The 144,179-nt window shown below is 42.0% G+C and overlaps 1 protein-coding gene across 6 annotated transcripts; it reads left to right on the top strand.

The window, feature by feature from the left end:
• Positions 1 to 63,289: 63,289 nt before the first annotated feature.
• On the top strand, positions 63,290 to 119,863 carry ephb3b (eph receptor B3b). Of its 6 annotated transcripts, none has more exons than XM_085433220.1 (16): positions 63,290 to 64,000; positions 89,718 to 89,782; positions 94,285 to 94,957; positions 98,144 to 98,299; positions 99,217 to 99,552; positions 102,379 to 102,503; positions 102,992 to 103,154; positions 103,525 to 103,633; positions 105,137 to 105,189; positions 105,345 to 105,467; positions 107,731 to 107,978; positions 108,564 to 108,779; positions 109,777 to 109,926; positions 110,230 to 110,429; positions 113,366 to 113,521; positions 115,651 to 119,863. In XM_085433220.1, the coding sequence occupies exons 1-16, from the start codon at positions 63,937 to 63,939 to the stop codon at positions 115,757 to 115,759; spliced, it is 2,946 nt and encodes a 981-aa protein (XP_085289346.1). In that variant the 5' UTR covers positions 63,290 to 63,936; the 3' UTR covers positions 115,760 to 119,863. The 6 variants fall into 6 exon arrangements, with proteins under 6 accessions (XP_085289346.1, XP_085289345.1, XP_085289344.1 ...); XM_085433219.1 differs by having other exon boundaries at positions 109,741 to 109,926; XM_085433218.1 differs by having other exon boundaries at positions 105,345 to 105,551.
• The last annotated feature ends 24,316 nt before the right edge of the window (positions 119,864 to 144,179 follow it).

Below are 144,179 nucleotides of genomic sequence, written 5' to 3'. Positions count from 1 at the left end.
TTGGCAAGCACAGTGGTTCTCATCCAAGATTTTTTGGTATGTGGCCCATGCATTGCATCCTCTGTGCGGGGAAGTTGTTGTATAGCATTAGCAGAAAAGCAGCCCCAAAGCATAATCTTTCCACCTCCACCCTTGACTGCACCGATGGTCAGTGTTGTCCTGTTTCATAAGGCTATGCCCTCTTTATTTTTGGTTTCCAGGCTGGTGGAAACCTGGAGCAGCCTTTCAACGCCTCTCTCTGTCTCTCGCTAGCAAAGTTGACCCAGACAACAAAGTAAAGCTAGTTTTCGGCTACGAGCCCGACACAGAACCCGACGTGTTAGCCAGAGGTCCCTTTACGGTTTTGTCCCTTTACGGTTTTATACCTTTACGGTTCGGAGCCACGGACCTGTTTTTTATACACGCGGAATAGTTTTCTATATGAGATCGCTGCAAAAAGTGCAGCCTTGCCTAATGTCCCCCTACTGTTACTCATTTATATTAAGATTTAAAAATCTAGTTGGTATTGCTATGGTGAATAACCTTCAGTAATAGTAATAAATCACACAGCAATGGTACATTCATGTAGTTGTAAAAAAGCATGTAATATATTAAGTAATCCAAAGTATTCAGAATACATTACTCTCATTGAGTAACGTAACGGAATACGTTACAAAATACATTTTGGGGCATGTATTTTCTAATCTGTAGTGGAATACATTTTAAAAGTAACCTTCCCAACACTGCTGATGGTGTTCTTTAGGTCATACTCACCATTTTTCTTCCCATAAACAAACTCCTCCTGTATAGTTTTCTACCACCTTTCTCATGATCATCCTCACCCCACGAGGTAAGATCTTGCAGAAAGTTCCAGTCCAAGGGTGATTGATGGTCTATTTATTGTTCTTCCATTTCCAAATAATTGCACCAACAGTTCTCACCAAGGTTCTTGCTGATGGTCTTGTAGCCCATTTCAGCCTTGTGCAGGTCTACAATCTTGTTCCTGATTTTCTGTGACAGCGCTTTGGTGGTGGAAAGGTTGGAATGGGAGAAACTGATTCTGTGGAAAGTTGAGTATTATACACATAATGATTTTAAATCCATTGTGTCTGCAATCGATTGATAGATTGTAATCTGTGTGCCACATGGCCACATAGCCGATTTATGGGAGCCAGAATTCTGGCTGGGTTACAGGGGATCAAATACTTATTTCACTCAGTGACGTGCAAATCAATTTATAACTTTTAAATATAAATATTGATTTTTCTGGATTTTGGGTTGATATTCTGTCTCTCTTCATTAAAACAACTGTAGTAAAAATTTCTTTGTAGTTGAGCAAACTTACAAATTCACCAGGGGATCAAACAATTATCACCCCAAAGGTCCCTTCTGTCCACTTTGACACTATATGAGCTGGTCATTAAAAACAAGAATGGTGTTTCTTTTGTTTTTGTTTTATGAAACCTCAGACTCGAAACCCATTTGAAGGAGATTTGAGATTACAAAGAGATGATGATTAACTTGACCTTGTTGACTAAGCTCGCTCAGTGACTCTGATTTCTCTCCAAGTTTCTGTGAACTGACAGAGTTCCCATAACTGAGTTCTGCTTATTTATGAAGTGAAATATTGGAAGGAACAAAGAAAATCCTCAAGTGGTTTTTGTGTAACATAAATAAGATAAACTGGCAAAGATCAAATATGTGTGAGATGCTGGCAGCGAGTGTGCCTGAAAGAAGAAAGGACAAATACGCATAGGCAGATTGGGGGGAAATTCTGTTTAGTTTTGAAGGTGTATCCCCCAAAATGTAAAGTTCCTTTAAAAAGCCCCTTCCCCTACATAATCTCCATTTCTGTCCCCAGCAGTGTCGATGTGTTTTGAGAAAATGCACTCTCCGGAAAGCATCACATCTGCATAGAGAGCGTTTGGGGAGGAAGCGGATGAGGGGTTCTGGGAGCGTGAAGATCTGTAATTTAATCTGAAGCTCGGGAGAGGACTTTTGGGTTCACTCTGTGGGACAGGCCAAGGCTGACTACGAATTCTGATCTAATGCTAGGCAGGTGCAGAAAACAAAAAGCGCATTTTATTTCGCACAATCCAAGAGTATGATAGTTAAGATTTATAGAGAATGCATAAAGAATGACAAGGCTGGATGTCTTTGTCTAGTTTTACGCAAGAGTTTCACCAGGTTTCTGAAACTTTGTTGCAGGTTCCTAAGCTCATTTAGCTGTTTCCTACAGTACAGCACAGATAAAATCAAAAAATGATTCACACACTTTACTTAAATGCCTAATTTTTCATTTTTATCAACAATAATTAACCATAAACATTCAGGCACATTTTAGCTGCCCTATAGTGGATTGTCAGAGACTCAAGCTTGTGTTATGGTTCAACTGTTTAGCAGCATTTGTGCTGTTTTGAGAATAAAGGAGAAAGAAAACAAGGCATAGCATAAATTTAATGAAGCAACACAGACTGAAAACAACAGCTTAAACAGTAATAAAATGAAATGTATATTAAAACTGGCATATTTGAGCAATTTCAACATTGCTGCCTTTCCATAATCCCAGGTTAATAAAATAGTGACAGAGATGGTGGTTTATTAATCTTATTACAAAAAAATTTAAGTTTGTATGTGTGCGATTGGGGTTTCCAGTTTTCTCTAGTGCTGCTTGTCCAAAATACACGAGTAACCAAACTCATTCATCAAAGTAAGTCAAAAATATAAATAAAACAAAATTAAAAAAAAAAAAAAACCCTAAAAAGCATATCCAACTCTCTTTGTCAGTGCCAGTTTGAGATTTAGATCATGAGAATGAAGCAATCGTTTTGGCATGCTCGCATGCTTTTACACACCTAGGGTAAGCATTTGGCACCTGGTTATGATGGTCAGCAGTCAAGCGAGCAGCGGTCACACGAGATGAGGCCTCGTAACAGAGAGCAACTTTTAGCCAAAATGTAAGAAGTACTCATCCGAACAAACTGTGCTCACTTGGCTCCTGAGCAATACACCTGCAGAGTTTAAATGGATCAGGTGAGCAGTTTCTGAGAACAAAGAGATGGAAGGACAGAGATTTCTTTCATTGTTAACCATCCATCTATTCTCTTCCGCTTATCCAATTCAGGATCACGGGGGGCTGGAGCCTATCCCAGCTGTCTTAGGGCGAGAGACAGGATACAACCTAGACAGGTCACCAGTGTGTCACAGGGCTACCACACAGAGACAGACAACCATGCACACTCACCTTCACACCTATGAGCAGTTTAGAATCATCGCTTAATCTAACCTCACTAATTGCATGTCTTTGTACTGTGGAAGAACCCAGAGATAACCCACTCAGAATATGCAAACTCCACACAGAAAGACAGTCATTCATAAATTAATAAACCTTAACGATTATGAAATAAATCTTTCTCGCCTTTGTCAATGCCATGTTCAGAGTGATTCACTAAAAATGTATTGTGCCGTACCCCCTATTAGCCACTGCTGGGCCTGAATTCTTCTTTACTTTATGTGTAAAACAACACTAAATGCCAATATTGGTTATTACAAGAGGGAAGAACATAATGTCTCCTCAAACTAGAGAGGTGAGACTTTTGGACCTTGATCTTATTATTCTCCAGACAATTCCACCATACGCCTTCAAGATGACTTTGTGAAGGCTCCACCCAAATAGTATATCTGCATTTACGGTCACATAGGAAACAAGCATTTGGTTATTCATCCACTGGCTACTTGCCATATGTTGTAAACATGAGGCCCTCATATTTTCCTCTAGGAGTAATACATTGTGTGTAATCAACAGAAAGGTTTAAAATTGCTTCTTTAAACCTCAACCTCCACTAAGGAACAGCACAGACAGCAATATAGTTTGAACTATACACCAAAGATTAACCCTGTGCTCCTAAATAATGCTATTTATGCAGTAACATAAATCTGTTGTCACGTCTGTCACAGGTTCAAAACAAAACCACTTAAGTAAAGCACCAAAGGCCCCCTGAAAATATTATAATGTTAGCAAATGATTCAGGATTGAATAGAAGCCCGCAATCCACCTGGGTGCTTTGGTGGATAACATCCTCACATAATCGTAACCCAAGGCTGTCAGATCTTCATATTTTTAAGGAAGGGTGGCTATGCAGATCACATAGTGATGTCTTCTGGCTGTGTGTGCATGGCAATTAAACCTGGTTCCACTTCAATGTACATGCACGAAACACGTTTTCCTTAACAAGAAGACCAAAGGAAAGAGAAAATGTGAGATAAATGCAATCAGTTTTGCAGTGCATTCAGACCAGAGCAACCAACTTAGAAGCGCTTGCATACCAGTGCACTTTCACGTCTGTAAAAATAAAATTACTACTCCTATTACACCCATAATGAGTGTTTGCATGTTTGCAAGTATGCATTTTGAGATCACTTGGTTGCGTTTCAGGTTCTTTTATTACTAACGTTTAAATTGTTGTAAGTATTTTATGCTTAAATGGACAAAAGGAGCATATTTTTTTCACGTGATGTTGTTGCCTCAACTTGGGAAAGGTATTGTGGTTGTACAACAATCCTCCAGAGACTCACCTTGTCTGGGTAAACGTCCTTTAAATCAAGATATCTTGAGTCCTACCTGTGAAACGATTCACGAATATGGCATGTTTTCAAGGCTTTCATATAATGTCAATGGATGCTACTTGTTCAAAGGCTTGAACCTTAATCATTGCCTTTTGTAGCTACATTTTAAATCATTTTTAAAGACTTTATTATCATAATACCTGCATTCTTTGACCCTAGACATGTTATTCTCAGACAATCGATACATTGATTTCGCTCAGAGGCTGAGATGAAAGAATTTATCAAGGTTTCAACAGTACAGACCTTTTGTGTAACAGACAGTAAATGAACATCGCTGTGTCCCTCGCACATCTGCGAGCTTCAAATAAATTTCATCTTGCACACAGATTTATTTTAGCCATAGTGACTGACCTTTGACTTTTTTCAAACTGAAGTTTATTAAGGGTTTGACTTAATATAAAAACATAAAAACTCACAGACAATTCAGATTCCAAAGAAACAAAAAAACCTGAGAGCAGTTCTTGTGAACATCCATTTTGCAGAGAGAACGTCTGTTCATCGCTACAGTTCCAAAAGCTGTGAAACAGTAAAGTGACTATTTGAAGGAGACTGTATATTTTTCATAGACATGGTGTTCAGCCTGCTTGACTTTCATTAGCATTGCTTTGAATGCTACTGCTGCTGCTGCGGTTTTAAAGCTGAAAAAAGATTTTCTCTCAGCAGGGATTGATGGAGGGAAATGTGTAACTTTGTTGTTTTGAGGCAAAATGATTTTTATTATTCCAATCAAAACAAAAAGCTAAAGGGAATCTAGTCAGCTGTATAACAGATTACAAGTCAGTTTAAAGACTTGTCTTTATAAACCAGTGTTTTTGAGAATTCATTATTTCCTCCCAGTGCGGTTGTCTAGCCCTGTCAGCACTACAGTCATGCATAAAGCCACTTAGGTACAAGACCACAGAGACAGAGATATAAAGTCACTGTGTTGCAATGGTCTAGTGTGAATGCCCTTACTGAAAAAAGCCATAAATCAAAAACTGAACTGGAGTTTTGTCTCTGACCTAAAACTACATGTGCTTAAAAGCAGAGAAACAAAACATACACAAAAAGAAAGGGATGTGTGTTATGAAAGAGATTTGTACAGAGGCTGTTAAATAAACACCAAAAGCACTATCGCAGCAAATCAAGCCAGTAGTCTGAGGACACGGGGATAAAACAAGAAATTGAAGGAAGGAAACCTATAAAATGTACTGTAATCAGGTCTCTCAGTCAATGTTATAGCTGGCTGGTCAGAGCAGAGCGGCTGTAAGGAGTCACAGAGGTTTGGCCTGTTTGGCTCTGTGTGCATATGTAATGAGCTGAACAAATTTCTGGAGATTGCACAAACCAAAACTAACGGGGAAATTAGAGATCCTCTCTTGTTCATATTTAATATATTGTGAGGTTCCCAAATTTTAGTCAGCCTTATATATATATCTAATACCGTATAAACATCCATGACTGCTAGGGGGGTTGGGATTGTTATCACTATGTTTGATGTATCACCCTAGGCGTGTGGGGTGGGGGCTTTGTTGCTGCTGTAAGAAAACCATAAATTCTTTGAGCACCCAGCACCCACAGAACCTGCTCCAGGGTGGAAACGTCCCCAGCACAAACACATGTGTTCAACTTAAGCCATTTCTCTTCCTTTTTCTATATTAAAGAGAATCATTTTAGGTTTTATAGACTCACATCACACTGTAAATATAAGACATTTTTTAGAGTGTAAAACCAGACTTTTACTTGATCTTCTTCTTATTCTTCACGGTGGTTCATCTGTCTCCATTTAGATCTAATCTGTTCCGGTATGAAATTATTCCGAGTCCCATTTTGATGTGGCAAAAATCTTATGGCCAGATTGACCTTGCAGATGCAGTGCTTCACATTTATCCAAACTTGAGATGAGGACTTCCACCGTGTCTGGGTGACATTTGGTAATGCACTTTATTTTTATTCCATATTTTTCCCCCAACTTAACTGCTTTATTTTGTGCTGAGCTAAAAAGTGCGGGTGTCTATCAGTGTTTAGTGCTTCTTTGATCACAAAAGGTTTTCTCTGTTTTGTCTTGGCGCTACTGTGCAGACCAGACATTTCTAGACTTCTGTTTGGTTTCCACTCATTGTTTTAAATCCAAACATCAGTATTGGGGATTAATATTACAACTCATGACTTTAGCATCTATATAAGCTCATGCACAGCATTGTTAGTGAGTAATTAGGCAATTCCCTTTAATCACAGAAGAATATATTCACTTTTTTTTACAATATTACTATATTTTGATAGATAGAGTATACTAAGAACAGTATATACGCAATTGTGCAAATCTTTCAAGATATAAAACCCTATTTGTTGCAATCAGAGACTTTTCAAATGAGCATAAAATATCTTCCTGGAGGACCTTTTTCCTGCTCGTTCATTTGTGGCTAATGGCTCTCAGTAACTTAGGGCCATCTCTTGTCTCTTCCTGCTGCAGCCATAAATAATGAGCATCCAGTTTTGGTCAGGATTTATTTTTTTTTACTGGTAAAGAGTAAGGAGTTAAGGATATGAAGAGAAAGATGCAATATATCAAGTTTAGCCTCCATAAGCCTCCTTTGATTAGGGTCCAAGCATAACATAGCTTGCAGATGATGCTGACTTTACATGTGGGGGTTCTGTCTGACTAAGTCAATTAATAGATTTGTGCATGTCTAATGATACTAGCAGACCAGTGTGTCGGGGTTGTGGTTATGTGGTTGATGCAATCAAAAACTAAACCAAGAACAACATCCTTGTTCTTCTTCGAGCCAAAACGTGTTGAGAAACTTCTAGCTAAGTCAGAAAGTGTGGTTTTGATCCAAGACAACAATGAATAATAGACCAGTAGAGGATGATGTGACAAATATCTACACGCTCTTACAAGAACCTCCAGCTTTAATTGAGAAGCACTCTTTGTCTTTTTCTATTCTTCACCTGTTCATTCGATGTTTTTGAAACATTTAAAGATCTTTAACATTTAAAGATTATCTGTTTCTGAGCTAATTATCATTTTGCTGAACATTCGCTAGTGGCCTATATTATGTAGTCACCCATAAAAGAAGAGAAATTGAACCCTCATGAGAACATGGCCAGTGTTATGGGAGGTTACATTAGTGTTGCATGTACTCCCTGAGTTGTATATGTGTGTGGGTCAGCATAGAATATTAATGTGCATTAGTCAGAAGAAAGGCATGTAGCAACAGTAGCAGTGAAAGAGGAGTAGATAAGGTCAAATGCGCCTTGGGGGCAGCTTGGAAGCATAAAAATTGGTATTTTAGATAAAGACAGTGATAAGATCATGATGCCTTAGATTAAGAGTAAACCAAGTAAGGATGAAAGGGTGTTTTACAGAGATTATCTGTGTCCTTCAGGAGAGAGACCTTTTTATTTTCCTATTGAGCAACCTGCTTTCTCAGTGACCTTGACTTATTCCAGTTATAGCATCCCTCTGATCAGATATGGAAGCAAAGCTACTGTAACAACCTATGGAGATCAAATACAATGGCTAAGTTAACCCAGTCAGCTAACTGGACTAAAATTAATTTGTCATTTGATGGCGTCTATCTCGTGTGAAGGGGAGTGACTCTGTCCATATGGTTGTTTAATTTCATGCAGGAAATTAAAACAAAGCTTACGCAGCCAGAGGCGGTCAGCTAATTCTTTGTGGAAAACAGGTCGTTTTTCATGTCTGCCTCTTTTATGTTGGTTTAAGACTTTCTGTGAGTGCAGTGATCTGAAACAATGTGTCTGCACTCTTTTTTTTTTTTCCTTTTCTATGCATGTGTGTGCGTTCGTTGAGAGTTTGTAGACAACATCTGGGCCAGGCTGCATTCTGCAACCACACGATGACAGCACTTGATGAAGTCACAGTAAACAGTGAACCAGTCATCATTATCACTTGTGTGTGCTTTTAGATTTATTTCACTGTCAGAAAATCCCCTGCCGTTGTTCAGTAAATATTATTGTGACATGTCTCAGCGTGGACATTCGGCTACAGCCTGCCAGTGTGGCCTCAAGTCCAGAACGTCTGCACACTAAGTGACAGTTTCAGGCAGCTTAAGACGATCAAGTTCTGCTGGACTAAAATGTTTGAGGTTTGTGGAACTTCTAGCTTGATGTTGTTTGAACTGCAGTCTTATTTTGTTTTAGTTTGTTAGTATTTTTTAGTATTTCCTGGCAAAGCAGGACTACATTTAACATATTTAAAACACTGAAATGTGTGACACATGATAATAGTGAGTTCAAAGCTCAACTTGCCGTTCCTTTAGAAAACAATGAGATCTAAAAAAGAAACATGTTTTTGGTGTTATTATTTAAGATTTTAACATTCAAAACTGTGCAAATGATCAGAATAAATAAATAAATACTTCAGAAAATGCCCTCATAATTTTCTGCCAGTACATTACCTCTTTTCTATGGAAATTTATGGGTATTTCTTTAAATGGTAAAATTCAATGTGTGGTTAAGAAAATACACACACACACAAAATTAATAGGGAAAATTCCTTTATTTTAAAATGGTAAATTGTAGCTTGCTGTGATATTTTTTTGTTGTTTTGAGTGAATAATGAATATTTTCAATGACATAGACATAGACAAGATAAACCAAACAACATATCTGGTGTCAAGACAAGCAGAGAAAAATGCACAGAACACAAAGATGCAAATTCATGATGTGAAACAATATTTAAAATTCATCACAGTAGGCCTGTGTAAAAGTCCCACTTCTCACTGATACAGAAAGTAGGTTTTGGAGGACTTTTAATAATTAATCATTTACATAAAATGATCTTCATTCGTAGGTGAAAATGGATTCAAAGCGTCGCTAAAACCATCATGGCTTTGTAATGATATGTGTGTGCACTAAGTGTCTATTTTTTATGTGGGTCATTAGGCTCATGCAAGTGGATGAGTTGGGTAATTTTGCAGGTTTTATTCTGACTCTGACCATTGAAACTTCTGGTTAAACTTGCATTCTTAGTAGTCTATGCTGCCTGGCCATTTTCCAGTTTTTACTGAAAGACCAATGTCAGCTTTATGTCCTGGTCTAATCGCTACACACTCAAGCACATAAACGCATGCACGTGCACACACATGCATAGATAGGACTACTTTTCTTCTTCGCCCTCTTCTTTTACAGTGTGCGTAACACATCTGCAAACTCTTTTTATCACCACCACCACCAGTCACTTTAGCTTTAGTCTCCATCCTTCTCATTAGCCAGTACTGGGAAATAAGGCTTCAGTAAAAATATAGAGCATCATTAAACACTGTAAACTGTACACTCGGAATGGCAAAAGAGCCCCGTTAAAGGGCTGGAAGAGTGCCAAGGAACCTATTTAATTCCTCCAGCTGCAGGTGTTAGCTCATGCAACAAATCACCCATGCTACAGGTCTAATTTGTAAAAGACAACAATGTAAAACATATATGGATTGTAAAATGTTTGCTGAACAAAAGCAGATGCTTTGTGCGGCAATATATGAGACTCGGTTGAAATAATACCTGACAGATTAGCAATTCTATTCTCTTTATGTTATCAAGCTGTGACACAAGGAGAATGTAAAATAGAGATAAAAAACACAGAGTTAAAGTAAATGAACAAATGAACGGAATACTAATTTAATGGAAACTTAAGTATAAAAGCCAACAAACAAGCAGAGATCAGTTGAAATACAGTATTACTGATTAAAGTTAAATATTTGGACAGTGAGTTAATGTTAGTCCATTCCAGCTCTGAGCCATGAATGTTAAACAGATTTGACACGAAAAACATGAATAAAAGAAGAGACTCTCAGCTTGTGATTATAGGGTTTTATGACTCTCCTGTTCTCTTTGCTTTCTAAAAGCAGAATTCTGTTCAAACTATTCAAATTTTCTGGACGTGTCTCTGCAGTAAAGATGGCAATAACCTACATTTAAACCTGAAAAAACAAAATCATTTGACACTTTATAAAAAAAAATCCTGCATTTTATCCATCCTAGTGTTGACAAACACGGTGTGGAGAAAGTTGTATTTCCAGTCGACATAAATAAATTGCCTTTTTGTATGCACTTTTAACTGATGTGATTGGACCATAGACAGATATGCGCACTCGGGAAACTCAGGCAGAGTATTTGGCTTGGAAGGCTGAGGTGCTATGAGACTGCCGGAGCGCTCAGCTAACAAGCTCACCTCACCCATCCTACCATAAATTCTCACCCTCTTCAGTACCTTTAAATGCAGTACATTCTTATCCATTTTCCACATTTCGGTGGGGATGATATTCTTGGTACAGAGGTGCCGTTTAATTGGAAAGGTGCGCAAACGTTACACCTAAGTGCAGCATGCGACACCAACTAACAGGTCAAAGGAATGAAAATAGGGCCGTAGGCAGCAGCTATTATGCTAAAGTCTGCTCCTGAGAACGTTGTGCTCATGTCTGCCATTTGTTCATTTCACTTTTTTTATTTTCATTTAAGTGAGGCCACAGTAAAACTTGAGTTGCCTCTTACCCTTCAGAACTCTTTATTTCAGGCATATTACCTAAATCACTGGAGGTATGCTGCAAAAACAGGACACCCCATAAAAGCCTGAAAAAGGCCTCTTGTTTTAACATACTCGGGGGGGTGCCTGAATCAGACTCTTTGTGAAAAGAGCACTTGTGCTGGACTGAAGGACAATGAAATGTGAAAGGCAAAGTTCAGCAGCATTTTATTGTGATTGTGCTTTAACTTACTTCGACCGTTTTGGTCGGTATATTCAGGGGTACATAAACAGTGAACTGTGTTCTGAGACAAAACATAAGCAAGCTGCAGTTGCCTGTTATTTCAGAGTATGACGCAGTGTTTTCAATGTTATTTGGCTGCTGTTCTGAGGTTAAAACTGGGATGAGGGTCTATAAGAGCATGTGAAAGCTTTAGATTAGCCTTCAGTTTTGCTGATTGACATTTACAAACCTGTGCCCTTTTTTTATCTGGTTAAGGCTTATTAGAGGAAGCAGGGAGGACGACGACAAGACAAAAAAAAAACATAAAAGTACATTAGTACAGTAAATATGACATCATGCAGGTTAAGGGTATTTCATTGGTATGTCAATCATATAAAGTGCTTTAGAGATTTAGCAGATTACTTCATGACAGCATACTGGAATTTGAAACATATGCATGCTGTTTGTATGAGACTGCCTTCCCGTGTTGTGTTTAGAGCTGAAATGTAAAATTGCTACAGCTAACAAAACATCATTCCAATGTGAACAAAAATGATTTATCATCCTTGTATTCCTATTCCTTTTGTTTGTTTGTTTATTTTCTGATACACTGTCCCTAAAAATCATTTTGTCTATGAAGTTAAGAAATATTTAATAAGATAAACATGTTCTCGATCCATAGAAAAATGCAATAAGCACAGCACATTGTAACAACAAATCCATTTCCTACTAAAATAAATTAAAGGATTCTTACCTGAACAATAAATGGCAATGAAAATGGATTTTAACAAGTTTTGCTTGTCATATTTTGAAGTTCTCCCACTCTTATTGAGATGAATTAATCTGGTACACTAGAGTAAAAATAGGATGCCAACCTCCTTGGGACAAGGAAAAATCAATGGTTGTCCAGTGATTACAGTGATTTTTGTTTTTTACATTCTGCAACCAATTGCGAGTATTCACAGCAACTAACTGGTCACCCTGACCCTGAGGGCACAGCAGCCTCAATATCTCAGCAACCGCTTTCAATTGCAAGGCAGGTGCATCAGTCGACTGGTGGGAGGCAACTGACAACATGTTCGAGTGCAAATTATCAATGTCATGTTTCTTGGGAATGGGAGACTGGTTGCCAGTTGCTTGTATTCTTATTACTTTTCCAATATAAAAGCAAGTCTGCTGAGTGCAGCATAATTTGGCTGTTAAATTGCTGTCCTGCAGAAACAAAATCATTATATGTGAAGGCATTTCTGTTCCAGATGAGGATGTGGCTGGACTCTGTAGGTAATGTGAAATTCTGTTTAATGTGAGTTTCTGTGTAACAGATTTGTTATTTTTGCCAATTTATCACAGTTAATTGCCATTTTATTGCTAACAGATTGCATGTAATTATCAGTCCGACCTCATTCAATCTCAAATTAATAGCAGACTGACAGCAGTTTCACTCTTTCTTATTGTCATTCTATCACCATCTTGAGATACCAAAGTTGCTTTGCAAATTGCAACTGGCTGCGAGTGGTCATAGACCTGGTCCCTTCTCTGAAGCAACCATTTCAAGGGCAACAAAAACTGCAAGTGTTGTAATAATTTGCATCGTGCTGCAATCTCCAACCACTGCTTTCTGATTCTAGCATGAGAAACTTAATTTGAATCAAGTTTTGTATCTACTCTGAATTACATTGAAACTATTTAAGTAAGAGCATCTATTAAAATCAAGGAAAGGGTCATGAATAACCCATATGAACATGGAAAGCCATCAATTGTCAGCTCAGTAAAATAAAAACATAAATAAAACAGTAGAAAAGAGTGACAAAATGTTAGATAATATTATTGTGAACATGTGGTGCTGGCTGACTAAGAAAGTCTAAAAGCAATGGACTAAAATCAAAGAAACTGGTAAGAAACAGCAGCAACGGGGTTCTTCAAATATAAGTAGTGGTACAGCCGGGCAGGATAGTGTGAGAATCCTTTATGAGCTCAGAGAATAACACAGCGAGGATAAAATTTAAAAACAAAAACCATCTGCACAAAGACAGTAGCCTTTGTGGATATTATTTTTAGATTACATTTGATGATAGAGGGTTTCTGTAGTAAGGGTGTAGAGTTTGGGATATTTCTTTTCACATCTTTTTTAAAGGTAGTGTAGATAACATATTTATAGATAGAATCAGAAACTGATGGTTGTAGAAGAAGAGATCTGTCAATAGAAAATACTGAGTTGACAGAAGTTCATCTGTCACCATGATACTGCTCCAAAACATACCAGTAAGCTGTTGAATAATACTTTCCCCAGAGAAAAATGTCTTAGAGTAGCTCTCCCAGAGAGCCATATGGGATGCTATGGTACTTAGTTAAGGTGAAATATGGAGGAAGCTTACACCGCAGCTGTTAAAGAAACTGTTAAATTTCATGCTGTCAAGCACTTACAGCAAATACTGCAATCTAAATAGTAAAACACTATACTGTGATCTTCAGTGAAACCACCGCAGCATGTCTAAATACTTGTACTGTAATTTTCAACTGTACTTCCCCTTTTATCATTTGAAGTCTGAAAACAGTTTTGCTTTGCTAGATAAGCTATGATCTTGCACAAATTTTTTAAGTGTTACTTAAGTGTCTGAATATTTTCTTTTAGTTTTATGTAAATTTGAGGTGTTATTTAGCGTCCCGTGTACTGTAAAAGTTGTTAGGTAGGTGACACTAAAGAAGTGGCACTGAGTGAAAACACTGGGGAAGGTAGAAGGAATACCAACCCACACTGTCATTTCACACCAGCTTGCTGCTGCTTGTGTTTAACTTGCGTTTAGCCGTCAAACAATAGCTTGCAAGCTTTCCCAAAAGTCCCTTTAATCTGCCACATTTTTGGTGAGTTTTTCATGTCCCCAGAATGTATTTTTCAAGTTTCAGCCCAATAATAAGTCTAAAGAGCAGGGAAGAAGTGAACAGATGTGAACAGCTAACACACTAACCTTGTGTTTAGCAAAGCGAGCTATGTTTAGCTGAAATGAAGAACATAAAGTGGCTTTAACACAGACTTGTACACACCAATACATGTCTACTGGTTGTAAATCAGCTCTTGAAGTTTCCACTGTTATTGATGGTTGTGCCTCAGTATTACATTTTCCCCACAGCTCAGAACCATGTGAGTAAAATCAAAGCTAACAATTAGCAACAGCATGTTTGTCTTAACATCCTTGCTAACAGCATGACTCCACTTCTCACTGACTCTGGAAGGAGTTAACAGGGATGGAGGAACATTATGAGGAAATTTAAGCTGAGCTTCAATTGGTTATCTATTTACTATGTAAAGTCTCACTGGTTTGCTGCAGTTTTTCACAGCTCATGCTTTACAAGCTAAAAAAGAGGAGTATCATAAAATCTCATTCACACTCCCACCACTACTTCACACAGACACTCATCTTTTTGCTACCTGTGCTGCAGGTGTCGCTGTCTTTTAATCCAAATTGCAATTTTTGATTTTTTTTAGGTAGCTAGGTTGTATATGTTAGGGCTGGGCGATATGACCCAAAATTCATATCTCGATATTTTTTAGCTGGATGGCGATATAAGATATATATCTCGATATTTTTTTAAGCCATAAAGTAAGAACAAAAAGAGAGTTCTTAGTCAAAGCTGTGTCCCAGATGTCACACAGGCACTTTTATTAACATACAGCACAGATGTACATGAAAAATTACTCAAAATTAAATTATGAGCATTCATTAAATAATAATGCTCCATAAATAAAAGAAAACAATGTTGTTTTTGTGCTAAACAAAGAGCTCACAATTGTGCAGTCAAAATGTAAACTAAAAGACGCTGAGCGTAATAACAAAGACAGACAGATTTCACAGCTGCTCTGTTCCCAAGTTCTACTGCATGACTGACAGCCTGGAGTTTGAAATCCGCTTCATAACCACGTCTCTTACAGGTGCCATTTATGGTCCTTATACACACACAATACGGTAATATTACGTTGAAGCACAGTACGTATCACTCCGCGAAGCTCCTCGGTAGCCGTAATGCGCCGACAAACTATCAAGCGGTGCAGCTCCGTAGCTTACGAAAGTCGTACTCAAACATTTTTGACAGATTGCTGAGCGCCGTGTACCACATAAAATCGGTTCGCGGCCATCAAGCACAACCAGAATTCATACATAAGGCGCGCTGTCAACTTTTGAGAAAATGAAAGGATTTTAGGGTTAGCGCGGTTAGCTCGTTAGCATGGTTAGCTCGTTAACACGTTGACGCCGTCCAGCCCCACGCATGGGGCGATGCGCAGTAACTCGTTAACGGAGATTTGCCGTGTCCATCTTGTCGCTGCCTGCACGTGAAGCGATGGGGGAGGAGGGGGAGTTGTCTTCAGTGAAGGAGAGGCAGAGTAACGTTGCGTAGAGACAAAAGTGGACGAAAGAGAGGCAAACTTGCGGCTCCAAAACTATAATTATAACGTAACATAGACTATATCGATATAAAGGATATTGTCACATCTTATATCTCGTATAAAAATATATCGATATGTTTTATAAACTCGATATATCGCCCAGCTCTAGTATATGTATTCCAGGCCTCCCGAAGAGATCCAAGTTATCTTGGATAAGTGGTTAAAAAGATGGATGGATATATGGACATCTCATCTTAAGAAAAGAGAAAAACATTTTATAAAATCATGCTAACTTTTGGTTTTAGTTTGTTCCAAATGTGCTCCATAAAACACATAGTCAAACAAATTTTTGCATACTTGAAGAAGAACTTAACAAAATGCAACACCATTGGAACTCACTTTATTGTTTTAGGATTTCCCGTGGTTAATCCAATGCAGACATCTTCTACATGCATTTCTTTTTAAATGACATCCCTAACTGCACCATTCCTTTGGTCACCTCAGAACTTTGATCAACTGGGAGAAGCAGCATCAGATCCACCCTCTGAGTCCCAGTGCATCAGACAAGTTGGGAATCTCGTTTCATGTGGTAACCATAAAACATGCCCCAAGTACTTGCAACTAAGCCGCAGTCACAACCTCCCAACCCCCCTCAAAACATTCTCACTCCTGAGTCTCCAGCTAGTTCCCTCTGTCCTTTCTCCCTCCCATCTTTGTTTCTTATTTTATCACATCTTTCACTGCAACATAGCCTTGTTGCAAATTATCAACATGCAAATGTGGGAGCTATCATGTGACTTAAGTCAACTTCAAAACTTTTAAACCCAAAGGAGTTCTCTAACATCGTCTTACTATTTGTCTAGGCAGCATTACTGTAGAATGCGTGCTCAGGAATAATGCAATCACTGTCAAAGACAGTGTCTTCTTTTTTTAACAATACAAAAGCTGGCTGGCATTAAATGTTGATAAATATATAATCTGCACTTACTAGAAACTGTATTCTCTTTAAAGCTGAGCCTAAATCACAAAGACACAGGGAATAATCAAATCAAGCAACCTTTCACTCACTTATCACATTTTTGGCAAGCTTGTCAGGTGCAGATAACCGATTCCAGCATAAAAGGAATGTGATCGATATTCTTTTAGTGGCTGTTGCGATTTTTTAACCACATTAAAGAAACTCAGTATTTCCAAAAACCTCACCCCTAAAAGGGATGATTTTATTTGTTCCACGTGCAAACAATCTGACAGTGGTCATAGTTGTTCTGCTTAGTCCGTTGTGAATAAAAGGTGTAGCATTGATATATTAGGGGATAAAATTTGGGCTCTGATCTCCTTTTATCCAAATTATTTTCAAAGAATCTTTAAAAAAAAAGTTAAAATAATCAGTATCCTTTTTTTCTATGTGTTCACTCTTATGCATACCTGCACTAGTGCACACATGGCACACATACATACATGCAAAAGATGCCCAGACTGTGGGAGAGTGCAGAGTCAGTGAGCTGCACAGAAAGGAAGTCAAGTGTAGATATTTTTTTTGCTTCCCTTCCATGCCACTTTTCTTATTATTTCTCTTTTTTTACCAGCTTGGCCAGTCCTGTTGTGGCCCGTGATGCAAGGTCCCAAGGGCTCGGCGGTGAAATAGTAATATGGACCATCTGACACCTGTCAAAACAGCCCTGTTAGCTGAGCGTCAAGCCCTGTCAGCTTGCAGAGGAAAGTGCTACGCAGCCTCTCAATTTCCCCCCTCCTTCCCCTTAAGTCTGTCCCTTTCCCGCTCTCTCTCTGTGTCTTTCCCAACACTGGCTCATACTCGGTCTGCATTCCCCCCCATTCTCACTCCTGAGTATCCAGCTAATTCCCTCTCTCCTTTCTCCCACCCATCTTTGTTTCCCATTTTCTCACATCTTTCTTACTCTTTGACACTCTACTTTGCCCATTTATCTTTGTCTTTCTTTTTCTATCTGTATCTAGATTGCAAATCTTTTGCTGTAACTCGCTTGTATGTTTGTGTGCTCATGTCATTCTCGTATGTAACTCGTGTGGACAAGCAGTCAAACCAAATCTGATTGAAATATTAACTAAAAGAGAAAAAGATGCATTATTTTCTTTAAAAGTTCTACCAAACATGTTCTAATTGTTGTGTTATTAAACACTGAATCAGTCAAATGTCTCAGGATGACATATATGCTATGACATGATAAACATGACACACGTGATCAGATTTATAAATTCATATAGCAGTTGTTGTTAAATGGATATGCATTTTTAGTCTCACTGACATGCTACATTTAGCACTGAAGCAGCTTTTAATGCTTTTATATAAAGAAAACACCGAGGCACATGCATACATAGATGATGCATGCTGGACAAATAAAGGGTTCAGGACACTTTGACATGCAGAGTAGATTAAAAGTTCGGATGAACAATTTTTAACGGTGAATTGAACTTCAAACCTTTTCCCTCGGCTTCTCCTTTTCTTCACTCTCAGCACCGCCTGTCACTTTTCTCACTATGCTGTGCTAGTACGCCGCTTCCCACCCTGTTTGCCTTACCTCACATCACACAGGCTTTACTCTTCTGCTGCACCTTTCCTGATATGCCAAAGAGCCAGAGATGTAGCAGTGAAAGCGGGGAGGGAGCGTTAGGCTCGGTGCCACCGCTGGGAAACACGTCCAGTCACGGTCCGTGTCAGTTCAGCTCAATTGAATTACTATCAGTGCTATCTGTTTACACTGGATTGCAATTGCTTTCTCAGTGTGGAAAAGGAACAAGGAGGGGGGTATTTATTTTTTGTGTGGTCTGCTACGTCTGTGTTCCAGATCTTTTTTTTTTTTTTTTTAGTATTAAAACAGAACGAGATTTTAGGAAAGGGAGAGCAAAAGTATAGAAAATAACAGGAGATTACCCAAAAATTATAAGAAACACAGGGAAGAATTTCACTTTTTGAGAAGTGATAAGAAAGAGAAAATGAACCGGCAAGTTCTTGCTCTGTTTTTCAAGTCTTATTAAAAACATACCCCTGGATAATCTCTCATATCCCGTCTATTAAAAGAGCCGTGCTGGAGCAGCCACCAGAGAAAGTAGGGCCAATTGTTTCCAGTGTAAAGTCATTAGAACTCGTAATGAGTCTCAGGCAGATAATTCTGATTAATAATAATTTCCTTCTTAAGTCGTCCTTCCTGGTCAACACTGATGAAAGAATGAAACACTGAAATGATTGCTCTGGTTCTGATTCAGAATGATTATTTAAAACAAAAAAACAACAAAAATCCCCATATCCTTCTGGATATGATGTTTAAGAATAGAAACTGACCACCCTGGAAGAATGACAATAATATTGACTTCATTCTTCTTTTTTTTTGACCTAGGTTGACTTTGGACAAGTTCCTGCACTTGATTGCATTTCTCTGTGGCATTGATGATGACTCACATGAAGCATGCTGCGGATGGGTTTCTGCTTTTAATTCCAGCCCAAAGCACCAGCAGCTGATGTTGGTGTAGTTTTGCTGCCCTGCATTTCTTTTTTCTTTTTTTACACTGGCACCACAGACCATCGGCATGAGAATATGTTGGTCCCGGTAGGAAAAAGAAATGATTCAAGCATCTGACACGTGCAGTCAATTTGTTCAGAAAGCGGTTTAATAAAGATTTTGTTACAGAAAGAACAGTTGTGCTCAATGTGGATCATATGCTCCATTACAGAGCATTTACTCTTTGCTTCTACTTACTCTCCTGCTCGTGATCGAGCAACCCAGAGGTTGCAAATGTCCCCAATTAATTGAGTCAGTATGAAATGTAAGAGAATTCTGCCTGTTCACAAGGACCAGTAAAGAAATAAAACCCATTAGATTGAGTGTAATTGCCTTGGTTAGACACACCAAGAACCATATGAAAGGTTTCATTTCCCCTCATCCCCCTTCCTCCTCTTCAAGCCAATAAAGCCACTCAGCTGTTCTATGAGAAGACATTATGTACCATTCTATAGACTAGTTACATTTAAGTACCTGTATTTCTGTGTCAGGATAATGGACCTTGGCATTGTGATGTATGAGATGTGTCTCATGCAGTGGCCGGGGTGGGAGAGAGAGATGGATGTGTGGGATGAAGTGGGTCCAGGCTTAGCTGACGATATTATAGCAGAGATAAAAATAAACAGTCCCCTTCACAAGTGTTAGGCAATAATAAGCATAACCCCAATCAAAGTTAATGATGTTTTATTAAATGGCATTTATTGAGAGGAGACAACAGCTGTGCTATCTCGGGTTTAGACGAAAGATGGTAAACAAGATGAGGAGATCGGTGGCATTTATAGGCTTACGTGCAGATTATGTCGCGAGTAGATGTGACTTTGAAGGGTCACTAAGTATTCGAGAGATGCTGAGCAGAAACAAAAAGTTATTTTTTTGCCTGATAATGTTTTTTTTCCACACTGCCACGGGACTGCCAGTTGAGGTATCAGTTTCCTGCTGGGCATCAATCGTCAAGGGCAATTGAATTTAAAGCATCATTCATATTCAGTCTCAACAGTTATGTCTCATGAAAAATGAACACCTTTTCGGGGCATATCTCTATGTGCATGTGCAGATAGATGCTCTAGCCACATGCTCTAGTATGTGACCAGTTTCAGTGAGATTATGCAGGAAAATTGCAAATGAACCCATTCAGAGCAGAGAATTCAAACCAGAGTGCTTTGTTTGTATTATTACATTTTTCAGACTAAGTATGACTAAATGCCTCATAGTCATTTGGCGCCAGTATGCTATAAATGTGCACCAGTTGTGTGTTCGGATCTCTTTTTCCCTATGTCTGCACATCTCCAAAGCAACTGGGGTGGCCTCTTGGCGGGGCACCCTGGTATGTCCAAGACGCTGGAGCCTGATGGGGACAAGGTAAAGAGCCGGGGACGACGAGAAGCAGTGGAAATAATTTCGGAGAGGAACCGGACCTTTTTGTTTCTCGTGACATGTGGAGATAAATCCCCAGATCACTGTCACAGGCCCGCGTGCTGTCAAAACAAGCAGGTGGTGCTGGGTATTTTCTCATTGGTCAGAAGTAAGGATTTATTAAGGTGACTCAGCCACTCATAAACAGCTATTAGTGAGGGATTTTCTACAGCTCAGATTTGGCTCTGGGCTTAGCAAGCTGGAGGACCAAATGATGATGTGGCAAGAGGACAACTTTCCACCTATTACATCAGTGTCAAGACACTCTGTGATGACCTCTTTAGCAGGATGGTCTAAAATAACAAGGTCAAAAATAAACTCCTCTCAAACTTGTATCTTCCCTCGTTGGTGAGTCCCCATGATTGTGCCTCGAGGTCCTTGCCACGGACAGCCGCAAAAAATCTCAGACTTGGGAAGAATCCAACAATTTGATGTCAGCAGTTCACATCTTATCCTCTTACTCCTCAACCCCAAAGTGAGAGAAAAACAGTGTGAATTTTGCTACATCTACACTCTTGGCAACATCATGTTGAATAGCTTCCAATTCTGAAATACTCTACCTCTTCCATATCCCTTTACCTGTCAGTTTCTATTTTGCTTTTTAGACGTGAAGGCATATTATTTTCCACTTTAATGGCATGATCTTTCAGCAGTGACTGTCAACAGCTCAGAACATGGTTTTCACTTCTAGAGTTGTTGTCCTTGCTTCAGTGGACAGAACAGTAACAAGCTCCATTGAAAATATGACGACAAAATAGGAGTAAAAGTGGGTTTTAAAGCTGTAAAAGAAAGTGAGAAAAAAGGAAAAGAGGAGAGAGTATTTAGGTTTCTCTTTGTGTAGTAGCACCGATTTTCCATTTTTGTTGACATGTATGAACAAAATTGATTGACGTTTTTAACAAAGTCCCTTTGTCTTTAAATTTATTAACATGGTTTAGTCTCAAAATCACCATTTAATACTACTACTTTAAAGTTACGGTGTGTAACAGCAAGATGTCAGTAGATTTCAGTTCTGCTTTCATCCCCCTCCCAATTCAACTACTGTAACTATGGAGAGCGCTGTAGGACAAACATGTTTTAGTCGGCCAAGAGACATTGCATTTAAAGTGTATCCCATAATGGCTGCGGCCTGCTGGCATATGTCTACTACTATTTTGGACTGGACCCAGATTGGCCCAAGAGCGTTTCCCTACCTGTGGAAAGCTGTCAGATCCAGCTGTTAATGCTGAATGAGAAGTGTCCACCTTTATTTACACTAGAAGAGGCTGAAAACTTTGTGAAAGGAGTCTCACTGAGTCAGAGAAGCTCACTCCTGACCAATGACAGCGATACTAACACTGAACTTTTCTGTTTGTGAGACAGAAAAGTTTAGCTGTTGTTAGTTAGCACTTTGACTACGCCGGAAAATATACCACCAGGGCCATTTTTTACAGGTATATAAACTGACCCAAAGTTACAATTAATGTTTTACCAGATCAATTATACGACAGCCTCATCCTGTATGCATTTTATGACTGTTTAACAAACTAGTCTAATGGGGAAGCTTAAGCTTATCCCGAGTACCAAAGCAGGAGACAGGGTACTTCCTATACAGGCTGAAAATCCATCCTATGGCTAACATAGAGGAATGGACTCATTCACATCCTTATCTATGTGGCATTTAGAATCAATAGTTAAGCTAAAATGCTGTGTTTGGACTGTGGAAGGAAACCTAAAACATAGGCAGAAACCATGCTGCCCAGAACCCTCAGTGCATCATTGTGCTGCTAGTCCAATCAGCATATTAACAATAAAATAATTGGTATAAGAATAACTTCAGTAGGTTTGAACTACAGCAAATACAGCAGAAATGTTGCTTATATTTAAATTACTATCTGTGGCAATTTTTTGACTTGCAGCCTGTTATTGTTAAGCCTTTATTCATTAAGCACAAAAAACTGCAGCGCATGTCGGACAGTAAATATTCACATTGGACACGGAAAGCCAGTGCAGCAACTGTGGTTGACTGCTTCACACACAGATATGATGACATGATTTGTTGAGGAAAGGGAGTGCACTGCTTTGCATTGGGAAAATCTCCCAGATCACAGGAGCAAGATTCCATTCATTCTTGTTGAATGCTATTTATTTTTGTCACAAAGCTAAGATATATGGATTACAGTCATGAACTATTTCCTTTTCTGCAGCGGACCAGACCTTCTGTGTCTACATTGTCTACACATATAGCTAGTGTTAATGCTTCAGTGCAGAGATGTGAATTTTAGTGCTGTGCTTCCAAGTGTTTTTGTGAGATTGAAGAACTGTGTTAGTTATGTGTTTGCTGACTTCGGAAAGAGTGCTCCTTCATTATAAGTACTCCAAGCAGAACACACCAGAGGGAGAGGATTTCTGTTCTGGTGAACTGATCCAACTTCCAGTTACCCAACTAACAATGCTAATTAAGTGCAAGAAAGCTGTGATCCCAGCTCCAGCGCTAGTGCTTCTCCGCTCTACCACAGGGCCCCCAGGCTCTCTGACCATCAGGGGTGCACCTAAGAACTATGTTGGGCAATGGAGCATGTTGACTATGTCACATAGTCAACACGTAATGGGTCAATGTTTTTACCCAGCTCCACTTTGCCCCTTTATCAGCCTGCATCATCAGGGTCTGCTGGTCACACAAATTAAGAGGCAATTAAAGCACTGAAACATCAGAGAGATCAAAGCAAGGTACTGGAGCAAAAGCCACTCTTGAAGGCTAAGCAGTTTGATAAAGCAGCTATAGTCTGGCTTAATAGGAATCAGAACAATGAAAACGCATTGGTTCATGCATTTTGTTCTCTGTAATTTCTTCGTAATTTCCAAGTGAAACAAAAAGAGCATTGTTTTTAAAATGGGCTAGATGCTGTCTAAGCATCAAAGCAAAGTTGTCGGGATGTAGACAAACTTCTACAACAAATGGAAATTCACAAGTTGGTCTTTCAACTTGTTAAAGATGAGATGTTAAAAAGAGAAAGAAAGAAAGAAAGAAAGAAAGGTTGAACGGAATCCAGTCGACAGAATTTTACAGCTCAGAGCCACCACTGAGATTCCTGTATCGCAGCTAATTTCCACCAACATGACAGAGGAAAAACGAAAACAAACAACTGCTTTCATCATCTCTCACTTTTGTTTTTCCACTGCGGTAACTCGTGCCAAACTCGAACCAGTCAGACAGTTTCTTCTGTGAAATGCATTTCATGGATTAAAATGTAATTTGTTACAGCTAATGAAAATACGTTCAGCATAAACACAGGAATGCTTATTGAGTTGGGGTTTGGGAGGCTGGAACTGGCTACAAACAATGACATCCTACGGGTCCTTTGTAGAGAGTTTGTCTGATGTTTCAGACGGGCTCTGCCACTCATGGGAGAAAGACGATAGCATTGGCTAATTTAATTTCGATATGCGTGTCACAATATCTGCTTGAGTGCATGTGTCCTTGTTTACCATGGGTGCAAAGATGCATTTTAAAGACTCCGCTTTGTGTATGCATGTGTGTTTGTGTGTACAGTGGTCCCTTGTTTATCGCGGGAGTTATGTTCTAAAAATAACCTGCGATAAGTGAAACCCGCGAAGTACACAGCTTTATTTTTTACAATTAATATAGATGTTTTAAGGCTGTAAAACCCCTCACTACACACTACACACTACAGGCATGACAATTTTCACACTTTTTTCTCTTGTTTAAACACTCTCAAAGTTCAAACCTTCGTAGAAAAACAAGTCAAGTATTATAGAATGAAACCAAAGATCAAACCCTGTTTTCAGGTCCAGAACAAGGGAATAGAGCAGCTGCGAGAGAATTCAACATTAATGAATCAATGGTACGGAAATGGAGGAAGCAAGAAGAATGAGTTGAGTAAAGTTTGGCTTATCTGACTGTTTTGTTTCACTTAATGTGCCTTATAATCCAGTGCGCCTTATGGTCCAAAAAATATGCTAACTCCTACCTTCCTTTAGCATGTCCAGAAGTCCAACTTTTTTGTGCGATGGTTAGCATCTTCATCTGCCTTTTGGGTGCTACCACAGGTGCCTTTGATGGTGCAAAACGTTTTGTCAACATTGTTGTGTTTGTTGGGGAGAAAACTCACAAACATACAGTACAGCACTTCAGAGTCACACTGCTAGCAATCGAAGATTTACGTAAATTTGACAAGCTGAGCACATTCTGTACTGTACAGGAAACACGGCACGAGATTGATTGACAATGATCTACAGCCAATCAGGACATAGAACACAATGCACTGTAAAAAAAAAAAAAGAGGAAAAGAAAAAGACTGAGGTCGCAAAACACTGAGACCGCAAAAGGTAAACCACGTTATTGCGAGGGACCACTGTACACAGAATTGCACTTTTTTTTTTTAAAGTTTTGGTCAAAAATCTGTTTTGCTAGTTTTGCTAACATCCTCCTATCCGCCCTCGTGTCTTGAGAAACTGACACAAACTGAACACAGTAAATTAGGAGATAATTGTAAGCCCTTACTTTGAATCTAAGCTCTGATATTCCACCCCACTGTGAGAAAGAAAACATCTGTGGAACAGCCACGCCTGTCGTGTTAGGAGCCTACATGACCACATTTCTCAGCGTGCCATGTTACTTAGAAATATGTCAGAATCATCATGTGAATAGTGTCTCTGATATTTGTATATCTCTTTCAGCAAAATCATCCCAGGAGAAAACTTATCCCATGGGAATTAGTGCATCTATAGGAATGTGCTGTGAGTGGGTATATTTGTCTGTCCATGGGCACATTTGTTTGCGTTAGCGCGTGTCTTCTTGCTGTTGGAAATGATTTGGGTGAATGGGCGCATTCGTGTAGATTCCCAAGCGTAACAATGCTTCCCACAAACCCCAGCAACATTAATATGTACATGGTATACAGTGTGTATACACACTCATTAGTCCTGCGCTGCCATCTGAGGAGCAATGTAAAAGGATAGGGGTTAGGTTATATCCACTGAGAGGGTGTGTGAGTGTGGCTGTCTGTGTGTTGGAGTTGGCTGAAAATGTTCTTGGCTCAGCTTGTGCAAATCTATCTGTCTGAGAGCATTTGTCTGTCTGAGTATCTCCTTGCATGTGTGGAAACATGCGTGAGTGAAGAAGCAACTTGTGGGATGTCTCGCCTTCCTGGTGAAGGGAGGGTTTTGCCTCAGTGCAGCGAGGAATGCACCCTAAACTCGTCGGAATAATTTGTTTTATGGAAGAAAAAAAAGATTAACAGGCAATTTTTCCATACGGAGTGTCAAAGACCACAGCACAGACTCAGTATCCATTCATGTCAACTGACATGCTACAAGGAATAATAGAATAAATACAAATCATGCTGCTTAACCCCTTAACACCTACTGTATCATATTTGATACATGTGTTTTTTTTAGACTTCTATATCATCACTGTGATCCCCCCCACCCTCCTCGAAAAACCCAAAGAAAAAATTGCACAATAAATTTTAAAGTAATAAATTGCACAAAAATACTGGATGTAGAAACATGGATATTCATATATATTGTTTTTTTTAATAGCCATAAAGTAAAGTAAACACTCCATTTGTCGTGGTTCAGGGTTAAACCATTGTGGCAAACATTTAATAACATTTCAGGCTACTTCTCCACATTTGCAGAATAAATAAATAAGTAACACATCAGGTTAATCTGAAATTCAAATTGCAAATACTTGAAGCAGTTGAGGGAACTGTGGAAAAAAAAGAGCGTCTCAGTTGGTTATGGATAAGGAAATTGATTCCAGGGCCAGGTCAGTCCCCCAACCTCCTGGTGATACTTCATTGATTGGAATTTGACTGCGACTCTGTGGCTTGAACATAAATTAACACCTGCTGACGTGCAAACCTGTGCTCTGCATTAGGAGGGACTTGGCACATCCTAAGTAATGACAGGTCCTCAGCAGCCATCTTGCGATTCATAACACCAGACGGCAATGTATTAAATTTTCAAGTGGCAGCAGTGGGATGAAAGGTTTTTAAGTGTTACCGCTTTGGTCTTCATATTGACTTATTGCCTGCTTAATGCTCAAATCTATGCCTGGTGTTTGACAACGTTAGTGTGAAGGGAAAATCTGATAAGCTGGCCACTCAGAACAAGAAATGCAATCTCTTCTCTGCATTTGACCACCATAAAAATTTGAGCTGGGGGATCGATAAAGAAAACAGATGTTGATTAAGTTATAAACGGCACGGGTGAACTGACAGTCATGCTGTCATAAAATCCAGATTTCTTTTGATCTGCACGCACTGCCTGTCTATTTAGGAACAGGCGGGGAGATTCATGACTCGCAGTGACTTTTGTAAATGCACAGGGATGCTGACACAAACAACCCTGTCTGGTCGCAGGGCTTAAAATAAAGCTGTTAATAAAGACATCAGAGGTGATAGATCACCAAGGTTGAGTTGAAAGTGAGCAGTCAACGCAGGAGTCCTGTCTCCAGACTCGATTTTGCAGGGCAAGCTACGCACAAGGTGCTTGTTATGGCAAAGCAAGGCATCAAAAAGTACAAAAGGATCCACCCTGACGTTACATTAGCATCCCAAACCTATCCATCTCCCTGACAGGTCACCGGCATCAAGTGCCAGGTAGTGTAACAATACCGACACTAGAGTGTGCCCACACACGCACATTTCCGGAGCCTGAAGATGCCCGCATGTCTCACATCTGGAGGGAGGGCAACTTGATCTGTGTCCACAGCTTGGGGGGTCACAGCAGGAAGAACGAGTAATGGCCTTTTCACTTAAGCTGATCCCCCCTACGTGCCCCTGTGGCACTTGCATATGAGGTCAAGATCATAAAACCTTAGAATGTACAGTTGGAGAGGTTGCAGGGCCCCCAGGTCGAGGCCCCCCGGTGGAGACGAGAACTGTTTGTATCCAATGCTGTGTCAACATATTTGTGTGCATGTTTGCGTCACATGTTTCTGGTACAAGTATTGCTGCATAAGCGTTAGCAGCCCAGATAATGGCAAATTTAGAAAAATAGTTATATATATAGAGAGAGAGATGTGTGTGGGTATGTGTGGCGATGTATGTGTGGCGGTGTAGACAGGAGGTCAGAAGCTGAGACTTTGCCCAGTGTCAGCTGACCATGTCCCCCCATTCATCCTTGTCATGCGGATGGCATTGCAGGCATGTGTGACTATTTGACTTTCCTATGTAATGAAAATTCCACATGTAGCACATAAGACATGCTTGATGTTATCTGTCTTCACTGCTCACTGCTCATCCTGGTCTGACAGGCGCACATTCACCAGTACAGACATACACAAATCCCCTGGAGGAAAAACACAACAAATGGATGGATATAGTGATATAGTGACAGGACGAACTCGATTAAGCCGGCGGTTTCAAACCACTTTAAGACAACGGTAGTTTTTCATGGTACAACTCACTTTCAATAACTAAAAGTCACCAAAAAATGGTTTATATTGCTATCATGTGCTCATTCTGAAATAAAAGTGTTTTGCATCCTAAGGCTTTGCATTCACAAACACTTCTTTGATATTTGTGAGATGCAGTCTTTTCAGGAATTATTTCAGAGATGTCAAATACTTTTGTCAATATTTTTTCATTAATAGGTAATCAATCCAGTGGCAAGGAGATCGCTTCACTGCAAGGCGCCTTCCATTGAGCTGCAAATCGAACAAAGCAAACTACCAACAAGTGCATGAAAACCTAAAATTTAAAAAGTCTTGCTTTGTGCTTTGGCATTCAAACCCTCGTACTTTCCCTCTACGCTTTTTTTCCTTTCTTGTCTTCACATTGTGTCAGCAGCGGACGGTGATGATGGGATGGGATGGATCTGTAATAGGTTGTCTCTGGCAGCACAATGGAAGGAGGGATCGTTGTTAACATTATAACATATTGATCGCTTCGACTCCATTTCCCAAGGCCCTGTCACACAGGAGCCATTACTCACAGCAGTCATCTCCGCCACCACAGCACGTTCACACATAACCTCTTCCCATAGCTGACTTTGACAGCATGTCAACATGATTTTACGATGTTCATTTCTTATGACCCTTTTAAACTTTGTAACCCTTTGTAATCGGAAAGTTGCCAGTTCGAGCCCCGGCTTGGACAGTCTCGGTCGTTGTGTCCTTGGGCAAGACACTTCACCCGTTGCCTACTGGTGGTGGTCAGAGGGCCCGGTGGCGCCAGTGTCCGGCAGCCTCGCCTCTGTCAGTGCGCCCCAGGGTGGCTGTGGCTACAATGTAGCTTGCCATCACCAGTGTGTGAATGTGTGCGTGAATGGGTGGATGACTGGATATGTAAAGCGCTTTGGGGTCCTTAGGGACTAAGTAAAGCGCTATATAAATACAGGCCATTTACCATTTAAACCTTCCTGCTAATCAACAGTTTAGTCCTAAATTTCCTGATTCCATAATTCCTGCTTGAAGGGATGTAATATACAAACCAAGGACTAAAGATGCGCTTTTTAGAAACGTCCTAACCGTGATTCATATTTGTGCACTAACTCGCATAACTGGCATGCCATTGGGTCAAAGCTAAGAATTAATCAGTTAAGTCAGGTTATTAAGGAATCCAGCTGTACAAAACAACCATCCTCGTATTCACAACAATTTCCAATACCCTTGTAGTAATCAGCAAAATTGCTTGCCCACATGAATGTGCAGACCGATGTGACCAAAAAATCAAATCCAAATCATTAAAATGTCTCGAAAAGCCGAGCACAGCGTTGTCCCTGGTAATTGTGGGAACTGAAGAGCTGACTTTGCCAGCAGCCACAGTCTTCCAGCGTTAAGCCAATCTGCCGACCACCTGAACTGCCGCCTCGCTCTGATCTCAAATAGCAGCGAATGCAACACAGCCCAGCGTGTGCAGGTGAACACACACACAGACCCCGGCAAAGTCAGAGTAAGTGGAATATTCTTTCATTTGATGGAGAATTTTGTTATCTGGATTTTTAATTTTTACTAGCACTTATGTGCCCCTTTCTTCTTCTTTTTTTAAACAATGCTGTCTTTTTCTCGTTAGTTTTATTTTATTTTATTTTTACATTTGGAATATGAAGAATCTGCTATAAAAAATACCTTTAAAAAACTGTAAAATTGAGTTTTTGTTGAAAGCAGGAGCGTTGGTGCTGTCTTGGATAGGGTATGTTTAATAAATGATTTAATATTTAAGTAAACTTCTTGTGTGACCTGCCTCCTTGTCACCTACTTTGAGCCAGTTTGTGACAGGTGGACATGGATTGAATCGCAGCTTCCAAATGGGCCAGTTGTTGGCAGGCTGAAGGAAGTTAAATGATGTGTCCTCTATAAGATTCACCAGCTGGCTATGTAGAAGGTTATCAGCTGATCTTTTTTTGGGTGGTTCAGTAGCTGTGTCCTTTTTAATGCAGCCGGCACATGTGCAAAATGCACGCCATAAACTGGGGTCATGATAAGTCATCATAACTTGAAGAACTGTATTTTTAGGCAGCTCTGCGCTCAAATATATGCAGCGATAACCAGTTACTACAAACGTTATGGAGCTATATTGCTTCAAAATATGGAAGAAGTAAGTTAATAAGGCTAGATTATTTAATGTTGCACTTAAGTACCTTAGTGCCACTTTGCTTCCATTAGTAAATGTTAATAGACAGTGATGGCACTGAAGTGTGTGCAATGAGTAAAACTGCCTCTTTCTTGGTAATTCTTAACTGATGATCTCTTTTTCACCTATTGCAAGCCTACTCATTACTGCCATTGTTACTGGTTTGCACCACAACATAAAAAATCTTAACATCATAGCAAATGCTTTGAAAGTTCAGTCACAATTCTGCCTTTTGTGGTGCACCAGTCAGTGGGGAAAGCCTCTGCATAATTGCCAGTGTAAGTGCCTATAACAGGAGCTTTAACTGCTTGGTCTTTAATCGTAGCACTGTGAGGAGTGGAAATATTGGAATAGTGAAAGTAGAAAAGACAGATTTTCTGGGCTGCAGATGTCCCTCTGCTACGGGCTGTATGAGATAGAACTGACAGGCTTGAAATGTCCAAAGACAGTCTGCTTCAGAGGGACTGTCCAGCCCAATATCAAGGGCGGTGGATCTTCCCGGATGTTAATGAGTTACGATTGTTACCTAGCTACAGTCATGACCTTGTTTAAAGGCTAAACTGTGTGAGTGTGTGCACACTCACACAGTTTGGCCTCTTTGAGAGTATGCATGTGTTTGTTATATAATGTAAAACAGAAACACATTTATTTCTTTTTTTACTAAAGCCACATAACCACATACCTCTGCTTCCATAACTACTGAAACCAAACATGTTCTCTATCCCACTGTTCCCATCACCTTCCAGAAAAAATGCCTATCTAGCCACCAAGATTGGATCCATCACAACTAGTGAATCCAATTGTCTTGCTCTTCACTGTCCTTGTCTATTTGATGACCTACAGATGATTGGTGAGCAGAGCACCACAAGGTCATTTGAGATGCCTTCTTTACCACTCCACCATGGAAAACTTGTGTTTTGATCTTTAGACAAAAATCTGTCTTGCTTTTACTCCACGTGTTGATCGATGGTACGGGAATGCCATCGCATACCATGCAATGTGAGGTCTGATACTTAAATATCAATTTCCCAGCCGGTCATGCATCAGCTGCAGGTTATCTGTCTCACTGTGTTATTCCACTGTGAAATTTTGCTTTGAATTTCTTTGTAGGTCACACTGCTGCCTCTTCTAGTTTATCTATTAAAAAACGTCACTATATAAGCACTAACATGCTCGTATGTGACTCAAAACGCACACTTTTAAGCATGATGACAAGACACAAGACATGAGTCTTCTGAAAATGTTTAGATATGCCCACACTATTGTGCAAAAGTCTTGAGCCACACCTTTTTATTGTCCTTTTCAGTTGAGTTTTTGTAACTGACCATTTTCTTTCAAGCATAAAAAGGCACTTACCTGAAGAGATGAAGCCATGTTATGTCTACACATAACAGAAATCTTGATGGTCTCTGCCCTAGTAAAAGCAAAGACCTGACACAGGACCTAAAGCTCTCTCTGGCCCTTCATCAGAAATCGTTGGAAGGGTGGCTATCAAGAAGCCATTTTTATCAGAATCAGAATCCGAATCAGAATACTTTATTGATCCCGGGGGGAAATTATTTTTTGTTACAGTGCTCCATTTTAAACCAACATTAAGACAAGACAGACAATACGCTAACTAAGAATAGTACAATATATACATATATATACATACATACATACATACATACATAAGTCACTTATAAATAAATATTTGGAAAAGAAACATGTGTAGTTGTAGCAGCAAACAGTGTGTTAAGTGGATGCGTTGTACAGGGAGATGGCCACAGGCAGGAATGATTTCCTGTGTCGTTCAGTGGTGCTTTTCGGTAATCTCAGTCTCTCACTGAACGAGCTCCTGTGACTGACCAACATGTCATGGAGTGGGTGGGAGGTGTTATCCAACATTGTCTTTATCTTGGACAGCATCCGCCTCTCCGACACCACCTTGAGGGAGTCCAGCTCCATCCCCACAACATTGCTGGCCTTACGGATCAGTTTATTAAGTCTGTTGGCATCTGCGACCCTCAGCCTGCTCCCCCAGCATGCAACAGCATAGAGGATCGCACTGGCCACAACAGACTCATAGAAAATCCTCAGCATTTTCTGGCAGATGTTGAAGGACCTCAGTCGCCTCAAAAAATAGAGACGACTCTGGCCCTTCCTGTAAAGTGCTGTGGTGTTTTTAGCCCAGTCCAGTTTATTGTCAATGTGTACTCCAAGGTATTTATAGTCCTCCACAATGTCAACACTGACCCCCTGGATTGAAACAGGGGTCAAGTGTTTCCTGGTCTTCCTGAAGTCCACGATCAGTTCCTTGGTCTTTGCCACGTTGAGCTGCAGATGATTCTGCTCACACCACGTGACAAAGGAGTCGACCACAGCCCGGTACTCTGTCTCATCATCCCTGCTGATGCATCCAACCACCGCAGAGTCATCAGAAAACTTCTGAAGATGGCAGGTCTCTGTGCAGTGGCTGAAGTCTGTGGTGTAGAGGGTGAAGAGGAAGGGGGAGAGGACAGTCCCCTGTGGTGCCCCTGTGTTGCTAATCACCTTGTCAGACACACACTGTGGGAGACGTACATATTGTGGTCTTCCTGTCAGGTAATCAACAATCCAGGACACCAGAGAAGCATCCACCTGCATCGCTGCTAACTTATCACCCAGGAGGGTCGGCCTGATGGTGTTGAAAGCACTGGAAAAGTCAAAAAACATGACCCTCACAGTGCTCGCCGGCTGGTCCAGATGGGTGTAGACACGATTGAGCAGGTAGATGATGGCGTCCTCTGTTCCGAGACGAGGCTGATAAGCGAACTGAAGGGGATCCAGATGTGGTCTTACTATGGGTCGCAGCTGGTCCAGGATGAGCCTTTCCAGGGTCTTCATGATGTGGGAGGTCAGTGCCACGGGCCTGTAATCCTGGGGGCCACTGGGACGAGGCGTCTTTGGTACAGGGACGAGGCATGATGTCTTCCACATCACCGGGACCCTCTGCAGACTCAGACTCAGCATAAACAGTTTATGAAAGACTCCACACAGCTGGGGGGCACGGGTCTTGAGGACAAGGGGACTCACTCCGTCTGGTCCAGCAGACTTGCCTGAGTGAAGTCTCCTCATTTGCATCTCAACCTGGTATTGAGTGAAGGTGATGGGTGGGGGAGGGGTGTCAGGAATCTCACAGGAGGCAACATGTGAAGAGAGAGGCTGGCACAGTGGTGTGGCTCTGGATTCCAGGCTGACTGCAGGTGAGGTTGTGGGGGTGGGAGCAGACACTGTGGTGTCGAATCTATTGAAAAACAGATTCAACTCGTCGGCTCTATTCTCACCTCCCTCAGCTCCCCTGCTGTTGGTTGGCCTGAATCCAGTGATGGTCTTCATGCCCCTCCACACCTCTCTCATGCTGTTCTGCTGGAGTTTCCACTCCAGCTTCCTCCTGTAATTGTCCTTAGCCTCTCTGATCTTGTCCTTTAGTAACACCTGGACCTTCCTCACCTCCTCTTTGTTGCCCCCTCTGAAAGCCCTCTTCTTGTTGTTGAGGAGGGCTTTGATGTCCTTAGTCACCCACGGCTTGTTATTTGGGTAACAATGAACAGTCTGAGCTGGAACAATGGAGTCGGTGCAGAAAGTTATGTAGCCTGTGATACACTCAGTAAGCCCATTGATGTCCTCGGCGTGAGGCTCACAGAGTGTTTCCCAGTCGGTCACCTCGAAACAGCCCTGTAGTTCTGCTAAGGCCTCCTCTGACCACCTCCTGACAGTCCTGGTGGTCACAGGTTCCCTCCTCACAATTGGCACATAGCGGGGGGTGAGGTGAATCAGGTTATGATCTGACCTACCAAGTGGGGGGAGGGAGGAGGAGCTGTATGCATCCTTGACGTTAGCATACAGTAAGTCTAAAGTTTTCTCTCCCCTGGTGGGACAGTCCACATATTGTTTGAATGTTGGTAGTGTATTGTCCAGTGATACATGGTTGAAGTCACCCGAGATCACAAGGCACTCGGGTGCTGAGTCTGTAGCCGAGCTATGGCAGAGTGGATAGTGTCACATGCAGCTGTGGGGTTAGCAGAGGGGGGAACATAGACAGCCACCAAGATGACGTGAGAGAATTCCCTGGGTAAATAATACGGCCTGAGTCCAACAGCACACAGTTCAGTGTCCGGGCAACAAATCCTTTCTTTGATTGTTATGTTGGCAGGGTTACACCACCAGTTGTTAACTAAAACAGCAAGCCCACCTCCTTTACGCTTACCGCTAGCGATGCTGTCCCTGTCCGCCCGAACAGTGTGGAAGCCTTCCACGGAAGCATTCTCATCGGGAATGTCCTGGTGCAGCCATGATTCGGTGAAACACATCAGGCTACACTCTCGGTATTCCCTCTGACTCCGTACCAGTGCTGAGAGCTCGTCGATTTTAATTGCCAACGATCGCACATTTCCCATCACGATAGACGGCAGACACGGTTTAAACCTCCTCCTCGCTTCGAGCCTCCGCTGTCTCACCGTCACCTTTTTTCTTCTCTTCTGTCCTTGACCTCTGCATCCCCGATGTGTTTTCCTCCAAATTTCAGCTGGTACTTCTGCGGGCACTTCTGCGGGCCTGGCCAGCGAGCCGGCCGGCATCAGGGCGATCAGCTGATCTCTGGAGTAAACAGTCCGTGCGTGTAGGAGATGTGCCGCGGTCCCGTTCCATGATAAAAGTAACAGTTCCACGGCCACCAGAAGAACAAAAACTCTCTCAATCCACATGATTGAGTAAGAGATAGAAAACGGAGGAAAATACAAGTCAGAAAAAAAAAAGAATACGTAAGAAAAAAGAGCTAAACTAAGAGAAAAGCAGGAGCGACTGTAACAGGCTGCACGCTGGTTGGCGCATGCGCACTATTATGAAAGAGAAACAGAGAAAACTCGAAGTTGTTCCAAATTGCACAAGATCTGGAGTAACAGTCAGCGGCAACAGGGTCTTTCTCATCATCAACATGTGCAAATTAGGTCTGGAGACACGTACGACAGTGATGGTCTACAGCCTTCTGTAAAATACCGTAGAGGCTCTGTCATGGTTCAGGCGGCTTTTCAGTCAGTGGTGTTGGGGATCTTGTCAAAATCGATGGCCTCATGAACGCAGGAAAGTACTGTCAGATTTTGATCCATCATCGAATACTATCTGCAAAGTGTCTTGATTGCTGTGTCATTTTTCATCATGAATATGATCCCAAACATAGCACCAACACAGTAAAAGGACAGCATAGGTGGAAAAACACAAAATTGACCTCAAAATTACTGAAGCAGTGTTGGATCATCCTGACAGAGTACAGAACAAAAGGCAGCCAACATCCACAGAAGAGCTTTGAATATCCTTCAAGAAGCCTGCAGACCTGTTCCCGACGACAACTTGAAGAAATTACAACACAGTTTAAGAGAGTTTAGCTTGTGATGAAGAATAGAAGGAAGTCGCACCAAATACTGACTTTCAAGCTCGTTAGAATTGTACAAACTCTTTCTTTGTCTTATGTACTGTATTTCCATGTATGTTTATACATGTGTCAATAAATTTCTGTATCTACTTCAAATTTTCCAAGCAGAATATAAAGAAATGAGACTCTTGCTTAATACTGTGAATTTGTCTTGTTTTTAAGTGATTTTTTTCCTCCACCATGTAGCTATGAGTGTAAAAAGTACAGTAATTTCCTTTGTACACATAAAAACCTTTGATGTTTTTTAGAACTGGAAATCAAGCACTAGTTTACACAGACATACCATCACTAAAGGCAAAAAGAAAGGAAATGCTTTCCCCACTGCTGAAAAAAATCCGCTCTTCAAGGACATTCTTAGGACACGTTCCTGTTGATCAGGATCCACAAAAGATGTGCGTGAAAGACTGAATGAGTAACCTCGAAGCAGTATTATAACAGTAACCACAGAATGTCCTACTGAACAAATCACTGAATACGTAAAAGAGTGAAAATATTGAGTGAAAAACCAATAAAATCATATTAAGGGAATCATGGCCGTGGATGGCACGTGACTCATGGACTGAGAAGCGTATTTGGCATTTGAAAAAGTAGCGTAAACTTATTATATGTATGTTTAACACAATGAATTGATTGTAAACAACAAACTGCTTACAAGACAGCCGGAAAACATTAGCATTCCTGGCTTGGAAAAGTTTTCATAACTACAGAAAATTAAGCATGCAGTGGGCTAAAATCTAATTACAATCTAAATGTTAAAGTTCAGTTCACTACCATCCTGAAAGCTACAGAGCACCATGTACATGTCTGTTCTGTCACTGGTTGAATAATTTAGTTCCCTGCTGCATTGTAATTCAACAGAGCATCTAATTTTCACCTGTTCCAAGGTGATTCATCACACTTCCCCACATTCACTCATTTGATTATGCCAACAATGTGCCTTGTCTGCTTTTCAGGTTTTTTGGCAAGCAGAGGCACAGACTCGGGATCTCTCAACAGTTATACATTAACTATTCTTTTGCATTTTTCCAGTCCTCTTTGTTTTTATAATGTAACTTTTCCTCGCTTGTTTACACTGCTTGGATGCAAAATGATAGACTGAGGTCACAAACTTGGAGAGTTTATGAGACAAAAGGCGTCTTACTTGCGGCCACGCTTTGTGGATGAGATTGGAGGTTTCGCTCGGAGATTCAGCACTCAAACTAAGAAAATTAAGGTCTCTTGTCATCTTCCACATTTCGTCCGTTTTCATTACCTCCTTTTGTTCCTGATTTTCTGTAAGGCCACCCTCTTGCTTTATGCCATCTCCATTCTCTCCACTTTTTTAAAGTCCCAGGTCTTCCGATGGAGGCCACTGCTGTCCTTGAGCAGGAGAAGGGTCAAGAAACTAATTTGTTGTATGATTTAGAAGCCACCCAGCCCAGTCTGTGGCTCCGACCCTATTAGATTCTTGGTGAATTTTAATCACAGGTGAAGGTATAGTTGGTTATTAGTGCCCGTTTGCACCTTACCTGAAGAGTAATCTGCGATAGCCTCGCTGCCTGCGCTGCCAGTCCTGGCTGCAACAAATAATCATGCTTGGGTGTGGTGAGTTGGATTCTAATTCATCTGTTAGTAGCTTCAGCTGAGAGTCACATGGCATGATGCGCAATATGGTGCAAACTGACATTAATGATAGACTGTCTGTGTCACTTCATGTACTGATTAATAGATATTAGTGTGTGATAGCCCATGTTTGCAGAACCATGGATATTTCCTAAGCAGCGTTTGGGAATCAATGTGCGTTTCTCAAAGTTGGGAGTCGGAAATCTGAAAAAAGAACTTGGCTCAGTTAAATGTTCTTATCACACTGTGCTCATCCCACCTATTAGGCTGTTTTGTCCATTTAGTATTTAACTTCTACAACAGTACTGAAATCATTGTAGATGTTATTTAATGAAAATATAAAAAGAATAACACATGGTCTTTCTTACGTCCCTCTCTGTTAGAATCTGCTGTCAGCATCACTAACAGTATAACTCACCTGTTGATGAATTTGTGTTTATCAGTATTGTGTTACACTGAATTTGAAAAGTGTTTTATAGCAGAAAAAAAAGACAAATGTCATATTCTGATTTTAAGTGCACTTTTTCCAAAACACCTTAACTCCTACTGAGACCCATGAAGCTCATTTTTTAACTGTCATATTTCAGGCCTACTTATTGAACAAATAGGCGGGGTGTGCTTTTAGAATTTAGGTGTCTATGCAGCTACCGTTGGAAAAAAGCTGAAACTATACTAATGGTCATAAAACCACGTCATTATTTAATGAATACCGAGGTGTTGAAACTGGTCATTAAGGGTACTGGGGGAGCTCGTCAAATTTAATCTTTAAAGTTAGATCTTTGGATAGATAGTGTTGTTTTGTTAACTTATGAAAACCTGATTCTGATGCCTGTAAGTATATAATCTTCCAAACAGCATTTGTCTGTTTGTAAATTGTTTAATTTGGTCTGGATACCTCTTCAGGGTGTACCCTAGTCTGAGTTTTGGGGGGTTTATTGGGGTTTTTATTGGGGCTTCATAATGAAATGCAAAATTAGCAATAGTTTTAGTGCCTCCTGACAGATGGCTGCTGATCCATCAAATGATCCTATATATTGTGCTCCTGAGGTTCGACAAACTTATCCGCTCTTCTCCCCATCCATCCATCCATCCATCCGGCCCTCCCTCCTTGCCTGAAATGCTCAGCACTGGGGTTGTGCTTGAGTGAAGCATTATAATAGCTCAAGGAAATGGCCCTTCTTGAGAAACTTTCAGAGAGCTGTCAAGGGAGAAGATTAATGCCTGGCCAGGCTCTCCAGGGGACTGGGACCCCCCCCCCCCCCTAACATTTCTCTCTTCCTTACCGATTTTTTCTTCCACCTCCTTCCTCCTCCCTTCTCATCACCCTCTCTCAGCCAACAATGGCATGTCCCTTGCAAACCGAAGATTTAACAGCAGAATCGCTCTAAATGTCATACAGATAATTATTTTGTTTAGTTGCTAAATTGTCGGTATTTTGCTATTTTCAGGGGGATTGCTTTGAAGACGAATGCAGGAGCCACTATCGATGTGCTCATTATTCCCTCCTAGATGACTTCGTATCGCTCAGGCTGACATGTTGGAGAACGTAAACATGCAGCTGGCTGTCATTTTAAAGTCACAATTAGGTTGGAATTTGTCTTGCAGGCACCCAGATATTTCTGCAGGGAAAATCAATCTAATGCTCACCCTCCGAGTTAAAAGCATAGAAACTTTGCAATAAGGTACCGGGGAGTGAAATCCATCTACACACATGCGTTTGTCCGGCACTAGCCGCTCCTGTCATCAAAACTTCTCTGCCCCCAGCTGACGCTGATTACTTGGAGGCTTGTCTCTCTCTCTGGGTCTTTTTTTTCTTTTCTCTTTGTACCCCATCACTATCTCTGCCTCTCTTCCTTCTGCCTGTGCTCTGTACTTGACACAGTGGTCTGCTCTCCCCTCCCCTGTATCTGTCTTCCTCCGGTCCTCCTGTCTGTCTCTCATCATCCTTTCACCTATTTAAACTGATGCACTTGACATGCGTGTCTGGTCTGTTTGCAATGTGGCATTTTCAGTCTGACCTTAGCAATGATCACAGATGCCCGGTTTGTTAGTATGTGTGCCACTCTGTGACTGAAAAATGAAAACAAAACCCCAGTACAAGACTCAACTTAGCTTTCAAGTTCTGTGATGTGTTGTCACTCCACATTCTTCGCAACCATATTCTCCATGTGTTTGACACTCGGAGCTTGTAAACTCCGGCCCATCCTGCTGCACAGCTGCTGAGAAGATGGCCAGCTTCTCAAACCGTTTCTCCTTCTCTAGTTCCCCTCCCCACCCATTCCAACCTCATCTTTCCCAGTTTTTCAAAAAAGTGAGTATCAGCGGGGTGCTCACATTCTCTGCTCTGCAGTAGAACCAGCCGTCCTCCTCGGGGACTTCTTGTTTGAACTTTTAGAATCAGAATTTGTAACGATATGAAGCAGAGAAGATGCAGCCGTAACAGAGCAGCGCACATCAGACCGAGGCGACGAGGGGCCAGATCAAACGCGCACCTCGGGGAGCGACGCTGAATCTCCAAGCGAAACCTCAAATCTCTTCCACAAAGCGTGGCCGCATGTAAGACGCCTTTTGTCTCATAAACTCTCCAAGTTTGTGACCTCAGTCTATCATTTGCATCCAAGCAGTGATAACAAGCATGTTATTTGTGCAGCATTCCCTGGGCCACCCACCCATCTCTTCCACTGACAGCAAAGGAAGAATTAAACCCTTGGGGCAATCCACAGTTTTCTGCAGCAAACACTTTGAACAAAGACAGCAGACTGGAAACCCCTCCTAGCAGAATTTTATGAGCCAAGATATTTCATTTTTTAACCCGATTCCAAATTGCTTTTGTACATTTGTGTTGGCACTGCTGCAGTGGCTGTGCAATAGAGATGACAAGGCTAATTACATAGCTCAGAAAACGTACACTGAGAAACTAAAGCAGTCTTGTTTTTTTGAACGTTGGACTGAAGCACACAGCCAGTGGCACTGACCCCAATATCACACCGTATTTATTCTTCTGACAGAAACCAGCACCACGGCGCTGATTTTATGCCACTAGAGTTTGTATGTATCGCACTGCTGTTTTTAAGTTTTGCCAAGCCAAACTAATGAGCTGAAACAAACAGTTCTGTATTCTTTAAAGAATGGACTGTCCCTATGATTAGACACAGGTGAAACTAGGCCAGCTCAGCTCTAAAGACAAAAACGGCCATATAAAGTGGTTAAAGTCCCGGCCTGCACATAAGCTGGATGGAAGTGAACTTGCCCAGGAAGAAAACGCCACGAAGACCCTTTAACATCAGGTCTATCGGAGATTATGGGGAATAAGAAAGGATTTTCTGTAAGTGCTCTGTGAAATCCCTTTTTGCTGTAGCTAGTAACTGTGCCAATATGTAACTATTTGTACAGTGCAGCACATTGTGCTAGAGTGTATCAGTTTTAGCATGTGTGTGTGGGGGGGGGGGAGTGGGGAGATGTCTGTGGGAAAAAAAAGGAATAGCCCTCTAACAGCTTAAATCTTTGAAATGAGGCCAAGAGTAGGTTACGGAGGGCTGGCTTATAGTTCACCATTTTTTCTTTTTAAATTTCACTTTGATTCAATAAATGTCAAGCTTACTTCTTAAAACACTTCATGCTTGGGATTTATTTAGGTTTGCAGATCAGTGCAGAGTTCAAAAATTCTCTGACCTCGAAAGCATTAATATGAATCTGAAAAAGTGCATTGAAGGAAAAAAAATGCTCACACTCTCAAACATGTGGTTTATAATTACAGCCAAAACCATGTTAGACCTTTTTTTCTTGGAAATCGCCAGAGCGAGGAACTGTCATCTCAGCTCATGCTACAAAGACATACTGTATACAGTATATAGCAGTTTGACTGGGAGATCAAAGATAAGATCAGAGTCATCACTGTTTCAACAAACAGGTTTGTGCTTTGTTTTCAAATACCTTGAACATTTCAAATATATTGGACGATGTCATGATTATTACCCACTGTAATCACATTACATTTTTTGGTAACACAGTAATGTTACGCGCTCCATCATTTTTACCAATTCAGGGTCACGGGGGCGCTGGAGCCTTTCCCAGCTGCCATGAGGTGACAGGCACAGTTACCCTGGACAGTGAGCTTAGTTTGTCACAAGGCTAACACAGAGAGACAGACTACCATTCACACTCACATTCAAATATAAAAACCAGTTAATTTAACCCCACTATTACTCTCTCTGGGTACTCTGACTGCAGAGGAAGTACCTGGAGGGAGTCTTCGCACAGAAAGTATGTCACATTTTACTGCAATTATATTGTTACTTGCAATACAATGGTTCTTCAGTTATCTGTTATGAATAGAAAGAAAACAAATCAAACTGTGTTCAGTAGAGAAACAACTGCATTATACTGCTACAGTACTGTTACCCTTGGCTAGCTAAGAACCCAGAACGATGGTAAAGCAGAGTGTATGCTGACACCAGTTCAGCAGCCAGAGCCTGATCTTCAACAGGTGACAAAAGCAGTGATGAGCAGTCAGGCATCCTCCGTTTCTACCTGTTTATGTTATAAACTATCACCATGGCGACCACTTTGAATTTTCTTTGCTTCGTGTTGTCGGTTCTGTGTTCATACGTAAATATGAAGAAAAAAAACTACCCCTCTGCATTTCCAGTGAAGTCTGCATGAGATAACACACTGGGACCCAACATAGCTCGGATAGTTTTCACTGTATCTTATCCCTCGTACACATCGAGCTTTACCTACGGCAGACGTCAACATTGACAGTCTCTCCACATTAGAAGTGTTTAAGTGGCTTCAGCCAGCAGCTCCTCATCTTAAAGGTGAGTAAAGTGTTATTAGCAGTTGCTCCTCCTGACCTCCTTAACACAGCTGGGTCCCCCTTAACCAGTGAGGTCATAATGGGTCAAAGCAAAGCTAACCATGTGACCGGGAAAGGTCTTGGAGAGAGGTCAGAAGATCAAGTCCACTTCCAGAGAGGGCAGAGGATAGGGGCGAGGAGGTGCTGGTTATAGTCAAGCTTTTGTGTTGCTTCACAAACAGGGAGCATAAGTTTGTTCAGTGCTACTTTTAAAAGTAGACTCTTAAATAAAATGTGTCTCCTTTCTTTTACCCCAGCATTGGAGTCATGGTTCATTATGAATATGTTTAGGCCCGTGCACGTGTGTGTCCTGCTTAATAAAGCATAGCCTCTGAAATTCAAGTCTCTTTTCCTCTGACTTCAAAGACAATTACTGGCAAGCATGCACATAAACTCACACAAGAACCTTTGTAAGTGTGTCAATAGGCACACATGAATTTTTCTGTCTCTTTTCTTCTTTGATCAACTTCTCAGTCCTCTGGTTTTTTCCAAATCACTTTTTCCTCCACCTATTTCGCAGACACAACAAACCCAGATACACAATCAGTCTCACTTCCTCTCGTCACTCGCACAACATGCCACGTGGCTTTATTTCCTGATGTCTGCTATTTAATTAGTTATACATTTCCTGCTCACTCATCCTGAATTTCATAGATACTTTGGAGACTAAAAACTACGAAGTGAGCTGATGGATTTAAAGTTTGAGAGCACACTTTACTTTGATGCGATTAAAGTATTACAGTCATTGCAGTTGCAACATCCCTGACAGCAGGCATTCAGATTTTTTTCCATCAGAACTGAAAGGGTATGGTTTTACTTTGAAGCTACCTTTTTTTGTGCCACTTAACAAAAGCTAGAGTGCAAATATTTGTGTATCAGTTTGAATTCTTTTCAAATAAGGATTTGGCTGTCTCTAGCCATTTTGTCTCTGCCCTTAAAACAACAATAACAGCCAAAGCAAGATTGCATGTCTGTTTACTTACATAAGAATAAACTGTATCCCCTGAAACGGACCACCATCTTCATTTTTGGTTACAAGGATAACCCTGCATGCTCTGTAATGGTTGGGTTAGAGGTTTAGCTGGAAAACATCTAAAGTGTGTAGAATGCAGGTAACAGGTCATGATTAATGTCTTCATTTTTACACATTAACTGTTTAACTCATAATAACTAAAACCAATGAATGCATCCCCCCCCCCCCAGACTTTTTGTTGTTGCTTATTCTGTGAAAACCAGGACTTTTCAGGGGCTGCAAGGAGACTGATTTCTCCCGAAACAATTGTTCCACTTTGTTGTTTCTTCACAGTGAAATCGGTCACAAAGTTTTGCAGATATGGTGAAATGGGTAAATGGTGTAATTTACAACACATAGACCTCCACGACCTCTTGGATGTGTTAACAATGGGTTTCCTTTTAAGCATCATCAGCATAATACGTATACTTGTGTTTTCTGTTGGAATATAGTGAAAATCACTGCATTCTCATAAGATGATGGAACCACTTACTTTGTCAGAAGTGCAGTGCTGGTACGAATAAACATTATTCAGTGTTGTTACGTTACACTTTACCAATTGTGTGAAATGAATTGATGATAAGAAATTAAAACTTGGCTATGCACAACTGAGTTGAAGGCATATTCTAAGCAAGACTTATTTAAAAATGCAGCCACACATACATGTTCACACATTCTTTTCTCACCTCCTGACTTCCAGCAGTCTCTGATGTTTTACTTTAGTCCCCCTGTCCACCCACTTAACACCCACTCACTAATCTCTTTGGCTTACTGATGCCAATCACTTAGTGTGGCTTCTGGCAGATAAAGCACCATGTAGCACATCTCCATTTACCTTCCCCTCTTATTTAACTGCTATCAGAAGACTTTTTTAAGGTCTGCTATGGCTAAAGCTATCGGATTATACGTCATCATTTTGACAGAGCAGTCCTTTCCTGGTAAACTTATCAGAAGGAAAGTGTTTTGTGTGCACCAATTTCCTGGGGTGGTTGTGTCGAGCATGAGAGTTAAGGAGGAATTCTGGGATCCATATTATCACTGGTCAAGCTGATGGTGCCATTGCTCCTCACGGGCTGTCCGGCTGGTGTGTTGTAAACGTTTAACTAGGGTATTACAATGAGGGGAGACCACACCTTTGAAATGCAAAGTGAACATAAACGGGACTTGATAACCGTGATGTTGCCCTCTTTTTTTACCAGGAGAATGTTGGTCAGAATTTTATCAAGGATTAAATTCATGCTCGCTCTGTGTCATTTCAATTTTGGAGACTGTTTGCTCACAGTCTCGATAACCCTGAGGTCTGGTGTGACTTTGAAGTGGTTTTGTTCCAGTCTTTTTTTCTGCCCCAAGAAATTATGAAACGGCCATAGTTGGAGAATGAAACTACTGGGCTGTTGCATTCCCATTCATCATATTAAAGGAATGTAGTCATCCAGAAAAAAAGAACGAATAAAGAACACAGGGGGATCGAGTGGAATAATCCTTCAGCCCACTTAAGCTTGAATCATTTTTTTTCTTTAATTACATGTGAACCAGGTCACTTTTGACAGCCTGGTTAAAGCAAAAATGGCAATTGCCATGGTACAAAAGACCTTATTTCTGACCATACAAAATGTGTCTGGTATGTTTGGTTTTGGGGACACTACTAGGAACAAATGGTGAGGGGTTAGTGGTTTTATAATACCAGACAGCTTTGTGCTTTGAACCAGACAGTCTTAATAGACTAACAGCCACCCTAAAACACGATTTGACACATTCAGCAGGAAGTTCGAGCCACTTGGCCACCAGGATGTCCTGTGTGACTTGTTTTCAAAGGTGGTGACTAAGCTTCTTTAGACTTGGTGAGCGTGTGTCCATTGAAAAGACACCAAAACTGCTCAATTTCAGTAAGCTGAGGCGTAAACCACCGAAAGCCCCTATATCAAAACAACACCAACCCAATCAAGCCTATGAACATATATAAACACGAATAATGAATGCCTGCTTGCTGAATAAATGCATTTCCAATCCTCACATTTTGACTAAAAAGTAGCAGGTTTATGTGTTGAAAATCAAAATATGTAAATTTTTCATCCCTCAGTATACAAGACTGCAAGCGAATTGATTTGCATTTCAATGACAAAATCCACACTGAACCTCCACTCAGACATTTAAATCCAAAGTTGGAATTTCAATTAGAAAATTTTCATTTCAGGTTCCTTCATCTCCCCCATCTTGCTGGCATCTTACTCTCTGATTGACACCAGTTAGTGTCTGTGTTCCATTTAGTGGGATAAATGTGGATTTCCCTGACAACCACATAATGGAAGTGAAAGCTGTTTATTTTCAACATGGCATTGTAGCAAAAAAAGCCATTAGAAAGACACGCAGACCAGTGTAAAACGCTGCTGCTGAGAAAAGAGCATGAGTGAATCTAAGACCAGGGCCAAATGATGGTTACAATAAAGATATGTTTAGAGACAACATCACTGTTGTAATGTTTAACTTTAACTGATGCATAAAGAAAATATAGAGAAAACCTATATTGTATGATACACTGCTTTTTCCCATAAGACTTCATCAATATGTTGGGACAGGAGGCTCAGTAAAACACAGTGTAATGAGCCAGGTCCACGCTTCCAATAACAGGTCACTGCCAGCTTCTTTTTCTTGACTCCAGAGAGCACTTCTTTACATAATGAGATGAACCTTTTCTAAATTCTTTGCCAGGAAGTTACTTTTTGCATTTACATCAGTGCATTTACAGTGGAAATTGTAATTTAATCAGCCATGCATTATTTATCTGCATTTTTCTAGGGCAACATACTGTAGAGTCGCTGATGTAGACAGAGAATGTGAGATAGGAAGATGCAGTCAGGCTAATAAGAACAGTCTCAGAAGAGGAAAAGAATTCCTGAAATAGTTTATTTTTCTAAAATTTTGGGTAGTGACAATCTGTCCATGTTCATACAATATATCTATCTATCTTTATAACTGTAAAACGTTATAGATATAGGCCATCAATGTTAAATACTCATATAAATTGTCACTTAAGGTACACTGTGTCTAACTAAAATTATTTTAATAATGCCAAAGACTAAGAAAAAATACATACCTGTCTTAAGTATTATATTACTGTTTATTAGAAGGTCTGAGCTCATAGAAGTCCAAGAAAAGAGCACAACCGCTCAACACTGCACGACAAATTCATGATTCAAAGTGTGTTAAAATTGACTTCCAACCAGCAGACTTGAGTTTATTATGTTTTTTTTTAACTGTAGGACTCCCCCCTAGTTCTGATTGACTGGTTGAAAAAGAAGTTTACATGAAGTGGTGACATTCAGTCTCGTTATTGGGAATCTGGGCTCCTAGACTAAAGATAACCAAAGAAAATGATTTGTAACCGCTGCCATTTTTCTGACTCATTATTCTGAAACATGTCTTGTCATTTTTACCAAGCAGTTAATTAATGTTAGACATTTACCATTAACACATTAGATAGACAGTTTCCTGGTTGACAGGACATATTTTAATTTGTATTTGTCAAAATGCACTATCCAATGAAAGGATTAGTCACAGTTAGCAGTTAGTCCAAACCAAATTTGTACCCAATGTTTTTGTGTAAGTGTCATCAGGGTATCATGGTGATCATTGCAAAAATAAGAAACAAAACATTCTTAAAATATAAAGAACAACCGACCTATTACCCAATGAAATTACAGGCCTCTTACTCGTCTCTCTAATAAGGGGAAAACATTCTGATTCATGCTAACAAATGGTGAAACTGTTCAGATTGGTTTCAGTTGGATAAACTGCATTTACTGAATCAAATTTCCAGGGATGAAAAATAGATATTTTAAATATAGACTGTTGATTTGCTCCCCGGGCGCTTCACTGAGTGAATGGGTTAAATGCAGAGAGGAATTTCCCCACAGGGATCAATAAAATATACATTATATTATTATTATTATTATTATTTTAATTGTTATAGATAATTGTCAGTATAGTTGTTTTGCAGCTTCAATGGTGCTGTTCAACCATCGACAAAGACATTTGAATACCAGATCCTCTCTCGAGTTCTCAAGATTACTTATATGAGAAAATAGGCCTGTAGAGTTGTACGCTGATAGTAGTGCAAGCTAACTTGGTCAGCAATCTGCAAAGAAGTAACTAAATAAAATCTATGCTAACACAAAATTACCTGTTTCTCAGTCTGTACATGTTTAACCTTGTTACAAATTACATTAAATTGAATAAACACAGACACACAAAGAAGGCATTTGCTATAGAAACCCAATGATTTGAAGTAGAGAGCTGTAAACATACATGTTCAGTCTTTACCTTGCAAACTATTTGAGGATCTGCAGTTTTTTTGTGTCTTCATTGTTGGCTTTGAGGTTTGTTTGTGACAACACAAAGTCACTCAGCTGCAAGTCAAACCAAATATGATACTTCATTAGCAAGACCAGACAAAAACAACATTGTTATTTCAATAAAATGTCAGCGACCAAAGTGGGCATAAAGTCACCTTTGCAAAATTATGGACACACTTCCCCTTTACAGCCCTCTCTCCTTTGTAAAACTGTATCCAGGCTCATGCACCAGGCACAAATTCAATCAAGAAACCAAGTGTGAAGTGAAAGGGGGGGGGGGGGCTATTCTTAGGCTACAAAAATTTAATTTGTTTTTGCTATTCCAGGGATGGGATCCCAAGCCCCTCTCCCGTACACACACCCCTCCCCAAGAGCACCTTTCAATTTGCCAGATTAGCACCACTGTTGTACCTCTGGCATGTCCCAGAGACAAGCGACGGCACAGCCCTTGAAAAACACCAGTGCTACCCCCACTTCTCACCTCTGTTGCTCCGACCAACCCCCCGTCTCCCCAATCTTATTAAACTAATTAACTCTTTCCCCCTCCACCAATATTATTCCATCTCATTTAGTTTCTTCTGCCACCCCCGACCCCATCTTTAATCACGTTTAAGGTAAATTTAATGCACCTCTACCAGGCTTGCTTGCTCTCAGGCATCATGTGAGTGACAGAGAAGAGCTTGCTATTAAGAATGTGTTTGTTCAAACTGTATCTCCTGAAAAGGAGACCAAAAATATTCAGTTTCCATGGCAATATGGACTTAGTCAAGCTTCAAGTAGCATACCATATGAGTGTCTTAGGCTGGACTTTTCCTCAAGCAAGGAAACTAGCAGCAGGTACTACAGGCTGAACATTTTTTTATACAAAATCCATTTATTTGTTTTTTTTCCCCTCAAATTTCTATTTCTCAACTGTTAACTTGTAGTTGGCTGATCATGTTAATATGTGTGAATATTTCAGCTGTAATGATGCATTGTTTTAGTGCAAAAAATAAAACATGGGCCAACAAAATTACTTCTAGATTTAACAGAAGCACCAAACAACAAGTACTTTTTAAACAATATATTTGTTACCCATACAAATGGTAACAAAATTATTTGTTGCTTAAATTTGATTTAGTTATTTTTTCACACAAGTGGTTTTAAATATTTCCTGTGATAACTGGTTTAATTCGTACAGGTATGCCAGTTCAGAACTGAAATAATGCACTCTTTCCAGTCAGATGCTGTATCAATAAAATTTACAAACTACACATGTAGATCTTAGAGAAGAATATTCATCTTGAAATGTGCTGCTCTCTGTGTATTTTATCCAAGCCAAATTATTACTACCCTTCTGCTTGGCTGTTTGAAGCGTTATCATATTTCCACCATAAATAAATCATAAACATCTTGAATTAGGCTTACTTTGACAAGTCTATCAATCACAACACATACCGTGGCCTCCGAAGTGAAATTTATAATAAACATATGTGGTCCAACTTTAATCTTCTCGGTCGTGATGTTTACACCAACACATAAACAGAGACCGGCAACCAAAATTCCCCTTCCTCGAAGCACACACCTCTCTGTAGGAAAGGATGCGACCTTTTGCTTTCAGGAAGGAACACTTTAGTGAGAGACATTTTATGACAGTGCTAGTCAAGGGAACCCAGAGCACCTTCCTTCAGAATAACATATCTTTTTGTCGTTGTTGTTGTTTTCACATTGCCAGCCTTCAGTCAAGAAAGCCAGCAATTTGTAAAGAAATAAACTTCTAGCGAATGGTGCTCCTTACAAATGATTGGCTTTAACGTGGCTGAAATTTTTCATGCTGCCTGGATTTCACCGCAGGTGGTAATGGGCAACCTACATTCACTGAGAGCGTGCTGGTATTTGTACTGAAAATCATATTTTATCAGCCTTTGAAAACCTGTCCATACCAGAGCAACATTTCACACTAATTTCTTTAATAATACTGTGCTCAGGTAGGGCCCAGCCACACTGCAAACAAGATATCATATAAACAACCACAAGGAGAACATAATGGAGTTAATGCAAAGTGAAAAGGTTGAGATTAGCAAGTCGACTTAATGCTAGTCAAATCTATTTTGCCATCCGACCCCAGCAAATCGGCTTTCCCTCTGCCATTTTTCTTGCATTATTTTATGTTTCTGTTTTTATGTTTTAACCTAAATGGATCTGACTGACTGAATGGTTCAACATTATGAACAGTCTGACCTCTCTTTACCTCTCTTGCTAAATAAGAGAATTCTGCTGGTTCCTTCTGAGGTGCTTCTAGGAGATCAAAACATCTTGACGAGAATAAAGACAAAGCTTCACGCCTCCACATGACTGCAAGCCGTGAGTGGGTTCTGGCAGTTTAACTAAGATGAATTAGAAAGTGGGTGCTAGGCTGGTCACACATCCCTCTTTCTTTAACACTGACTCTGAACAAACTTCCTCCAGCACAGCGCCTTAAAAGCAAAGCCACACCCTGGAGCCACACATCTCTCACCAGGCATCAATCTGTGATTACAAAGTCCAGATCCTGTCTTTTCTTTACACACCCTAGAAAGCAGAACTCAAAGGGTTAGGAAAGGCAGGAAGTGACAGAGAAGGAAACAAGGAAGAGATGGAAGGATGAGCTCCTGTTGATGAGTGCTGGAGCGGCAGCTGAGAGAAGCCACATTGTCAATAGGGTGTGAAATTCCTGCTTAGATGGGACCTCCGTCTGGTACATAGCTGCGGGGACAAAGAGGGGAGGAAACGCGTCAGCCTGTCTGCCCACACTGTTCCCCTGATCCTTCCCATCATGCCCACAGAGAGAGGACAGTTTATCTGTGGTCACTGATGCCCAACCTATCTCCCCACTGACCTCTGTTGGCAGCCGGCAGGGAAACTGCCATAAAGGCCAATAAAGCTCTAGCTGAGGAGGTCCTGCTGTAAAGGTGTGTGGTCTTACAGAAATATCAGTAATATCGCTGCCTGGGACCAAAGGGCAACAAATGAAGAAAAAAATGCATTGTGTGAATGAGCATACAGCGCAAAGAATTCCAGGAGTGTTTTTGCCTCAGCACATCAGTGTTGTTTCAGAGATGATGTAATGTGAAGAAATATGTCTTTTGATGAAAAAAAAAATTGAAAAAAAAGTTGGGCATAATAGACTCAGCTGTCAACACAAATCCACAGCTGTCACCACAATATGGCTTCAAAGCAGCCTGAATACATTGCATATTGTCACCATATTACAAAGATGTGACAATCTGGGCCTTTTAACAAGAGAGACCAAGGAATCAGGGTTTTTTTTTTTTTTGCTCTGTGAGACGTGTATATAACAGGCTGATACAAAACTTATCGCGGAACACCTTGAAACTTTCATTAGCAGAAGAAATGACACGGTTACATCCTATTATCAGGGACCTCGACCTTTATTGGACTGGGGTCACACCACTCTACATCGTCTCACCTCAGACTCAGTGACACAATTCTCCAATAACAGCCCATTAATTAGTTGAGCACATTACACTGTTCAGAGGTGGGACAGTTCTTTGCCTGGAGCTGGCCACCTCGTCTCAGGCGGATAGACACATGCAAATCTGTTTGTTTCATCAAGTGTGAATTCAATTTGCAACGTTCTTTTTAATCTAGAGCACCTTTGCCCCCAGCGCATAGGAGACCACAAAGCTCCCGTTTGGTAAAGTTTTGATGAAAGGAAGAAGAAGGGCAAAAGGAGAAATAGAGGAAGTCAAAAAGTGACAATGAAAGGCAAAGGTGGGCCTGTGTTATGGAGGGAGGAAGACTCAAGGTCCTGTAACCTTGGAGAGAGTCTACAAGAAATGTTGACAGGATTTTTCTTTCCCCGTCACCACCCATGGGAAACATTTGAACATTCAAATAGAACAGCAGATAATGCCCAAGACAAAATGACAAATAATGACAGATAGTAGAAGACTGAGACGGGAGGGGGGAACAGAAAAGACTGACGTTATCAGCATTTCTGTATCGGCGCACAGTGTTTGTAGTCTGTTTTGTCAGGGTGTTTCTCATGCTTGTCTGTAGAATGTGTTCTCTTTCCCCGGTGGACGCAGCCAGCTGAGAAAACAGGGATTTGCTACAAAGACAGAGCATCACTTTTTTGCTGGAGTGGGTAAAAGAGGGTATCACGGTCCCATGTGAAAAGTTTTTTTTCCTGAAAGCATGAGAGGAGATGTGTGCTTGATTTGTTCACTGGCACATGTAAGAATGCTCACATATTCCCGACACATGCAAACATACTTTAAAGCATGCTTTTATTATTACACTCCTCCCACAAACCACTTTTTTCCCTCTAATTTATCCAGTCATGTAATCCCATACTGTACTACTGTCACCGTATTTGTGTATACACATGATCAATATGCACAACTCATACTCCAGACTGTTGTTTTGGTGATTTAGTGTGTTGGAATGTGTTTGGGAAGTGGAAAAAGAGGCAGATGAGGTTGTATCCTTGATGCTTCATTCTGGTCTGAGTAGGTGTAGGCCTGGATGTGTCATTGTGCGCCAGACAGTGTTGGCTATCAACACTGACTGCTGTCAAAGATGAGGCATGCAGCAGCACGATATAGTCTGTTATCACATGAATGTGAATCAGCCCTAAAAGCAACAGACTACAAATCAACAAGGCAACATTTTTCATTTTAGGAGGAGGGCAGCGGGATGAGTAAAAGGCCCCCAGGGCCAAATGGAGATTTTGTCTGTATATCTATTTTTTTGTGACAGGCTGAAGGTTTGTCATGAGAGCGACTGTAGTTTATGCAAAATGATATCACGGGCCGGCTTTTCATTATTCTTTTTTTTAAACAGTGTTTTAAGCTATTATCACGGGACTCTTCTTCTTCAGTTGGTTTTGGCAAAAGGACCACAACAACGTGTTTTGAAACATGCTCTTTATTTCAAATTTAAATCCAGCTTGGCAAGTGCCACTACACAGACGACTACACTCTCCTTTGTGTTGCTGGGAACGAAATACACCCAAAAAAAACTAAAAATAAAAAAGAAGCAACTTCTCTTTTTTTCTTCTCTCCAATCCTTTTGACGAGGGAAGAAAGCAGGAGGAGTGGGAGGGGTGTAAGCTTGTTAGCAATATTTAGGGAAAAAAAATCAAACTTTTATTGGAAATGTCCAAAAACTGAAGCATCATAATCATGGATGAAGAAATGCTTATTCTGACTTTTCTCTTTTTTCTTCTTCTCTATCATCTCAAGCTTATGTGATAATTAGCTGGTGTTTGAATTTCCACTTTAGCTGCTGTAGTTTTGGTTTCCTCTCTTACACGCTAATGATGATGAAGATGAAAATACATTCGGTACAGTTTCTTGTAAACAATATTAGTTTGGTTTTTATTCTTTAAATTAACAAGGAAAATAAAGGTTTCTCTTTTTTACACATCTTGAGCTCACTTTGGTCCTTCCTATTTTGCTTTGGGTGTGAATGTTTGGATAGGCGTCCTTATCCTCCAGTGAGCAGTTATCTGCTTGAAAGGCCGGCCTGCATTCTTTTCTTTGGGCTTCTTAGCGAGAAAACTTAAATTGGATGAAAAAAAAGTCATCTTTACTTTGTCTGTGTAAAATAAAACTTTTTTTCTTTCAAATGAGAAGATGAAACACTGCAAATCCTTTGGGTTTTTTACTACTCTTTATTTTTACAATGGATATTCAGTGTGATGACCCCAATTTTTCCTCAGATTAACAGTGAAGCTCTGGGATCTGGCTTAGCTCCGTGTGGCGAACTGTTCAGATGACAAGTCCTCGCAGCCTAACGGGACGACTACTTGACACACACCACACCGCTGTACCGCAGCACCTCTGAGGGATGCAGTAATCCTACCGTATACCATTACACTGCACATAGACTAAACACAAAACCAGGTGAGAGAATGACAGAGTGGTGTGTGCATGTGAGTTCATAGCATGCATGTTTGTGTGCCAGAGCGTTCTTTCTTGTGTTCGTGTGTGTGATGTCAGTGTGTGTACATCCACATGTGCATGTGTGGGCCTGCTTGGCCAGCTCAGCCTGTGTCTCCAACACTACACGTTTGTGGTGAACAACATTGGATGTGTGTGAGAGCCTGCTCGCAGAACATAATGCAGAACAGCCTTGCCTCCCACTCCAACTTGAAACAAAAAAAAAGTCACAGCCAGGAGGCCACTTTGAAATACCAGGTGCTCATTTGGCAAATCCAGGCAACTGGGGTGTTTACATTTCAGCGACTGAGAGGGGAAAAAGACCAGATGCCCCCCTTGAGCAGCTCAGCAGCAGCGTCCATAGAGGCATCACTCACCTCACCGTGGGTGACAGACCTCTGCGTGTGTGTGTGTGTGAGTCACGGAAGGAGAAAGGGTATAGAGAGAGCAATGTGCAAAGTCATTAAGCACCATATGACGACCTGCAGCAGAGAGACATAAAATAATGCAACAATGCTGAAAATTGGCCACTCTGGAGAAGTTTGTTTGTTTGAACACCCATTCACTGGCCTTGCAAAACACGTGCACATCCACATCCCCTACACACGTGGCTGTTCTTCGGACTGTTTCTTTTTCCCCTCCTGTTACCCTGCTTTTATTCTCTCTGGCTCTTGAATGGCTCTATTGTCCTCTGTTGCTGTTGAAGCACTGTTTGCAAATAGCTCAAGTACTTCCTTATCAGTTAAAAAGGAAACAATGGGACATCAAAAAGCGAGCATGTAATGCTGGGATCCGGTGAATTGCAAGGCAATGAATCTCGTCCGCCACGCGCAGCACGTGCACGTGCAAATATGTGCGCACACAAACATCCGGCTACAGACCGTCTTGCCCTGGCTGGTGCTGCACACACTTTTATTGTTTCATTATGCCTACTATCAATTTACTGGCAGTAAATTTACTCTGTCAAAACATTGCCTGTCAATTTTCTTCACAGCACCTGCTCATAACAAATCACCGAGGCTCTCCTTCTGACTGATTGCTTCTTGGCAGAGCATTTTCTGTTGTCTGTTTGTATCAATGGCAGGCATAAGGCCGCTGAATGGTGGTTGTTGTGCGGGTAAGTGCTGCCAGTGACTGGTTTTTCATACATGTATCTGGGCTATAAAGACTGGTGGGATTGGAAATGTGGAGAAAGAAAAGGCTCTGTCTGCACGCATGTGTATTTCCACACATAAAAGAAGCGGAAGTTATGATATATTACATCAATTATATTCCTTCTAAATTAATTACTCTGTGCAATGTGAAACTAAATACCTTTATGCAGTCAGCTTCAAACATTTTCCATACCTGGTAAAATGTTTTCTTGGAGAGTCATACTATCATATTGTGGAGAAAGAAAGTGTGCTTGTTTGGGTTAATGTCAACCTGTGTGTCATGTAAATGTCACTGGGGATTGGAAAGTGGTTGAACTTGGCCACCTCCTGTGTGTTGCTGTCTGTCAAATGCTTGCTGGGTACAGTCGTGTGTGTGTGTGTGTGTGTGTGTGTGTGTGTGTGTGTGTGTGTGTGTGTGTGTGTGTGTGTGTGTGTGTGCAGGCACAACTGCATGCATTCATCCCTATTGCCATGTGCCATGTGCATACTGCACAGGCTTGCTTGTACATGGGTGCATGTTCTTGAATTACATATCCGCATTACCAAATTACTTTCTCTGCCAGGCATCTTGCTTTACTCCTCGGTCTGCCCCATTGGTTGCCACAGCATGAATACAGAACGTGAGAGTAAGACGCTACAGCATTATTCCAAGCATCATATTCACAGCAGTTTGCATTCAGCTTTTAGCTTTGGATTTGTGTCCCATTTATCTTGCAGAAGCAAAGCAACTAAGAGCATAGAGCTTTAGAGCTGACTTTAGATTCTTGGGAGTTTGTGGTGTATACCTTTTAAAATATAAGAACATTCAGTCAGAGTCATCACCAGTCACTCTAAAATTAGGGGTTATTATAGTGATACCAGACAAAATACTATAGAGTGAAACCGATCCATCTGTTTCTATAACAGCAAAACGTGTTGTGACTCATAGGTGAGATGTTATGAACTCCAGCTGAGTAATGCTAGTTTTCCCAAATATTAACACTAGCATGATGTAATCAAGTGTAAGTGCACGGACAAGCCTTTACCCTGAGGCCAACGATGGAGCCGATGGAGGCCGGGACAACTGCAAAACAACTGGTTGGGTTTTTCCGTGTCATAACATCCTCTTTGAGGCGGTATTTACGCAAAAGCTGTAGCTTAGTTCGAAGAACATGTAACTTTATTGTCTTTGCAGAGAGAGAGAAAAAAAACTCGAGTTACCTGTGCATCTCTGAGCTCTGAATCAGTGGGGGTTTTTATCTTTAAAATACAGAGAGCTGTTGTGGATAATATGTGTATTGTTTAACAGAGACAACCTGATATTCACATCCACTACGTGCTGAAAATGATGCCTTTTTTGGGACCAGCCAAGCTATGAATGACTTTAGAACCCTTTTGGGAATTTTTTTACATTTCTAAACAATTCTGCCTCCCCCTCAGCTTTTTTTTCCTTTTAAATTTTACTCTGGCTTTGCATAACTACTTCTTTTTAATGAAAAGACTACAGTTCAATATGCTAAATACAAATTTTCCGTGTTGTGAAGGCACTGAATAAATTTCACAGCTCCCAAATGCACTGGGACTGAGTATTTCCTCCCACTAAATGAAGCCATTTCCATATACAGCTGTTTGCTTCCATGTGACGATAATAATTAAGGCTATTAACCTGCAATTTTTCCTTGTTCCCAGTGTTTATGGCGGTCATGAAAGAGTTACCGCTGTGCTTTCTGTGCGTGCTCGGTAGTGGCCAAGGTGTATCATCTAGTGAGGAGGAAGAAGCAAATACACACATACACTATAAACATTAGACACTTAATGCCATGTCAGTGTATATGCAAAGGTATTAAGGTCTGAGCATGAATGCACAGACCACCACACACCCTCCCAAACTGACGTAATGAGGGCTTGACTTACAAACATTCACACAGACGCTACAGTATTCCACCATCTCGCCAGGTGCTCTTTTACTACATGCCTAAGAGCCAGCAGACCAAGCCAGTTGACCATCTGACTCCCTTTAGGCTCGCACTACCACCCTTACAAAGCAATTCGCTCTCATTTAGACATCTTTACCCTGCTTTCAGATGATTCACCAGAGCTCTCTTACACATACGAGCAAAGTCTTCGCAATTTACTCAGGGATACGGCTGACATTTCCTATCGGGTGCCCACATTTAGCAGTGGCGGTTAAGGCTCTCTGCTTCCCATTATGCATCCTTTGGGTTATGGTATGTCATATACAAGTGGTGTGATCATGCAGAGAGAGCGAGTGCAACCGGATGGGAGCCACATTGAATGGTAGCGAGAGCTAAACTGAAACCATGTGCTTTTGTGGTTAGAAGTTTTGTCATGACTAACTACCTCTGGGAGAGCAGACACAAAGCTGGACACAGAGGGGAAAAAAAAAACCTTTTTCATATGACTGACGGTAACTAGACAGGGACGATTTATTGTGATTTGCTGCTCATAAAAAGTTGACACCAAAAGCTACTGACCTCTGCTTCAGTCAACAAGCTAAAGTATTCGCTAAAAGAGAGGGCTGCAGCAGTTCCTATGCTATCACGGGCTTTGATGCGCTTTCAAATAGCGGAAATTTCCTCCAGGCCCGTTTAATGACTTCATTTTCAGGCTTTATTTCAGAGGAATTTTGATTGTGGCCTCCGATGACATACAGTAAGAGAACATCACACAGCATGTGCCACTGTTGCCAACCTTTCAGGTCATGGGCACGATGGATGATTGCGTTTTGCAGCTGGACATGCTAAAGTGTCAAGGGTCAAAGCGAGGACTGTGGGTATGGAGGAAAAATGGAGACCGCTGGGGGAGACGCTGTGTTGACATTGTGTTTGGACACTTTGAACATTGTTATCTCAGACAGTACGGGGCTATGGGCCAATCAATCATTCTGTTATTGGACCGGCTCTGGTGATTATTCATCCTGGACCTTTGATATCAGTCGATGTCAAACTGATCCCTCACGAGCTTCCTTTACTCGCTCACTGTCTGGACTTTGTCCTTGGGAATTTGTCACGGCTGTATTTCCTCAGAACATTTAGGTATTAAAGTGAATCGGGTGTTCATTTTCAGCCCAACGTGAGCGTAATCCACAGCTACGTTGGAAAGGTCCAGAATATTTATTCATCTAAAATGATTGTGTTGGCACAAGTTCCACTCAAGACAGTTCAAGCTCAGCCAAGGATGTAAGAAGACAGCATATTAATCTGTAATACACAGACAGACATGCCTCGGAAGCAGAGAGGGCAACCCGAACGCACTTTGAGAAGAATAAGCATTTACATTGTCAGTGATAGTAGCAACATCCAGAAGACATGTGTTGGAATTGTTCCACTGTCTTAATGGAAAAGCTTTGAAGCTGTTTCTCCTGGCCAGTGTACCTGCCTTGACCTCCTCCACCTGCTCTGGATACTCTGGCTAGAGAAAATACTGTAACACAGAGAAAACACACGTGTGGGAGTATGAATTAAAAAGAAAGAATAGTTTTAGAGTAATGTGTTCAGCTAATCAAAGGCACACTTCTCGAATTCACCACTATTATGTTTATTGCTGTGTGTTGTCTTGGTTACCCAGTTTTCTACATTTATTCTATAGTTTGGGGATTTGAATCTGCTGGTCATCGGGGTCTTTCTAAGTGCAGTTGGCTTACTCTCCATATGTACACATAGGTTTTCTCTGGGTGAACATGAAGTTTGCATGTAATAAAATGTGCTATATAAACACAATTTCCATTTTTAAAAAAGCCAAAAACAGATCCCTGACCCACATGAAGTAATGTTAAGCAATAATAAAGTTTTTTAAGCTACAGCAGACGATTAAGGTAGTCATGTCACAGGCTTCATATATACAAACTCACACACAGTTTTTGTGATTGTAAACACAACTACGCTTTATTAGCTGCTTTTACAGCTGAGATTGGGATAGGTGTTTTTAGGGCAGTGTCTTGATTAACAGTTAAATTTTATTATCAATTTTTCGAACCATGTCAAACAAGTTTGTGTTCTCTGTGCATTGCTGCCATAGTGCTGAAGGGTTATTTCTTTTGCTTTTTCTCTGCACAGCGTATAATTAGCATGCTCAGGCAGTTTGTCAGCCGTGTATGCGTGCGCCTGCATGGCGTCATGATCCCCATACGTGTATTTGACTGTGCCCATCTAAAGAGACTCTCCCTCTATCTAAATGCCTTCCTGTCAGTGTCTCTGTCAGCGTACAAACAGCAAAATCAGGATGACGGCAGTTTGAGTCATAAATCTGCAGTCAGCTGAGACAGTGAAGCATATCTTTTCTCAGTTAGGTAAAGAAAGTGCCGAAAGGCGATAGATCACCAGAGACAGACAGTAGCTGATTGTGGCTGAGATTGGGCTCTCAGTCATGGTAAGGAAAGAGGAGAGAAGGTAGCAAAAAGGTGCCAATTTACAGACACAAGGATCTGGAACTGGTATCGAATGTGTGTTTGTCCTGGTGTGTGCAGAAGAGTGTGGATGATGGTGGTCTTCGGGGAGTTCAGTTGGGACTATGTTTGTGATCCTGTGTTAAGTGCTGGGTCAGTGGTGAAGGCCTGGAGGATTAGACCCCCACCCTCAAAACTCTTGTGAACAGCCCTACAGTCTCCTACACACACACACACACACACACACACACACAACTCCTCTCTTCCTGGATTCCAGCTTTGAGCTTTTGTGAGATTCTCCAGAGCCACCAACACTACCAAGTCCTCCTCCTCCACCAGTACTACCAGTACACTTTGGCTGTTCACACACACATACATCAAAAGACACTCTAACATAACCAACAGCTCACCATTCCCCTAATATTGCCGGAGTAAAGCGATCCTCTCACACTCACATCGCATTAGTGCTGCTATTAGACCAGACCCAGACATAAGAGCTACAGTGTGTGTGTGTGTGTGTAGTGTGTGTCTGCATTAGTTTTATACATGCTAGAGGGGTGACCGTGCGTGTTTGTGCTTGCACCCATGCGTGTGATTTGTGAAGGAAGTTCATTGTGTATAATAAAAGGTCTTTTTTGCAATGCTTATGTGCATCTGTGCAGAGCTGCTTTAAAACAGAAAGTAGAGACACTGTTACCCTGGCACAAGATGAGTGGGAGGAAGGATGGATGAGGTTAGTGAGGGTCTGGCGAGGGCTCAGTAGGTGTAAGCTTGAGAAATTTCCATATGGCAGTAAAATGTCTGCCACTTTACTTACTGAGTTTCTAATGTGTGCCAGGTGCTGTTGTGACGCTCCCAGGACTTAGTGGACTGTTTCCTTCTTTGTTTGTGGAGAGTATGTCTGTATATGTATTTGTTTGAGGTTATATTTGGGAAGATAATGGACATGAAATTTCCCACTCGTGGGACTAATAAAGGTATCTTATCTTATCTTATCTTATCTTAACAATTTCATTTCAAAGAGGCAACATTGAAAAACTGCGAAGTATCCTGCTATTATCCTGTCCTCAGTATATATATACATATATATATATACATATCATAATACCGGTAATAATATATGGTAAATGGCCAGTATTTATATAGCGCTTTACTTAGTCCCTATGGACCCCAAAGCGCTTTACACTACATTCAGTCATCCGCCCATTCACACACTGGTGATGGCAAGCTACATTGTAGCCACAGCTGCCCTGGGGCGCACTGACAGAGGCGAGGCTGCCGGACACTGGCGCCACCGGGCCCTCTGACCACCACCAGTAGGCAACGGGTGAAGTGTATATATATATTAATGTGGAAAAAAACACCCCCTCCTCCAAAGTCTGTTGGTTTATATCAAGACTATATTTATGGTTTGACACATTTATCTTTATCTTTTTACATTGCCAAACACGAGGGTTCTCTAATACTTGCCCTGGCACTCTTTTGCTTATCGTAGACCACGATTTGTGCTCTGTGATCTTCAGAAAGAGAGAAAATCAACAGTGAAAAGTAGTACTTGTAAAATTCTTTAAAAATAAATGCAGCTAAACATTCATAATTTTGAAGTTATAGTTATGTTTTTCTTTCCTTTACAAAGTTGATCCTCATTTCCTGCAAAGAGAAGTTAGAAGCACATAAAAGTAACAAAGGTGGTAGTCATGAACTTGTGTGCTTCAAGTTGCCCATTAATAGCGAGCAGGCAGGAGAGTCTGGGCTTCAGTGGCTTTTGGTAATGAAAAGTCTTCTTTGAAGCCACCGCAGATCCTTCTACCCACGTTGCTAAACTTGTAAAATGATTTTCCTTTCAAATGGACTATGTCATTGTGAGGTATACAGGAATTCTTATTGGAAATGGACAAATTTTGTGTCAGTGAGCCCTAACCCATAACATAGGGAACTTTAAATGCCAAAGAAATTTTACTGCACAGAAATATGGAATATTTTCTTGCAAAAGTAAGTCTGACAGTACATGCTGGTTTAAAATTAACTTTCATATAGAGAGCATGAAGAGCATTTATTTTGCGTTGTGTGGATGTGTGGATCCCTATATGCTGAGTTGCTGTGTTACCAAAAGAGGAGAAACAAAAAATTATTAATAACTATCTGAAGGAAATATTGCAAAAGTCTCATATAGAGTTTTATTACTGTCTTACACGGAGTAAATGTAAGAGAGTATTCATACATAAATCCAACCCCTTTGTGAACTTTTTGTATTCTCATATAAACAACGTTTTTCTCATAATTCCTGAAAAAAAACCCTGAAAAACTGAAAATCAAAATTAAAAAAGTTAAACTTTAATTCAGTTTTACATGTTAGAACAATTCATTGAATAAATTATACATTAAAAACAAAATTACATTAAACAACAAAAGTAAAAGAGTGCTATGCTAACAGTGGTGTAAACTGCTGTTGTTTAGGTTTACAAGCTAAAGTTAAATTTTGAGAAAATGTCTAACTTCTAATTTCACAGAATATTGCATAATGATAAATGCTTAATTACCAAATAATTAAAATAAAATGTATTAGCTTTTAATGTATTCAACTGCTTGTTGATGACAACAGCAAACTTAAATTCCACAAATTCCAAAATATGTGGAAAATTAAGTCTTTAAATAAATAAATATACAAATAAATAGCAACAATCCCATCGACGCTGGCGACCTAACACACGCAGGAAAACATTGTCTCATCTGTCTGACTGCAGTTCTCAGGATATGGCAGACAATCGCTTTACAACTCTACACTAATGATGACAAACCCCTCATTTAGCTTCACTTTGGCTTCATTGTGTAGCAGCAAAAGCGCTATTAGTTCCGAGTAGAATAAACCAGTGTAAGCAAGATCACTCTCTTATCTCCAAAGACACGAGAGAAAACAGCGTGGTAACAACACTGTAGTTACGCTATTTAATCGCCCACTACATAACTGTTCAGTGGAGAACATTCTCTAACATCTCTGGCATCATATAATTATTACTAAGCATAAAATAACAAACAAGACACAGTTTTACTCACCTCTAAAGTAAGTACCAGTTTCCTATAATTAATCAATAAATCACAGTTTTTGTGCAAATGACCAAATGGCTATTTCCGTTAATTCAAAGTGCTGTAATGACCCCTAAAACTGACAAATGGGGCATAAAGGAAATCATTTCCCTGTGAGATAAAAAGCGATCTCACTTCCGAGTGGAACGTAAACTTATTTCAAACCCCTCTGTTTACTGGTGTTTGAAAATAAAACAACATGGTAGCAGCATGACAGAACGGCTGTAGATTCAGGGAGGTTGAGGAGAAAGGCTGGAAAAGCCCGCTCGTGACAGATGCCCTCTGCTTAACTTATCCAGGGGAGAGGAAAAGTAAATAGTAGCTCCGTGGTCCCGAAGGAAACAAAAACCGCTGCTGGCAACATTCTGCCCGACCAATTGACTTAAATGTCTCATTGAATTATAAACACAGAGAAGCGATTTACATACGGGGGCTGTTCAATGTTCAGCTCAAGTTAAGGGCTTCGTTTCTTTATAAGTTTTTCCATTTTTGTTATTATTTTAAATCTCAAAGAAAAGTCCGACGTTTCCTAAATCGAAAATTGGAGAAAAACTTTTATCACCTTTCCGACTTGAATATAATCACTAAATCGCTTTTTATTTATGTGTGTACTCTTTCAAATAAAAGCCAAGATGTAATGTCCAAGGCACCGAATTTGAAAACAGGCGAGGTCCTTTTTAATATATCTGAGAAAAAAACAGTTAAAGTCCGACGGAAATTCCCCGGAATGCTTAAGTGCTCTGGAGTCAAATAATTGAGGAGAAAGAAGTTTTAATCAGACCCTATTCATCGAAACGGAAGCGACCCGCAAGGGGGCGCTGTGTGTCCATGCTTTTACATGCGCTCTAAGCCAAGTCAGTGACCCGCTGCAGAAAAAAGTAAACTAGAATTAAAAAAAACCCATCAAGTTAACAAAGCTGCCATTGTATAGGACTGTTGAAGCTTCTTATAGGTAGTCACTACACAGTTAAACATCTGGCAGAGAAGCAGAGAAACCGTCTCCTGTGTTTGCTTTATTGTGGATGTGGCACAAACAAAGGCTGCTCCGGAGATAAGTGCAGAAAAATGTAGCGATGCATTCTTATTTGGAGCAGACACAGATTTTTATTTTAGAATAAATGTGGAAAGTAAATGATTGTCATGGTACAGTTTTTCAGTGCAGCTGCTTCAGCCGTAACCCCTCCTCTTGGTCCCCCCCCCAGGTCTCTCTCTCGCTCGCTCGCTCGCTCTCTCCCTCTCTCTCCTCTCCTTATTCATCCACCGCCTTGTGCTTCATTCCAGTGCACAAGCCGAGCGAAACAAGACGGTTTACGCGGCAGCCAAAGCCGATAAATTCGCTCAGGGAATAAATATCTATAAACCGCGGCTCTCTCCTTATAGGAATACCACTTGACGCACGTGAGCGTGCACGTATGGGACTATACAGCATGATCCTGACAGCACAGCCGCTATCTCTGCCTCTGCTCTGACTATAGAGAAAGTGCTTGGATCTCTCGGAGAAGGTTGGCATTTCCATTTTTTTCTTTCTTTTTTGTTACCGAGTATCATCCAAACGCTGCTGGAAATATTCTCCGGATGGTGACCACGGGCTGGACTACCTGTTTTCAGTGCATTCGCTCAATGCGAGGGGAAGGGACCGTGAGACTTGCGCCTGTTGTCTTTTCCCTGGTTTAATAAGGCACTTTGGAAATCACTGAAAAGGGGAGAAGGGTTGAAATATTTTATATCAAAGGCGATATTTGATTTGAACTCTCACCTCTATGTGTTTTGGTGAATGGAGGTAACTCTGGTCCTGGAGGTTTGACACAGCGGGGACCGGGACGGGACTGGGTGCGTGGAGCGTCGGATCACCCAGGATTGTATTCCTTCCTCACTCTCTCTGCCGTGGGTCTATTTACATGTCCGACCTGACCGCTTTATGACAATGGATTACTTTCTGCTTTTATGCAGCCTCTTGCTGCCTGTGGTGTCTGCCGTGGAAGGTAAGAAATTTTAACTGTTCTAGAGGTTTCATGTTGCAGCTTTCCTGAAGCCTAATATTTCTCCACACCAAGCGAGTCCGCACCCGTGCCTCTTAAAGGCTGGGCACTGCACCCTAAAGCTCATGTAGCCGTACCCAAAAAATGATGATTCCATTTCTACCCCCCGAATTAATTTCATTTTGGAAGTGACCAGCCGTGGCTGATTTCGTTCTTTCTTTTTTAAGCATCTCTAATGAAATTACTGACTTTACAGGATTCAATTGTTGTGCGTCCACGAAAGCTCATCCATTTCAATGATCGTTGTGTATTCTTTTTTGGAGCACAAGATTGTGAGGGCTGCCAGTGCTTTCTTTGTCATTTAAGGACATTAGCTCCACACTGTATCTCACTGGGGAGTCGCGGCTTTCCCCCCACGCACACACACACAGCACTTTCCCCAGGTCAACTGCGTGCATTTTAAGGGATTGCTTCGGTGTGTGGCCTTCTGACATCTAGACTATGCGTATATTTATGTGCCCTTCAAAAGAAGGCGAGGGGATTGAATCATAACCCACATTTTGAATATTTTTTTTATTAATCTGAAATATCTGAAACGCGACGTGTGATTTGGTAAAGTCATTTTTATAACTGATGAGTTGTCTCTTCTCTCATCTGTACAGTAATTATTATTTTAGTTTTATCAGATGTTTTTATTTTATTTATTGTTTTTTATTAACGTGATATGAATTTGGTAATCCTCAGTTATATATTTTTATCAGTTTCCTCTGACAGCTCATCTGTCTTAGCTCTGTGTGGATGTTTGCAGTGCGTAAAATCAATGAGAAATTCCATCTGTCGTTTTTCCCAGCGATGTAAACGACTGCCCCGCTCTTCTATTACGTCTTCCCCGTACTTTGTTTCACTCTGCGATGTTTGGGAATTTAAAAAAATGGACTAGTCGAAATAAGGTTGAAAGAGGCCTAAAGCTTGAGAGTATGAATGTCGTAGCCCAGGCGAGGCTCCCGGTTGGCTTGTGATGCCAGTAGGAAAGTAGGACAGTGGGCCACTGGCTCAGCAAACGCGTCTCGATCTCAGCTTATTTCTCCACCTGTCCACATAACGTCTGAAGTTTTTGTTTTTTCACTCTCAGAAACTGAGAAAAGGTTGTTGCTGATGGATATTTTTTCCCCAAGGTACATTTTACTTTCTGCCGATTTGTCACCGATTGTTTGAAATACAAGTGGCGCACCAGATTTACACTATGAATAAACTAGCCTGCTGTAGATACACAGGGCCTTTGATTTAAAAAAAAAACTGACAGCAGGCTGCACGGAAAAAAGAGTTTAATTTTTTTTTTTTTTTTTATTTAACTGCAGTGGAAAGTCGCTTTGTCTGCTAAGCTAATACAAACACAAATTACTCTAAATGAAGATTGTTTTACAGCCTCTGAGATGGCTCTCAATCCATGTTGTCCGCAATTTAAGAAATTCTTATATCCCACACTTTCTTAAACTCTTCACAACCAATTATTCTGATTTCCACGTAGTAATATTTGCTCGGTCAGGACCTAGAGTCAAAACTCAGTTAATAAGAGTGACTTTAGTAACACTATGGTTACCGGTTAAGATGTATTTTGTTTGGTTTTATTCATTTATTTAATTAATTCTACACAAAAGAAGACCAAAGTAGGCTGTGATTTTTTTAAAAAAAGAAATATTTTCAATGAAAATCTTTTATTAGAATAATCAAATTCTAATATCTATTTCCAAATCTTTAAAAAAGTCCCAAATATCTTTTTTTTCTTCTTCTAAGGAACCTTGAATGCCACTTAGTGGCCCCTGTACCTCACCGGACCCCAGTGAGGAACCACTGACTTAAAACATATGGCTTTGAATGGATGGGTGGATTCCTGTCGTGCAAAAGTTGTGGGGTAAAGAGGTAGACACCGGGAGTGAGCCGGGAAAGGGAGACAGAGTGAGAGAGGGCTTGGCCTTAACAAAAGCAGAAAGTTTTCCTTCGCACTGCTTGAAGTTGATGTATTTTGTTAGAACAATCTATTCCCTACCTAAGTGATGCCATAAACTCTGCTCTACTGACCTGGCTGTGGGTTTACCTAAGCTTGTAATACAGCCGGATGATTTATGGCTGCTGCTAGGACTTCTTTCTGGGATATATGGGTTTATGGCGAGTTAGGGAGCAACAAGCGGCCCGGTGGGGGGACGTTTGCCCAGGCTCACTGTGCGCCTCTCCGGTCCCGGGGTCACACTGCCCGCGGAAAAGGCTGTTAATTATTTCATGTTTTCTTTTTGACCCTTTGGTTTTACATTTGATATTTTAAAAAGCCATGTAGGATAAAAGTCACTCCCAAGGTCTTCAACAGTATAAATTCAGTTTATTTGTAATCGTGTAATCATGGGACAGTTAAACCCAGGGTTTCTGAGTTCTCCGTGGCAACATCAGCGCAAAACATTAATTTGACTCCTCATTCAGCATACCTCATTTAACTGATTGGGTGTTTGATGTGGCGCACATCAGGCACGTAAAAGCATGACGGTTGTTTTCTTGCTGGATTTGATACTTTTGGTAATTTTCTTAATGTGGCTGTACACGAAACCTTAACATAAGAGTTGTTTATGCTATTGAATTTTATGTAATCTTTGTTATGGGTTGGACTACTCAGATGGGTTAAGTGTCTTAATTGTATCTCAGTTAAATAAGAGATGAAACCATTAACCTGTGTTTATGTCGGGGTTGATTGATGCCCTGGCGTTTTGGGTCGTCCTCGGCGGATGCTACCGTGGCCTTGAACTTTGGGGTGCTTAGCAGTGTGCCGAGGAGACAAATTGCGTCGATAATTGTGCTATTTAGTGCGCAGATGTTTTGGGAGAACGAAGGCACAAAAAAGTATGAACGGGCTTCCCGGTGATATTCGGGACAGGCAAAACACCCCGCTAATACTGTACAAGTGTCTTAAGAGCAGGCCAGATTTTTTCTTATTCTTTCTTATTATATTTTTCTCTAAACTCAAACACTGGACCCACTGGAACTAAATTTTTACTCAATTTAAACCGTTTTGTATTGTTAGCTGAAGCCACATAAACAGCGACAGAGAGTTCCCCAGTCTTTTTTTTTTCTATTTATGGCTGTGTGTTTCGACGACTGATTACGCACAAGCAAGGGCTTTGTAGCGCACATGTTTATGTTTTTATGTGGGTGAGATCACACCTCTACGGGAGCTTTCCTGTGCCTGTTTGCAGTTGGCACATTTCTCATCAAACTCTCTCCCGTGATTTATTCTCGCTCTTTTTTTCCAGCAGGGGAGTCCCCCTAGTCCTCATAAACATTTTTTATGTATATATATTTAATTATCATTTCCAGGTGGTGATTAATATATTAACAACGCATGCATAAAAAATATGCGTAAACTCTGTCCACACTGTAAACGCTCGAGTCTTATCGAACTTGATTTCTTTCTCCTCCTTTGGTCATGTGACTGCTTGATTGATATTTCTCACTTTACCCGTGTACAGATTTCAGGTGACCACATCTTGCTGAAACGCAACTAACCTTCGTAATAAAGAGAGTAATTGGGCCATTCTGGCCGGGACCAGCTGTCCCAAGGCCTACATACACCGGGCTTTATTTAAGGGCGCAGGGTCAGTCTGTGTGGCCTGAGCGGGACTCCCAGTGAAGCAGCTAAGTCAAACCTTTCCTCCGGAGCTCGTCTACATAACATTCAAAAGCAAATTTACTGAACAAATCTGTTTAAGGTCACTATTGAAGTAACAAAAGGATATATTAGTGACCCTATGGTGCCTATCACAGAGACCATTGAAGGGCTAAGTGGATGTGGCGCTAAAGAGGCGTGAAAGTGAATTTGCAAAATAAAAGCGTCAGTTCTGCTAATCAATCATTCTACAAGGGGACACGATCTATCTATCTTAATGCGATTATGAAAGATATATAAGATGAATAAAACACAGACGCACAGATGGACACCCTCAACACAGGGAATGCGTAAAGTCTCCATTAATGCGGTCTTATTGATCTAGCCATTCGCCCTTGCTCAGCCTTTCAAAACCACAGATTCAGATTTGATTCGGAACACTGGCTAAAGGTAATAAACAACGCATAAGGATAATTGTCGATATGTCCTGAATCAATTGGCCCGATGAAGGAAGACTGTATGTTGTGAAATATACTCCAAAATGCAATTCAAATAGTAGCAGTGCTATTGCTACTACTGTTAGTACTAATAATAATAATTATAATTTATTATATATAAGTATACATTAAATATATAATTTATTATTATTGTTATTGTAATCTATCTATCTATCTATCTATCTATCTATCTATCTATCTATCTATCTATCTATCTATCTATCTATCTATCTATCTATCTATCTATCTATTTATTATTTTGGGGCTCTCTCTCTCATTGGTAATGTTCTCTTCAGAATTGCATGCTGCACGGCATGATGATCTCATCCTATTTACATTTTTTCAATGTTTTGAACAACAAACAAAAGAAATGATAAAGTCATAAGAGGCAGTTGTGCCAGTCAATCAGCCAACAGGGATCCCAGACCGTCTGCAGGTCGTATGCTAGGCTGGAGCCGCGTTGAACAGATGCATTCTGACATAGGTTCAGGCGCTTGGGAAGAAATGGCGCGTGGATGACGACATGTAGGGAGTTGGGATATGATGGTACAGGGGAGCAGTCTGGTGGTTTTTAGGGTGTGGGGTTGGATTTGGATCAGCAACCCAGAGGGCAACAGAGCTGACAGACTTTACAGATGCAGCGGGCCTGCAGGAGCACTCATGCACACCGAAGGACGGTTCATGGCTCTGACGGCGGCATGGAAAGATTCACCGAGCTGGAATTTCACATGCAGACAAGCGGCAGCCATGTCAGGCCTGCATGAGCCTTCATACACCAGGAAGTGAATGAACGAGGATTACTAGTCAAAATAAGGCAGCAAGGATGCAAATAGGGATATAGTCAAAACAGGATATTTTTTTCTGAGGAACTACAGTGAAGAACAATTAATGAATATGAACCTCAATGTGACACATCAGAGTGTGACCAAGTAAATTTTCCTTTGTTTGCTTAGGGCTTTAGAACATGGAGGCAGGCAGCAGCTTAGCTTCAGCTTCAACAAAACTTTACCATTTCAGACATATAAGTAAAACAATTACAGAAATATAATAGTTTCTCTAGGTTGTGACTACTTTGCCTTAAAATATAGTTACAATAATCCCACTAAGCAGTGTTTATCATATCAGCGACTATGTTTATATCCACCTCAGATTCACCAAATATTTATATCGGACATGTACACGGCACTGTTAATGAATGACAGTGCCATTAGTCGAGTTTATATAACATTCTTGTGATTACAAGAATGTTATATAGACACATGCACTATTAAGTGAAGTAAAGCACGTAAAATATTTTACCGCACAGAAACCATGACGAATATAATCACACGAATAAACGGCGTGTATGATGTTTAACTGGGTTTATCCATCTCACATTACTGCCGTGAGGACTTGTTGTTACGTTAATGTAAACAAGCACTTGTAAGTATTCAGAATTGATGGTAGTTTTACAAGAGGTTGTTCCAGATCTTTTTTTTATGCCAAACAAAATGTGTGCGCACAGTTTTTGTGTATGGATTTCCTTGCATATGGCACTGTGCGCGCAGTCTTTCCTGGTCTCCAACAGAGTGGCCTTGTGGGATGGCAGGTCTTTGACACTCAGTGTGGAGAGCAAGCAGGGGAGGGTGAATGTGTCTGGGCCAGCCCACCACACAGACACACTGCTGCTGTCTATATTTAGCCAAGCAGAACACGAGAGAAAGGAAAAGAGACACACACAGACACAGGGAATGAAAAGGAGAGCAAGGAGAGATTTTTCACTTATGGGCGAGGGGCAAGATGGGCTGTTGATCTAAGCGAGAGGAGTGTATTTGGGAGATTACAGGGGTTGGGGAGGGTCTGTGTGTGCACTGCTGGAGGTACAGTTTGTCCATGTGTGCAGTCTCAACTAACTTTTTTGTTTTTTAAGAAATGTTTTGACTGCATTGAGAGATGGAGGCACTCAAGCTCAACGTCCAGCAATGCTGATATTTTTTTGAATGAGAACCTAGTTTTTAAAAACAACTGTCAAACATTAAAAATAAGATCTCTACTATATTTATATTATTTCAAACTTTTATATAACCTGATGACTTTTGTCCTGCAAACTCCCTGCATATTAACCCTTTAATGTGTAAGCTGATGGTTGATTCATTGGTTCAGTTTTAAATATATAAAACTAAAGCGCCAAATCACAACAACAGTTTTCTCAAGGTGCTTTGACTCTGCAGCAGTACAGAGAAAACCCTATAAATCAGATGAGGAAGCACATGAGTGGGATATTCCCCCCGCTGTGTTTAACTGACTTATGATAATGACTTGAATACTGTTAGAAAAACGTTAACTTAATAATAATAATGGCTTTCTGAGATGACATTTTATAGGCTCTGTCTGCTACTCAAATGACCATGTGTCAGAATGTTCATATTATAGGTGAGTTAGTATCTGCTGTGCTTTCCACCCACGCTCAGCCCACATTGTGTGATCCCTATCGAGAGGTCATGAGGGGGTCTTTTTGTATGATTTTGATGTGGGGCTCTCTGCCTAAGGCTAGTCTTGTTCAGTAGCTGAACAATCAAAGCCCAGAGCTTGTCCTATTCCAGTGGGGAAAACAAAGTATATCATAAAAGAGGATGTGCATATTTGTAAAGAAACTTTGGCAACTTTTCTAAGGCTCACATGTAAAAACTCACAAGCAGAGCAGATTTAGGGCACAGTGGGTGACTGATGTGTGCATGACTCCATTTTGTCCCATATGGCTAATCTGTAGATTAGTGGTGTTTGCATTTAAGACTCAGTCTGCTTATGAGAGACGACAAATAGTAAACATGAAAAGCTAACGTGCCTCTTGCCTCCCAGAGAGTCGAAAAAGACCGGGTCAGCGGGAGGTTTGAAAGGTGGAGTTTAAAGGAGCGGACTTCTCCTCGCAGCAGTTTGATCCACCTCAGGGCATCCTCCTACCATTTCTTTACGAGCTACAGGCTCTTGTAACAAATTTTTGCCAATGGAGCAGAAAAGAGATCTTTGATATTTGTCTTTGAAAATGGCTAGTTACATCTGTCGGGAGAGTGGACACAGCTGTAAAACAGCGTGCCTTCAGGGGGAATAAAGGCCACATTACCTGGTTTCAGCCTTTGCTGGCCTTGTTAAATGTAAGAAGGAAACAGAGATGCAGGAAGCGGGGAGGGAGATTTCTTTGTTGAGTTTAACCATAGCTGGGTGGTTAATGGTAAGACATTTTGTGGCAGACAGCCTAGCTCCAGGCCCTTATTCCTTTTCAAGAGCAGGGAAACAGCTTTTGCTAATTTTCAAATAGCCATCCTGAGCAAGCCTATGTGTGATGATAGGCACTGCTTCAAAGGAACAGCTGTAGTCAGAACTGATGTGATGGGCTCAAATGTCCACTGTAATTAACCATAATGCATGTGTGAGAACAGGAGTGTATATTTTACTTGGTAAGTGCTCCTGCTCACACTGAGTACAGTGTTGCAGTAGAACTCTATTACAACTTATTGTGCCCCACTTCTCATCCTGGGTGTCAAAAACACTAACCGCCCACACTTCATCTACACTTCAGAAGACCCAGGAAGACTCCCCACCTCTATTAAATATTTCTCCCCTTTTTTTCTCTCGTCTTCTGGAGAATGGCGGCGGGTTTAACTAGACCCCTGCTCTCTTATCAACAGCTCATCCAATTCACTCTGAACATCTTAAACACGCTCTCCAGCACGGCTCGCACAGGGTGGGTGAAACCAACACATTTGGGTGACAGAAGCAGCAATAACATGTGACCCGATGTCCATATTTTTACATAATCTCCACAGTTCCACACTGCAGCTTCCCTTCAGACACTGCCGGCTGTGGGGAGCATTTACTTAACCTCGGCTCACAGTGAAACAGAGTTTCAGTGACACCGTGACTTTTATGTTCCAAGTGAGTGCAATATTTAGAGGACGCTGAAGAAAAGGTAAAAAAAAAAAGCCACAACGACTGTTATAAAAGTAAACGTTTCATGAGGGCAATCTTACAAATGTAGAGGCGTCACTTTTGGCGTGTTGTTACTCAGATTGCCCTAACACCTGCCCATTTGGTAGAAGTGTAGATCACATATGGCTATAAAGTGATGTTTGTTGCTGAACCAGAGGCCACCCTGTGGTTTTGATATCAGCTTCAGTCATCTCACAAAGTTGGTGTTTCACTGTTAAAGAAACTTGTTTATTCCGGTTTCTTTTTTTCTCACAGTAAGACGAGCTTAATTGGTTTAATCTTGTATTGCACACAGGAACTGATTTCATTGCATCCACGTATTATCTGTGAGTAAGTCCTGCAAACTGATATCACTGCAAAATCAAATGGAGATGAAAGTTGAAATATGCCATACAATGAGTACAACATATAGAGGATGCTGAAGCAAATGTAAAATAAATAAATAAATAAAAGAATCAAACGAACAAACAAGCCTCAGTGACTGTTATAAAAATAAACATTTCAGGGCAATCTTGCAAATGTGGAGGTGTCGCTGCTGCCATGTTGTTACTGAGATTGTCCTAACACCTCTGCACTTGGTAGAAGTGTAGATGACATAGAGCTATAAACGATGCTTGTTGCTGTGGATGTGGCATAAGAAGGAAACAGAGGCCACCCTGTGGCTTTGATATCAGCTTCACTCATCTCACAAAGCTGGTGTTTCACTGTTAGAAGAAAGTTTATTTCTAAGTTTGCTAATTTGGGACAATTTTAAACACTTTTCTGTGTCTTTGTACCACCGTGCCTGTTTGTCATGGTGCTTGCCGACTGTGACTTTAAAAGGGATTTGACAAGTGCTGTGAAACACTAATTGCAATGAGCCAGATGAAAGCACCACACAATATAGGCTGACCCCCTCCCTCTGTGCCAAGTCAGGCCATAAACAGCTTCCCCTTCCCCTCTTACACCTTATGGAAATCCCTTGTGACCTTTCTCTCTCTCTCTCTCTCTCTCTCACACACACACACACACACATTGAAAACACGAGCGGTGACAGTTTCTTAATCACGCGGCTGGACACACATGTGCACATAAACCCCACAAAATCTTGATCCTTACGCCTGCTTCTTAGGGTCAGAGCCCACATCTACATTCATTCACTCCTGTGCTAATGAATCAATCGAGTGGCTCCATTCATTTCATTTCTGTCAGACCCAATCGATCAGCCTCTTTCTTCCTGTCCTAACAGAGCAGCGGGGGACCTCAGAGATTGAGGGGAGTAAAAAAAAGGGTCTGCTTGAAACATCCAGACAGTTGAAAGACTCCTCATTTCTTTTTCTCTTTCGTTTCCTAGAAATGTAGTTTGAGAGCGTTCAGCTGTGTATGTACTTTATGTATGTGAACTAAATTAAAGAGAAGGGATTAAAAAGAATTAAGCTAAAAATTATACACGATATTCAGCGTTCATCTTACCGTTAGCGGGAATCACAGTTTAGCACAGTGGATTCTGTTGATGCTGAAATGGAATAGCAGATAGAAGGTAGCAATGATGCATAAACTAGCCCACACTCCTCTGGAGTTTGAGCCTCTAACTTGGCTAGGGGAGCAATGTGTTTGATGAGTCCAACTCTCGCCACGCTCCACTCCCCCACTGAGTCAAAGTCAGAAAGGTTATAATTTTTTTTCCAAGCCCCTCAAAGTTTAAGCAGTTTGTGTGTGTGTGTGTACAGGGCCATGCAGAGAAAGGAGAGGCAGGCCAGAAGAGAGGGTTCAGAGGGTTTTCATTTTCAAAACCCACTTAGTTCTGTTTATTGGGCTGCCAGTTCATTTCAAAAGGTGTTGAGCGAAGCAACTATGCAGACCAGAGGTTGTTGGGAGCCAAGGTCGCCTCAACTGAGTTTGGGGAGGGGGAGGATGGCCGAGGATGGTAGTGGACAGGTAGGTAGCAGAAGACCGGGAGGAAGGAGTGTGACGAGCTGAGCTTCAGAGGAGGAGTAGTATCTGAGAGATCCATTTGAGCACAACAAAGATCATCCCATCATTTGGAATTCTGCCACTAACCTATCATCAAAGCTTTCACTACACGATGGTATTTCCTCTCAGGTAGAAGATTACACCAGGGAAGATCCACTGCTTCCCATTAGTGCCTTTCAATAACTCTGCACCTTGAACACGTGCACATAGTCCCACTTGAAGGAACCAGCCTTTAACAGGCGTGCTCGTGATTTTTTTAATGAATGTTGCAAACGACCAGTAGTAATCAACCGAAGCATTGTACGACAATTTCGAAATGCATTCACTGAAATTATCAGAATGGGGGTCAAAAACACATGAAAAAAATTAGGTCAATAATATGTAAGGGAAGAAGCTCCATCCACCCATCCATCCATCCATTCATCCATCCATCCATCCATCCATCCATCCATCTATTTTCTTCCCCTTATCCAGTTCAGGGTCACAGTTGAGCTTATGCCTATCCCAGCTGTCACTGGGCAAAAGGCGACAACTCCGTAGACGGGTTGTTAATCCATCAGAAGGTTTCTAAACATCTGGTTGAAACTGGCATTGATGGCCTGTACACTTTATTTAGCCTTACTTATATTCTAGATTGTTCCATGTTCATTGTTATCCTACCATACAGCTTGTCTTCTTTCTTCTAAGCAATTTAGAGAATAAAACCATAAGTTTTAAGGCCTTTCAGCTTAAAGGCATGATCTCTGAGTTACACTGTTATTTAGCCCTTTTTTCTTTATTTCATGCTTTTTTTTCTGTGGTTCTTCCCTCTGCCCCTTTTCAGTTACCTCTTCTGTGACTGCAGCTTATCACACTTGCAGTAGGCCCTAATTACAGTATTATTTTCCTCCGCCTGTTATCTCACGGCCTTGTGATATCAAAATCCCAACAGCGACAGTAAGCAGCTGGGAGACAGTTGCTATTTACTACTTGGAGACCCATTGTTGTTGCCTACTGTGTGATAAGGTCTTGATTGTCAAGATGACTTCCCCCATTGTCTGTAGGGAGAGAAAGATACAGTGGAAAGGTGTGGTGAATGTACACCACCTCTGCTCGTTCCACCGACTGAAACAGTCCTGTATGTCACAAAAACCAAATGGTGTTCCATATACAGAAAATAGAAACAAAAAAAAGGTTCAAAGCCTAACGCTTACATGACAGCTTGTCGCTTTTCGTGACACACTGCTTTTTTTCCTTCTTCCACAAAACACGTTCTTCGCCTGTCAGCTTTAACAATATAAAAGATTAGGACAGAAAGAACGACTGCAAAAAAAAGGAAAAAAGAAAGACAATAGCATCTCACTTGGCTGTAACTTAATATGTTGCTTTAGGTGGCAGAGGGTTTCTAAGTGTGAGTTGCAGGAGGTGTCTGGGGTTTAAATACCAAGGCAAACAGCTTAAGAGTGTGAAAACAATTGGCAAAGACATGAAAGTGTAAGCAAGAACACACACACAGGGGTCAGATAACCTCTGGCCAGATGGGTATGGTCAAGTGAACACAGGAGAAAGGTTGTCGGGTGGGGGGTTGCGCTGTTTATGGCACCGATGTCAGAAAAGGGGACTCAAAAGCATGACCCTGTGTGCCAAATTTGGCCTCTGTAAATCCCCCAGGGTGCAGGAACTAAAAGGGTGGTGATGATTGGGGATTCAATTTGGCTTGCTATCAATCAATGCCACCAAGATAGACAGGATTGCTGCCGATAGCCCGTCCTTGCAACCAGATTGGGTTTGTGCCTCTTGGGATTCACGCCCTTTTTTCACGCTTTGTTAATTAAGCGCCCAAGCTGCCCCTGCACTTACTTATTTATGAATCTTGGCTTCGACCGGTACTGGAAACCACTTGGTCTCCCCTAATTAGTCTCTCACTAATGGCCAGGCTTCCAGACAATTTCAAACCGCTGACCCCCATTTTGTTTATGCACACACCAAACCATACGACCTTGACGTTACACAACCCATGTTTTCTGGTGTTGTGTTTCTGTGGTGCTGAATAAAGTGCCCCACATGGGATAATGAGGCGACACTTAAAAAAATCAATTTCCTTCTCCATCTGTCTAAGTAATTCCTCACCTGTTCATTAACCCAAGAATAGAGTACTCTGGATGTGTTGAGCCTTGACAAGAAGAGAACCCGACGAAAGAAAACAAGAAGCTTCATGCTGGTGAAATAGTAACACTTTCCCAGTACGCTCAGGGAAAGAGGGGCTTAACTCTGGCATGATTAATTGTCATTATTAATTATTATTGTCTTGGGTTGTTGCAAACAGCACGCTGCTGACTTTATATCGCTTTATTGATCAAAGTAAGCCAACGGCATGACATCACTTCTCTAAACACCATCGTGCAATTACTTTAACTACTTACTTTTAACTCGGCGAACACCCGAGCATTTTTCCCTTTGGTTTTAATGGCACAGTCACTGTTCAGGGTCAGCAGGCTCATCCACTGTGGCCTTGTGTGGTGTGGTTTGCATCACATAAACACTGGTCCCAAGTCAAATTTACTGGCGAGCAGTCCTGGAGATTCATTTGCATTCTTCCCTCTTTGGCTGGTTCAGGGTCAGGCATGATGACTAATCAGGTCAGGACTGACCCACACCCTGCGGTCGGAGCACTACCAACCCCACCTAGCTCACTTGGACCACCAAGTGTATTTGTGCTGAAGGTAGAGGGAACACACACAAGCTGGATGGAAACGAGCTGATATTTTTGGTGCATCTCATTTCCCATGTCTCCAGTTGTGGAGAAAAACAAACTTTTACCTCGTTCTTGTTTATTCCCTTCAGATTTTATCGCCAAAGGCCACAACAGAACTGAACCCAGCCGAACACATGCGCTAATGGGTGAGCTTAGGCATAAGGGGATTGTTATTTTTTTAACTAGCTAACTTTGCCACAGGCTGTGTTATAAGTATAACAATAATGCAGGTGGGAATGTGAGGGAAACTTTTGGGTTAGTTATGAAAAAAGTTAACTGTTGCTTGACTTGGACAGCCCAGGTGAGAAACAAGCTTTCTGTTGTTCGTGTGCATTTGAAAGCAATTACATTCACAAATTTGTGTGTTTAAAGAAGCACAGGGAAAAGTAATAATTTCATTTAATCTGTTGCTCTCCTTATTATGTGGTAATTAACAATAACCTTAACAAGAACCCATACCGCTACCCTAACTTTACCCTAACCTCAAAAGACGTCCTCACCTCAATGTTAACAACGTCAGTTATAACGACTTTGATTTTAGGCCGCATAACAGCGACACATTCCCAAAATATGAGTAAACCACAGTGACGCACACGCACGTTACACTGAAACCCATGTTTTCGATACAGGAAAAACAGTGTGTGCTAGCTCTGTGTGCTGTGTGTCAGCACATTAATAAATGGGTTCCTGGTGGCCTTGTGACTAGAGCTTCTGTGTGTATGTGTAGGTGGTGGTAGTGTGGGGTAATTGGTGACACCGTGCTCCCTCCAAACTGCCAGGCTTAGTTACACATCAATGAAGGGTGAATAATACATTAGCTAGGGTAGTGCATGTCCCTCCTACACATCCCAAGAGAAGAGGGGGTGGGGGCAAGGTAGGCAGATGACAAAATGAAAAATATCTTAAATTGGGGTGAAAAAAAGCTAGAAAAGGTATTTAACCCTAAGCTCTCCATCCCCTGACATATCTCATTTGTCATCTACACATCTTCAGCCAGACCATTTAAGCTCAGCTTGCCTTGAACATACCTATTTTAGCTAGTGTCCTTACCTTCCTTGTCCTGATGTACAGTCAGTCTTTTTCTTTTGCATTGGAGCTGCTTTCAGAAGAAAGAGGAGACGAGCCGTAAGCAAGCTTGGGATCAGTCGGGCTTGCTTGTAGTGTGTCACGGTGCTTGAGTGTTGATGCAAGTGGTTCTGTTGTCATGTTACAGTGAATCCAAACTCTTGTTGTGCCTTTGTTGACCTGCTCTGTGTGTCTGCAATTTGGGACTTCTGTATTTGCCATTCTGTCTCTTTCTGCGCTAGTGTATATGCATATAAATGTGTGTGTGTGTGTGTGTGTGTGTGTGTGTGTTACTAAGTGCAATATGATTTATTCCTTCTTTCTCTGGTGTTGCTGTCTGGGCTCCTCTGTGTGTCATGCCAATACACACAGGTCTTTATGTAATTGAAGAGCGCCTCTGAAAGCCCCCCGCCATATGGACCCCAACAGCCTTGGATGGCAGTCTGTCTGTCCATCCCTCAATTTCTTTTAATTGCCCAGCGCCAGGATTCTGTGCTTTGACTGTCTATTGAGTGGTTCCTCAATAGGTTAAATACATTAATATGTAATAAGGTTTGGGACCTCGACAATCCCAGACCATGAGATTGACCAGATAATGCTGAGCGGGGCTGAGGACAAGGAGTGCAAATACTAAAAGTTTTAGTCTGGCTTTAACTTTTCCTACCCTATTAACTCAACTTAAGCTATCCTTTTTGATTATTAGTATTATAGATAATCGGACATACGCTTTTATGATTTGTCATAAAACAATGCTGCTAGTAGTAAACATATGAATCTGAATCAAATACATCGTGGTGGAAGTAGAACAACATTTTACACTACTTGCAATATAAATGTTAAGGTTCTTTGTCTGTACTAGTTTTAAGGTTAAAGTCACAGATTTTCGTATACTTTGATTATTGATTATACTTTGACTCATACATGAAATAAAATTATTAAAAGTCATTATATTTCATGTATGAGTCAAACCAGCTCTCCTACTCTGAGCCTTCTGCAAATTTCCATGGCATCAGACTTTGATATATAGTTAGTTAGTTACAGTTATATAACTTTTTTTTCTGTTGCTATATTTACAGGAGGACGCTTGGCTAATATGTAATTGTAACATTATGAAAGGTTGAGCGGATATTAACACTAACACGGCCGTTTTTTTTCAGATGGCTCATTACTGGTGCTTTTAGCTGCTAAAGAGGCAAAGTCCATTTGCGCGGAAGAGGTCTAACAAGTCAAGTTATTACAGTGGCCAAGTGTGAGATTAATTAACTTAGTGGCGATTAAGAATAAGGGGCCAGAAAGAATCTCAGTGGCAGCAAGGTGGGAGGGAGTGAGACGGAGACAGAGACAGAGAGAGAGCTTTCCACCCCAAAACATATGAATGTGACTAATCTCACAGATAGCTATTTGTAAGAATGTCCTTAAATAATAACAATCGCCCTCTCCTTTACCTTTTATGCTAAGTTATAGGTGCCAAGAAACAAACAAACACATGTATATCCACTATCACAAGCTTCCCAAAGTGACATAAAGTCTGGATTCTGAAATAAATGTGTAAAGCCTTTTCAGCAAAAAGTCTGCTGTTGTTTGCCATCAGAGATCAGTAACAGTTGTGATATGATAAAGATTGTCCAGAATGCAGTTGTCTCACGCAGGAGAGCAATGCCGTCGTCCCGGCTTTGCAAAGGTGAAGCATGAATTGCTCTCACACTGGCTAGTTTGTGATATCTATCAAACCAAGCCTGTCTCGCAGAAGTGCGTAAAATGACTGCCCGCCTTATCTTGAAAAAATGGTCAAATTACAAAGAAGTCGCTGCCTTCTGTGCTACCAGCATTTTATTTGATTGTAATATCTACTGACTGTAACATAAGAGATTTCGAGGTGTTTTTGGCCACTTGTGTGTATTTTTGCAAGACCAGGTGGAGCAGGAGGGAAGAATGAGAAAGAAAGAGAGTGGCAGCGATACGTGTAAAGACGAGGGAATGGTGATGGGAAAAAAAGACAAAGCTGGAAGAAGAGAAAGGATTTGTGAGGGGGAGAAAAGGGACAAAACAATGCAGCTGACCTACCCAGTTTACCTTGCCCAGTGTTGTATATCCTTTGCGTGAGTGCATGTGGGTCATTGTTTCTGTTTTTATTTCCAGTGCTGCGTGATACATTAGAGCTTCCTGATTTTTTGTTTTTTTTTGTCGTAAGGAACCACTCCCGAGCTAGTGTTTGAGGGTACAAAGAAAAAGAGAGAAGAGAAAGCGCATACTTTTGTGCAATCTTTGTGTTTATGAATTTGTGTGGTTGTTACAGAAAGGGTGTGTGTGTGAGATTGTGCCAGTCACTGGTCTCCAGAGACCTTACCCGGCAGGTTGCATTCCTGGCATTAACTGCCCTAACCTCTCTTTTGTTTCTGGTATCTTCGACCTGAATGGCTAATGACTGGGCTACCTGGTAAACTTTAACAAAACGTACGCATACTGATGACAGAGTCTCCCACAAGCCAGTGTCTTCATGTCACCTGGTTCCGTCATCCTTCAAAAAAAAAGTTGTGGTGAGGGATGAAAGGGTATAATTACTCATCTCTTAAAATTCCCCATTCGCCATTATTCATCTTTTCCATTTTCATTTTTATTCACAGGTAAATGAGGGCATACCTGGCAAATTAACATGACTGGCGGTGATAACTGACTTGATAATTATCTAGCAACATCTTCATAAATCATCAGCGGGTGCTCGATGAGCCGAAAGACAGCCTTTGGGTAGACTAGCTGGAAATCCCTGCTAATAGGGTAGTCCCCGGCTCTATTTTGGTTTTGTTATTTTGTTTATCCTGTCTGCGAAAGTTTCCGAGGAGAAGCAGAAAAGAAACAAGCAAACCTCAAAAGCCGGTTGGTTTCGACCGCCGCAGTGTTTTTTAAACTGTTTTAAAGTAATTGGAAGCCACTGGCATGTGGAAAATGCGAACCGCTTTGGGGCTTTGCCCCTTACTGCAGACACACAGGCAGCTGTTCCGGGTGTAACAGGAAGTAGCCATCTTTAATTAGATTCAACACAATCACTACATGCTGCGCAGGAAAGTGCAGTGTAAGGTGACCTGATACGTTGGCAGATGACTGCATTAGCAATGACTGTATTAACAGAAACAACGATAGAGGGACACAGTGTGTGTGTGCTTGTGTGTCTGTCAGAGAGTTAGTGAGAGAGAGAGAGGCCATGTATTTGTGAGAGAGACTCAGTGGCTGTTGATACAGAATGGCAAAGCTGGCTGCTAAGCCCTTTTCTTGTGGTGCTCAGCCATTCAAAAAGCCACGGCTTTTATTCAAAGCCCGGTTCCAGCTCTTTCTAGGCTACACCCCCAGTGAACAAACAGGATTTGTGTGTGTGTGTATGTGTGCATTTGTGTGCATGTGTATAAGTCTTAATAACATGTCTCATTTTCTGTTTGTATGTGTTGCCGATAATGTGTATGCATTAGTATTATGTAAGTGTATGGTTTGTGTTCCCCTGTGTTTGAGTTTGTTGAGTCAGCCACTGCTGACACACAAAATTGCCTGAAAACTGCTATTAAGAGCTGTGAGGGAACTGCTCGCACACAATCCGACTGCACAGGCAGCACAATAGCCCATCTCCTATTGAACAAAAGGTGTGTGCATGTGTGCACGCTCTTGTGTATGTTTATGCTTCCAGCACCCCCGTGACAGTCAGATAATCAACAGCTTCCACCTATACAAGCAAATGCACATTCATTCATACAGGTGTATTTCAAACACTCTGCTCTGCACCAATGAAATGCTTCCCCTCAAATCCACACATAGATTCCCCAAGGGCACGTTGCTGCTATCGCTGTTTGGTATTTGGCTTCGGAAACCGGGCTGCTATCATCTGTACAGACTGATACCAGGGCAGCTATCAAGCTGAATGAATGCCTTGGTTAGCAAAGGGCAGCGGAGCAGAGGAAGGCCAGGGAGGAGAGAGCAGAACAGAGAAGTACAGCAGCAAAGTACTAGACAATGGCTCCCTGGGCAGCAGTAGGGCAATGAGCCCATCAGGCTGCATGTTAAACACAGACACTCAAGGCAGGCACACAAACATACAGAAGACACTGCAGTTGTGTACATGCACACAGTCACATACTGTCTCTGAAGGCGACAGCATGTTAGCATGCCAGCGACACAGTGGCAAAGAAAGACGTGCCGGGGCTGTGGGGAATACAAGAGAGCGTGCAGCAGCTCTCCATCCTCTCCTCTCCGTCCGCCCCCCACCCCCTTTGTTACCTTACTGGCCCCTCTTTGCCTTTCATTCCCATCTTTTTCCTCTTTGCACCCCCTCGCTTTGTCTGTACGTTGAATATCTCTTCCTTTCTCTGCATTCCCATCCCTCTCTCCCCCCTCCTTCCCTCCCCCAGTTTTCCCTGACTCCTGCCTCCCTCCTTTCCTCATTCTCTCTGTCTGATTTTTGCTGAATTCTATTAAGACTTTTAAGCAATGCCAGTATGAATGAATGTGCATTGAGTTATTTTTTTGTAATCAAAAACGGCCACACCCAAAGCAGCAAACCGTGTTCCCTCCGATTCTGCTTCCTCACTCCACCTAATTCTCCTTTGCATATCTCACATAAAACAGTGTTCAGTAGTTCTTTTCTTTGTACTTTGTGTGGAGGACTGGGAGGTGCTAAGAATTCAATACACATCTTTTTTTCTCTTTAATTTTCCACTGATCATCCCTCCTTTGCTCCCTTTTGTATCTGGCATATCTGGTATCACTCCATCATACACAACCACGCAGATGCAAAAAGACAAATTACTCCGCTCCAGCGGCCTCACTCGCATAAAAACAACGAAAAGCGCACATCCAAATGCCCACAGAGTTTGATAAGGAGAGCCACATTTCCATATGCACGCCTTTGAGGTAAAAGCAAACCTGCTACTCGCTAACTTGTATTTTTAAGTTGCAGCCGGCTGAGTCATTTGCCAGGAAATCTGATGATGGCATCTAAGCGTCTCACGCAGAGGCACACGCTGCGCAGTTCACCCAGTGCTCGCATTAATTCAGCCATCTAATTCAGGACTAGAGGGCTCTGCTTAAACACTGTTAATTGTCAGCATTTTTTTTTAAAGTCTTAGAGTTAAATTTAAAATGTTGTAAAATCTAGAAGGAGAGTGGGGCGATTAATTTCCAGGAAGGGCTGTAAGCAAAAAAAATACTTCATCTATGGCAAAGTTTGAGGCAATAGTTTCCATGTTGGGTGATGTAAACACCAATCATTTCTACAGAAATCTGGTTTTGCGCCCATTTCCTGCTGGTTTTTAAACAAAGCCAGACCTGATGCCCTTAAAGTAATCATTTGCAAACGAAGCACACGCCCTTTCCAGAGCAGGTTGTAAATGATAAATATTACACCAAACCTTAAAAATGATGATTACAACAAAACATTACTGAAGCCTTAATTATCTATTTGCCTCTTGACATTTTTGCCAAAGTACGTGACAGTTTAACTGTAAATGTAAAAAGTGCTGTTCTGTTTCAGCTGATCTGAGCATGGTACATGATGTAATGCTTTTTTTTCAATAATGAGTAAGAAAAATCACAGAGAGCTATATTCAGATTTCAAAAGACAAGGCCAGACATCTCCGTGTGGTAAATCCACAGTGGCTGGAATGACTCCTCCGCGGGAATATTTCAGTAGGGGATGAATTCGAGTAAGTTTTGTGTCACACAGGATGCATCACTGTGAAAACACTATAAAAAACACCCTGAAAACTGCGCTATTGCCTCTGTAGTGTTGTGGAAGCTTGTATCTGCTCATATACTGCTCCATACAGTAGTATATGAATATGACTAGGCAGTGTTTATATTCAGTGGTAAGGCAGAGCGAGAGGAAGAAAGCAATAAGCGGATGTTATGAAACAAAAGCAGTATGGGAAATGGAAGTTGTAAGCATAAGCTACAAAGCCAAGTAATGTGATATGTGATCTTATTGTGACTACTCATATTTTCAGAACAATAAAAAGAATAATTGATCAGGTCGAGGCGCCGTAACAAAGCCGAGGTCGCTCTCCTAATGAAATGCTGATACACTCACTATGAAGGACCTCCATTAAATCTTAGCAGCATTGGATTTTGAAGGCAATCCGAAGTGCTTGTGTCAGCCAATAAAACAAGCGCTAATGACTCACCCCCAACTGTGAATGTGCGTGTTTGAGTGGGTACGTATTATGTTGTCAGTACTGCTGATGAAGGTGCTGCGACTTATTCAAAAGCAGGCAAAACACAGAGCCGTCCAATAAAACCACGGCACAGTGTCGGCTCCTGCGAGTGCTGGGTCTCAGGCTCGGGTTAGTTAAGGTGAGGAGAGGGGGATTTCAAGCATTCCCAGAAAACCAGTTATATTAACAGTTAACTGGGTTGTGTAGTAATTAACTCAGTCAGAATGCCACACAGAAATTCTGTGAGTCAAACTAAGGCCCGACGTACACACATGCACTTATTCACTCAAACACGCACACGTACTGACAAACATGTGTTCCCACCCGTAAAGGCACACCTGGTTTTGTAGACAGCTGCCCTGAGGGCTACCTGTTCGTCAGATCCTCTGCGGTTAGTAATTAGAAGTAAAAGGGGGGAGGGAGGGGTGAAGAGAGGGAAGGAGACAGATGAGAGAAGGACAGAAGGAATGAGTGAGTGAGAGAGAGAAAGACAGCGAAGGAGGGGTGGGGGTGGGTTAAGACAAAGAAGCCGGTTCCACTGACAGGACAGGAACTAGATGAGACTTCTGAATGAGGCTATACCCCTCCTCAGTTTGAAGCAGGCACACACACACGCACACACACACACACACACACACACACACACACACACACACACACACACACACATATAGGCCTATGTATTGGCTCAGCTTCGCTAGCTTGCATCCTCCTTGCTGCGATCAAAGCCCTTTCTTTTTCCATTTCAACCACTTTGCTCAGCTCTGCTCTCTAAAAGCATCTCACAGCAAAAAGAAAAAAAAAGCTGTTTGTTTTTTGTTTATTTATCACAAAAGTGTCGACAGGTAAGAGATGCTTGACAGACATTGCCTCCGGAGACAAGGTGGGATAAGCAGACAGACGTTCAACCCCCCCCCCCTCCCAATGCACAAAAAAGGTATTCAGCCTTGAGATATCCCTTGATGAAGGGAAGGTAACCGAGGGCAAGGTCACAGCCACGTATTCATAGAGCAAAGATTTAATTTAATGTGACGTTTCCAGTGATGAAAAAACTATATTTAATAAATAAATAAGAGAAAACGACAGAGAGGTAAAGACAACTTACTCATGAAGCTCCAGCAGCATTCCCTGTTAGCATACAGGCAGGACACACCTCTTTTGTGACAGCCATTGTGTGATGACTGACTGCAGTAGTAGGATGAAGTATGTGTGTGTGTCTGTGTGTGTATTTGTGCTAATGGGAGGTGGGGGGGTTGTTGTCATGGGAGGCGAGTCCCTTCAGGAATTCCACAGAGGAATCAACTCCTTGGCTTGTCCATGTTGCAGCAACCAATTACCGTGACTGTGTGTGTGTGTGTGTGTGTGTGTGTGTGTGTGTGTGTGTGTGTGTGTGTGTGTGTGTGTGTGTGTGTGCGTGCACACAGGGGGAGTGGGGGTGTGGGGATGCTGAAGGGGAGGTCTAGCTATAAAATGGAGGGGACTTCTCCTAATCATCGCCCTCTGGCCTCGCACAAAGGCAAAAAAGACTGCTCGGACGATTTGAATTTGAATAGCATCTCTCCTCCCGCTTTCCTTTTTTTCCTGCCCCGCTTCCTCTTTCTCTGCCTCAGCCTCGCACTGGATGACAAAAGTGGAGCCAACAAAGATAGCGCACAAAGCAATCAGGCTAATAGTGCTAATAAGTTGAGTGTGGGGTCCTCGCTCTCAGTGTTGACACTTTCCACTGTTTCAGTGGCTAAACAGAGGCTCAAGTGTTTGGCAACCAGACGGCATAGTATTTTAATGGAGTGGCTACCCCATGCCAGGTTGCCATGTGCTTGGTCTCTTCGACTGCAAAAAAAAAAGATACAAAAAAACAACAACAAAAGCAACTCAGAGGAGAGGTGGGGAGAAGATAATTAACTACTGAAGAAGCCCCGAGCAAAGGATTATGGGAAGGGAGTCATTAGGGTTTGGAGTTGAGTTTATTTTTATGTTATTATGGGTTTTCCTGGACGCAAAATCTTGCTTTTGTCACGTTTCATTAACACACAAGTTAGTGGTAATTTCTAAGGTGAAGCCGTTTTGTTTTGCACTAATAGCAGAGAACTTAGTCGGCTTGATTGTCAAGGTGGGAAAAGAACATTTCATTAAAAATATTAGTTTGGTGACTGCTGTCTGAATTTTGAAGAATCACACATACCAAAGACATCCACACTCAGAAGCTCAAAGCAAGACCTGAGCTAAATCACTCACCTGTGTGCTCCCTGTGACCTGCAGCCTTCACCCTGAAAACGACTGCGCATTCCTCCCTCTCAATAATAGCCTTTCTTCTCTTTTCCTGCTCTTCTCCTTCTCTTTTTTCTTTCTTTTAAGAAGTCTGCTTGTTTGAACAAAGAAATATTTTAAGAGGCTTGTAACTCTGTGTATGCGTGTGCGCGTGTGCGTGCTCGTACGTTGGATGCGGCCATAAGGACGAACGCTTCAGTGCCCTCCCCTGTTATTAGGCCTGCCCTGTCATTACAGGATTAGAGTGTAGGGGTTTGGCTTTGCATGCGTGTCTGTATGCATGTGTGTGTGCGTGTGTGTGTGTGTGTGTGTGTGTGTGTGTGCATTTATTTGCCAGAGTGCGATCTCTCCAAGCCTGTTTGTATTCCTACAATTTTTCTCACACAGTCAGAGGACACAGAGAAAACAAATGTCACAGCTGTTTTTTTCCCCCCATGGTTTTTATGATAATCCCCGGTGCATTTGACCTCTACCATAAATAACACTTTACTAAAGCAATCCTTAGGTTACTCAAACAGTGACTCGCTAATTGAAAAGTCTTTGTGAGCAACAGGGGGTTGAAAAACACCCCCCTGAACAGCGCATGTCACATCACTGTGCAGCAAGAACACAGGAGCACGGCTGCAGATATTGGCGTCAAAGGCAGAGAAAAGAGAAGGAGATTTTAAAAAAACATTTTTTTTAGTTGAAGTAGGAGAGAAAAGTGGGACAAGTAGAAGAAACATAACAAACTGGGAGAGTTGGTTGAGAAAGAGATTGAAAAAAGGAGAAAGTGTGAGAAAAGTGAAGCCTTGTGCCTCTCTGTTTGTGATCGATGCCTCGCTCTCACCACGTGTGTGATTTACAGCAGCCAATTTGCATGTTCGTTTGCCTGATTTCCTTTGTTTGCTCCCTTCAATTTTCCCCTATCTCAATTTACAAGATTTGAAAGAGTAAAATGAAATGCATAGAAGGCAAACCAGTGCACTCAGTGTGTTTAGAAATCATCTCAGAGTCTAATTGAGATTTGTTTTTTTTCTTAACCGACTTGTCCTTCTGGTTTTCTTTCCATTTATTTTTCTTTTGTCTCACTCGGGCCCTTAAGTCGTGCTGCCATTATAGTCTTCTAAGCTTTCAGGGCTTGTTTCCTTTACAGAATACCTTTCGCTCTATAATCTAGTTCCTTCTGCCTCCTTCTTGTCCTTTATTATCTGTACGAGTCTGCTTTGCACACTTTATTAGATTTTTTTTGTCCGTGTATTAGATAATTTTAAGATGCTTGGACTTTCAGTCCAGGCTTTATTCTTACAATGTGCTTGTAATGCCAGGTGTGTTATTTAAAATCACAGCAATATAGTGGACAGAGCATGGCAGGCACCCATACACACACACACACACACACACACACATCCTGACACACATACACTGACAGAGAGGGAGCGGCCGGGTTAGGTCAGGGTCATTCACCACTTTTGCTCTGGCCCATTGACTCAGGATTGGTGCTCCACTTTGGGCACAATGCAGGACTTTGCACCAAATACACACACATACAATTGTCCTCTGACACAGACTTGCAAGCACACAGTTATGCACGCACACAAAACACAACCCCGGCCAGATCAAACAATGCAGATGCAGCGAGAAAGGAGGGTTTCAGCGATGAGTGTGCGGTCTCGAATCATCTGCTGTCCCAACCACTGAGTCAGGCTGGACAGGTGTGTCTGTTTGCACTTTGCATATCTATCTCTCTTTCACGTCACGTCCCTTCTGCTTCATCCCCGCATCCCATTCCTTCCCTCCCCGTTCATCTTTGCGTTTTGCCGTGCTGTCATTTTCAGCGAGGCCAGCTCTAATGACAAGCGAGCGCATCAAACACAAGGCCGACTTGTAATAATAAGTACCAGGCGGCAAACATATATAATTTTCACCTCACCGGCTTACCTACCTGCACGGCTGTCAGTAACAGGTCCCAAATCACACACTGTCACAGTATGAGTCACAGGAAGTCCTGCAGCTAGTGAGTGCTGGCCCATTCTCTGAGAAAACACAAGCAGGCCCTCAGTTGCTCACATGTGGCTACATCTGGTTACAAAGGGAGCTCTTAGCAAACACCACGTTCATGAGTTCCCTGCTTTAACACTGGAAACACATTGAGAATATTGCAAACCCGCTAAGCAAAAGGAATCACTTATGATAAAGGCTTTGATTTGGCTCATGGTGACAGTTTTAGACCTTTTTCAGTCAAAGTCTGCAGGGGTGAAAATGAGTGGGACTTCCCCGTTGTAAGAGCATAACACTTGGACAAAGTTAGATATAATTCACAAGGGGCTTGAAGTTCTTTTTGTTTGCCTGAATGTAGCAGTTGCTTGATGTGTGGTAAAAATCCTTGAGTTATAGTATTGTACTTATACCTAGGACCTATTTACAATTAGTTAGCAAGCCAAAAAAAAGAAGTCTGCAAAGACTTGGAAAATCTCAAACTTCATTTGATGACCAAGCACTCACTGGCTGCACCGTTTCATCATCTTTCACTATCTTGTAGAACAGCACAGCGGTTGAGATAATAACGGTGGCTGCACATCATGCCTTGAGCGCCAGGTAGTAAAAGACTCGACATTTATAGTCTTCCTTCCCCGCTCTCGCAAAGCTCCCATCTCTGCCAGTAGAAACAAGAAAGTGGAAAGTGGAGAGCAAAAACGGTTTTGCAGGGGAGATCTCTGTCCACTTCAACTTGCGCGAGCCATTTGTTGATGTTTTTGTGTGTGAAATCCCCCGTGTGTGGCATATAGATACGTGTAAGAATGTTCTGAAGTGCCTTCAAGTATTGACGCAAAACGAATCCTATTGAAGTTTACCGACCTCTGTTCCACTCGAGAGCTCCTCTTTTGTGACACCGAAATTTATTGCCCCTGCTCTCCATTCAAGTATTCTGTTGGGTTGTATATCTTGAGTTTTACAACTGTGTCTATATCTTATCAAGTGTGTGTCTGTGTGTCACGTGTTCTGTGGGAAGCGGAACTGTTTCGCAGTGAGAGCTTTGTTTAAGGGAAACACCTAATTGGGACTAATTAGCTTAATGAGGAGCAACAGTAAAATATCACACAATACCTCACTGATCACCTATCGGGACCTTTGTCTGTCTCGTGTTTCATCTATAATACATTCACTCACACATACCCACACATACTCACTTGCACATAAAGTACTCCTTTGTCTAAATCAATTCAGTTAGTTGTGAGCTTGTGTGTCCTTTATTCACACAGTTTTCTGAAAGCAGCTTTGGTCAGAGCCTCGTATCTGTTCCTTGGATTATTTTGCAAGTTTTATGAGATTGTTGTAAAACAACTGAAAGTTCTACTGATCTCTTTTTTTCTTCCTTGTTTGATTGTGTTGTTTTCTTTCTGCTTCCATTTTTCAGAGACGTTGATGGACACAAAGTGGGCCACGACAGAACTGGCTTGGACTGCACATCCTGAGACTGGGGTGAGTTTACTGGGCATAGTGTGCATTGTGTTGTGTTAATAATGAGCAATACTCCAGGCTGTTTTACCATTTGATGCAATTAAAATAATGATGCACTGACATCTAATTCACCTGACTGACCTGATTGACTCCCTCTTGCCTCCTCTTGAAAAATGCAAAAAAAAAAAAAAAGCATTGGTGTTGTCATGAAGTTCCCTTTTAAACGCTGATAAATGTCTCAGCACCCAAATCTACCTTACACAAAGTGTCCATGACAGCCTCACATGGCTTTCCCATGTGGTCTCCACAATGAGGCAAAAAGAGCCTCGACCCCTCCTCGGATATACTTCAAAGACTGCCAGCACTCCTCCCTTGCCTTTGTGTGGTCCTCTGACTTGGCCCTTGTGTTTTGAACGATGGGCCCCCTTTTTTTTAGTATATTTTTGCTCTTACCACAACACACTTGTCAGAGGATTCTTCCCCAGCTGTTCAAAGTCACCCACCCTCCTTATGCTCCTTTTCGCCTAGCCATTAAACATTCACTGTGCCAGACACACACTAGCCACCTCAGCTGTAAACAATCAGGAGGACAAACCCTCTCACAGCCTGGCATGTCCCATTTCTGTTCCCCCTTCCCTCCAAACACACACACACCTCTTCATCCTGTTACGCTACAATGCAGCGGTGATGCTCCCACGAAGTCCAGGCAGACATGGTTTAGGAACCTAAAAAACATGCCTCTCTGTTTCTGTTCCAACAATCCTACAACAGATGCTCCTTCTCAGTAGATGTACATACAGTAGCTGCCCTTTTGCAATCCAGATTTCCCACATTACCTGCCAAAAGGGTGGAGATGAATTTGTCCCCTTGGCCCTTTTTTTTTTGGGTGGGTGTGTGTTTGCAGCAGAATGTGCCACAGACAGCATTTGTTGTCCCTGAGTTATTTTTCCACCCTTTGTGTGTTTGTGTGCGCGTTTTCCCTCCTTTTATTTTTTCCCTCCCTCCCTCACTTTCACTCTCAGTCCCTCGCTCTCGCAAAATCAATCGTCCGTGTTGCCTTGTTCCTTTCTTCACGCAGACTTTTATTGTATACATGTTTGTTTGCTCTCGCAGTCTTGCGGTGGGAACGACCCAACCTGTTTTTGTTGTGTGTGACGAGTGTTTAAGAGAAACCGATGCCGTGGATAAGAGGACAAACAAAGCAGCCTGCGGGGAAAGGGACGAGAGAGAAAGAGAGAGAGAGAGAGAGACAGGGTTTCAGGAAAATCCAGAGCAATGTCCGTGCGTCAAGAAGGAAAGAGTGTATGAGACAAGAAAATCAGTTCCTCAAAAAGCAAATCTAACACTACACATTCTCTCATTCATGCCAAACACGAATCATATCGTCTCCATCTTTTTAAATAACATTGCAAAACACATGCAAATGAAGCTACAAACATAAAGCTACACAGAAGCTGTGTTTGTAAGCGCTGATAATCGTAAGGAAGTGTCTTTACATGCTCCAACACTAGGTTGTTGTGTTTTACACACATTCTTTTAGTATATTCTTTCACGTCTCTGTTTGCTATGGTATGTGCATTTCTCAGTCTGTCTGCATCTGTCTTTATAGACTGTAGCATCTCTGTATGAGGCATGGATGCATGCAGCTCAGCACCAGTTTGGTTGATGCGTTTGGATTTCCAGCATTCATTATGCTTCCATGTGTGACGTGTGAATATTTGTCTATAAATCATGCCGTTTATGTTCCAAACCAGATGGGCGAAGAAGGGGGAATTCCGCTGAGTAGCTCTCCTCAGACCCGGAATGATACCCACAGGGCTTTCCCTAAGCATACGTTGACAACAATATCTGAAGTTAGCGAGCCTACAGAGATAATAAGTATTGTCGGTATATGACTGTCTCCTTCACAAGACCACCTTCCCTGCACAAAACGTGTCATAAACAAGCTGGAACAGTATTAAATTAGCCTTAGTGGGATTATTGAACCGGCTAAACAAACAACAAAATAAAAACACACTAATTGGTTGCATTGAGCTTGTTGGAACTTTCAGCATTTCAGGCAATGCCTAAAGCTAATAATAATAGTTTATCCATGTTGCCATGAAGGTTTCTTAGAGTAAATGTTCTCTTTTAATTCATCCAAGGTCGAAGGATGAAAAAACATGATAAAACTGGCAAAAAAAACAGCTTTAAATGATGATTTTGAGAATTATTGTTGCACCAAAATGTGCAATGTGTAAGGCCCGTGCGTTGCCGTCTGGAGGTGAAAGTTAAAGCTTTGATTGGAAAGGACAAAGAGAAAACAGAGAGGCTCGCCAATCTTGCATAACAATTCATCTTGTTGAAAATCGACGCCAAGAAACTTGACCCTTTTTTGCACAACATGCTTAATTCATTCAGGCTTGGTAATCAGGCTCTCAGATTGTTTGCCCACTGGTGCATGTCTGACGGGGGGTTGGTTGACCCCTTTCTAACTGCACGCATACACAAACAGACCCACACCTATACATATATATATACTCTCAAACAAACACACAGAGTGAGCACAAACTTGGCCAGACAAGCTCGCATGAGCAAATTTATACAAACGCACAGCCACAAAACACTTGGCCGCATTGCTCTTTTGCGCAGGGTGATTTATTACACTAAACTAAATACCCATTGACACTTCATGCTTTTAGCCATTCCATTGACCTGGCTGGTGATTATCGATTCCCTCTGGTCGCTTCCTCCTTCTCTCCCGCTCTTGTGGGGCCATCATCTTAATGCCACAGCCAAACTACACCCATTCTTCCCCCTGTGTCCCTTATGGCCTCCACGGTCTTGGATGAATAGCCTTGTCTCCACCACATCCATATCACAGCCTTAATTAAGATGCTTCAAGCTCAGAAGGAAACGACTGGCTCTGAAGAGGAAAAGCGGTATCTATTTACCCGAGTGTTGAGGAAGGCAAATGCTTTGAGGTACAATCCAGCCCCAAGAACATAACTGTAGAGATTTAATTTTACTATAGATATCTCATATAGCAATGTCTCAGGTTCAGGTAGCGAGTTCACCACCAGTTACGCTAAATATGCACTATGCATTTGGTGTATAGTTTTAGCAGTCATCTCAAGGCGCTTGAGGATATTGCAAGGTAACGACCCTACAGTAATACAGAGAAAACCCCCAAAATCAAACAAATTCTGAGCAAGCACTTGGCAACAGTAGGAAGGAAAAACTAGCTTTTGGCAGGAAAAAACGTCTGGTAGAAGCAGAGATTAATAATGATCTATACCTAAATGCAAAGTGGTGTGTTAGCTTTTGACTGCCCTGTGACTTATTGGTAAATGGTTTATATATAGTCACTCAAAGCACTTTATAGAACTTGCCCCATCCATACATCACTTTTTTCAATGTCTCACATTCTCACACATTCACACTCCAGTGAATGCATCAGAGCAACTTAGGATTCAGGATCTTGCCCAAGGATACTTTGGTATGCAGACTGGTGCAGCTGGCAATCAAACCACCAACCTTCTGATTAGTAGGTGACCCGCTCTACCTCATAAGCTACAGCCACCCATTATTCCCTTCTCTAGTATTATTTTCCTCCCCTGTTCCCTCTACATTTAATGCTCTAAAGCACTGGCACGTCTTTTGCATAGCACTGTTAACTACTGTTGTATTTAAACGTGTCTAAAAATACTTTGACTCAAATGTTTGTCTGATAAAAGAAAGGGGAGCAGATCCCTCAGCGTGCGCACACACGCACGCAAACACACACGCACGCAAACACACACGCACACACTTAGATATATTATACACACAGGAATTGCTGTTTGAAGTGAAATGATTTAATCGCGGTGTCCTCATTCGAGATTGAAAAAAAGAAGAAGAAGAAGAAAAGACATAACATTAACGCGTCTCACAGCAAAGCTTTTACAGTCTGGTTTGCTTGCACTCATTTAATGAAGCTGGTAATCAAAGTTTAGAACATTTAATCCCATTTTATCCCGAGTAATTCACCCCCTGGGTACTGTAGTAGCATTGAAAGATGTAGAGTGTAAAAACAGAAAAGCATGAAGGTTAACTGCCGCCTTTTCCCCGCTTTTATTAGAGGACGTTGCAGTCATTGCTCGGTAATTGAAGCGTAATTGGTTGTGAAGCAGTGTGGCTGGTTCTTCCAAACAGATATGAGGTAAACATGCTTTGGTGGCTCTGTGGCGAGGAGGTGACAGGTTCCTGTAATTGTGATGAATTTGCAGTCCTTGTGCCTGGCTTTTCGCCACACTAATCAGGAATGAAAGGTGCATCATGGCAAAAGCAAGGGAATGGAAGTAAAAGAAATACAGCTAAACTGAAAAAGTCCAATTCTCGCTCCCTCATGACTTGTGTCCTGGTACTTTAATCACTTGCTTTTTATGCCACTTGATTTAATGTAGCTCATCTAGGTTCGATGGAAGATGCCCCGCAGCAACTCAATATCTATCAGACATTTACAGCTGCTAATTTTTCATGTTCTTCATCTGATTTCTTTTCAGTGGGAAGAGGTCAGTGGCTATGACGATGCCATGAACCCCATCCGGACGTATCAAGTCTGCAATGTACGTGAGCTCAACCAAAATAACTGGCTACGTAGCGACTTCATCCCGCGAAAAGATGTACTGCGCGTATATGTGGAGATGAAATTCACAGTGCGTGACTGCAACAGCATTCCCAACATCCCTGGTTCCTGCAAAGAAACATTTAACCTCTTCTACTATGAGTCTGACTCGGATTCAGCTACGGCTACCAGCCCTTTCTGGATGGAGAACCCTTATGCGAAGGTTGACACCATCGCCCCAGATGAGAGTTTTTCCATGCTCGAGTCTGGACGGGTAAACACGAAAGTCAGAAGTTTTGGCCCGCTGTCCAAAGCTGGCTTCTACTTGGCCTTCCAGGATCTCGGTGCTTGCATGTCGCTCATCTCAGTCAGAGTGTTTTATAAGAAGTGCTCCACCACAATCGCCAACTTCGCCGTATTTCCCGAAACGGCAACGGGGGCTGAAGCGACATCGCTGGTGATAGCCCCAGGAACTTGTGTCCCCAATGCCTTGGAGGTGTCTGTGCCGCTGAAGCTTTATTGCAACGGAGATGGGGAGTGGATGGTTCCTGTAGGAGCCTGTACCTGCATGGCTGGTTTTGAACCGGCCATGAAGGACACCCAGTGTCAAGGTGAGTGTTTTCACAATATATAATTTAGGTCAGTTTATGACGTGTTGTGGCGGATTAAGTGGATTAGACATTCTTCAACAGGTTGCTCAAGGTTCAAACCCACAACAGAATAGTGTGCTACTTCATCTTATGTTACAGTCCTCAGATTTCAGGATGGAGCCTTCTTACGAAGATCATATGAGAAGACATTTACGTTTACATTTTGGGAACATGGAATGGTATTAGACTAGTGGTCCTAGTCTTCACAAAGACTTAACTGCTGTGGAAAAAAACACACTGATTGCCTGAGAGATTAATTGGACATTATTTTGGCTACAGGATACACTGTTTTATGCTGGATTGTTCACTCAACACATCGTAATGAATAATTTATTTTATCTTGTTTTCTTTTGACATGTTAATCCAGTGATTACAAGCTATAATAATACAGACTAGCAGGGCTACGCACTCCCGTGACCTCAGTTTTGCCTTGAGGTTGGTTGCAAAATGAATGCGCAGTGTGTTGTCTCTTTATGAAAGCGAGTGGCTAATGGCTTCAGGTCTGATGGAAAACATGACAGGTTCACAGAGGTGAAAGAGAAAGGTAAATTTAAACAGCAAGGTCCCGACTGAAATGGAGTGCAGGTGACAGCATGAGAATAATGAAGGATAAATGGAAAAACTTGTGCTTGTGTGTACGTGGGTGTAAAATTAGGCCTGGGCGTGCAGAAAGTGTGTGAAGAGTGAAAGAGCGATCTGGTGAGGTTATTGATCACGTGAATGCAAGGTGCCCCGTGCGTGTTCGCTGGGCTTCGACTTCGGCGGTGATCCCTGCCTGTCTGGGTCCTTCTTCCTATAATAGAAGAAAGCGATGACGCTGCACAGGCCTTATATTTTGTATCCACTCCACTCCAGGAGTGGGTGGATACTGAATATGCGCTCACCTTTAGAAGGAGAGTGTTTGCACGAGACAAAGGGGAGAGTGTAGTATATCTAAAGTGAACGTGGTTAAAAACTCATTTGTTTGTTTCTGGCACCTCAAGGTTGAAGCTCTGGTGACTGGCCACTGATAAAATGCTCTCTAATCACTAGAAACCACAAGGGATAAATCTCGCTTTCTTGTTCTCGTTAGGTCCTCTCTCCTTTTCCTTCCTCTCCTTCTATATTATTCCATGCTCATTTCTCATCACCCTTTTTCCGTGCTTTTTCTGTCCTCCTAGCATACAGTATCTCTTGCAGCTCTTCATTTCTCTCTGCGCCAGTCTTTACTTCTCCAATTCCTTCCTAATCTGAAGGCCGTTGTGCTCATTAATAAGCCACTAGAGTTACAGTAAGGATGTCAGTATTAATATTAATCGATGAGCCTTTTTTGCCTTCCCACTCATTAGCTGCACATTTTTTACCCCCAATATTCTTTACTTTTTCATGCCTCAGACTTTCCAATTTCAGCATACATTTTAATCAGTTCCTTAAGCTCTATGTTCTGCATGAGAGGATAAGACACAGGGGAGCGAGGAAGAGGGGAGGTGGGGGTCCTACAGGATTAGCATTTTCTATGCCTCCACCTCTTCCACCTCTCCCTCCCTTTTCGCTCTACCCCCTTGTCTGTCTTTCTTCCTCATTCTTTAATGGTTCCTCTAAGGGAAAATAGATAAAAGGAACAGGATGACCCCTTTACTCGCTGGAAGTGATTGATCAGCGCTTTCAACCTTTTGGTGTAAAAAAAGAGGCTTCCTTTAACGGGAATGCTTCTTCAACATCTTTGCTAACAGTTAAAAATATTTTTTTTCTTGCCCTGTGAGCTCAGAATTAGCTTGCAATTTGTTCTGTGTTAGGTGAAAAAATATGAACAAATTTGTTTAAAGAAACTGTTCTGACACCTAAATTCAAGGTCAGTTCTTTATCTGTTTATCAAACCAAACTTCCTGTTAGCCAGCAGTGTGGATAACTCTGACAAATTGGTGGGAGAACAAATATACTCAGTGCTAATGTACACGGTGCAGCCAGCTGGTGGTTTTGAGCTAATATTGAACTTTCAGAAGCAGGAAAACAGCAGGAGCAGTAAGTGGTCTGCTGTAAATTTGACCTCTGACCTCAGTCGTTTTCAAAGGGGAGCATAAATCCAACATGGAATCTGTGACGATAATTATCATTCGGGGGGGAGGACAAACATTGCAGTTTGTCCTTGACGTTGACAAGCTAATGCGCTAGTGGGTCAGCTAATCAACTGGCCCTTGTAAACTTTGCCTCTCTTACCTGCTCCTGCCTCTCTTTTTTTATTAGGCATGGCGGCAAACTCATTCATCTTTTAACAAGACAGTTTATGAAAGATATGGAGCCTACCCAAGCGTCCTGAATCACAATGTTGCCGTTACAGTTTCCCTGCACGTCTGTAACTTCTCACACGAGTTATAAACGTCCAAACAGCAGCTATAAATGGAGATATGGCATTTTCAAATCCTAGCAGTGTTTTCATGTTACTGACTTGCCTTCAAGAACCAGTTTAGGTAAAGTTATGCTGAAAGTAGTTTCCTGTATAGAAGTAGTCTCAGTAGAAATACAGAGAAAAAACAATTTTTAAAAAAAAGAAACTTTGACATGGTCTCTGTCTGTATACAAAGATTTATGTTTGCACGTTTGCATTTCCTGATTTCCTCACTTTGCAAATTCTGAATACATCGTCCACTAAGTAAATGTTATTTGTACATTCAAAAATAATTAATCAATATAACATAAGCACACCAGTCAGATTTTCATGTTTTTGACACTGCGTTTTTAGGAGACCTGGGATGCCAATGTTACCTCTAAAGCACTTCTGTTGCTTCTGTTGTTTAAGTGTGCTGTAGGCTATAAATAAAATGAACATGGCAGTCAACACAAACCGACATGTTTGATGTATAGTTTTTTCTTCACTTCCAAAAACATAATTTATGTAACAAAATTCAGTGGGCTACATACTGAAATTAGAAACAAAGTATCAATCCTATTGTGCTAGTATTGATCCGAGACTACTACAAATACTATAGTACTTTTTCCACTAAAAATGAGTAGAATTACAGGCTATTGGCATGGATTGGCAAAAGTAAAATTTGTCTTTTCATTCCAGAGTAAGACACTTTCTAAAATGATAGTGGTAAAATCAGTTTGTTTGTGTTTTTTTTAAGCTGTTGGTCATGCTTTCGTCATCATTCCCTCTTTTGCCATCAGCTTGCAGCCCTGGCACCTTCAAGTCCAAACAGGGGGACAGTTTGTGCTTGCCCTGCCCAGCCAACAGCCGTGCCAGCTCGGGAGCAGCCAGTGTTTGCTCCTGTCGAAACGGTTATTACCGCGCAGACACAGATTCTCCCGACTCCCCCTGCACTAGTAAGTAATGCTTCCTTCAGCCATCTGTATAACTCAGTACGTTTTAATGCTGACAACCTTACATCTAGTCTATTTTTCCCATCAGAACTGGGCCAAATGTGTTGTAATCATAAAGTTAAAGTTATTGTGTATTAAACGTCTTTGGATATTTCCATCAACTGCTGATAAAAGCTCCTAGCACAATGCTCCTGCCACGCCACACAGACAGCAAACAAGTCTGCTTGCTTTCCCAGCGTTATCCACAACTTTATCATCCAACCCCTCCCCTTCCCACCAACCTGCACTCACAACGTCTCTGCCCCACTACGGCCGGAAAGTGAAACCCACTTGTTTTTTTGTGAGCTTTATCTTTTTTTTTTTTTTTTACTGTTGGCTCTATTAAAAGCAAACAGACACTGAGGGGTGAATTTATTCAGAAGTGAAGAAAGAAGATCCTTTTTTCTGTTGCTGGGGTGTGGGGCTGATTCTCCCACAGTGCAGTGAGAGATAAGGCTCCGGTAATTGGATAAGAATTGCCAAGACTCTGCCAATAGTTTGTCTTGCTCGTTGCCCCCAAGCACTCTGTACACACAGACACACAGTGGAAATAAGCATGCAATTCAAATTTGAACTCCTGTCCTCTTTTTTTCTTTTTTTTAATGAAGAACTGCTGGAACAGTCTCTTGTTACAGTGAAAGAAAAGAAAATGGTCTAGTTAATGCATAAGAAATGTACTAATACCGCAGCGCAGTTATGGAATAATGAATGCATGTGTGTGTAATGATATATAAACTGTGCTTTCCAGTATGAATCTTTTGTCTATTGTCCTGATGTCTCTGTGCTGTCACCAGGACAAATTTCTTTACACCCATTGTGCACGGAGATTGAATGCATTCTCATTGCGACCTATTTTCTTCATCCCATCCTTCCTTTTGCAGCCGTTCCGTCTGCCCCACGCAGCGTCATCTCCAGCGTCAACGAAACCTCGCTCGTGCTGGAGTGGAGCGAGCCTCGTGACCTGGGCGGCCGCGATGATGTCCTCTACAACGTCATCTGTAAGAAGTGCCTCCCCGACCGGGGAATGTGTTCGCGCTGCGACGACAACGTGGACATCTCACCGCGCCACCTGGGATTGACCCAGCGGCGTGTGGCGGTCCGGAACCTGCAAGCCCACACACAGTACAGCTTCGAGATCCAGGCGGTCAACGGCGTTTCCAACAAGAGCCCCTATACGCCCCAGTTCTCCGCCGTGAACATCACCACAAATCAGGCCGGTAGGTGCAGCTTCAGCACTGTGGCTACCTGGCAAAGATCAGCATTGATGTTTCGGGCGATGCCAACTTTCAAAGGCTGGGAAAAGACACAAAAGGATGTCAGAGAATACGCTCTGCGCCTAAAAAGCAGAGATCAATTTCTTGTATGTATGTAGGAGTGTGCTACATATTTTTCCTTTGAACAGGGATTGAGAAGGAAGACATTCTTCTGAATGAGCTTAGAAAGCGACCTTTTTTTCACACGCCCACAGCATGCTCTGTGCTAACACCACTGCAAATAGCAATAGCGAGGCAGTGTATATTCAAAGTGTGGAACCTTTAGTATTCTGGCTGCCCACTGGTTCCAACCCACCGATCCTTCAGCTCTCAGCAAAAACAGTAACTAGGCCAATGTAGCAATCAGAGCTGAGATGATTTTTTTTAAACCCATCTGGTATATATAGATATACAGAGTAATAGAACCCGCTATTGATAAGCCAAGTGATGAAAATAAATCAATAAATGGAGGGAGACTGTAGACCAGGGACGTCAGAATAATTGTATATCGTGCATTGGACCAGTAACACTCCACCTGTCAGTGAAAAAGGATAAGTATCCTAAGATACCTTAATATAAGAAAAAGAAGTGCAGTTTCAACAGTATGTCTCAGTTTTTCCACATGATAAAGAAAAGCTGCTGTAGTAAATGAAAGAAAGCTTTCAGCATTATTCTTTGGGCTAAAATTATAAGGAATAAATGTTTTAAATCACAGAAAAAAATCCGAAAGGTTTAGAAAGTTTCCATTAATTCACATTTTTTGTGGACATACTGTAAAAAACAAGAACTCTTCTTTTTTTAAATGGTTTGTTTATTACTTAACTACTTTGGTGCAATATGAACGGTCTTTATCAGAAGGAAAAACTCCAAATACATTTAAAGTCCAGAATGTACGCCCTCCTTGGATTGGAGTCTTTGGCCACTGAGCCTTATGTTTGACACTATAGCTGGGGGACTATTATGATCATTTTTTCAGTTACCTAGGAAATCTCACTATTCTCAGTGATGTACTTTTACTCACTCCAGTTTTTCTTTTTACTTGTAAATTGAACTCTTTGCTGCTGTGTTAAGTTTGCTCTTTCGGCTAGCCTAGTAAACACCAAGGATTATTCCTTGGCTCCTCCTCCCCCACCCTTTTTCCTTCTCTCCATGGCCTTGTCCTCCTCACCTTTGACCTTGTGTGCCTACTCCTAAAAGATTCTTTAGGAATGCCTTCTTTTTGTGAGTCTGGAACCCAAAGGCCCCACCAGCCCCACATGAGGGCCTCATTGTTTCATGGGGAGGTTTGGCGCTGGGCTGACAGGGACAAGTGTCCACCCTTGGGTGCTTGGGGTCAGGTGGGTGCGGAGGGAGCAGTGAAGAGAAAGAACAGGGCAAGAGTGCATCATCTGTGATCAGATTATCCATTTGTGTAGTCCCAAGACCATCCCTGCATGTGCAGTCACCTTTTAAGAATCAAAATAAATACTGGGTTGGTGATAAGCCCCTGGGGCCACCTCCATGGTTACTCCCAACGTCTCCTCCTGGAGGAGGGCCCCTAATCCCTTGGCTAGAGTAACCAGGGGATCTGCCTAGGAAGCATTGTCTTCTGGGGGAATAAGAGAGACAAGGAGAAATGGAATAGATGGGACTTACAAGGAAGGGGAAAACTCAGGAAAGGGGAGGTGCAGACACCAGAAAGAAAGACAGAGCAACAGAAGGTTGTCTGGTCTCCAAGACAAGCAGCGAGGTTAGAAAGGAAATGGAATGGGGACGATGAAAGAATGTAAAAATGGGATGTAAAAGTTTTTAACAAAGCCAGCGAAAACTGGTGTGTGGTATGGGGGAATGAGAAACACTGATCCAGGGATTTTCCTAAAATGAGTGCGGTACAGTATCGAATAATATTATTGTGCAACACTTGACTTCCTTCACTTCACTTTCCTTATTGACCAGAAGTGATTATCAGCACATCTGTCTTGGTTAGACAGGACATCTTGTGAAGAAGTCATAAAACTCTGGAGGAAGGGGGGGTGGATGGAGGGCCGTAGCAGTGAAAGATAAGCAAAAGAGTTGAAAAGTCCACTGAAAAAGCAGGAAGTGTATTATTTATATTCAAGTAAAGGTAATAGTGGAGATAGACAGTGGAAGGTGTGAAGTAAAGTTAAAAGGGTAGACCGAGTGGAGGAGGGAGTAAAGGAAAGAGCGGCATGGGCTTACTGTTAATGCGGCACGTGTAAACTAAGCATGGGAAACTCCAGTGATTACATGTTTCATAAAATAATTAGATTGTATGGTGTGTGCACATTTTTGTATTTGTATATTATATTCATGCGCAGCACTTAAAGAACAAGATCTTTTTCTACAGCCGAGAAAAAAAAGGAAAGCACAGCTCCTCTCAAACATTTCAACGAGATTGTGGAGTAACAGCTCAGCAGCAGTGAAGCAAGTGCACAGACACATACGTGCAAAACTCTGTATGTGCGGCTGTTCCTTAGCTCGCCCGCCGTTAATATATGACAGAGGGAACTGCATGGACCTTATCCATCAGTTTCTAAAGTTTGATTCTCTTGCTACAGGAGAATTAGACATAACCTCTCGTTCCCCTAGGACTCTGGGAGGGAGAATTTGAGCATTAGTCGGGAATGGCTCTGCATACTAACTAGTGGCCAAAGCTTTTCACAAAGCTCACAGCTAAGACTTTGTATTTGGGCTTCTGTGGACAGACAAAGGGCACAGAACTTCAAAAGACATAACACGAAAAACAATAAATAAAGCGGATTTCCCTTTATTTATTTTCCCCCTGTGAAGCTCCCTCTGCAGTGCCCACAGTTCACCTGATGGCGGCCACAGCGAGCACCATGAGCCTATCCTGGCTGCCTCCAGAGAAGCCCAACGGAATCATTCTGGATTATGAGATTAAGTACCATGAGAAGGTAAGCGCCGATGTTAGAGAACGCCTGTAATTCAATCCAATTTCAGTGACTCGCATGGTTTCTGTATCATCTGTGTTTCTGTAAATGTGGAAAACAATGGCTCTGCTGATAAACACATGTTGGCCGTGAGGCTTCCTTTTCTTCTTATTCCACTCTTTCCATCTCTTTCTATCCTTCCAATCCCTTCCCTGTTGTACTCTTCCCTTTTCTTCTTTTCCCTCCCATCCTCTGTCAATCCATGCCTTAAAAAGTTTCTAAAACCCCAGAAAGTTTAGAGTTTTCCTTGGGGAAAGAGCACAGTCCTCACTATATGCTGTCTTCTGCTGTCAGATTAACATACCAGCTATGATATGGCACTCCTTTTCTCTCTCTCTCTCTCTTGGTCTTGTCTTTTTTATATATTTTTTGTCAACCTACATCAAAACTTTTAGAGAAGGAACAATGAGGAGCAGGGGTGCGTTGTTTAATCCCTGTATTTGTATGTGCAGGATCAGGGTGAGGCCATTGCCCATACCATGACTGCCCAACGGAGCAACGCCCGCATTGAAGGTCTTAAGGCTGGTACGCCTTACGTGGTGCAGGTCCGCGCTCGAACAGTCGCTGGTTACGGTCGCTACAGCAGCCCAGCCGACTTCAGCACCAACCTCCAAAGTACGTTACACCCCGCCTGCGTTACTACCCGGGGATGTACTGGGATATGTCTGTACAAATAGTGCAATGCAAAGCTTATAGATGTGTTGGATTTTTTCAAGCGTTTATAGTGTAAGAAGCCAATATGCGAGAAACGAAAAAAACTGAAATTCTTGTAACGGACTTATGATTTGATGAAAATGTACCTATGGTCAGCCAGTCTGTGTATCAGCCATACCCTTCCTCTACTTTATAAAGGATGTGCAGATTCTTCTGTATACAGATTAATAAACCTCGTACTTTTGTACTGAGCTGGATTGCAGCTAGTTTGGTCGATGCTTGCGGCAACTGACTAACTAACTGATCACCTTCTCTCTTTAATCTTGTAAAGCTGACCCCCCAAAGTCGCTGCAGGAACAGCTGCCGCTCATCGTTGGATCAGCCACCGCCACCTTAGTCTTCATCATTGCAGTTGTGGTCATCGCTATTGTCTGCCTGAGGTGAGAATCCTGCTACTAAAACAGCAAGGCTTACAGAAGCATTGGTGCCAAACTGTTGTTTTTCCCGTCAATTTGAAAAAAACAAAACAAAACACCGAGATAGCTTCAAATGTCAGCTTTGTTTGCTTGTCCTCCAAACTGCCCCGGAACAGTCTCAGCGGATTGCTTTGCCACCTGTGAGCCCACTGAATGCCAGATTAGCCTTCTGAATCTGTGAATAGTAAACAGCTTTGGCCAAAATGCTACTTTGCTCAGTGGAAACAGCATGGTGGAGCAGCTGTTGGGCCTGATAGGCCTGCCCTCACGGCCCAGCACTCAGAATCAACTGTGCGTTTGCCCGACCACAAAGAACCCAGATGCGCCCCTGTCTGCTGAGCCCAATTGACTGGGAAGCTGCAAGTGGCTGCCCTTACCTTTCAGAAAGTCTGACACTACATCAGCTGGGTCTAACCGCACTCATTTATCCTTTATACCATTCATTTGTCAAGCAGAAAATGCCGTGCGAGGGTGTCTATATGTGCGAGAGGCTGGCACCCACTGCTGACTGGTGCCCACTTGGGTTCTCTCTGCAAGCCAGTTCAGGCAGCTGCTGACAAGCGTGGGCATCGGTCATGCTAGACTGAATAATAATCTCCCTGGATCCCCCTCCTTTTCTTTCTCCCTCCTGCCTCTTCGCTCTCCCTAATTTTCACACCGCTACATTGTGTCTCTCTCTCTCTCAGGGTCTTGGCTTAGCCACTGCTCTGACTGCTACAGAAGAAGGGAGAAAAATAGAAATGATACAAAATACACAGCTTCGGCATATACCAGAAGAAAATTAGAATTTAAAATAAAATGCAAATTACCATCGGGTATTTTTTGCCCCGGTTACTGGTTAGACAACAAAGGAAGCACATTAACATGTGATTTCAACAACCCAGCTCCGTATCCAAGCCTACACCCCATCCCCGCTGGGTGCGAAAGGGACAGATGCATGGAGGTGAAGCTGGAGGAACTGAGTGGCTATAAGAGGACAAGAGTAAATAAGTTCATAAAAACAGAAAAGGGAGACTGACAACCAGAGAGCAAGATTGAATTGAAATGTGCAGTGTGATGTCTGCGGGGCGAGGAAAGTGAGACAGCTGAGCTTGCTGTTTGAGTCCGCTTTTGTCACGGCTGCTCATTTTTTTTTGGGGGGGGGGAACTGAGAGTGAATGGCTTTCACTTGCCGCTTCAGACAATAGTATGATATCCTTTTGTTTACACTTGCGCTACAGTCCCCGAGTATGAATCATTTTTACCACTAGGCATTGATACAATCTTTATCAGCGTATCCCTTGCTTCCAGCGCACAAAAAGACTACACATATTTACCATGCCACATCACAGTGCGACTGCATCTCACGCTACAACTAGGCGTTATTAGGGATCTGTTTTCTCCCCGTGCTGTTGTTCCTCAGCAGTGTTTGTGTCCCACTGTGCAGGGACCACGTGACTCAGTTTGTGTTTTCATCTTTCTCAACAGAAAGCAGAGAAACGGTTCAGAGTCAGAGTACACAGAGAAACTGCAGCAGTACAGTAAGTCTCTCCGCTAAGCTCGCTTGCCTGTTCCAACGGCAGCATGTCTGTGCTTCTCGCTGTCATCAGAAGTGATCAGACAGATATCACATTGAATATTTATTGCTTGGCAACGGAGATTCACTTTCCTGTTCTTGCCACTGAATCCCCAATAGTAACGCCGGGAATGAAAGTCTACATTGACCCCTTCACCTACGAGGACCCCAATGAGGCAGTGCGCGAGTTTGCCAAGGAGATCGATGTGTCCTGCGTGAAGATCGAGGAGGTCATTGGCGCAGGTAACCCACCAAAGCTCCTGAGCTACAGGGGGAAGACTGCTAGTCACCTCCAGGCCATACCATTAGAGGACTTCACACCAAGCGGTACTTTCACTCAATTCATCGCTAGCCCTCTTCTTGCTCGCCTCCCTACCGCATACCGTCACCTCTTAGGAACGTTTTTGTGTTTTTTGTTTTTTTAGCCTTCCAGATGTCCAGCACTGTGTTAGTGTGACTCACAGTTCTAGCACCCCCCACGTTTACCACGCCGTGTGCGTTTAAACTAGTTTTAATACCCATTGTATGGTAGATTATTTTTTCACCCATGTCCTAAAAGGCAAAAATTACCCCAATCCTGCAATGGGAGCAATGCAATAAATATGGCACAAGAGTTATTGATAACTGATTAAATTTTTGTAAAAGCACAACCCCATACAGACAGGATTTATTTCTCTAGGGGAGAGTTTAATCCCATCTGATTGCATGTATTTTCCAGTATAAGCTACAAACCTGTTTTTTTGCACACTTATTGAACTTTCGTGTGCACAGATAAACACTGAGCGTTAAGGTTTTGAGTTTCAGCAGCTGCCATCATTGAAATAATGCAGGATGTTGTAATTCTAGTGGTAATTATATCTGGCTACTGGCAGGAATGCTGTAGGATACCTTATCTACCTCTTAAAGTGGGCTTGTTTTCTACTTCTTTCATACCTCATTGCACTACTCTGCACTTCAAAACTGATGCAAAGGAAATTGAAATTTTAAAAGAAGGAAGACTGAAGGTAATGTGAAAATGTACTGTAGTTGCTGTAGCTCACAAACTTGTGTATGTTGTGAAATATCGAGAGATTTACTGGCCAGCGATTGCCTTAATGAGCACTGTGTGAACCTGCGAGGGCGTGATTGTAATGGATATGTACTTTAGAGGACTTAAAGTCCAGCTCTTTGGCTCTGTGTCTGGTTTTGTGTGTGTAAGCTTGGGGAATTCCTGTCTCTAAGAGCCATGGCTAATATTTATCTGTTGTACTCTTCTAGAGGTTTAAATCTGTCTGGTTGGGGTGTAAAATATATTAAATTGCTCCAAGTCCAGGATTGGCTGCCTGTAACCCTGCCCACTTTTTTATATCCGGAGAACCTCTTAATTAAAAAGAGGATTTTTACTGGATCGTTATGTTTGACCTTTTTTTCCCTGGTACTCACACCCTATCCACTATGTGGTTGTAACCCCCTTGTTTTAGAAACCCTCCCTCACATGATGTTGTAGACAGTGAAATATTTTATGTCTTTGATATATTTGACAGTTATATCTCTGCCTAAAAGCTACAGGACTGTGCCATGTGAGGTTCAGATATTTTAGCATATGTTTCTGAGCCAAAAAAGGAAGACGTTGTGATGGCAGAGATGGGAATCGCTTGCTTCTGCTACTACCATTACTACTACTACTACTACTACTACTACTACGACAGCTCTTCTACTGCTGAGGCAACTTCTTGAAACCCTCGCTCCCCAGCATTCGCCTTTAAAGTGACAAACCCTCAACCCCTGTCTTCCCTGTCCCCTTCCTCTCCTCTCCCCCTTCCTCAATCCATCCCTCCATGCCCCTCAACCCTTTGCCCCCGCCTTCCCTGACCTCCCCCTCTTTGTTACCTTTGCACCTGTGTTGACACGCATCACTTTCATCACCTGATTTTTCTTGGCTTCTTGCACACGCTTGGTGTAGAGTGTAAACATAAAGCGTCCACAACCCCCAAGCTTCTGTCTCCACCCATCTCTTCCTCCTGTGCTCACTTCTCCGGCCCCTCTGAAGCTTAGCACCCCCCCCCCCCCCCCCACAAACCCTTGACCCCCCTTTCCCCGTAATCACCCTAAGTCTGGCCTATAATGTCACCCAACTTTACCCTAAAAATGTTATGCTTTTTTTTCCCAGTCCTGTGTCATTTCACATTGTGCCATTATGCCTTTCACTCACCATTTGTTTTTCTTTTAGTATGTAAGTTAACAGTATAAAGTCACTGTATGCCTCCCCTTATATCACAATCCCTTAAGACTGGCCTAGAGTCTTGGCTTCTCTTGCAGTCCCACACCCCCTTGTCCCACTCTGCCCCCAGCTACCCTTCCCTGGCTCCTTGGTTCTAACCAGTTAACTGTCCCCTCTTCCCTCTTTCCCCCCACTCTCCTCCACTCTTCCGTCATGCCTCTCTTCCCTCCCTCTCTCTCTCTCTGTCTGTCTTTCCATCTCTCCTCTTTTGCTGTTTTTCTGGCTGTCTCACCTGGGCTCTCGCAGGAGAGTTTGGGGAGGTGTGTCGCGGTCGCCTAAAGCTGCCCGGGCGCCGGGAGATCATCGTAGCCATCAAGACTCTCAAGGTGGGCTACACCGACAGGCAGAGGCGAGACTTCCTATCTGAAGCTTCCATCATGGGCCAGTTCGACCACCCCAACATTATCCGCCTGGAAGGTGTGGTCACCAAAAGTCGTCCGGTGATGATTGTGACCGAGTTTATGGAGAATGGAGCACTGGACTCTTTTCTGAGGGTGAGAAAAAACTAATTAAAAAAACAAGCACACACCAGAATAGCCTTAAAATTAGTTACTCTGTATAAAATGTGATTTTATGAGTGATGCAACACTACTGGGTAAATAAGCCCATCCAAAGCCGCTGGATTTTTGTTTGCAGTTATCTCACTGTCTTTGCAACCTTAAAAGGTCTTCTTAAGTGCAGCTGCAGAGCTCACTATGGATATCTTACAAATCCTGTATTCTGGCAGTTGGTGACATTTACAGAGCTCAGTCTCCAATGAATCTCTGCCTCAAAGTCACATCATACACTGTCTGCCAGAGAAAAGAGGGGGGGCTGATACAGAGATAATGGAGAATGGAAGAATATAGAATGGGCATGTAGAAAAGAGAAGGAGATTACGGCGTGAGATGATGAGAGATTAAAGATATAGGTAAGAGGACATAAAAAAGTGTAGAAGACACTGAATATAGAGAGCTAAACCATGAAATAACCATGAGCTAAACCATGAAAGAAGAGGCACACAGGCTGTTTTCTCCTTTGAAAATGGATCCTTGATCTGCAATGCAGTTCATACGTGTCACTCTCTCCTCCTTTGCTAGCTCAATGATGGGCAGTTCACAGTGATCCAGCTGGTAGGCATGCTCCGTGGGATCGCAGCAGGCATGAAGTACCTGTCAGACATGAACTACGTGCACAGAGACTTGGCTGCCCGTAACATCTTGGTTAACAGTAATCTGGTGTGTAAGGTATCTGACTTCGGCCTGTCTCGTTTCCTTGAAGATGACCCCACAGATCCAACCTACACCAGCTCACTGGTGAGTTAGTGGATATATTACATTTGACTGCTTTTTGTGTTTGTCTGTATTCCTGTGTTTAAAAAGGCTACATATGTTGTTCCAACATCAACCCATTATTGTTGTTTTCTTTTAATCATCGTGTCCAATAAATGCCCGGTCTGTTCCCACAAGATCAGAGGTTTTTCTTGTCACTGTGGCACAGACATGTGGACAAATTAAGAACAGTTAAGGGTATAGAAGACTATATTAAAGGGTGTGGAATGATCCAGTTAATGACATTAATGAATACGTGAAATTTAAAGATCACAAGAGTACCTCCAATCGCACGCAGGTGTTACACATGATTTGTTTTAGAGTCCCAGAAACGTTACAAAATCGGTTGTTGACAAATTGCTGGAGTCTCTAATATTCTTCAACTGGCAAAGCAGTTTGGGATTTATGTCTGAAAGGGTATACTGAGGATAATAGACTTATGAATATGAACGATGGTATAAAGACAGCTTTGTTTTTTTCTTCTCAGCTCTGATTCGGCCCGATATGAAAGACGCTGACCATTTTTTACATCCATGTATAGTAAAGCAAAGAAGGAGATAAAGCACAGAACAATGTCAGGAGGCGTGCAGAAGGTCAATTCTCCTTATGGCAGGAAGCAGTTGTGTTCATTTTTGTGCTCTTTACTCCAAGAGACACTCCTAGTATGAGTCAGCAACTGTCTATCGGGTACATAGTTGAATGAAAAGGATTAACAATGACACTGAAAAATGCACTGTGCTGCACATTTCATATCCTTAAAGTTTCACCTCTCTGCACGTGTCATTTGTCTGTAAACGTCTGACTAACCTTGTGTGAATGCGGTGTTTGGGTTCTATGGCATGCACCCATCTGTTGTGCATCAACGTTTCCCTTGGATAGTTTTTTTCTCACCCTCTCTTTCCCTCTTGTATGTGTGTGACTCTGTGTTTGCGCTCCATCTCTCCAGTATTTCATGCTCACCTACTCATTCGCATATCCACAGGGAGGGAAGATCCCCATTCGCTGGACCGCTCCAGAGGCAATCGCCTACAGGAAGTTCACCTCTGCCAGCGACGTCTGGAGCTACGGCATCGTCATGTGGGAAGTTATGTCGTATGGCGAGCGGCCGTACTGGGACATGAGCAATCAAGATGTAAGATCACAAGAGAATTTATGCTTATATATAAGAAACCACCTTCTTCTTCCATTTATGTGGAAGAGCCATTCTTTTTCTCACCACACATCCACCCACAGCTCCAACTTTTGCTTGCCCTTGTTTCTGTGAATAACCAAAGCCATTTTTTCCTTCTTTATCCCCGGTTTTTATAATTCCCACCATTCACTCTCTTCTGCCGTGCTGTTTTCCATCGACCGCCTCTCTCGCATTGTCCGCCCTCCCTCTGCGCTACACTCTGTGATTAGAAGTGATTGGGATTTCTCTGTTGTCCTTCCCCAGGTGATAAATGCCGTGGAGCAGGACTATCGACTGCCCCCACCCATGGACTGCCCGACGGCTCTGCACCAGCTCATGTTGGACTGCTGGGTGAAAGAAAGGAACCTACGACCTAAATTCACCCAGATCGTGGCCACGTTGGATAAGCTTATTCGCAATGCTGCCAGTCTCAAAGTAGTCACCAACAGCACACAGTCCTCGGGGTAAGCCTTAATATAAAAAGCACATTGGTCACGTTAAAGTCAAAATTAGTATGAAGGCCATGTCAAGTGGAGATTTGCAGTAAATGCTTGTTTATGCTGAGGAACGTGTTATCATAGAAGGGGACTTTAAATGTGAGGGTGTTTTTCTAAATGCCCCTGAGGGCTCTTGTTAAGTGTAATGCTCTGTGTATTAATAATGCATAATTATGGTCATAGCATAAATGGATATTAGTAATGACTACCTTTCCTGAGTCATATGGCGGATTAGGCTTGCTTGGCTTTTGCGGTGTAATATAATAACAAGAACCTTCAGTCAGTTAAGTTTATTGATTTAAGAAACTCAGTCAGTAAAGAGAGTGCTGGTCAGGCAATTTCATTAGCACCAAGGGAAGAGAACTCTGCAAGTATTGCTAAGTTTAAATAGTGGATATGAATGTTCCTGAATCATCTGCAACAGGCTTCTTTTTTATTGTTCCGATATCATCTCATTCAACTCTTTAGTTTGCACAAGCTCAGGGTAAGCTGTTATACAAATCCAAATTACCATTGCTCAATTCGAGCCTTAAAGCAGCTTTATCGCCAGCTGGGAGCTCGACGTGTCACATCTACATTTAGCTGAACTATCTTTCCGTCCAATTGGTTTCTTGGAAAGAATTTGGAGGAACGAGTTGGCACAAAGCTGATGGGGCTGACCTACCTATCTGTCTCTGCATCGGGGTCTTTCTGTCTTGAGGGAGGGACAGAGACAATCCTGGGTTGTGCTCAAGGGGGAAACCAGGGTCTCGGTTGGCCACAGGAGCGACGCTCTTAGAAGATTAAGCTTGCGGTTAATTAGCCCGATTAAGGCGATGCAAAAAAGAGATGAGAGTGCCTTTTAATTAGCCACTAACGAGATTTTAAATGGGCCAGCAGAGAGGTGGCCTCCTGCCGATAGACCTAACAAGGGAGGAGTAAAAGATGTTACAGTCGTCCTGGTCGGCACTGAAGGGTGGCTGGAGGTTAGCTAACGCTGTCTGACATTAAAGACTTTGACTGCGGGAGTTGCACATGCCTGACCTGACTGAATATTTGCCCGCGTGAGCTTCGGTGATTTCTATCCTTTGCTGCAGCTCAATCGGTCAGAACAAGCAAAGAAAGAAACAACAAACTTTTTAAAACAATGACTGCATAAAAGGCCAAACCACTGACTAATGCAGCAGCCATTTTTTTATGACATGAAGTTCGGCTCGTAGTGGACTCACTAGCTAGCTCACAGCACTATCCAGCCTTCCTGCTGCGTTGTGCTTGTGGCTAACATGTGGCCAGCATAAGTCTGGACCCCTTTTGAAGCCAATTTTATGGGAGGACCAACAATACTCCATTAAGAGAAGCCAGTGTCGTGCGTTAACGACAGCCCGAGGGCTTGGATGCCCAAGCACAGGCCTTATTAAAAATCACTCCATCTACACCACTCAATGGAGCCTCTGTATCACTGTTATTAACTCCCCTCCTCCTCCTCCGTGTGCTTTCTCCTTCCCCTCTCGTTCTCTCTCCATTCCTTTTAATTGTTAATGAATCTAATGCCATCAAAAAGGATGACAGGGATCAACGGAGCAGAAAGGAGTGGAGACAGTGGTGCTCTTTCTTGTTTTTTCCCTTCACATCCCAGGACATTCTCTCCACCTCCACCTCCTCTGTCGTTCATCTGCTGCGCTTCGCTCTGAGTTGTTGCGCTGTTTTATTAAAACTCCCAAGGTGGCCTCTCTATCTGCAGCGTTGATCAGCGCAGGAGGTTAGGTTCTTTTTTTCCCCTAAAGAAGCCCTTTTGGGGCTGTCAACAGGTGCGCAGCAACACGCAGAGCGCCCTCCGACATGTTTTCAAGACGTTTGAGGGAAGCGTTGCGCAACTAATCACATTCATGCGCTGTCAAACACACATGAACTATGAGTTTGTGAGTCATTTCTTCCAGAGTCCCCAACATTGCAAGTCGGCGCTAATGCGAAACCGCGCACACATGTGAGTGACATCTGTGTTTACATTTCAGTGTTTTCCCTCTTTTCCTGAAAGCAATTTTTAAAAAATATTTCCACCTTTGCGGACTCGTGTTGCACACAGTGTATCATTTTATGCATTGGTAATTATGCACTGAAAGGCATATGGCTCCCAGCCCGTCGTTTAAGCTCGTGTTCTCACAGCCGGACGAAATTTGATTTGAACTGACCTGCAAAACCGCAAAGAGTCCAATCTTTCCAGATCAGATTTAAAGCACGTTTGTAGATGGTTTAATAGTGCAATCAGTACAACCACACAGATTGAATTTCAAGTTGTTGTTGATCTTTTGTTTTTTTCCTCCTTTCATCAGTCCCCAAACAATACACCGACATCTCTTTGCAACAAAAAGAACGAGACGCAAAACACAAAGACAGAGCTTTTCAGATATTTCCAGGTTTTCATTTCTTGAGGTTTTCATAAAGAAGGCACTTTTCTGCATTGTTATTAACATTATCACCATCACCGATGCTGCCAGGCAGATGCATTCCTGACTAAAACGATCTCCACTTGGTTTCTTTAACACTTGTTGCTGGTTTAAGCTAGATTTGAAGCTCTGTGTGTGAATACACGTGACCTCCCCTCACCAGCTGTTGCGCCAACATCCACCACCCAAGCCTCCAGCCAGTCTCTCCACAGTCACAACTTGCTCCTCACCCACCCTGTACATTCCCTGGGTCCTCGCCCCGCCCCTCCACTCGCCCCTGCACACAACTCAGTACAGAGGAGAGGAGAGGAGGAGGGGGGGGAGAACAGAGGAGGAGAGAAATGGAGAGGTGGCGCTCAGCGGGGGGCGTTTGGGGGTGAGGTTGGCCGGTAGAGGCACACAGAGTGACGACCTTAACCCTCTCTCTCTCTCTGTTTCTCTTTCTCTCCTCCCTCCCTTCCCCCCTGTCCCCTAATGTAGGGTTTCTCAGCCCTTGCTTGACCGCTGTGTGCCAGACTATACCACTTTCACCACTGTGGGGGACTGGCTGGATGCCATCAAGATGAGCCGCTACCGTGACAACTTTGTCAACGCAGGATTTGCTTCCTTTGACCTGGTGGCCCAGATGACAGCAGAGTGAGTGGAGCTACTCAGGTCTACAACGCCTGAGCGGGACTGAGATTCAGAGTCAAATTAAAAACACTTAAATATGATGATGAGATGCGGAAAACAGGTCTCTGAACCAACTCAGATATCACAGAATAAGAAAAAGAATACATTTATATTTGTTTTCCAGTAGGTATGCTCACATACTTTGATATATGCTGAACACTAGTTTAATAATTGAAGATGTCAGAGATAACAAAGTGATTATATTTGGTTGATCAGAAGTTGCTTGCTCAGAAACTGATACTTTGTCGCCCGTTTTAGAAGCAAACAAATCACCGTTACACGATTGCACAGCACCGCAGCCTACAATTTTTAAGCTAACTCCTGCGGCTGTTTCCTTTACTGCAATTTGGTTCAGCTTTGATCATGTTTACAAACAGGAAATGATGCAATGGAAACCATGGAAATTGCAGGCCAGTGATGATTAAATAAATGAATTAGGATTATAATGATAAATAAATCATTCTCATTAGGTGCATAATAGACAGTGGAGGTGGGAGTAATTTGTTTCAATTTGGCTAGGCTGACAGGTGTGGTGTACTGTGGCTCTCTGTTGCCCTTAATGGCCAGTAATTCCTCTAATGGTGCCCATTTATTATCATTTCATCCTCCGTCACTGTGCTGATGGGGTTGGCAAAATATGGGGGGTGGGGGAGAATTTGTTTGTGTGAAGTTGTGGCGACTCGAATGTGACGAGAGGACAGATGTGCGCTGCGAAATTGTGTACCTGCGATTATGTACATATCTGGTTAAGTGATAGACTTCACTGTATACCTTTGTTTTTGAAGCAGAGAAACTCATAAAGTGAGAAAGCATGTTGTCTGTAGGTTATATTAGATCAGAAGGGACAGGACGCGTACAGAGGCAGAGCACTCGTGGTCAGCTGGTCAGCTGATGGTCTGCTCTCTCCTCAGCTATTATCTGGAGAAGTCAACTAAGTGTATGTATAGACATATTTATACTAGTATGAAATTACTGACATTGAAAATATCCTTCACACCATTACACCACAACCAGTCTGAATCATCGACATAAGGCCGGATGGATCCATGTTTTCATGTTGTTTTAAGTTCTGACCCTTCGAAATGTCGCAGCAGAAACTGACACTCATTACCCAGGCACCTGCTATGGTCCAGTTTTACTTAACCTCTGCGTACTGTAGCCCCTGTTTCCTGTTCTTAGGGGTGACACCCAGTGTGGTCTTCTGTTTCAAGGTTCAACTTGTTGTGCATTTGGAGATGCTCTTCTGCATACTTTTGTTGTAACAAGTAGGTATTTGAGTAACTGATGCCTTCCCATCAGCTCGATGCACTCGCAGGAGGCATTTTTAACTCAGAGAACAGCCACTCGCTGGAAAAATTCTCTTTTTTAAACCATCCTCTGTAAACCCTAAAGATGGCTGTACGGGGAAAATCTCAGCAGATCAGCAGTTTCCAGCCCGTCTGACTTTGCCACGTTCAAAGTCACTTGACAACCGAGCTTTGCAATGGAGACGCTCTGTTTGAACTGCAGCAGGTTGACTCGACCATATGCACACGTCTAAATGCATTGAGTTGCTGCCACGTGATTGGGTGGTTGAAAGATGGACCTACCTGCTGAAAGTAGCATGTAGTTATACAGAGAAAGGCTGTTGTTGATGAAGAAAACCTTTTGCTTCCGTGTTCCCGTGTTTTTTTTCTCGCCAAGTGACAGACGGGTATAGACTCTGTGAAGTCTGCCACCTGCCAGACAGTAGCGAAGTTTGCACTTTAATCATTAACTGTCATTACTGCTGCTCGCCTCACATCCTCATGCCCACCTGCTGGGTAACAAAGGTATCATGCATTAAGACTAACACTCAGATGAGTGCTCCCATTTTGTTACCTCACTCTCAGAATCCATTTTATGGTCCATCGCCAAGGTGAGGCCTATGTTGCGTTCCCACCTGGTCGAGTATGTGTTCACTTGTGGTGAACAGTGAAATTTGCACTTCAGCTTCATGTGATGTTTTCCTTCTTTTATTTCTTTTCTTTTCTTTTCTTTTGTTTTCACGACTGAGCCACCTGTTCTCATTTTTCCTTTTTTTTTTTTGTTTCCTTTTTGTTCTTCGCTCACAGGGACCTGCTGCGGATAGGGGTTACATTGGCTGGCCATCAGAAGAAAATTCTTGGTAGCATTCAGGACATGAGACTACAGATGAACCAAACACTTCCTGTCCAGGTGTGAGTGAGAAGACACGCAAACCGATGCAGTCGAAGGACAGCCAGACGGAAAAAGGGGGAGAAACTGTGCCAGAGATTGCCACTGGAAAACCCTAGCTGCCTGACCCATCTCTGCCAATTAGACACTACGAAACTGGCTTGCAGTGCCTCTGAATATTTTTTCTTTCTTTATTTCATTACCACTTACATTTCCTGTTTCTGCATTTTTTGTTAGTTTTCTGTTTTTTCTCCCCCCATCCAATCGGAGCTTGTGTGTTTTTGAAAGAGGAGAAATAGTAAACCCCCGTATATCCTTACGCGTGCCTCACCAGCTCTGGAGTGAGTTGATGTTTGCATGCATGTGCATTGTAGTGGAGTTGGCCTTAGTCCTGTCACTTAAATGTCACACTCTTATCCTCACACAAGAGCCCCTCCCCTTGATTCCTGTTCCCAGCTCTGCTGGATGATCTATGTAGGAAAGAAGGAAGACCCTTGTATAAAAAAAAGTGAAAACGTTTTTACATATAACGAAAATCAACGCAAAAAAAAAAAAGTGTTTCAGACCACGAGAGAGCGAGAGGACAGTTTCCTTGTTTTGTTTTTTCCTTGCTAGAAGTTGTTTTATTGTGCATGTGTGTTGTTCTCCATCTTCATATTGAAGGTGTGTTATCTAAAAGGGCACTTGCTGGAAAAGGGTGGGGTGGTGGAGGAGGGCAATATGATGGGCTGCGGTCTAAAGGTCGAAGGAGTGACGGAGGTCAATAAAGGTCAAAGGGAGGCGGCCATATTTCTGGACACCTGTTTTGGTTGCTGGATCCTCGGTAGCTCAGAGACGACCTCTTCACTCTGACCTGAAGTGACTCAGGATAGTTTCCCAGTGTGGGAACACCTGCTCATCAACTGCATTTTACACCTGGTATTTTGCTTTTCTACTTTCCTTTGTCTGCACCATATTTTCTGTTTGTCAGATTTTTTTATTTTAATGTTTTTCTTTCTTGATCATATTTTGGGAGATTTGTGGTTTCAAAACGACTGGTCAGACTGAAGTACCCCCGCTGGATACGCGGTGACGACTGGGGGGGAGACGAGGACTGTGGCAACAAAATAGAAAGACCCTTTTGGCCTTTTGTGTGTATTTTTGTATGTGAGCGTGCGTGCATGTGGGTTTGTATGTGTGATCAAGTGCGACTGGATGTGCGGGTGTGGCGAGTTGCACACAAATATACTGTACAATACGGCTTCCGCTATTTGCCACCATGGAGAATTTACGCATGAACTGAACTGTGATAAGGAGCAAATATATCTGAAACACTTATGCTATATTCTGTGGACAACTGTTAAAAACATTCTTTTTTTTATTGAATCCAAAAAAATGGACTTTGGACGTAAACATATATATATATGAAATTATATATATATATATATATATGCATCATGCAGAAACTGAAGACAAACCATGATGGACACTTTAATTTCTACTTTCTATTGTGTGGGTTTTAGAAATAATCAGAATCCTTGTTTTAATTTCTTGGCGTCCTGCCCTATGTATTTATTTGTACCTCACCCACCAACCCACACACCCCTCCCCAACACCCAGAAGGACTTTAGGCCGTTTGGGGACTTGGAACAATCAGAAGGAAGAGAAACTCCCAAGAGGATTCACCTATTGAATTGATGATTATTAAAACAAGAGAAATTGCATAATAATTGGATATTGTATTTTTGTTGTTGTTCTAAACAGCCTGTACATGTTTTGTAACAAAAAATAAGATAAATAACAAGAGAAAAAAATGGTGTTTTGACAAAACGGACGTGCTGTTGTGAAATGTTTGATTTTGAGCGAAGAAAAGGACAAAGGAAGAAGTGGGGAAAGTCAGGAAGTAGGGTAGAAGAGTTGAACACCATTTGTCTGGGTTTCCTCTGAATGGTCAACTCACTGTAGGTGTGTTAAAGTTTTTGTGTGCCATTTAAACTCGATATTAAGCTTCCCTGAATCCATTCTCATTCGCAACATGAAGAGCGTTTGTGAAGCTGTACTTAATCGTCTTCCAGGCACATTATTTTCACTCCTGAAAGTCACTTAAATGCAGACCAACACATCTTACCAAGGACTGTTATTATTAGGGAGCAGGTCCAGAGGCATTGTTGTGTCAGACTAGTCATTTCCACCCCAAGAGGTGGAACTCCATCATGTGACCTGCACTTTCCTACAAAACGATACTCACGTGAGAGACATCAGAGGAGAACCCTGCTGGTCACTGTTGGTTAAAATAATGCAGGTGGCCCATCGGGTCTCACAAGGATATAAGCATGCGGCTGACACAGACATCCAGGGCAAGATGACCCATCATTAGAGCTCTTCATTCCCTCTGTGGCCTGTAATCATCCTGTTTCAGCTCATGCCGCTAGTGCACGATTAGTACAGTGCAGGATCAACAGCCCAGACACGCAGTCAAAATCTGCAGCTCCTTTCATCGTAGCTGAAAGCCACAATTCTGAGACTGCACCATCTGCACCCCTCACAGAGAGGTATTTCAAGTTAGCTGAATAGGGATCTGCAAGGTACATCACCGGTGTCACCTTCCAGAGGTGATCAGCACATTATGACAATATTATTCCGTAGATATGTAAGGACAGCATGATGTTAGTGACTGTGGAGCGTGCCAACCCCTCATAAGTTCTTTCAAATGAAGAGGACGTTATGCAAAGCACACAATGCGTTCCCACCTTTGCGTGTTCTCATTCCACATACATGTGTTGTCACTACTGCTAGTACACTCTATTAAGGGCTTACTAACATGTAACAGTTGTAGGAGAAACTCAAATAGGAATTCTGCAGTTAAGTCAGACTTCATTGAGGTCGCCAAGGCATATTTGACATGATGGCTCACAACCAGGCGTGTCAGTCCCGGCGACAACATTTGCTAACATGAGTAGAATCTGTTGGCAGGCTTTAATTTTTTTCCACAAGTATATTGTTTCCTCTTATGATGCAAAACACTGTTTTGTTGGAAAAGAGCGATAGACATTGAGATATGACAGAAGCAGAAATAACAGACTCGTAGTCTCACTTTTTTCATTTGTCAAAGTTTCTTACCATACACTTCCTTCACTGGGCTCAGTCACTCAGCTTAACCCCACTGTTGTCAACTTGGATGCGGTGCCAAACGAGACACAGCTGACGGGCAAAAAAAGCTGGAAAACAGGGAATAAAGGGGCTCAACGAAATCAGAAGGCAGACATGCCTAATCATGAAAAATGACAGTTTTGGAGCTCGCATGAACTCTTGATGAGGTGCACATGGTGTTCCGGACCCTGGAGCTGGGTTCACCAAAGTTAACCGGCCATGAGTGATGAGCTCAAATGGCAGCATTGCACATATTTAAAAGATTAAACCGTAACCACATCAACGCAAACAATTAATCTTTAAGTGTATTTTTCACACATTTGGGAGAGTGTTTCGTATTTAACATCGCTGAGAGGAAATAGCTTTCTCTCCTGTGTTCTTTGTTCATTTATCAGACTTTATGATGCTGAAATTGAGATAAACTGGTACTTTTAGTCTGTGTGAGCATGTGTGTGTGTGTTTGTGTGTGAGACCATATGTTAGAAAAGTATTGCCGTTTTCATCATCAGAGATCGGGCTTTGTCCGCTATCTCCTTGTGTGCCACATGGATTTAAACTATCCAGACATTCCTGCCTTTCTTTACATTTTACATCATCCACCACAGCACATTCACCCGCCCTCTCCCAACCCCGCCCCTACCCCCGCCCCTCACTTATATATCTTTAGCTTTTTTTTCTTCAGTTGTGTTTTAAATAAATATATACAGTACTGTCTTTTCTTCTGTCTTCTCTTCTCACTACGCATATGTCTTCTCGCCACTTTTAAACACCCTCGTAAAAGTAAGCGACATGTTTCAGAGAGTACTGTACATGTTTAGTGAAATGGGGGTAGGTGGGGGTGAATGAAGAACTGATAGACTCAATTGTTGATTCCTCTTTGAAAAGGATTGAGATGTATTTAATGATGCAGACATAAACAAGAAATTACTAAAAGGTGATGATGCATTCTTGTAGAAATATTTTTAAAAGACCCTTTTGCATTAAATTATTTAAGAAATGAAGCCTTTGTGTTGTGTTTTGAATTGATAATTTATGCCTGTGGACTTGGACGTGTATCATGTTCTTATTTTATGCCATGCCAGTTCGTAATCACTCACTTGTTTTGCAGTCAAATTATTGCCCGTTACAAACATTTAATGTTACTGTGACAAACCCAGGGCTTTAAAGTAATGACAATAGCATGTCTTCTTGGGTAAAGCAACATCAAAGCCTTCATCAGGACAGAAAGAAAAACATATTAATAAATAAAAATTACAAAAATAAAAGACAAATCAGGTTTAGCTTAACCAGGGGTAGGCAACTCCAGGCCTCGAGTGCTGGTGTCCTGCAGGTTTTAGATGTGCCCTTGATCCTTGCAGCTGATTCAGATGGCTAAATTCCCTCCTCAACATGTCATGAGGTTCTCCAGAGGCCTGGGAATGAACTAATCATTTGATTCAGGTGTGCTGACCCAGGGTGATATCTAAAACCTGCAGGACACTGGCACTCGAGGCCTGGAGCTGCCCCTGAGCTAAGATCCCACTCTGTGGGCAATTTAGAATAACCAGTTAACTTAACCCCACTAATTCCATGTCTTGGGACTGCGGGACAAGCCAGAGTGCTCAGAGAGAACCCATGCAAACATGAGGAGAGTATGCAAACCGTGCACAGAAAGTCCTTGGCCAAGTGGTGGAATTGAACTCAAGACCTTCACGCTGTGGGGCAACAAGGTAACTCATCATACCGCGTGCTGCCTTCTTAACTCCAACTGAAGCAATAAGGCTTAAGGATGTTTCAGACAGGCTTAAGCTGCATTACTGCTCTTCCCACAGAAAAAAAAAACAAACCAAACCTGAAGATAACAAAATCTTTAAGACACTAATAGAAACTGATCTATGGAAGACGTTACCTGGAGTTCATCTGTTTCTGCTGCACCTGTAGTTCCATGATGGCATTTACAAAGCCAGTTGGTCCGTAATGTGCGTGAGTATAAAAAAGGAACATCTTAGAGAGGCAGAGATTCCAGAAATAAAGATGGGCAGAGGTTCACCAGTCTTGCAAAAAACTGCACCTACCCAATGAATAAAAGGAATATCTCCTCATCTACAGTTCATAATATTGTTTCTAAAAATACAGAATCTGGAGAAACCTCTGTGCACAGGAAATCAATACTGAATGCCCTTAATCTCGACTCCCTCAGACACAGCTGCATCAAAGTGAATCAAATGATTCTGTCATAGAAATCACTGTCTGGGAACACAGTTCACTGTGCTATCCACAACGCTTGCTGAAAGCTCAATCATGCAAAGCAGCCATATGTGAACATGATCGAGAAATGCTGCTGTCTTTTCAGGGCCAAAGCTCATTTAAAATGGACTGAGACAAATTGGAAAACTGTTCTGTGGTCAGCGGAGTTGAAATTTGAAATTCTTTGTCAAAAACATGGACACCATTTCCACCAGATTAAAGAGAAGAGAGACCATCCGGCTTGTTATCAGCCCTCAGTTCAAAGTCTACGTTTCAGCTGAGGGCTGATGGTGTGAGAGTGCATCAGCACCTGTTGAACTGGCAGCTCGCACATCTGGAAAGACACTGAAAGGTAAACGCAGGTTTTGGAGCAACATATGCTCCCATCTAGACGGTGTTTCTCAGGGAGGGCCTTGCATATTTAAACAAGACAATGCTAAACCACATCCTGCATCTATTACAGTAGCATGGCTTCACAGTAGAAGGGCGGTTAAACTGGTCTGCCTGGAGTCCAGACCTTTCACCAGCTGAAAACATCTGACCGTGCACGAACAGAAAAATATAGCAGAGACCTGGGACTGTTGAGCAGCTAGAATCCTTATTAGATCAATTTTAAAATCCTTTCTATAAAACATGGGTGTACAGGATGTTATGTTTTTATCTAGATTTTATTTACCTAACATATAACTGGATGTAAGCCGTAAAATATCCTCTAAAGATATTTTTTCTTTTCTTTTAAAATTCTACAAATGCATAGATTATCCAAATATACAAAATAATGACATTAAACTATTTTGGTTATGTAAGTTTTCTTTTTAGAGGATGGGTTGGTATTTCTTTTTTTTCAGTTTCAGCTTTTAGATCGGTTGTAACGAACCATAATAAGCTTGGTCACAATCAAATCAAAAAGTTATGTCAATAACCGACAACTTTAAAGCTCCCCATATTTTCTTTCAAGCTCACTAATTAATATGAGCTCAACTCCTCTCTGCAGGCACTGAGCAACAATTTTGTTTTCCAGCAGAAAGGCGAAGACGCTCAGATCATAGATTCTACCTCATTTGCCCCTCACCTCGTCCCTTGGCTCCCCTCTCCTTCGTTTCTTCTTCCAATTAAACGCAGAGCCTTGGATCAGTCCTCCTCGGTGTCTGGGTAAATCAGATATTTTCCAAATGCTCCACCTGTAGTAGATGTGCTCAGAGAAGTTTGAACATAGAAATATTTGAAATGCGTTGAAGCGAAATTATGTTTTTAGCCTTCTTACAGATTGATTTCAGTTATTGTAAATAGAGATGGACCGATCCGATATTACGTATCGGTATCGGTCCGATACTGACCTAAATTACTGGATCGGATATCGGAGAAAAATAAAAAATGTAATCCGATCCATTAAATATCACGAAAGCACCTCACAAAACTTGCAACACGCCGTAACTCACCTCAGAACGTTAGCACGTCGGAGCAGTAGGCATCACGTGATAGAGCGGCTGTGGCATGCGGGACCTGTCGGTGGTCTGGATAGCATGTGGAGCTTCGCTAGCAACCCGGCATTTCATCTCCGACAAAGTTATCCCCGAGAGAAGTATATGGGCTCAAAATGTGGTCATAAATATTTTGTACTTGTAAAAAAGATTTGTATGTGTAAAAAAGATTTGTGTGTGCGTAAAAAAGATTTGTATGTGTAAAAAGAATTTGCGTGTGCGTAAAAAAGATTTGTATGTGTAAAAAAGATTTGTGTGTGTAAAAAGAATTTGCGTGTGCGTAAAAAAGATTTGTATGTGTAAAAAAGATTTGTGTGTGCGTAAAAAAGATTTGTATGTGTAAAAAAGATTTGTGTGTGCGTAAAAAAGATTTGTGTGTGGACTTGGAAAAAAAACCCCTGCAAGTTACAAGTACGGATTTTTGACCCTATTTTTCTTCCCTTCATCTGATTGGTCAATGTCATGTCAATCACAAATGTAACAATCCAATCAGAGAACAGATGGGTTTGGCTGTCGAGGGGCGCTTTTTTTGAACTGCAGGTCTTTGAAGGGAATAAATGCCCTTTTACATGCCAACCCAGCGTTTTCCTTCATCACCACGAAGGAAAACAGTCTGTGGTTGTCCGAGTTTGGTGATTTTTATGTCACAGGTCTACGTGTTTAATACAGGGACTTCCACAGCCTTTTCAACAGCGCTGCGGACCGCGGGGTGGGGGCGGGCAGTGTTTTGGAAATGACAGTCTTCATTACAAAGCTTTCTTCGTTATGAATTAGCATACATGTTTTTATTGAACATTTGAAGAACTAGCAAAAAAAACAAACTCTTGTAGAGGACATAAAGTCAGAGATAGAAAAGACAAGGAGCAGGTGCATCTAGTACAGGTAGAGCAGCTGCAAAAACCCACAGAGCCCAGCAGCCAGCGTAACAAATTCTGGATCCTTTGCTTTTAGTTAGCAGTTAGCATTAGCAGCGTATCCTGCATCCGATGTGAAAGGACTTTTATGCTGCGCACTGTGACTCACAGTAATGGTCCTGGGTCAGCCCTGACTTTGTGTTAAACTAATCCTAAAGTAATAATGTTATTTCTAACCACTGATATACCACAACTTTTTCCTTTCAACAGCTACTGAAAGTTAGGGGACCTAGCTGCTATCGGATATTTATATAGCGATCCTCCAGCTTCAAACGGTATCACCCTTCAAGGACCTGCAGTTCAAAAAAGCGCCCCTCTGACAGCCTAACCCATCTGTTCTCTGATTGGATTGTTACATGTGTGATTGACATGACATTGACCAATCAGATGAAGGGTAGAAAAATAGGGTCAAAAATCCGTACTTGTAACTTGCAGGGGTTTTTTTTCTAAGTCCACACACAAATCTTTTTTACACATACAAATCTTTTTTACGCACACACAAATCTTTTTTACGCACACACAAATCTTTTTTACACATACAAATCTTTTTTACGCACACACAAATTCTTTTTACACATACAAATCTTTTTTACGCACACACAAATCTTTTTTACGCACACACAAATCTGTTTTACACATACAAATCTTTTTTACGCACACACAAATTCTTTTTACACATACAAATCTTTTTTACACATACAAATCTTTTTTACGCACACACAAATTCTTTTTACACATACAAATCTTTTTTACGCACACACAAATCTTTTTTACACATGTAATGGGGAAGCCTTTAGGACCCAGGGGACCCAATGGAGGGTATAAAAGAGGAAGTAGCAGCAGGTGCTCTTCATTTCCACTGACGAGCGGCTGTGAACAATGGTTGTGTGAGTAGGTGAAGAGCCTGAGAAGTTTTAATTGTCTGCTACACAAACAGTTGTTGTAAACCTCTACAGCAGAGGTTCGAGGTACAGGCTGTTTTTCTTTTAGTGTTTTTTTTTTTTTGTTTTTTTGAAATTTGTTGAAATGTATTTGATGTTTATTGTATTTTATGTTTTAGTAGTGATTTTCACAAGATAAGCCAAGATAAGCCAGGTGTGCAGCAAACACAGTTGTCTGCTGGAGGTATGTTAACTTAATATATTTGACATTAAAAAAAAGTATATTGATGCACTATAATCTAATTTATATTGTATTGCCTCCTGCAGGGCAGGCTGCACATGTGAATTTGTCGCTGTTTTTTTTTTTTCCCTCCTTCTCCTTGTTGTTGTGTTTTTGGTTTTGGTAGGGTCACCTTTTAAAACTGTTTTTTTTATGCCGGGTTTGTTTTTATTTCTACTGGGCTGGTGCAATATTAGTCGGGCAATGTGCAATCCCTGAGTGGGACTCTTACCTTAGGGGAATTAGGATCTTTAGAGGTGCTCTGTGTGGATTTGCAGTGAATAGGTTTTTATTAAGAGTGATTTTTAGTGCCACCGATTATTGCCTGAACTAGCACTTAGTGCATGCGATAAGTGTTCTGTTGGGCTCGTATTTATTTGGGGTGGATTTGTTTCTTTTAAAGCAACGAGCATCTGGGACCGCCAAGGGAGAGCAAGCCCTCAGGTGATAGTTGCATTGCTGGCAGGTTGCACCAATAACACTATCTTGTGGTCGTTAGTGACCTTTTTACCATTTTGATGTTTTAGGCCTTTTGCAAACCCTTTGTGTTCTTCTAAAATAATAAATTTTAACATATCTGACTGATATTGACCCTCTTGTCCTGTTTATTCTGGGCTCGTTCCTGTGAGAGCTTTGGGCCTGAAAGTTTGCACAAGTAGTATAGAGGCCCTTAGCGGTTACTCGGTGGCTTTCGCTCGCTACATTAATTGGCGTTGCCGACAGAATCCAGGTCATATCAGTTACGGTGTTTGGTTTTTATTTTAGTGTGGCCCTGTTTATTTTAGTAAGAGTGTTAGAGGAGAGGAGGAAAAACAGTGACATCTTCTACGGAGCGGAAGCCAACGGTTGGGCTGCTGCGGGGATAATAAACCTCCTTCGCCGACCCTATGGACGACGTACAGGCCCTCTTGGAGCAGCTGCAACAGCTAAAAGCAGCAAATGAACAGTTGAGAGACCAATTACAGGAACGTTCTCCTGTGACTGGTCTAGTGCCAGATCCAGTGCCAGGTCCATCTACTGTGCCGTCAAATATGAACCCAATAAATGAAGCTACAAATGTGTGTTACGTTTATGCACCTCGGGAGCGTAAATGCCCAAGGTTTACTGGTAAATTGTCAGTGGACTTGTTAACTGTTGACCAGTGGGTTGAAGAAGTACGTAGATGCCTGGAGATTCGTCCTATGTCAAGAGCAGCACAAGTGATGTTTGTGATGGACCATCTTGATGGCAGTGCTAAATCTGAGGTCTGTTTTCATTCGAGTATCAGCAGAGACACTCCTGACAAGATCTTTGATATTTTGGTCGAGCACTATAGCTGCACTCAGTCATATGTAGCTGCCCAGCTACAGTTCTTCCAGCGCACCCAGCGAGAAGGGGAATCTCTGCGAGATTACTCTCATGCCCTTAAATCTTTAATGGACACTGTAATCTGTAAGACACCAGGTGGTATTCCAAATTCTGATATATTGCTAAGGGACCAGTTTACTGAACATGTCCATGATGATATGCTGCGCAGAGAGCTGAAACAGCGGGTCCTTCAAACACCAGACATGTCCTTTCTTGCCCTACGCAGTATCGCCCTTAAGTGGGCTGATGTAGGTAGGCAGGGAGGGAAAACTAGGTCCAGAGCCTATTCTTGTGATACGAACTGTCAGGTAGTAGAGGGAGTTAATGCAGAGATGCATGCAGTCACCCTTGGGCCTAATGATGACATTCTACAGATAAAAGAGTGCCTTCGTAAACAACAGGTTCAATTGGATACGCTCATGAAGCAAATGTCTGTCCAATTTTCACAGCCGTCTCAGACTGAACTACCCCTGACCCCTCCCACAACTAGGCCTTTTCGTTTCCAGGCAGATGGAAAGCCAATTTGCCATCGGTGTGGTAGGGCTGGTCATATTGCCAGGTTCTGTAGGGTAAAACATCCAGCTATAAAGAATAGTGGTGGGTCTCATGCTGATGCACATGTACAAAGTCAGGTTGTGGAACAAGGCCCTGAGTCTCAGCCATCGGGAAACTAGGTCCCTCTGGTGCAGAGAGCCAGGCATCAGGAACAGGGTTTATAGGCTCAGCTGAAGTTGTTATGGAAGATCCCTCTCGACTAATTGGGAATTGTCCAGTGGTGGAAATAGAAATGGGGGGTGTTATAGTTCCCTGTCTTTTGGATACTGGGTCCATGGTCACCACTAGAGCTGGACCGATCCGATATTACGTATCGGTATCGGTCCGATACTGACCTAAATTACTGGATCGGATATCGGAGAAAAATAAAAAATGTAATCCGATCCATTAAATATCACGAAAGCACCTCACAAAACTTGCAACAGGCTGTAACTCACCTCAGAATGTTAGCAGTCGGAGCAGTATGCATCACGTGATAGAGCGGCTGTGGCATGCAGGACCTGTCGGTGGTCTGGATAGCATGTGGAGCTTCGCTAGCAACCCGGCATTTCATCTCCGACAAAGTTATCCCGAGAGAAGTAAAGCAAGTGTGTAAGTCCATCTCTGAATGTAAAGCATTCCTGCGTTAAGCTTAACAAACGACTGCCTCTTCTTGCTGCTACTTCAATCGTGAAACTGCTTAACGATCAGCTGATCGGCTTTTCTGTCACGAGTCCCTGTCTCTAGTTTGCTTTTGGCCCACTTTGCACCAGAAAGAGGAAACCAGCGGCTGAACAACAGCAGCACGTTTAAGCTTGATCAGCTGTTGTTAGAATGTATTTAATCTTACTTTCTACTCCAGGATCTTTTTCTACGTAGCTGACGGCTGGTAACTGTGCAGGGGCGGATCTAGCAAAGTTTAGCCAGGGGGGCTGATAGGGCATTAACAGGGAAAAGGGGGCACAAAGACATACTTTTCTTTCTTATTCTCATTTAAAATGTCTAGCTTTTAATAAATAATTATCTGACACCCAAAGTTTTAATTTGATGTAAAATGAATAGAAGTCCATTATTGTATATAGTAACTATTAAGTCTAATATATATACCCTAGTAAGCTATAGTACTTTTTCCTTTGGGAAGGTACCATCTGTGCAGTCTGCAATTCTGTTGAAGAAAGATGTTGAATCTATTTAATATTTCTTGAAAAATAATTGATTTCTGTGCATTTTTTTTCACACTGCATCAAATTAAGGTTGATTACATCGATTAAGCATCATGAGGTGGAGCGTGAGGGGTGGTTCCCTATTTTTTATTTATTTATTTTTATTGTTGCTGGGAGTTGGAACCCTATTAGTTAGGTTGCTTAATATTTATGCTAAGTACTCTTTAAAATACCAGAATAGGGAGGATGGTGTAGGTTTAAGTTTATTAGATTGATCAGTATTGCTGAACTATGAAATATTTTTTTTTGCATACAGGTATAACAGAATAGCTTTAGTGTAGTTGTTGTTTTAAACTTGAGTATGAACTTATACAAAATGCAGCAAGATATTTAAAAAACAGTTTTGTTGATTAAAAAACACTATATCGGATTCATATCGGTATCGGCAGATATCCAAATTTATGATATCGGTATCGGTATCGGACATAAAAAAGTGGTATCGTGCCATCTCTAGTCACCACTATTCGAGAGAGTTTCTTTGAGAAGCACTTCAGGTCGCAGGGGGTGGGGCACTTAAAGAAATGCCAATGGTTACGCCTCAGGGCAGCTAATGGGTTGAAAATCCCCTATATAGGCTACATGGAGCTTGATGTGACTGTTTTTGGTGGCACCCTGACAAAAATGGGCGTGTTGGTGGTGGGGGACCCTCTAGATGGGAGCGTTCAGCAGCCACAGAGTGTGCCTGGCCTCTTGGGGATGAATATCATTAGCCGTTGTTACCACCTACTCTTTGAGCAGTTTGGCCCTCGTCTGTTTGAATCTCCTGCCCTTGAAAATGCCAGTAAGACGTGGAGAGAGACACTTCACAAGTGTCAGCGCATTGAGGCTTTGAATACATCCGGGTATTTAGGTAAAGCAAAAGTCCACGGTCGAGCTGTTTGTGTCCCTGCTGGTTCGTTGAAATGGATACGTACTAGCTGCCCCTCTGCTGCTAACATTAACCTTCCATCAGTGCTCCTGGAGCCCATAGCGACAGGTAATCCCCTGCCAGGGGGCATCTTGGTTTCTCCGGCCCTCCTTTCTGTTGAACAGGGTGTTGTTGACATTCCGGTGGTTAATGTGGGAATTGAGGATGTTTGGTTACCGCCCTGTACACAACTAGGTGAATTGCATCTGGTTGACCCTCCATCATCTGGGGACTCTGTCATTACTGCAGAGTCTGATGATCCCACGTTGCAGATAACGATGCACGAAGTGACTGTACAGGCGCATCCGCACCTTGATTTTTCCGAGCTCTCATGGCCTAACTTGTCCAATGAACAGTCACAACAAGGAGTGTCACTTTTGCAGAAGTATTGTTCAGTTTTCAGCTATGGGGAGGGAGATTTAGGATGTACCACATTGGTGGAACATGAGATCCCTTTAATGGATGATGCCCCAGTGCGACAGCGGTATCGCAGGCTCCCACCCTCTCAGTATGAACAAGTGAAAGCCCATATTAAAGATTTGTTGGATAGGGGGGTAGTGCGTCTAAGCAGTAGCCCTTATTCTTCCCCAATTGTGGTGGTTTTCAAGAAAAATGGAGAGATTAGGCTGTGTGTTGATTACCGTTTGCTTAATGCCAAGACATGGAAAGATGCTTATCCATTACCCCGTATTGAGGAGTCATTAGATGCCCTGACGGGAGCACAGTGGTTCTCTACATTGGACCTTGCAAGTGGGTATAATCAAGTACCAGTGGCCGAGAAGGACAAAGCCAAGACTGCTTTCTGTACCCCTTTTGGTCTGTTCGAATTCAATCGAATGCCATTTGGGCTTTGTAATGCCCCTAGCACCTTTCAGAGGCTAATGGAGCGGATTTTTGGGGATCAAAGTTTCCAGTCCCTTTTATTGTACCTGGATGATATTGTTGTGTTTTCATCCTCCTTTGAGCAGCATCTGGAGCGTCTTGACTTGGTCTTAACGCGGCTCAAAGAACACAATCTAAAGTTGAAGCTGGAGAAGTGTCACTTTTTCCAGCCAGAGGTTCAATACCTCGGGCATGTGATATCGGCTTCTGGGGTGGCGACCGACCCTTCTAAGATTAGTGCAGTGGCTGAGTGGGCACGACCGACTACTTGTACAGAGCTACAGTCATTTTTGGGATTTGCCTCATATTATCGGCGTTTTGTTGAAGGTTTTGCCAAGTATGCTGCCCCGCTCCACCGGCTGGTGGGCGAGCTGGGAGGTACCAAGAAGAAACGTAGAAGTGGTGCCAGTGGGGCAATGTGTCACCTTTGGAGTGAGGAATGTGAGAATGCATTCCAAACACTAAAAAGGCTGCTGGTTAGTGCCCCAGTATTGGCATATGCAGATTTTGCTAAACCTTTTGTCCTTGAGATAGATGCTAGTCAGGCAGGGTTAGGGGCAGTTTTATCTCAGGAGCAAGAAGGAAAGAGGCGGCCAGTTGCTTTTGCTAGCCGGGGCCTGCGACCTAGTGAAAGGAATATGTCCAATTATAGCTCTAGAAAGTTGGAATTCTTGGCACTAAAATGGGCTGTCACTCAAAAATTCCGTGAATATTTGTTGGGAAATAAGTTTGTCGTGTTCACAGATAACAATCCCCTTAGCTATTTGCAAACTGCTAAATTGGGAGCCGTAGAGCAGCGATGGGCCTCAGAACTAGCTGTGTTCAACTTTGAGATTAAATATAGGCCAGGTCCCAGCAATCGCAACGCTGATGCATTGTCACGGCAACTGCATCCAGAGTCCATCTGGCCTGCTTCCAGGGTTGAAGGTTCCACAGGAAGTGCAAGATCAGACAGATGTAGGTCAACTGGGAAATGCTGTTGCCGCTACGTGTAGAGCCATAGGTGCATTTCCATCCCGACCTAAAGCTGATCTAATATCCCTTCAAGCTGCTGACCCGGTAATTGGCCCTTTTTCACAGTATTGGGAAAGAGGGAGGCTGCCTACCAAGCAGGAAATGGGTAATGTAAGTAAGGGAGTGAAAAAGTTGGTGCAACAGTGGCCCAGAATCAAGTTGAAGGAAGGTGTCTTGTATCGTCAAGTTCAGACACCTGGTAATGGCCAAGTTTTGTTTCAACTGTTGCTACCCCAGTGCTTGCAAACAGAGGTCCTGAGAAGTTTACATGATGATCATGGGCATCAAGGCATTGGACGCACTACAAGCCTGGTGAGAGAAAGGTGTTTTTGGCCCTTTATGGCACGTGACATTGAGAAATATTGTCAGGAGTGCGATCGTTGTGTCTTGGCAAAGGCTGTAAAACCAAAAGTTCGCACATTCAGGGGGGGTTTGGTGGCTTCTAAACCCCTGGAAGTCATTGCCATTGATTTCAGTGTTTTGGACAAGTCTAGTGATGGGCGTGAGAATGTACTTGTGGTCACTGACGTGTTTTCAAAGTTCTCTCAAGCATACCCTACAGTAGATCAACGGGCAAGTACAGTGGCACGGGTATTAACTGAAAAATGGTTTTATATCTATGGGGTCCCTAAGCGTATCCATAGTGATCAGGGAAAGAGCTTTGAGGGAGACTTGCTGAAACGTCTGTGTCACCTGTACGGCATAGACAAAAGCAGGACCACACCATATCATCCTGAGGGCAATGGACAATGCGAGAGATTTAACAGAACACTCCATGATCTGTTGCGTACGCTCCCTCCTGATAAGAAAAGAAAGTGGCCGCAATACTTGCCACAGGTATTGTATTCTTACAATACCACAGAACATCAGTCCACCGGTTTTTCACCTTATGAGCTTATGTTTGGTCAGAAGCCCCAGTTGCCCGTTGACTTCTTACTGGGGGCTTCCCAGTCGGAACCAATGTCTAGATCTGCGCAGGAGTGGGTAGAGGAGCATAAACAACGTCTAAGTTCAGTTTATGTGCATGCGAAAGAACAACTCCAACAAGCTGCAGAGAGGAGAAATAAACATTTTCAGCCCACAGTTACTTCCCTTCTCTCCCCAGGTACTCTGGTTTATCGGAAAAGTCATCCTTTAGGCCGCCATAAGATCCACGATGCCTGGGATCCTATGGTGTATGTTGTTGTGCAGAGTATGGACAAAGAAGGCAGGGTTTACAAAATACGCCCTAGAGATCGTTCAGGTCCAGACAAGAACTTAAATCGGGCCGAGTTGAGAGTAATACCCTCAGGTATTGTAGCACCTGCTCCAGACGAATATCCTCTCTCTGACCCAGGGCTGGTAGTTGAGTCACCCCGGCAGTCAACATCAGATACACCAGATGATGACAGTGAGGCTGGTGGAGTTGTACTCGCCCTTGTTCCAAACCCACCCAAAGATCAGCCACCCTCGGTATGTGTTCCCGAGCTTGTTAGTGAAACTAGTAGCATAGGCTTGAGCAACTTGAACCCTGTATCCATAGTTCCAGAACAGCCAGAGGAAAGTGGGATTGATAATAGGGAGAATGTTTTAGAGCAGGACTCGGGAAGAGTTCAGGGGCGGCCTAAAAGAAGTACAGCAGGAAAGCATTCTAACCCCTTTAATCTCCCACGGTCAGTAAATCAGACTACTGCTGTTCTCACTAGCGATTCACAGAGCTCTCTTGTCCATAATGATTTGCCCCAAAATTTATTTAGGCCCTGGCAGTAAGTGGTCACCGGGACGGTGACCTTTTAAAACGGGGGCAATTGTAATGGGGAAGTCTTTAGGACCCAGGGGACCCAATGGAGGGTATAAAAGAGGAAGTAGCAGCAGGTGCTCTTCATTTCCACTGACGAGCGGCTGTGAACAATGGTTGTGTGAGTAGGTGAAGAGCCTGAGAAGTTTTAATTGTCTGCTACACAAACAGTTGTTGTAAACCTCTACAGCAGAGGTTCGAGGTACAGGCTGTTTTTCTTTTAGTGTTTTTTGTTTTTGTTTTTTTTAAATTTGTTGAAATGTATTTGATGTTTATTGTATTTTATGTTTTAGTAGTGATTTTCACAAGATAAGCCAAGATAAGCCAGGTGTGCAGCAAACACAGTTGTCTGCTGGAGGTATGTTAACTTAATATATTTGACATTAAAAAAAAGTATATTGATGCACTATAATCTAATTTATATTGTATTGCCTCCTGCAGGGCAGGCTGCACATGTGAATTTGTCGCTGTTTTTTTTTTTCCCTCCTTCTCCTTGTTGTTGTGTTTTTGGTTTTGGTAGGGTCACCTTTTAAAACTGTTTTTTTTATGCCGGGTTTGTTTTTATTTCTACTGGGCTGGTGCAATATTAGTCGGGCAATGTGCAATCCCTGAGTGGGACTCTTACCTTAGGGGAATTAGGATCTTTAGAGGTGCTCTGTGTGGATTTGCAGTGAATAAGTTTTTATTAAGAGTGATTTTTAGTGCCACCGATTATTGCCTGAACTAGCACTTAGTGCATGCGATAAGTGTTCTGTTGGGCTCGTATTTATTTGGGGTGGATTTGTTTCTTTTAAAGCAACGAGCATCTGGGACCGCCAAGGGAGAGCAAGCCCTCAGGTGATAGTTGCATTGCTGGCAGGTTGCACCAATAACACTATCTTGTGGTCGTTAGTGACCTTTTTACCATTTTGATGTTTTAGGCCTTTTGCAAACCCTTTGTGTTCTTCTAAAATAATAAATTTTAACATATCTGACTGATATTGACCCTCTTGTCCTGTTTATTCTGGGCTCGTTCCTGTGAGAGCTTTGGGCCTGAAAGTTTGCACAAGTAGTATAGAGGCCCTTAGCGGTTACTCGGTGGCTTTCGCTCGCTACACACATACAAATCTTTTTTACAAGTACAAAATATTTATGACCACATTTTGAGCCCATAGAAGTAAAGCAAGTGTGTAAGTCCATCTCTGAATGTTTGTAAAGCATTCCTGCGTTAAGCTTAACGAGCGATATATGGAGCGACTGCCTCTTCTTGCTGCTACTTCAATCGTGAAACTGCTTAACGATCAGCTGATCGGCTTTTCTGTCGCGAGTCCCTGTCTCTAGTTTGCTTTTGGCCCACTTTGCACCAGAAAGAGGAAACCAGCAGCTGAACAACAGCAGCATGTTTAAGCTTGATCAGCTGTTGTTAGAATTTATTTAATATTACTTTCTACACCAGGATCTTTTTCTACATAGCTGACGGCTGGTAACTGTGCAGGGGCGGATCTAGCAAAGTTTAGCCAGGGGGGCCGATAGGGCATTAACAGGGAAAAGGGGGCACAAAGACATACTTTTCTTTCTTATTCTCATTTAAAATGTCGAGCTTTTAATAAATAATTATCTGACACCCAAAGTTTTAATTTGATGTAAAAGGAATAGAAGTCAATTACTGTATATAGTGACTATTAAGTCTAATATATATACCCTAGTAAGCTATAGTACTTTTTCCTTTGGGAAGGTACCATCTGTGCAGTCTGCAATTTTGTTGAAGAAAGATGTTGAATCTATTTAATATTTCTTGAAAAATAATTGATTTCTGTGCATTTTTTTTCACACTGCATCAAATTAAGGTTGATTACGTCGATTAAGCATCATGAGGTGGAGCGTGAGGGGTGGTTCCCTATTTTTTATTTATTTATTTTTGTTGTTGCTGGGAGTTGGAACCCTATTAGTTAGGTTGCTTAATATTTATGCTAAGTACTCTTTAAAATACCAGAATAGGGAGGATGGTGTAGGTTTAAGTTTATTAGATTGATCAGTATTGCTGAACTATGAAATATTTTTTTTTGCATACAGGTATAACAGAATAGCTTTAGTGTAGTTGTTGTTTTAAACTTGAGTATGAACTTGCAGACTTGCAAAATGCAGCAAGATATTTTAAAAAACACTTTTGTTGATTAAAAAAACACTATCGGATTCATATCGGTATCGGCAGATATCCAAATTTATGATATCGGTATCGGTATCGGACATAAAAAAGTGGTATCGTGCCATCTCTAATTGTAAATAAAGTAAAAGATTCACAGGACAATTCTTGATATTTTTAATCAGACACATACAGTGGGGCAAAAGTATTTAGTCAGCCACCGATTGTGCAAGTTCCCCCACTTAAAATGATGACAGAGGTCAGTAATTTGCACCAGAGGTACACTTCAACTGTGAGAGACAGAATGTGAAAAAAAAATCCATGAATTCACATGGTAGGATTTGTAAAGAATTTATTCGTAAATTAGGGTGGAAAATAAGTATTTGGTCACCTCAAACAAGGAAAATCTCTGGCTCTCACAGACCTGTAACGTCTTCTGTAAGAAGCTTTTCTGTCCCCCACTCGTTACCTGTATGAATGGCACCTGTTTGAACTCATCATCTGTATAAAAGACACCTGTCCACAGCCTCAAACAGTCAGACTCCAAACTCCGCCATGGCCAAGACCAAAGAGCTTTCGAAGGACACCAGGAAAAGTATTGTAGACCTGCACCAGACTGGGAAGAGTGAATCTACAATAGGCAAGCAGCTTGGTGTGAAAAAATCAACTGTGGGAGCAATCATCAGAAAATGGAAGACATACAAGACCACTGATAATCTCCCTTGATCTGGGGCTCCACGCAAGATCTCATCCCGTGGGGTCACAATGATCATGAGAACGGTGAGCAAAGATCCCAGAACCACACGGGGGGACCTGGTGAATGACCTGCAGAGAGCTGGGACCAAAGTAACAAAGGTCACCATCAGTAACACACTACAACGGCAGGGAATCAAATCCCGCAGTGCCAGACGTGTTCCGCTGCTGAAGCCAGTGCATGTCCAGGCCCGTCTGAAGTTTGCCAGAGAGCACATGGATGATACAGCAGAGGATTGGGAGAATGTCATGTGGTCAGATGAAACCAAAGTAGAACTTTTTGGTATAAACTCAACTCGTCGTGTTTGGAGGAAGAAGAATACGGAGTTGCATCCCAAGAACACCATACCTACTGTGAAGCATGGGGGTGGAAACATCATGCTATGGGGCTGTTTTTCTGCCGAGGGGACAGGACGACTGATCCGTGTTAAGGACAGAATGAATGGGGCCATGTATCGTGAGATTTTGAGCCAAAACCTCCTTCCATCAGTGAGAACTTTGAAGATGAAACGAGGCTGGGTCTTCCAACATGACAATGATCCAAAACACACCGCCCGGGCAACAAAGGAGTGGCTCCGTAAGAAGCATTTGAAAGTCCTGGAGTGGCCTAGCCAGTCTCCAGACCTCAACCCCATAGAAAATCTGTGGCGGGAGTTGAAAGTCCGTGTTGCTCGGCGACAGCCCCAAAACATCACTGCTCTCGAGAAGATCTGCATGGAGGAATGGGCCAAAATACCAGCTACTGTGTGTGCAAACCTGGTAAAGACCTATAGTAAACGTTTGACCTCTGTTATTGCCAACAAAGGTTATGTTACAAAGTATTGAGTTGTATTTTTGTTATTGACCAAATACTTATTTTCCACCCTGATTTACGAATAAATTCTTTACAAATCCTACCATGTGGATTCATGTCTCTCACAGTTGAAGTGTACCTCTGGTGCAAATTACTGACCTCTGTCAGCATTTTAAGTGGGGGAACTTGCACAATCGGTGGCTGACTAAATACTTTTTTGCCCCACTGTATCATTCTATTGCTCCTTTTTATTTGTTTTCTTAACACACTTAACCACCTTAGCAGAGAACTCTAAAAACCTGACTAGCTGCTAGCATAGATTTTGAGCTAGCCCTCGAAGCTAGTGCTCTATCAGTACTCGATCTGTAGTATAATCTGTCAGTCTGAAGTAAATATGGACAAATGCCAAGATGAACTAGAGCACTGTATACTTTCCTACGCCTATTGACATTGTGTCACGTTACTCCAAGCTGGAGAATATCGATTGTCGGCAGTCTAGTTTCATCAAAATGTGTCACGGGGGACACATTTTGCAGGGGAGAATTATTAAGACGTCAATAAAGATTAATTTCTTATCCCAGCTCGGTCAGTAAGGCAGCATTAGCATAAATATTGCTATGCATTAACATGTCTTAGGCACATGTCGGTCAGGAAGAGAATCAATGGAAAACATGGATCATACAGCGGCAGGGAAAAAAGGAGAAATCCGCTCCCTCTTCCCCTCAGAGTCTGTCTGTCCCTTTATTCTCGCCTAGTCCCTGCAGACTACCTCCCATCACACCCCCCCCTCCCCCCCATGGGCTCCTCACTAACACCCGCACAGCCCATTCTCTGTCTACTTTTTTCATCCTCTCCCATAATCCTTCTCTTTCACTTCAGCTTGGCACAGCTAATTGGTCACGTCTGTACTATGACATGGGGACCTGACATAATTGCTGGACAAATAGCGAGGCGTTTAGCTTCAGACCTGTCTCAACTAAGCTGTACACAGACACCAGCCGACTGGAAAGCCCAATTACCACTCCAGTCCCACAACTTGCTAATTGGCAAATACTCCCAACAAAAGAATATGTGTATGCCTCTGTGCACGCGTTTGTCTGCAGCCGGCATTTCCTCTCTTGAATTAAGGGCCTTTGAAACAGAATAAAATGAGAAAGAACTCAACTGCACAAAAAAACTAAAAAGCAGTATGCATGATGCGTCACTGAAGAGTCATGCAGCGATTATCCTTAAAGTGTCACTTGTGTTTTGTCATACATTACATGCCTTGTTGCTGCTGTATTATCTTGTCTGTTATGACGGTGCTAATTACATGCGTTGCTGTTTGGTTAGATTAGGTCAGTCCATTTTAACATTCCAACAAAAGCACTCACTTCCATGTTTTCTGCTAACCCAGTCTGATATTTTAATAAATCCAGAATTGTAAGATTTTTGTTCCTTTCATGTGTCCTGACAGTGAATCGATATATTACCGTGCATAAACAAAAGGGGAAGATGAAACAGATCATTTTCTGAAAAATTGTGTCATGCTGTTTTGCATAAAAAGTAGGAATGCATCGTCTCGACTGTACAAAGAAAACCGTAAGCTTCTCACTTTATTTAATGCTCCCAAAACCTTCAGACCATTGCTTCCTTTCAAAGAGACATCACAAAGGATTATCCCATTGCAAACCCCCTGAAATATCTGACCACCCGTTCACATCGCCCCCTTCCCCAAAAGAAAAAAAAAAGGGGGGACCCATCCTCTTCTCCCCTAGAACAAGCATCCTATTGTTGGGTGTTTGGGTGCAGCTGCATGGGCTTTCTGTCTGATGGGATGAGTATGTCTGCCAGGGAAACAATATTCAACAGGACTGCGCCCAGGGACCAGGGGGTGACCTGAAGTTCACAGTCACAGGACTGGACAGTTGTGGGAATGTGTCACATGTGAGAGGTACGGCAGCCTTCAGGTACACCAGCGCCACTGAGCTATCGCATGAAAAGGCCGTTGCATGGAGATAAGATGTCCTCATGGCTGCAAAGCCTGAATTTACTGTAAACAGATCATGATACTAGCCCCACGCAGTGCAAGCTTAGACTGAGAGATGACTGGACACTAGAATCCAGCTAACATTGTGTCATCATCACAGTTTTATCAGGCAGCATTGCACTCGTGTGCCTTTGGAGGAGCTTAATTCCAGTGATTCCAATGTGCAGTGTTTACAAAACCCTCAAAACAGTTTTTATTGATTTGAATTTTAAAGTAAAGAACTGTATGCTCGGTTACTGGAGTCAACTTTTATGACGGGGCGCCGGCGACAAACATTTAAGACGTGCTTTTCATCAGCTAATTGCAACCTGCCTGAATGAGCCTTTTGTTGTCTCTCTCTACTTATTATCTAAAAAAAAATCACTCCTTTGAAAAAAACAAATTATATTAATTGTTATCTTTTTAGCTGACAAAGTCAAGAAATGCGACAACTGCCGGCCGCTTCTTACAATCAAAACAGTGCAGCCGCTTTATTGATGATCTGGCACCAACTAATATGTTGCGCTGCTTTTATGAAAGACGGTCGTGACATTGCAAAGTCGAGGTCATTTTTCCTCTCCATTGGTGTCTCCATAGGCATGAAGGAAAGGGCCTTGTTCCTGCCTGACATCTCATTAACTGCTCGTGGATATTTATCAGTCTTAATCAGAGCTGTGGCAGGTCCGGTGTGATTACTTCCTGGGTGTGAAAGCAATCACACCTCGTCCTCCCCACTGTCCTTGATTTATGGAGGGAAAAAACAGCCCGGCATGGTCGAGGAAGTCTGAAAGGACTACGTCAAGAGAAGATGCAGTTGAAAAAAAAGCATATTTCCCACCTCCTGCCTTATCGCTTCTATTTGCAAATACACCGCGCAAGATGGAATATATCAGAATCCAGGCTTGGCAGCCATGACAGACTATTTGTTTTTCTTTCTTAAAATTTCACGGGGGGAAAAAAACCTGTTGTTTGCGTGTCTGCAACATAAATAACCACGATTTATAGAACAGCCAAGATTTCACATCTCACAGTGTGCTGAATACATAACCATGCCCATCTTTTACAGGTATTTTCAGAATAACTTTAACAACCATTTTGCCCATCAGATCATTTATTTTGTATGTGATATTTCCTTTTTGTTTTTCATGGCTTGCGTTATCTATAGAATCCACTCGCATTTTCAAATGAAACTTGAGCGCAGAAACAACCAATATTTAATCTTGATTTCCAATGTGGAGCTGGGAAAATGTTCTTACCTGAAAACAGCAATACTAATAAATCAGAAAATGATTAAATAAGAGAACAGAGTGAATTGAAAACCTCAGGTTGACACTGCCTTTTATAATTCACGTAATTCTTTTTTATTCATTCAAGATATATAACTTTGTCGGGTCACACAATGTGTTTTTTAACCCCTTGAACACCTGAGTGCTTTCTGTCTTGTTTCAGGCCTGCTTATAGAACAAAATGACTGGTTGCACATGCAGCTACCCTTGGGAAATCCCAGAAATTAATCTAATGATGGTAAAACCATATTTTATACATGTGTATGTACATTAAGGGTACTGGGGAGGTCACCAAATTGGCGTTCATAGGGGAAAGATTTCACCCGAGACAGAGGCAAACAAATGCATCACAGGTGGAGGGAAGAATAGTCCTTCCATGCAACATGTGGCTTCAACATAAAGGGACAGTGCAAGGTAAAAGACAGAAATGCTTTTTTTCAAATAAAGCATTTTAGCAGTCAAAAAAGTCCCTGGTAGAATAAACTGCAAACAAGCAGAATAAAATTAATTTCTCGTTCACACACAAACTGTGTCTGCCATCAGGTGTCCGGTCCTACTCCTTGACCTCACTAATGACCTCTAACAAGGCCGGCGTGGACCAGTCTAATGTCAGGTGGCAGGGGACACAAAGGTGAGCCAATGGGGGGTGTTGGATAATTCTCGCAGCTGCGAGTTGTTTCTATGAGGAACAAAGTGTCAACTCATTAGGAACTTGGATTCATCTTTCTGGCTCGCCAGTGACCTGTAAACAGTACGAGTTACAATGAGTTGTCACGGAACAAAGGCGAGGGTTTAGAAAATGTAAGGCAAGCGCAGCGGGACGAAGTTTTCTCTGTTCGGTAAAATAATATGACTTGCGAAAAGTGAAACACTGACAGATTTCACAGATTAAGAGACTTGCCGCTTTTTTCCTGCTATATTTATTGGTGTTGCTTGGTGACACCGCTCCACACACCAGTCAGTCGCAGCAGAGAATTCCGATTGGTCAAAAACGAACGTTACGCGATTCCGGCCGCAGTCAGACGCTGTCACCGCGGTGGACGGGGGGTCACGGAAAGGCCAGATCGTGATGCATGTTGGGTAAAAGCGTGCCCTCTTTTTCCACGAAGGAGGAGGAGCAGTTGTGGAAGTAAAAATGTAGGACAGCTGGCAAACAGAGAGGTCGTCATTCTGTTAAACTAGACACAGATTTAAATAAACTAATCAGACATTAATGCTCTGAGGATAGTTGTTGCCGTCGTGCCACACCAGCGAGCGCTGTGTTTAATAGCCGTATTGAGACAAGCCTAAACACACAGTACTCACATATCGCTCATTAACCAAGATTTGCATCAAGCCTAATTTAGCAGAGTGCACTATCAGGGTGCAAATGGTGCCCAATAAAGAACAATAAAGGCTTTCGATAGCGGCGTAGTTAGCGTTGGCAATTACCTCTCATTACATTCTAGATCATTAGAGCCGTCATATTAAACACATGGAAAATGTGAAATAAAAGCTATACTCCACACATCAAAGACATCCCATAAACTCAGCTTCCATAATAAGATTAAAATGAACTGATTTGTGAAGCTGCATTTTAGAGCACTGTGTTGCAAGTGTTTGAGAAGGGGAAGAATTTTTCAGATGCACTTTTAACAGCAGTGACATCCTGTTTGTTCTGCACATCTGTTCTACCCTTAATCCTTCTCCCCTTAATCCTATGCTCGATTCTCTCAATATATCGGTGTACAATTACAGAGCATGCTTTAAGTACAAAGCTAGTGATTTACAGCTTTCGCAGCGGCGTCGTGTGATAGCATAAACGGGTTCAGTTGGTAAAATGTTACTGTAAATGTTAAATTTGGCATTTTGAAAATGATTGGTTCCTTCTGTGAGCATTTTAGCTGAAGTCTATCAGCTGTAATGTGAGTGTTTTCACATGGTTCTACCTGTGCTTGACTCGTGACTACTGTACATATCAATCTGTGACTGAAACTGAGCGCCGTTGCCTGCTGTTCATTACTGCTTTCATGTTTTCATACTGAGCTGAAAGACTATGTGCGGCTTTGCTATGTTGTTGACATATGAACGCCATCCCTGCCTGACGGGAGCAGAAAAAAGGATTAGCAGCAGGTTTAAAAAAAAAAATCTAGACATGCTTGACAACAACAATACAAGCATACCTCCTACCACACATGCTCCACTAGTCCCGTGTGATGTGATAAAAACCATCACTTAGGCTGAGAGGCATGGCAGACAGTTGGGAGACATGCACAGACACAGCACAATCCAATAGATATCACTTGTCTCGGCGCACTATGCACCACTGAGTTGAGACGAGGCCACACCTGCACCTTACAAAATGGCTTCAACGCGACAAACACAAATTTAACGTGACACATTATTCGATCTGTTTTATTTCCAAGGAAGGCGGCTAAGAAAGTGTAACATTAAATGACTTACTTTGATTTGATTTTCTGCCTTACACTCACATGTAACATTTGACTGTATCATATTTACAGAGTTGTCTTTGTAGTACCGTGCGTAAAAATAAACATCCACTCTACACACTAACATTACTTACATGTAGCACCCGTTTCCTTTTTTTAAACTGTTGTATATTCTTAGTGTGCCACTTTAGATAGTGAATCAGTGGCTCAGTTTTTCTGTTCTTGGGCATTGAAAATCAGTTGATAACAAAATTCTCTTGATGTTAAAGGGTAGATTTTCTAAACGGGCCAGAATAGTGTGTGAGCGCTCCAAGGTGTCGTTAGTTTTTTAAAAAGCTGTGCTGTTTTCTAAAAACAGGTGCAATTAGTTAATTTCAGTTGCAAAAAATAAGACTTGTTTTGCATGTTGCTAATGTTAATGTTTGCACGCCATCTTTTCTTATGCTTATCTTAGCTACCATAGGGCGACAGGCAAAGTCGACCCTGGACAGGTTAACAGTCTGTCCCAGTGCTAACATAACCATTCATACTCACATTCACACCTATGGGCAATTTAGAATCACAAATTAATCTAAACCCACTAACCGCACATCTTTGGAGCTGGAGTACCCAAAGAGAACCCACGTAGACATGGGTAGAAAATAAAATTTGATCTAAATATTCTCTTTACTGTATTTTACGACTTGAAAAATGAACTCCCACCTCATAGACACAATCCTGTCACTACATTATCAACGTAAGTGTCAACAGTACCTTTTTTTACTCCAAAACACAGGCCTTGAGAATGGTCAATGACCCCTGCCATCCTCCATGTGTAGTCCCCTACAGTTTGGTGTGTTTGCTGCAGATTGCTGTCTGTCTGTGAGTGAAATCTGTCACAAAGAAGGTTCTGTAGCAAAGACCTCCTGTGGCTGCTTTGGTCAGCAGCAGATTGTCACAGTCACCTGTAGTTTGCATGGAAGATGATGACTTATATGTAGACTCTTGGTAAATATCCGCCTTCAAAGTAGTGAAACTTGAAAATGCGTGATGCAAACTGGAAGGTACAATTTGTGGCCTGCTGGCTGCAGCCGACAAATTTCAAACGAAGCAACTTTTACTTTGTTTCTGGCTTGCGTCGCTTTTCTCACACTTTCACGACTGCTTGGCGAGTAGATGGCGGGTTTTTACAGACCAGTCAACGTCTTGCAAGCACACTACTGGCAATTATGGCAACCTGCTAGGGACCAAAGAAAATGTATGGACAGTGATAGTACAACATTGCTAGCTAAAACACAGCTGCCAGGAGGTTATTGACCAGTCTGACTGAGGTCCTGGGTCACTGATGTCATTTTATCTGTAATCCATTAACTGATGAAAGATAACCCTATTTTTGTGCTACTGTAATGATAATGTAATGAAATGCTAACTCGATTCAGACTTTTAGAGGCAAAACGACATGTTGCACACCTTCTTGTTACAGTTTCTAAATTGGTTTGAACTGCCAGCTCTGGTCAAAAGCTCCCGCTGTTAACTTGCTGCCATGTGTGGTTGAGATAATGTGGCTGTAGTTACTGACTGAGACGATTTTTTCCTCCGGACATACACGCTCTCACTGGACTAGTGATTATTGCCAGACTTAATTTCCTCTGCCAGAGAACATTTCTCTCTATACACACACAAGCACTGTCCATATTCTCCTTCCTCTCTCTCTCTCTCTCTCTCTCTCTCTCTCTCTCTCTCTCTCTCTCTCTCTCTCTCACACTCACACACACACAAATGTTACATGCATGCAGTGTCAAGCATTCCTCTACACATCGCTCACCTTAAACACAAAGATACTGAGGTTTCTCCCAGAGCACCTGGAGAACACTGGAGGAGAAATGAATCGAATTTGATGATGGTGGAGTAACTGCGATTATGGTTATATGTCTTTGTTATGGCATACTGAAAAGAAGAAAGAAAGAAAAAACAATACAGCTGGACTGTAAGAGGGGTGTTAATTTCTCTCTACTGTTCCCTTTTGTTGCGTCGTCTTTGATCTCCTACGCCTTCGCTCCCATCATCCATCTGATGCGCTCTTTTTTAATCCTCGTCAACATCTGCCCGCCTGCTCCGAGTGTCAAAGAGAGGTCATGTTCATGAAATCAGGTTCAGTTCTAGTGAGAAAGTATGAACCTACTGTAGGTTTAATACAATGTGAGCGAACAGTTCAGCCCGTGGGAAGCACATTGGCCACGTTACTCCCGCTGCTGTCTGTGCTTCTCGTTCCACCCACCGCTTCAATGCAGTATGACAGCATGATTCCTACATTTACCAAGTAATATCCTGTATGTCCCTCTTTGCGTTTAGATGGTTTGCTGAAGCACAAAACAGAAGGTTATTTCAACATAGTCCATCTAACATACCTAATCAAATATGTTCAATGAGGTCTGCCATCTGAGTTGCAGTGAACAATAAATGACCAACAACCAAAGAAAAT

This window comes from Copadichromis virginalis, linkage group LG15, assembly GCF_057382275.1.
Source record: "Copadichromis virginalis isolate Kocher_CV1m ecotype Utaka linkage group LG15, C_Virginalis_male_GT1.1, whole genome shotgun sequence".
NCBI lineage: Eukaryota > Metazoa > Chordata > Actinopteri > Cichliformes > Cichlidae > Copadichromis > Copadichromis virginalis.
This window is presented reverse-complemented; position numbering and strand designations above follow the sequence as displayed.

Bases quoted from the DNA above. Each gene is read 5' to 3' on its own strand.
- ephb3b (XM_085433217.1), top strand. From the start codon at position 63,937: ATGACAATGGATTACTTTCTGCTTTTATGCAGCCTCTTGCTGCCTGTG. The intron at 89,783-94,284 runs GTGAGTTTACTG...ATTTCTTTTCAG, and splicing joins CTGCACATCCTGAGACTGGG to TGGGAAGAGGTCAGTGGCTA. The intron at 102,504-102,991 runs GTAAGCGCCGAT...TTGTATGTGCAG, and splicing joins AGATTAAGTACCATGAGAAG to GATCAGGGTGAGGCCATTGC.